The 144,179-nt window shown below is 40.1% G+C and overlaps 7 protein-coding genes and 1 long non-coding RNA gene across 9 annotated transcripts; 3 read left to right on the top strand and 5 right to left on the bottom strand.

Moving 5' to 3' along the window:
• Window positions 1–5,291: 5,291 nt before the first annotated feature.
• Window positions 5,292–12,404, bottom strand: LOC121877431 (hemicentin-2-like). The gene is made up of 5 exons (XM_042383189.1): window positions 12,189–12,404; window positions 9,702–9,912; window positions 8,942–9,069; window positions 6,169–6,331; window positions 5,292–5,428 (listed from the first exon to the last, which is right to left on the bottom strand). Exons 1-5 carry the CDS (start codon window positions 12,402–12,404, stop codon window positions 5,295–5,297), a joined length of 852 nt encoding a protein of 283 aa, XP_042239123.1. The 3' UTR covers window positions 5,292–5,294.
• Window positions 12,405–24,471: 12,067 nt separating this feature from the next.
• Window positions 24,472–26,474, bottom strand: LOC121877400. Its single transcript, XR_006090998.1, has 2 exons — window positions 25,752–26,474; window positions 24,472–25,005 (listed from the first exon to the last, which is right to left on the bottom strand). It is a non-coding gene; the product is annotated as an uncharacterized LOC121877400 (long non-coding RNA).
• A 670-nt stretch (window positions 26,475–27,144) lies between these two features.
• Window positions 27,145–34,415, bottom strand: LOC121877314 (sodium/potassium-transporting ATPase subunit beta-like). Its single transcript, XM_042382999.1, has 7 exons — window positions 34,173–34,415; window positions 31,004–31,144; window positions 30,743–30,859; window positions 29,779–29,954; window positions 28,696–28,797; window positions 28,042–28,180; window positions 27,145–27,536 (listed from the first exon to the last, which is right to left on the bottom strand). The coding sequence occupies exons 1-7, from the start codon at window positions 34,360–34,362 to the stop codon at window positions 27,430–27,432; spliced, it is 972 nt and encodes a 323-aa protein (XP_042238933.1). The 5' UTR covers window positions 34,363–34,415; the 3' UTR covers window positions 27,145–27,429.
• Window positions 34,416–40,185: 5,770 nt separating this feature from the next.
• Window positions 40,186–55,152, bottom strand: LOC121877275 (sialin-like). Its single transcript, XM_042382952.1, has 10 exons — window positions 54,716–55,152; window positions 49,422–49,633; window positions 49,227–49,314; window positions 47,652–47,888; window positions 46,988–47,199; window positions 45,424–45,549; window positions 44,062–44,215; window positions 43,537–43,692; window positions 42,348–42,427; window positions 40,186–41,852 (listed from the first exon to the last, which is right to left on the bottom strand). The coding sequence occupies exons 1-10, from the start codon at window positions 54,792–54,794 to the stop codon at window positions 41,685–41,687; spliced, it is 1,512 nt and encodes a 503-aa protein (XP_042238886.1). The 5' UTR covers window positions 54,795–55,152; the 3' UTR covers window positions 40,186–41,684.
• A 3,993-nt stretch (window positions 55,153–59,145) lies between these two features.
• Window positions 59,146–62,532, top strand: LOC121877415. Its single transcript, XM_042383173.1, has one exon. It carries the CDS (start codon window positions 59,159–59,161, stop codon window positions 61,649–61,651), a length of 2,493 nt encoding a protein of 830 aa, XP_042239107.1. The 5' UTR covers window positions 59,146–59,158; the 3' UTR covers window positions 61,652–62,532.
• A 1,152-nt stretch (window positions 62,533–63,684) lies between these two features.
• On the top strand, window positions 63,685–100,770 carry LOC121877432. The gene is made up of 9 exons (XM_042383190.1): window positions 63,685–63,839; window positions 66,217–66,494; window positions 66,646–66,745; window positions 66,980–67,137; window positions 68,571–68,800; window positions 70,216–70,636; window positions 71,721–71,911; window positions 73,729–73,959; window positions 92,424–100,770. Exons 2-9 carry the CDS (start codon window positions 66,236–66,238, stop codon window positions 94,770–94,772), a joined length of 3,939 nt encoding a protein of 1,312 aa, XP_042239124.1. The 5' UTR covers window positions 63,685–63,839; window positions 66,217–66,235; the 3' UTR covers window positions 94,773–100,770.
• LOC121877388 lies at window positions 77,725–87,574 on the bottom strand. The gene is made up of 6 exons (XM_042383128.1): window positions 87,233–87,574; window positions 80,976–81,035; window positions 79,682–80,032; window positions 79,440–79,517; window positions 78,826–78,945; window positions 77,725–78,410 (listed from the first exon to the last, which is right to left on the bottom strand). The coding sequence occupies exons 1-6, from the start codon at window positions 87,335–87,337 to the stop codon at window positions 78,168–78,170; spliced, it is 957 nt and encodes a 318-aa protein (XP_042239062.1). The 5' UTR covers window positions 87,338–87,574; the 3' UTR covers window positions 77,725–78,167.
• On the top strand, window positions 87,102–106,028 carry LOC121877389 (nuclear receptor 2C2-associated protein-like). 2 transcript variants are annotated; one of them, XM_042383129.1, is made up of 3 exons: window positions 87,102–87,215; window positions 104,079–104,325; window positions 105,780–106,027. In XM_042383129.1, exons 2-3 carry the CDS (start codon window positions 104,122–104,124, stop codon window positions 106,005–106,007), a joined length of 432 nt encoding a protein of 143 aa, XP_042239063.1. In that variant the 5' UTR covers window positions 87,102–87,215; window positions 104,079–104,121; the 3' UTR covers window positions 106,008–106,027. The 2 variants fall into 2 exon arrangements, with proteins under 2 accessions (XP_042239063.1, XP_042239064.1); XM_042383130.1 differs by having other exon boundaries at window positions 87,105–87,215; window positions 104,082–104,325; window positions 105,780–106,028.
• Window positions 106,029–144,179: the final 38,151 nt, after the last annotated feature.

Below are 144,179 nucleotides of genomic sequence, written 5' to 3' on the forward strand. Positions count from 1 at the left end.
AGTCTTAATAGGGTCCAGTCTTAATAGGCTCCAGTCTTAATAGGGTCCAGTCTTAATAGGCTCCAGTCCTACTAGGTGCCAGTCTTAATAGGGTCCAGTCTTAATAGGCTCCAGTCCTACTAGGTGCCAGTCTTAATAGGGTCCAGTCTTAATAGGCTCCAGTCTACTAGGCGCCAGTCTTAGTAGGCTCCAGTCCTACTAGGTGCCAGTCTTAATAGGGTCCAGTCTTAATAGGGTCCAGTCTTAATAGGCTCCAGTCTACTAGGGTCCAGTCTTAGTAGGCTCCAGTCTAAACACTTAAGTCTTAGCCCAAACACCAGGATTGGAACAAATTAAGACCGGGTCGTTAAGACTGCCGTATCTGGACTGAGCTGAAATCCTAATGGTATGCTTAGGTTAGGTTAGGTTAGGTTAGGTGGCTGGGGCCTATTAGGGCTAGGCTCGAGTGCCACATAGGTTATTGATTATGATGGGGCCCCATATAGACTGAGGCTGGAATAAGATCGGTCAGTGATTTTGACGTGTGTGATTTTCGGGAGTTAATTCCCGCGGGTAGTGAACCTGTACCGGGTATTGGGGGTGGTTGTCACACGGGCCAGCGGGGTCGGGGTCCTCCTCCCGTAAATTAACTTGATTAAAATTTTGAAATGTGTGGTGATGTAATTATCTGGAGGACAACATGGCGTGCGTCCGGTCTGTGTCACCAGCTGGGCTTGAGGGGGTGACTGGTTGGTCAGATGAACCCCCTGTACTAACTGATCGATGTCCTAACTGACCCCTGTTCTAACTGACCTTTGTCCAAACTGACCCCTGTCTAACTGACCCCTTGTCCTAACTGACCCCATTCCTAACAGTTCCCAATCCTAACTGACCCCATTCCTAACAGTTCCCAGTCCTAACTGACCCCATTCCTAACAGTTCCCAGTCCTAACTGACCCCATTCCTAACAGTTCCCAGTCCTAACAGGCCCCAGTCCTGATAGTTCCCAGTCCTAACAGGCCCCAGTTCTGATAGTCCCAAATCTTTTCTGGTGTAACCTAACAGACCCCAAACTAAGCATATCCTAACATAATCATCAGAACTGTGGCCCAATTCTAAACAGACACCAGTCCTACCAGACCCACCTTTACCGAGATTCTCAATCAGTCGAAGTGAAATCCTCATGTCAGTGGGTTGGCGGCTACGGCCCTCCAATCTAAATATCTTCGTTCTGTCTTACCGAATTCTCCCAGAGTTTGTGTCTTTTTGGTGACCAGAGGTTTTAATTTTGTTTGTCCATCCTGGTCTCTGCCTTGCCCTCTCTACCTTCATTTATAACCATTGATACTGAAAGCATTCTTCCCTCGGCCCTAATTTCATGGCCAAATTATCACGTTTTCCTATTTTATAATTTTTCACTATTCCTCCAGTTGCTGTTGCCAGTCTTAGTACTTTTTTTGTTTTGTACAGCTGCTTCAACATCTTTGTCTAAATTGGCACTGTAGTTTGATCTTGTTTCCTTTTCATTTATGTCTACTCTTCTCTGCCCATCTTTCTTTTAGTTCTGCCTCAAACACACTCTTATTATTGTTACTGTTTTATATTACCGTCACATGTAAATAAATCCTCTTTTGTCTTATCTTTCTCTACATTTCCCTGTGTTTATGTTTTCTGTCATTATCGTCATCATCATCATCATCATCATCATCATCATCATCATCATCATCATCATCATCATCATCACTCAGTGCATTTATTTTTTTTAGAAAGCTTCAGTTGCCTTTACAGTTCATTTAAATTTCTTTTTGAAGTTCTTTATAATCCTAACTTTCTCTGGCCAACTTTCTTCTTCGCTTTATTCTCTTTAAAATCTCATTTACCCAACTTTTTCTCTCTAATTCCCGAAGTTTTGTCCTCACTGTACTCATTACCGGGACATGATCTTCGTCTGGGTTACCGAGAGGTCTTGATATTTTCTCCCAAATAAGATGTTTTATATTTTTGGATCTATATGATATTGTTTTCATATAGAGATGCCTCGGGGTTATGTGTGGATACCATAATGTGTAGTAAGTAATTTTTGGGTTCCCACTGTCATTAAAAATCCTGGAAAAGTATGGAAATAAAAGTAACGTAGTTTTGCAAATGTCAGGGGAATTTTTTTTTAACCTTACCAATCGTGGAAAAATAATGGAACTATAAAAAAAAAACTTGGTCGGCGATTTTCCAACACTTTTTTTGTTTATAAGTTACGTTGTGTTTATGCTTTGTCTTTTACATATTTCCCGCCAATGTTCAACGTGTTTATGTTATGTGTACAGTATGAGGGTAAGAACCTAGGAGAACGTGATGGTTTTGAGTGATGGAATTAGGTGTTCGCGGCATATATCAAGATACAGTCACTCGACTCTGTCCTGCAGTCCCACTTTGTTGTACTCACGTGTAACTGTTGAACTGATGTTAAAGTAACTGTGGTACATGAACCTGTTTGTCCTTTACGGTTCATCATGTGGTTTATAAACATTTACTGGATGTGGTTCAGTGCATTTGAGAGACATGGAAAAACTGCTCCAGGAACACCAGCGTTTTCAAGGTGTCTCGCTAAGTCTCGAAAATGAATATCTCAGATCGACAGTTCAAAGTACTACAGCATCTACACAATGAGGTCAACAGGGCGGCCGTCAACACAGCTCCTCATAACCCAAGCGATGCTCCTTGATCCCACGGCAGCCAAGTTACGGCTCTTAATATAATTTAATTACCAAGTGATAGTGATTATAACTGTATTACTTATGTATCACGGTATTAGTATTTCTCCTGTAGTCATACTATTAAAGAACCGTATCTCAGTTACCTCAGTTTCAAGAGATATTCTGATATAAGATCATTCATAAAGGTGCACATTGTCCCAGTCATCCTCGCCATTCATCTAAGTACAGACTAAATTACGTGTGGTGTGGTGTGGTGCTGTGTGGTGTGCCACAGCCTGGAGCTGTTCCTCGCCCCCAAGACAACAGCGGCTGGCGGACTGCAGACGACGGAAGACTTTCTATTGTCTGGATGACAATAGTGTTCTTGAGTTCATTTACTGCGTCTGCACGCGTGGAAGCAAACTCCCAAAGTGCCATGCAGAGCCTGGCAAGCGGACTACAATACAGTGAGACCCGCAGGCTGCATGGCTGAGACAACACGGCTGGTGACAATGATTTATATGAACAGGAACGAGAAAGGTCTGATAAGGGACGCGATGAGTCATTACGTTCTCTGAATAAAGATGATTCATAACACATTTATCTTTATCTCTTACAGCTGAGGCTCTCCAGGGATGCTCTTTACTCTCATTCAGTCATTCCTCAGTACGTGACCAAGACAGTCAATAGCGAGTTTTGTGACTTCTTGACCTTCATTGATCACCAGCACTGTACGTGTTTAAACAACTTCTTACTAACACAACACCAGATAATATTACAATGACGTATATCTTGTGTTAGTTTAAATTAAGTTAAATTAGGTTAGATTCTTCCTGTACTTAACTCCCCCCCCCCCCTCACCCTTTGTTTTGTTGTCATATGAATTTTTATTAGTTGCTGACCTTATAAGCTGCAACTATATTACGTATATTTCTTAGTATGGTGAAACAGATAGGCGTAAAATCCCTCTCAGGGCATACTCCGTGAGCGCATATACGACGCTATACTACACTAATTTATTTATCGTAGGCCTGTGACTATTATTTCGTGGATATTATTACCCAGAGTGAATAATAGTTGAATCATATTTCTGTATCGTTTCATCATTGTTATTTATTATTATTATTATTATTATTATTATTATTATTATTATTATTATTATTAGACTATAAGGAGTAAGTAGCAGACATTATTAAATGGTTCGCGTTAAAGGCTGACTCATCCATAAACTTTGATTCAGACGAGTATTTATCCCACCCCACCCCACCCCTGCACCTCCCACCCAACCCAACCCACCCCACCCCACCCGCACCTCCCCACCCCGCACCTCCCCAAGATGATCTGGAAGGTACTTACGGGTGGCTTAAGAGAGCTTAGGTTAGATAAAGTTAGATTACGTTAAGGGAGGCCCCAAGAGGGTCCCATTTAACCGAAGACATGAAAACTGGGGCCCATGAATAGGGAAACCTTATTGGGACGGGGTCTATTTGGGTTCTATTAGGACTCCTTTTAATAGACTGGAACCCAATCATAAAAGAGATATTTTATTGGGGAACCCGCTGAACCAATCATCGCCATTCATCACCTCCACGACGATGTGGTGCATGATATACTGAGAGCTGATTGGCTGTCTTCCATGATACTGGCCTCTGATTGGCTGTCTCCCACTACTGATTTATATTCCTCTGTTACAGCGGAGACGGTGATACTTAGTCTTATGTGTGAATATCAAATTTTCTCTCTCTCTCTCTCTCTCTCTCTCTCTTTCTTTCTTTCTCTGCTATTAATACTGATCGTCGATCGATAGCTATTAAGTTAATACAAAAAGTGAAGAAAAGAGAGAGGTGAGAGAAATGGATAGGGGAGAATGAGAGAGAGTAGGGAGGAATGGGGAGAATGAGAGAGAGAGGGGAGGAATGGGGAGAATGAGAGAGAGGGGAGAAATGGGGAGAATGAGAGAGAGAGGGAGAGAAATGTGGAGAAAAAGAGTGGATGAAGTGTTTGGGTTTAAATAAGGCTAACAGTCGTAGAATTTCAAGGAGGAAGTAATGCACCACACCATGTTCCACTCCACACCATGTATCACATACCACACCTTCCGTGGTAAGCTTCTTTGTATGCAGCCTTGAGGGATCTGGTTGTATTTTCAAGCTGTTCGAAGGATTTTTGTATTGTCTATAAAAAAATAATTCGGTTTGGGGAGTAATAATGTGTAAGCCAATGGGGTCATGTTTGTTCTAGCAAGCTCTGGTCTAGTGTCTGTGTGTGTTAGTGTTTTGATTTTGATTTTTTTTTTTGACACTTTGAGGAGGAAATGTTTAAACCATCGTCCTCAAAGGCTTTAAAGTTTAAACCATCGTCCTCGAAGGCCTTAAACCATCGTCCTCAAAGGCTTTAAAGTTTAAACCATCGTCCTCGAAGGCCTTAAACCATCGTCCTCAAAGGCTTTAAACCATCGTCCTCAAAGGCTTTAAACCATCGTCCTCGAAGGCCTTAAACCATCGTCCTCAAAGGCTTTAAACCACCGTCCTCAAAGAGTTAAGTCATCGTCCTCAAAGGGTTGATAATATACCTGGTCCTGGCTGTGGTAATGAAACTCTCCAGTATTTCTACAAAGCGTGTTATTCACATATAAAAATATGGCAGTAGAAGCGGGCTTGAGATAGTGGTGGTGACTACAGCTGTCACAAGTAGAGCCCACACGCGACGACCAGCGCAGGCCACCGACGACCCTCCCTGCATCGCTGCCGGGTACTCTCCTGCAGCAGGGAAGATGAGGAATAGTGTGTTAGTGGCTGCAGGCAGGAACAATATCAGTCACTCATTAACCTCACTGTCTGCGTTGAGGCACAGTTGAACAAAAAACATATAACTCGTCCACGAAAACCATCTAGCAGTCAGGTCAGGAAAGGTGGGAGTTAGTGTGTCTAAAGTATATATAGATATATAGTGGCAAGACGGACCTTATGAATGATGAGCTTGTAAACTATCTTTGCTTCACCCGCTACACCCACATCTGTACCTCTACACCCACCTTTACACCCTCTACACCCACCTTTACACCCTCTACACCCACCTTTACACCCTCTACACCCACCTTTACACCCTCTACACCCACCTTTACACCCTCTACACCCACCTTTACACCTCTACACCCACCTTTACACCCTCTACACCCACCTTTACACCCTCTACACCCACCTTACACCTCTACACCCACCTTACACCTACACACCTACACCCACCGTCTACACCCACCTCTACACCCACCTTTACACCCTCTACACCCACCTTTACACCCTCTACACCCACCGTTACACCTCTACACCCACCTTTACACCCTCTACACCCACCTTTACACCCTCTACACCCACCTTTACACCCTCTACACCCACCTTTACACCCTCTACACCCACCGTTACACCTCTACACCCACCTTTACACCCTCCACACCCACCTTTACACCCTCTACACCCACCTTTACACCCTCTACACCCACCTTTATGGACGTGCACAGTGATGGAGTGGTGGATGGAGTGTGCGGGGCTGCAGGTATAGACGCCAGAGTCCCGAGGTGCGGCGTCCTTCACTACCAGTTGGCTCACACTCCTCCCAGCCAGCTGTGTCCTCACCCACACCCTCACCCCGTCCTCCAGCACCATCTGTGAGAAACCCATTAGTGACAGATACGAAGACAGACAGACAGATAGACAGACAGACAGATAGACAGACAGACAGATAGACAGACAGACAGTCAGACTAGGAAAATACAGTGACTGGTTGATAAAATTGCTGGTTTGTTTTTTGTCGTCTTTATATTAATTATTGAATCTGTAACAAAAACACTCCTAGAACATCCTACAAACACTCCTAGAACATCCTACAAACACTCCTAGAACATCCTACAAACACTCCTAGAACATCCTACAAACACTCCTAGAACATCCTACAAACACTCCTAGAACATCCTACAAACACTCCTAGAACATCCTACAAACACTCCTAGACCATCCTACAAACACTCCTAGACCATCCTACAAACACTCCTAGACCATCCTACAAACACTCCCCTACAAACACTATCCTACCATCCTCCCAGACCATCCTACACTCCTAGACCACATCCTACAAACACTCCTAGACCATCCTACAAACACTCCCAGACCATCCTACAAACACTCCTAGACCATCCTACAAACACTCCTACAAACACTCCCTAGACCATCCTAACCACAAACACTCCTAGACCATCCTACAAACACTCCCAGACCATCCTACAACAAACCTCCCAGACCATCCTACAAACACTCCTAGACCATCCTACAAACACTCCCAGACCATCCTACAAACAACACTCCAGACCATCCTACAAACACTCCAGACCATCCTCCTAGACCATCCTACAAACACTCCCAGACCATCCTACAAACACCCTAGACCATCCTACAAACACTCCTAGACCATCCTACAAACACTCCCCAACATCCTCCTGAACCATCCTACAAACACTAGACCACCTAGACCATCCTACAAACACTCCTAGACCATCCTCCTCTAAACACTCTGAACCATCCTCCTAGACCATCCCACAAACACCCCAACCATCCAAACACCTAGACCATCCTACAAACCTCCCAGACCATCCTACAAACACTCCCAGACCATCCTGCAAACACTAGACCATCCTACAAACACTCCCAGACCATCCTACAAACCTCCCAGACCATCCTACAAACACTCCTAGACCATCCTACAAACACTCCTAGACCATCCTACAAACAAACCATCCTCCCATCCTACACACTCCTAGACCATCCTACAAACTAGAGACCATCCTACAAACACTCTAGACCATCCTAGCAGACAAACACTCCTAGACCATCCTACCACCCAGACCACTCCTAGACCATCCTACAAACACTCCCAGACCATCCTACAAACACTCCTAGACCATCCTACAAAACCCCAGACCATCCTACAAACACTCCCAGACCATCCTCATCTCCTAGACCATCCTACAAACACTCCCAGACCATCCTCCTAGACCATCCTACAAACACTCCTAGACCATCCTACAAACACTCCTAGACCCTCCTACAAACACTCCCAGACCATCCTACAAACACTCCTAGACCCTCCTACAAACACTCCTAGACCCTCCTACAACTCCATCAAAAGCTTATTTAAACTCCTACCCAAAAAAAAAAGTCTTTAAGCTTCAGACTTGTGTTTCTTCCCCGAGGATAAACCTTTACTCTCCACAAGATAAGTGTGAAAGTTCGTCAATTTTCTCCACTAAAACTTTTCCCAAATAGAGTTTATCTTCTGCCAGACGTTCATGAGATTCTCCTTCATGTGTAGATGATGTTCCTATACACGCTTGGTTTTGGTGTGTGTGTTGGTCTGCACTTGTGGCGTGGTGGGAGGAGGGAGGGAGGAAGGTGTAGGTATAGGTGTGAGGGGAGGGAGGAAGGTGTAGGTATAGGTGTGAGGGAGCGAGGAAAGGTGTGTACAGGTAGATGTAGATAGTCAAGGAACCTAGGGTCGTGTACCTGTACTATCATGCATTACACACACACACACACACACACACACACACACACACACACACACACACACACACACACTCTCTCTGCTACAGCCTACATATCATAATGACCTCCCGGCCAGAGACACACCAAGCAGTATTCTCACAACCAGGATTCAACCAAGCTAATCCTCCCAGCCTCCTACCTAACCTAACTTAACCCAACCTAACCCAACCTAACCTAACCTAGCCTAACCTAGCCTAGCCTTGATTAATTTAAGTGAGTCAGAAATACACATTACTGGAGATGCTGAACATATAAGAATCTTACCTGTATTCCAATTAACACCTGTACCCCCCACACACCAACACCTGACACCTTAATAACAACAAGGTATGTGTGTGTGTGTGTGTGTGTGTGTGTGTGTGTGTGTGTGTGTGTCGTGGCCATTAGCCTGTCACCCAATTAGATTATGGAGCTGTGATGGTAATGTATGATTGGGAACTAAGTTTATGATAGCTTATTATGGTAGCTAATTATGGTTGCTATAGTGGTACATATGGTAGTAACGCTGTGATGATAGTCTATGGTAATGGTACTAACTGTGGTATTTATGGTAATGATAATACCAGGATATTTCACAACGGTACTAATTAGGTAATATTTATGGTAGTTACAGTAATACCATCATACCTATCATACCTCATGGGTGTAATTGGATGGAATGGTATCAGTTACACTTACCCGCTCCTTGTGGTACCAGTGTAGGTAGTCTGGGGGCTCCGGGGAGTATGGTACCACACACGTCAGGTTGATGACTGAGCCGATACCAACATGAATGTCCGACGCACCAGCTATCTTGGCCTCTGGTTCTGTACGAGGGTAAAGTATAGGTGGGGGAGTTAGTGGTTCTGTACGGGGGTAAAGTATAGGAGGGGGGGTTAGTGGTTCTGTACGGGGATAAAGTATAGGTGGGGGGTTAGTGGTTCTGTACGGGGTAAAGTATAGAGGGGGTTAGTGGTTCTGTCGGGGTAAAGTATAGAGGGGGTTAGTGGTTCGTACGGGGCAAAGTATAGGAGGGGGGTTAGTGGTTCTGTACGGTAAAGTATAGGAGGGGTAGGTTCTGTACGGGGGTAAAGTATAGGAGGGGTTAGTGGTTCTGTTCGTAAAGTATAGATTTTTTCCCAGCTGGTTTACGACACGCGATTCTATTTTATCGAGCAAAATCGTTAATTTACAACATACACAGCTTCTTGATCTACGTCACTTGACTCATCACCGTCATCTGTTATCTGCCAACCATCTTTACTTACACCTTGAGAACCCTCCGAGATGTTGTTTGTGCTCTGGAGGTGAAAATGTCAAAGCAACACCCGGGTGAGTTAGTCTCCCTCTGTTTGCTTACCTCTCCGCACAGTTAGATTTTCTCTCATCTTTTGTTTTTTACATCGGATCAGCTTGGTGTGGGGTAGGTAGTCGGTGAGAGGAGGTGGGTAACACTTACCTACAACAGTAAGGTGGGTGGTGCGGGCGGTGGGCGGGGTACTGGACACCTGACAATCATACTGGCCTGAGTCTCGTGGGCGGGCATACTTTAGTCTCAACATCCAGTCTCCCTGACCTTCCTGGGGTACTGCCTCGAACCTGGAGTCACTCGTATACGTCACTGACCCCACCGAGAGTATATGTAGGTCTCGATGCCTGATCCACGACACCTGTAGAGGAGAACACACCTGTAAAGTATGAATGGCTCCAAGAACACCTGCCAGCGTAACATTCTCTTTAATTCCTTATTACCTGCAAGTTGAGGTTTAATAGAACAGTCCATAAACACATCGCTAACTGCATATTAAACAAGGTTGGTGTAATGATAGTTAAGGAGAGATGATGAGGTCGTTAAGGTAAGGTGGTGTTATTAAGGTGACGCTGACGTGTTGACTGAGGCGACTAATATGATGCTATTTTGTTTATGCTACACACACACACACACACACACACACACATGTATCTGAAATCGGAAAAAAAAACAGTGCTCCAACTGGAATGGTAAATAACACCCCGCGTGTCTGGAATTCCTAACCCGTATTCCTCTGAGGTGGATGAGGAAGGAAGGGGGGGGGGAATTGGTGAGTGGAAGGAAAGTGGGGAGGAGGGGAAGGAGAGGAAGGAAATGGGGCGGAGAAAAGTGAGGATGGTGAGATGGTGAGAGAAGGTAGGGAAGAGAGGAGAGGAGAGGAGATGGAGAGAAGGGAAGATAACGTGAAGGAAGGAGTGAGGAAAGATGGTGGAAGAGTGAAGGGAGGTTAGGTTTGGTTAGATTTAGTCTTATTAGGACTTGGACTCGTTTAACCACTCTTATCAATCCAACTTTGCTGACCTTTCAACTAACGGCTTCAACCATGATCTTTGGAGAACAATTCCTGTTATATGTCACAAGTCAAAGTTCAAACACAGTCTATATACGTTACTCGGGTACAGCTGACGTCACACCACCAACACAGGCGGGAGGTGCGCGGGAAAGTGAGTGTTAAGAGCAGGAGTTTTCCGACTCGGTGAATTATTCATTTAATGGAGATTTTGAATAGACATCTGAGGCTGTTGGGAGTTATGTAATATATACCAGTCCAGTCCCAGTACAGCGAGGAGGAGGAGGAGAACAGGGAGGGGGAGGACGAGGGAAGTAGTAGGAAGAGGAGGGAAGGAAGAGGAGGGAAAAATAGGTGGAGAAGTAGGGAAAGGAGGAACTTGATGTGGGAGACGCTGCTGGAGATATAAATATGAAGTGGTCAGGAGTCTCACACACATATATATATATATATATACATATATATATATATATATATGTTGGGGGAGGACGGTTCAATTCTGTCACACATACACAGCACCTCACTCACTACCCACAAATAATAAATTCTTCCTTGACGTGAGTAGAAATCTTCCTGTGGCAGTAAATCGCTCCCCACTTCAAGGTGTGAAGCCTTATTTCTAGATACATCAGCCAGTATGTAAGTACTGCCACCACGATGAATAACCCTGGGGCATGATCTGATCCATGGCCCTTACACCAATCCTCCCCGTCACCCCCGTCACCCTGCTTCACCAACACCTCACCCTGCAGCGCTACAGTAAAATATTCAAATGGCAGTCATTTGGCAGAATTAGAATTACAGTCGGTGTAAAAAATAAACAGAGTGGGAACTAATACTAAACCCTGGTGAACTCCGGAACTGAAAACCTAACTTAACCTAACCCTAACCTGGACCTAGAACCTTGTAAGGGTTAGAATATCCATAACATTCTGAACAGTTTTTAGGATAGTGAGTGCGCGCGTGAGTGAGTGAGTGAAATGAGTTAAGAGAAGGAATAGTTGTGAGAGGCTATTGAAGCTTTTGTTGAATACATTACAAATGAAGACAAATACCTTACTTTTATTTCATTTGTTCAAGAGTTTGGAAGACTTAATAATTTACGCTAAAGAAACCTCAACCAAGAATAAGGAAAAGCATTTATAGAGCTAGCTGATTCAGTGCCGGATTTAGACCTGTGGAGGCCCATGGGCAGCCTCTTTGTGGAGGCCCCTCTCATTATAACTACCCAAGAGGGTGGGGTGGCGAGTGAAGCGAGCCTAAACATCTGGGAGTTCCGGGGGGCGCTGTAAGCCCCCCGGGAAAATTTTGAAATTTGAACACTTCTTTGGAGAATTTTGAAGCCATATGCAGTTATATTAAAAATATTAAAAATATACGGTTCATAGGAAAGCCAGGTATTCATGAATTTCAAGGAGTAGCTAGCCTAATTTCTATCACGTTTCTTGCTGAACATAGTTTTACGTGATGGAATAGATAAACATGAATTTTAAAGAATGAAAATAAAAATAATCCAAATGAATAAACAAATAAATAAAATTTTGTAATATGTGGAGGCCCCCAGATTGTGGAGGCCCCTGAGCTGACTATTTTGGGTCTTTTTTTGTGTTTTGAGCATCACTTACGGAATTGTTGCCGAGGTTGTGGACTATACAGGACAGTAGAGCCGTCTTGGAAGCTGTGACCGTGATGTTGGTGGGCACGAGAGGGTCAAACACTGGGGGTAGGGTTGGCCCGGGTATGGTGGGAGGGGGCACCACATGACGAGCTTCCCGTGACCATGACCATACACACTCTAAGAGGGAGAGGATGGAGAGAAAAATTAAGGTCACATTGAACATAATTACCCTACCAAGACTGGGGGCTCACACACACACACACACACACACACACACACACACACACACACACACACTATTGGGGCTGTTCTCTGAAGACAGTTAGAAAGAAAAACTTGATCAATTAAAGACATCTTGGGTATTTGGTGATCAGGTGTAAGACGGAATTTTCTTACTTAAGTCGAGGATCTGTAGTGAGTCATTATTAGTGTTTGTGGAGTAGTTGTGGTAGTAGTTATAGTTGGTGTTGTAGTAGTATTAATAGTTATTGTTGTTGTAGTAGTTGTTGTTGTTGTTGTTGTATTAATAGTTGTAGTAGTTGTTGTTGTTGTTGTTGTTGTTGTATTAATAGTTGTAGTAGTTGTTGTTGTTGTTGTAGTAGTAGTTGTTGTTATTGTTGTTGTAGTTGTTGTTGTTGTATTAATAGTTGTTGTTGTTGTAATAATAGTTGTTGTTGTTGTAGTAGTTGTTGTTGTTGTTGTATTAATAGTTGTTGTTGTTGTAATAATAGTTGTTGTTGTAGTAGTTGTTGTTGTTGTTGTATTAATAGTTGTTGTTGTAATAATAGTTGTTGTTGTTGTAGTCGATATCTTACGGTGTGTCCTATAATCTGGGGGGAGGGGAAGTATCGTTATTATCCGTGTGTCGTAATTTCCATAAGTCAGTTCAGTAGGAAGTGTAAAATGGTGAGAGAGGACGGTGTGTGTGGGGGAGGGGAAGGCTATGTGTACTGTACGTGTGTGTGTGTCTGTCTTTACTATGTGTACACTCTCTCTCTCTCTCTCTCTCTCTCTCTCTCTCTCTCTCCTTCCTCCCACTTTCCTTCCCCCGATTTCCTTCCACCATCTTCTTCCCCACCTCCTCCTTCCCTCCTCTCAATCTTCAACCTTCTATCCCTCACCTCCTTCCCCTTCTTCACCTTCTTCTCCCCACCTCCTTCTCCCCACCTCCTTCAAGTTCGACAGAGAGCTGCTGAATGTTACTACTTAAGTTAAGGACATATGGGGACATTTTTGGAGCCCCTGTTGACTGTAGCAAAAAAAAAAAAAAAACATAATCACTGGACGAAGTCGTGTGTGTGTGTGTGTGTGTGTGTGTGTGTGTGTGTGTGTGTGTGTGTGTGTGTGTGTGTGTGTGTGTGTGTGATAGACTGACCTGGAAGAGAGCAGGGTCCACAATACCAATACTAATGACACCACCTTCAGTAGTACCTGTTGGCAGCTCCATCTTGTGCGACACCTGTGGATTTAGAGCATACGTGGATTATAACTCTCTCTCTCTCTACACACACACACTTAATTAACCAAGATTCGAATCCTCAGAGTTTTGTTGAATTTCTTTCGTAACTGGAGAAGTCAACATCATTTTATCCAGCTCACGTAAAAGCTAAACCAAAAACTTACTTGAAAAAATGGCTTAAAAGATATTCTGAGAGACTCCACTTGAACCAGATAAGTATAGTCTCAGCAGCAGTTAAGGGAGAGTGTTTTAGTGTTGGGTTCTGTGGGGTCCTGTGTTGGGTTCCTGTGGGCCCCAAAGGTTCTTGTGGGGTCCTGTGTTGGGCTCTGTGGGGTCCTGTGTTGGGCTCCTGTGGGGTCCTGTGTTGGGTTCCTTGTGGGGTCCTGTGATGGGTCTTGTGGGGTCCTGTGTTGGCCCTGTGGGGTCCTGTGTTGGGTTCTTGTGGGGTCCTGTGTTGGGTCTCTGTGGGGTCTTGTGTTGGGTCTCTTGTGGGGTCCTGTGTTGGGTTCTTGTGGGGGTCCTGTGTTGGGTTCCTTGTGGGGGCCCTGTGTTGGGGTTCCTGTGGGTCCTTGTGTTGGTCTTGTGGGGTCCTGTGTTGGGTTCTCTTGTGGGGTCCTGTGTTGGGTTCTCCTTGTTGGGTCCTGTGTTGGGTTCTGTGGGGTCCTGTGTTGGGTTCCTTGTGGGGTCCTGTGTTGGGTTCTTGTGGGGGTCCCAGGATGGCTCCCTGTGGGGTCCTGTGTTGGGTTCTTGTGGGGTCCTGTGTTGGGTTCTTGTGGGGTCCTGTGTTGGGTTCTTGTGGGGTCCTCTTTCTCTATTGCAAATAATCTAATAATTTTCTGTACTTTTTTTTTCGTTATTAAGATCGTTAGTTTAGTTTATTTTTGGTTTTAATTAGCCTTACCTACCCTACCCCCCAATTAGGTTAGATTAGGTGAGGTTGGTTGAAGAAATTATTTTAATTTTCTGCGGCCAGAATAATAATAATAGTAATGATGATGATAATAATAATAATAAATAGCAATTACTACTACCAATATTCTTACTATTACTACTTTCTTTTTTTCAATAAACATGGCTTCCAACCTCTCCTACTACTACTACTACTACTACTACTACTACTACTACTACCACTACTTTTTTTTATTTATTTATAATAACGTGGCCTCCAGCCTCCCCCAATAGCCACACCTTCGCCGCCATTTATTTACCTTAATATTAAATATCCTAATACATAAGAAGCTATCCTAACTGTGTTAGATTAGTTGAGCCGCAGATCTATGCGGCATTCAGTGACTGTAGCCTCATAGTCAATATCTGCAGCAGTTGTCGGCGTAGGGGCAGAAGCTCTCGTTCCCCTGAGGCAGAGCAAAGCCGACCGAAGGAGAGAGAAGGACAGTCGATATCTCATCCAGGCTGTAACATAACTTCTGGGCTGCTGCTTCTGTTCGGAGATCAACTCCGCGAGTCTGGCGTAGAAACATCTTGCACTTGGGCCCATCCCACCAGAGGTTGTGAACACTAGAGGAGTGAAGCTGCCTTGATCAACATTTTGAATTCCCTCCCCATATGCCCGTCTCTTGTCGTTCTCGTTCCTCCTATGTGCAGCATCGAGAGCTAGGTTACGGTGACAAGCGGCCATGGGATCAAAAATCCTGATGTCGAAGAAAGCTCGCTGTCCCCGCGTCCAGAATCCTCGAGCACTGACATCCACACGGGCTTCGTTAGATGTGTTTGAAGTCCTACTACTACTACTATTACTCCTACTACTACTACTAATCCTACTACTCCTACTCCCAACACCACCACCACTGCTACCAATAATACTTCACTTACAATTTGGTGAACGAAATGTGAATACAAACCCCACCCTACAACAGCTAGTCCACTCAATTATACCATAAAACTCTTTGCATAGATGGCGGCTTCACACTCTTATCCCCCGCACCCATAAGTATTAAACAATAACTTGGTCTATAAGGGTCTAACTTTCCATCACCAGACGAAAATTAAAAAACGAAAAAAAAAAAATATTGATGGGTGAAATAATATTGTTGCCGAATAATTATACATGATTTTTACGATTTTCTGAAGATGGTATATATGTGTGTTCGGTTTTTTTTTTTTCGTTTTGGTATCTCGATTTGTGATTTTATTCGTGGACGACTTTGCCGATCACCAACGAAGGTGACATCTTTAATAACTCATATCATTGTATCATAGCTGGATGATCGTCATATTCTATTCCGAGTGACAGCAAAGTAGTAGTAGTAGTAGTAGTAGTAGTAGTAGTAGTAGTAGTAGTAGTAGTAGTAGTAGTAGTAGTAGTAGATTGTATGTGTGTCTGGGGAGTGTATGTGTGTAGGGGTGTATGTGTGTGTGGTGGTGTACGTGTGTGTCTGGAAGTGTATGTATGTATGTATGTATGTATGTATGTATGTATGTATGTGTCTGGGGTGTACGTATGTATGTATGTGTGTGTGTCTGGGGGTGTATGTATGTATGTATGTGTGTGTGTCTGGGGGTGTATGTATGTATGTATGTATGTATGTATGTATGTATGTATGTATGTATGTATGTGTGTGTCTAGGGGTGTATGTGTGAGTAAGTGAGAGGAGTGACTGAGAGAAAAAGAAAGTGAGAGAAAGAGAGAGTGAGTAAGGTGGTAATGGAGGCTCAATTCCAGTGATAGTGTCAGGGACTGGTCATTTACCCCGGCCTGAGAGCCACCCAAACTGATCACTCCATTTCCATTTCCTTCGAGAATTTGGCGCCGCATTGCTGAAACTTTTTACCATGAGAACTATTGAAACTTTTTACCTTGACATCTGAAACTTTTTACCACGACATCTGAAGGTTTTTACTTTGACATCTGAAACTTTTTACCTTGAGAATGGGTGATTGCTCTCTCTCTCTAATTAGCCTCAGACCTATTGGACCCTATTCGAAATTGGCATCAATCCTAATTGCCCTTAACTCTCATGACTAGGTTAGATCAGACTAGTTATGGCACACTAACAGTTCCGTACACCAGTAGTTGTACACCACATTTCCTGGACAGTTGGGAAATACTTGTGTTATTTGTAGTGTGTTGGGCAGCGGGCCTTGTCCTGTTAAACTATGAACAATGTGACTACACTGGTCCAGTGGTCGTGAATGGAATACTTTCGGTATTTTTTATATAAACTCATACGTGTGAGAGTTTACAGTGTGTGTGTGTGTGTGTGTGTCTACGGTACCTCCTGCCTACATCACCATAATTACTTGTTCTTACTATAAATTCACGAATGTTATCACTACTGTCTCATGAGAGAGAGAGAGAGAGAGAGAGAGAGTAAATTCTATCCCTGTATGAACAACGCTCACAGATCCGCTCTCAGAATCTGCCTTGTAAATCATCAATTGAGAAGCCAGAGAGAAACACTAAACACTTGAGCCTCGTCTTGTATGCACAGTCAGGCGCCTGGCTTGTTCTCCGCCACACAGCACCATGGCACCTGGAATTGCTATCTGTCTGTCCTTCCGTGTGTGTGTGTGTGTGTGTGTGTGTGTGTGTGTGTGTGGGTGGGTGTGGGGGTGGGGTGTGTGTGTGTGTGTGTGTGTGTGTGTGTGTGTGTGTGTGTGTGTGTGTGTGTGTGGGTGTGTGGGTGGGTGTGTGTGTGTGTGTGTGTGTGGGTGGGTGGGTGTGTGTGTGTGGGTGGGTGGGTGGGTGTGTGTAGTGTTCCTCTCAGCCTTAACACAACTGGGTGAAGTACTGGACACTGGGTGTAGGTTGGGATTATTACCTGACTACGATGAGACAACAGGTAGAGGTTGGGGGCGCGGTGGTCAAGTGTAAACAGAGCTCATCTCCTCTCCTAATAGACCTTATATCTACCTAAACTCAATCCTAATGGTGAGGTTAGGTTAGGTTAGGTTAGGTTTTAAGTTAGGTTATGATCGTCTAGGTTGAGTTAGTTTAGGTTAGATTAGGTTAAGTTAGGATAGGTTTGGTTAGGTTAGGTCAGGTTAGGTTAGGTTAGGTTTGGTTTTAAGTTAGGTTATGATCGTCTAGGTTGAGTTAGTTTAGGTTAGATTAGGTGAAGTTAGGATAGGTTTGGTTAAGTTTGGTTGGTTGGGGCCTATTAAGACTGGGGCCCATTCGACCTTCAACCACGAATTTGGCTTCCATGTTCCGCACTGCGAACACATGTTTGTAATTAAATTAGAGTGAGGTTAATAGAATTTGGCCCTGAGCTTCCCTGCTGCCGGGTACACAGACACTTGCTAATGAAATTATACATGTGTGCATTCAAACACACACAAATTCAAGCATATCTAATCACATATATATAAATCCATATATACTCATAAACATACATATACATTACTCACACACACACACACACGCACACACACACACACAAGGAGGTCACACCATGTTCAATTTAATCTATTAGTGACATTTGACCTGTGACCTTTACTAAATAGGTTACGGATATCCCTGCCAACAGTTCATTGCTCTTCAGTCTAGTTAGGTTAGGTTAGGTTAGGTTAGGTTTTAGGGATCGACTTAACAAAAATATCGAAGTGTTCAGTGTGGACACGCCCGCCCCCTTTCTCTCAACTACTGTAAGGCCATCATGGTCTCCTCCGTGATTGGTAGACGCTGTGATTGGTGAATTCGGTAAGGATATGGTCCAATAAGTGAAGATGAATTGGCACTTTGGATAATATTACAACCCTGAGTCTTATTTTACCCCTTTTATTCCCTCTCGATCTTGGGGCCTTGGACAAGAATTCCTGGTAAGCTACATAGTGTAACTTTACTCGCTAACTAACTAACCTAACCTAACCTCAACTAACCTAACCTAACCTACCTAACCTACCCTAACTCCAACCTAACCTAACCTAACCCTAACCTAACCTAACCTAACTATCCTAACCTAACCTAACTCGACACTAAGGTACACACAGATGGAAGCAGAGATGTAAGGTAGGGCATCACAGTGTCAGGTGGAGCTACAGGTCCACACGCATTAAGCCACCAGGTGTTCCACTCCTCTTCCTTACTCTGGCTCAGTGGTCAGGTGGGCCCAGGTGCTAATAGGCCCCAGCCATAAGAGACTCAGCCTAAAGGGTTCCATTTGGGTTGGTTAGTGCTAATGGACCCCTGACACTCCTAATGGGTCTTATCCCTAAAGCTTTGAGTAGTGTTGGTTAAAGTCCATTTGACCTGCGACCTCACCCTCCACCTACCTCACCTCCACCTCACCTCCCCACCCCACCCACCCCCACCTCACCTCCCCACCTCAACCTCACCCTCCACCCCTCAACCTCACCTCCACCCTCAACCTCACCCCACCCTCCACCCTCCACCCTCACCACCTCACCCTCAACCTCACCCTCCACCCTCAACCTCACCCTCCACCCTCAACCTCACCCTCCACCCTCAACCTCACCCTCCACCCTCAACCTCACCCTCCACCCTGATAACACCGTCGTCTCCCTCCACTCCCTAAATCAATAGCGAGCAACACGTGAAGCAAAGTTAAGAAGCTGAGAATGTGCAGGAGGGAGATGATGTGTAGGGGGGGGGCATGAAGACACACACACACACACACACACACACACACATTTATGTAATCTGTACATTCCTGTCATCCACTTTATCACGTTTCCTACCCTCATATTTAATATTTCGACAATGATTTCACCCACTCTTGTTTGTCTCATCATTTTTATCTTATCTTGCCTCTTCCTCATTTATTATAGCCTCATAGGAAGTCCAGATATGTAAAAGTTAATAGGGTATACGAAGCGGCAGCGAGAATTTATTTATTTTGAACTTAACATGGCTCTCGTGTTTACCTCCCAGGGGGTACGGCGCCTCTCTTTATTGAGGGGATACGGCGGGAAAGGTTGGTAATTTATTTTATTTTTTCCCCGGGGGTAAGTTTAGTGTAGTGGTTAGACGCTATGAAAAAATGCACTAAAATCTAAAAGTAAAAAAATAAATAAAAAATGCTTAAAAATTACAAAAATTACAACAAAATGCTTAAAAATAATAAAAAAACTGATTAAACAAAAACCTAAAATAACTTCTGCTAAATAAACCAAAGTTGCTCTGCATTATTGTCAACTTGGCTCACTTGCTTGATAAACTAGAACTAAAGCCTGAACAACTATACTAAAACAGTCGGAACTACGAGCCCTCATCCTTCACATTTAGGATAACAAACTTAGGTCAAGATTCACCAATATTCCATACACAAAATTTACCCACAAACTGGTACTAATTTAACATATTTACCTAAGAAGTCTCGGTATAATTTCAATGTTTTGGGTTAAGTCAATTCGGTATAGGTGAATTTTTACGTCTCTAGCTACGAAGAAAATTCAACGTAGGAATCTTTTTTTTTTTTCAGAATATGCCTGCTGACTTGATCGAGTTAAGTGAGTTTCCTTCGGTGGTCAGAAAAGTTTTAGTATCGTATCTCCTATATAAAGTCCTGGGAGCGGGTAGGAGCGAGGAGGGGATTCCTACGTTACTGAGATCGCTTAAACTTTATCCACATTTATCCGTCGCCTCGTTTTAGTTTGCAGAATATATGTTTATTCGTTTTTACTGTTTATATGGTTAGTTTCCGTGTGGTAACTTCGCTGTACACATCAAACCTTCACCCAAACTGTACGAGAGAGCAGCGGCCTTTAGTGATATACAGGTGGTCCATTGTTTACAACACACGGCCCACTAAGACATAGTAGCTGGAAGGAAACACACAATCATGACCAAACACCTTCTGTATCACCTAACGAGTAGACCATTTTTTTTTTGGGCGGCGTCATTAACACTTATGAGGTACCGAGTGAAGGCAACTCCTGAGACGAATACAACTGAAAACGGCTGCTGCTTGACTTCACACCAACACCGGGGAAGAAACACGAGGAGAGCAAAGCCTATCGTGTTGGGGGGTGTGAGAGGGGAGGGGTGGGGGGCTTGTTAGGGGGAAGGGGAGAGGGTGGGGGGGGGCTTGTTAGGGGCGAATGTGGACTCTTCACAACACCAACTCGGAGACAGACACAGACATCACAAATTCATTACTACGCTGTCATCATTTTAATGCCCCCCAATGAAGATCCTGCAGGACACCAGGAGAAGGAGTGAGTACCAATATAACCTCAGCCAAGATCCTATAGGACATCATACATCGGCCAGTGAAGAAGGAATTAGGCCACACGATCCTCCACCTGAAGAAACACGAGTCAGTGGAGGATTATAATGACCCCCCCAGACACCATCCATCTCTCTCTCTCTCTCTCTCTCTCTCTCTCTCTCTCTCTCTCTCTCTCTCACAGAAGAAAAGTTACCACCAACTCCCTCCAACTTAGTTCCTCCTCAGATCATAACTCACAAGATGAATGGCCAAGGGAGGAAACTCATTCACTCATTTAGAAGCAAGGATAAAGAGATCAAGAAAAGCTTCCATAGAGTGAAAACCTTTATTTAACGAACTCTATGGAGAGGAAATTCCCTTAATATCGAGGGGTTAAGTTATTTCGTTAAGGGACTAAGATACCGTCCTCGAGGGGTTTAAGAAGATCTTTGGCAGTAAAAAAAATGACACTCAACAAAATCATTAGTTTCCTCCGCTAGGTAGTGACTCCCCAGGGGCGCCTCACTCTCGGCCCATGTTTCCCACGACGGTCCTAAGCTCCCAGATAAGTTGAGCCGCAGAGGATCTTATCAATAATGGCCAATTTCCGACGAAGACAACAGCGTTCTCTCTGACTGAGGCATCGCCGCGCTCCAGGTGATGACATTCAGGATACTGCCAAGTCTTCTCGAGTCTCACAGCTCAAAAGATTGGCTGACTTCTTGACTTATTACTTTTGTGACCGACTTGGTGTCCTTGTCTGTGGCTGTGTTGATCGATGTTTATTATTGTTATTATTTTTTTATTATTATTACTATCATTATTATTATTATTATTATTATTACTATCATTATTATTATTATTATTATTATTATTATTATTATTATTATTATTATTATTATTATTTTCTCTTAGCATCCAGCGTTGTCTGAGTATAAGTACACCATAATGAAAAACGCACAGTTGCAGAATTGTGTTCCTACATTGATGTGGTAAACCGTGTCTCCAAATGGCAATGTTGCAGTACAGTAGTTGTATCACTGTTTATGAATGAATTGGTATTGATTGTGTAACGACGGACGTGATTGGTGAATAGGTTCGTTACAGGTCATATAGGTTGGCTGTTTGGAGACACGGGTTTACCACAGGGGGTGAAGGAACACATTTCAGCAACTGTACATCTACACTGACGTACATAAATCCATTGTACTTATTATGTCATCCGTACAGGGTGTAGAAGCTGCCACCAACACAACATCTGTAGAAGCTGCCACCAACACAACATCTGTAGAAGCTGCCACCAACACAACATCTGTAGAAGCATCCACCAACACAACATCTGTAGAAGCATCCACCAACACAACATCTGTAGAAGCAGCCACCAACACAACATCTGTAGAAGCATCCACCAACACAACATCTGTAGAAGCTACCAACACAACACATCTGTAGAAGTGCCACCAACATACAACAGATCACAGTAGAAGCTGCCATCAACACAACATCTGTAGAAGCTGCCACCAACACAACATCTGTAGAAGCTGCCACCAACACAACATCTGCAGAAGCAGTCACCAACACAACATCCGTAGAAGCTGCCACCAACACAACATCTGTAGTGAAGCTGCCACCAACACAACACTGTAAGCAGCCACCAACACAACATCTGTAGAAGCATCCACCAACACAACATCTGTAGAAGCATCCACCAACACAACATCTGTAGAAGCATCCACCAACAACATCTGTAGAAGCATCCACCAACACAACATCTGTAGAAGCCACCAACACAACATCCAGAAGCATCCAAACACAACATCTGTAGAAGCATCCACCAACACAACATCTGTAGAAGCTGCCACCAACACAACATCTGTAGAAGCAGCCACCAACACAACATCTGTAGAAGCATCCACCAACACAACATCTGTAGAAGCATCACACCAACACAACATCTGTAGAAGCATCCACCAACACAACATCTGTAGAAGCTGCCACCAACACAACATCTTCACCTTAACGTCGTGTACATCCCAGTGTGAAGGAACAACTGAGTGAGAGAAAATTGCCTAGAGACCATGAAGCATTTATTCGTTAGTCAGGGAAAATCGATGATGGTGCCGTGACGAATTTCCATTTTTTTAAGGTGATGTCGGTGGGGGGGGGGGTTTGTTTGGGTTATAGGTCAAGAAGGAGAAGGTGTGGTAGAGAGGTGTAAGAGAAGTGTAGGTTAGAGAAAAGTTACTATTTTTGTAAGGCAGTGGTTCTCTTGTGCTAGGTGATGATAAGGCATTTTCAGCCATATTAAGCTAATGATCAGCACCCAACCCTCATTTCCTCCTTCCCTCCTTCTCTTCTTCCTTCCCTCCTTCCCGTCCCTCACTCCTTCCCTCAGTCCTCCCTTCCCCCTTAACACACACACACACGTTCAGCCACCGGCAATAATATTAAGCAGGTCCTCAATGTGTGGCGCGTGTCTGTGTGTATGAAGGCGTTCCGCAGAGGTGTTCTAACAGACAGGCGGACAGAGAAGACAGTAAGTGACAGAGAAACCGAAAAGCGGAGAGAAAAGCAGGGAGAGAGAGCGGAGGGAGGTAAAAAGACTGACAGAAAGAGACAGTAAAAATATTGAAAGAAAAGGAAAGTAGAGAGAGAGAGAGAGAGAGTAAAGAGAGAGAGAGAGAGAGAGAGAGAGAGAGAGAGAGAGAGAGAGAGAGAGAGAGAGAGAGAGAGAGCTTCAATGCCAACGAACAATTACAAAAAGTCAGGCAATAAATTTCTATACTCAATGAACAATCTACCTTCACATTTTAAACAATTAAGATACACACACACACACACACACACACACACACACACACACACACACACACACACACACACGGAATTAGTGGCTTCTTGGTATTAATTTTAGTAAAGAATTTCCTTCCATTTTTTTTGTGTGTGTGGAGATAACCTGGCCATAAAGACTTGTTTATCTGAGCACTGAGTGTGTCCTTAAGACTTAAAGAGATGTTCCCATCACTATGACGCACCTTGTGATTACATAAATGATCATCCTGGTTTCAAACATTTATTTTGAAGACAATTAATAAAATTACGGCGAAAAGGAAGGTATGTGTGTGTGTGTGTGTGTGTGTGGACAGTGGAAAGTTTTGGAATTTCATAAAGATTTTCTTGTGTGTCAGTACCAGGAACCGAGCTGACCAGTCCGAGATAGTTATTGACTTTTTTATTGCTCTCTACACTGACCCTCCACTGTGGTAACTTAGAGGAGAGTTCATGGTGGTGTGTGTTAATTATACAGTACATTAAACTTACCTGGTGTATATCCGGTGGACCTTAGCTTCTCTCTGTGAGGTAGTGAGGAACTTCACCCTTGTAGATGGAGCTGTTTATACTCTGGTCATGGTTGGTGTTGACGCGGGTGGTGGTGTTGACACCTGTGGTAGTGGTGTTGATACTTGTGGTGGTTTTGACAGTTTTGGTGGTGTTGATGTGTGTGGTGGTGTTGACACTTGTGGTGGTGTTACTTGTGATGGTGGTGTTGACACGTGTGGTGGTGTTGACACTGGTGGTGGTGTTGACACTGGTGGTGGTGTTGACACTGGTGGTGGTGTTGACACGTGTGGTGGTGTTGACACTGGTGGTGGTGTTGACACTGGTGGTGGTGTTGACACTGGTGGTGGTGTTGACACGTGTGGTGGTGTTGACACTTAGGAGGTAGTGAGTCCAGCTGGGTCTGTTGTCACCAATTACATGTACAATTATTTCTTCATATTCCAGTTACTTGTGTAGACGTTGACTGAGGAGGAAATTAGGTCCATGTATTCCTCTCTCACTGGTATAAACTTTCAGTATTTTTGTCGGGACAATAATGTATACAGTAGATATAGTATTTTGAATAGTTCTTTCTCACTCATATGAACTTTCCAGAGATTTGTTGCATGAACGCGTTGTGTTGCTTTGAGTTGAGTGACATTGATACCTTGCCTGATCCTCGCTGTATCGGAAGAGGTTAAGGAAGTGTTGATGGATCATTTATATGTCAAGACTACACTTGTACTTGTCATCCCTCTTTGATGCGGATAAAGAACTCAATTGTTTGTTTAGAAATACTTATAAAGTTCTAAAAGTAGACGATGACTCACAAAACACTGGGGTGTAGTGCGACCTGGAGGTGGTTAGGATGTGTTGGCTGACGTCCGTAGGAGCTGCCTCTCATCTTTACTCTTGTAACAAAGGTTAAACACCATAAGTTTATGTATACGAACTTATAAATTCACTTTTGTAAGCAAGATGAAACACAAGTTTATTTATGTAGTCTTGTCAACTTCAAATAAAAATCGACACAGTGCTCCAAGAGTTGGGTTTTGTGCTGGCCAGTGGCAACTACTGCAAGTCAGAAACACTACTAATCTTGTCTTTACTCAGGTCGCAATACAGTAAACTAGGCAAGATGTGACGCCTAACACTAGCAGATCAACAACGTCTAGAAATGAATCTCTAAATCATGGAGGTAAGACGTTACTTGACAACTCACACTCCACACACATAGTCTTCCTCGCATCTCACTGTACGAGGAACACCAAACATTGTAAGTCAAGACGTTTTTCAACACTTCCTCCTCTGTCACACATCTTAGCCTTCACCAGCCACCAACATCTGCACTTTACCCAAAACTTGTACATTCCGCTCTTATTGTTCTGCGACTTATTAATTTAACATCTTGTTTTTCTGTTTCACTTACTAAAAACTCCATAGAATTGCCGTAGAAAATTATATAGCGGCATTGAAGGACTAGTATCTATTAACTAGTTCAAACATTAAAGAATAAATAGCAACTACTAGAAGTGTGTCCCCAAGATTTTTTTTATTTTTATTTACACTGTAAACTAGATGTTAGTTCACTAAGTCACGAGTGAAGTGTTTAATCCACCACTACGACCCGGATCAAGGAGGAGGGGTTAAGATATACATTTTATTTTCACGTGCGGATATTTTGGTCAGGAGTAATAGGTAGGTGAGACGACGGGTGAGGCACAGACTGGAGTGGCCGGGACGAGGGAGCGAGCAGCGGCAGAGGCAGCCTGGAGAGAGAGGTGCTCTGGTAGCTCGCCGCCGGTCCACCGCTGACTGGCCGACGACTGCACAGTGCACACCAAACACACACACACACACACCCAGACCTGCTGCACCTTTACATGCGCACCTCTCTCTCTCTCTCTCTCTTCCTTTTTTACTCATTTATTAATTTTCACAACCTCTTTCTTTGTTTACTTCTATTTTATTTTGCTAATTTCTCTATCTGTTATTACCACAATACAACCCTAATTGTCCTCACTCTTATCGGGCCCAAGTCCCAATAGACCCGATTAATTTAACCTAATCAGTAGGAGTGGGTCCCAGTACTAATCAGCCAATAGTTTGGTTATGTTTGGGGCTTATTGGGACTACTGGGGCCTATTATGACGTGTTTCTCTCTTGTGGGTCTTCGTGCTTGTGGGTTAACGCTACTAGACAATAGAAGGTATAGCAACAACTCCACAAAACACGGAGAGAAACAATTGGGTTATGGAGTCCATGTTAGTCTTATTAGGATTCGTTTCATCTTTATCGGAGTTAATCTCAGCCATGCAGGACAGAGAGACACACCAGCCATGCAGGACAGAGAGACACACCAGCCATGCAGGACAGAGAGACACACCAGCCATGCAGGACAGAGAGAGACACACCAGCCATGCAGGACAGACAGACACACCAGCCATGCAGGACAGACAGACACACCAGCCATGCAGGACAGAGAGACACACCAGCCATGACACACACCAGCCATGCAGGACAGAGAGACACACCAGCCATGCAGGACAGACAGACACACCAGCCATGCAGGACAGACAGACACACCAGCCATGCAGGACAGAGAGACACACCAGCCATGCAGGACAGAGAGACACACCAGCCATGCAGGACAGAGAGACACACCAGCCATGCAGGACAGAGAGAGACACCAGCCATGCAGGACAGACAGACACACCAGCCATGCAGGACAGACAGTATATCTCCAGCTACGTCACCCTGGTCACCTAGTGAGAGTAATATTCAATGTATTGTTAGAATCAGAACTGTTCTTGGCTGCTAAAAAGATTCTATTACGGGTCAGAGTGTCATCGCCTTTATCTAACATGAAGGTGCAGTCCCATAGTTCTGACGGCCCGTTATAGGTTGTGTGAGTACGGTACACTACATACTAAGCCCGCTACTGGGTGAACTAAGGGTGATCTTGGCCCAAGTGACTCTTATGGACAGGGGGCAAGAGCTTTATCCAGTCACTTTTACATATTTTTAAGTTAAGAAAAAAAAATTGCTGGTTTGTTGTAAATCCATGTTGGTTTATTATCTGTGCATTTATACAAAACACACCTACTGTATTAGTAAAAAGTTACACTCACATAAAACAAGGCCATGTGAACACTTTGCTCTACTGTGGTAAACATGACAGCACAGAGTTCCTTGTCAACCACTGGCTTCACTCACTCCATCATTAATACCGTAGGCTTATTAAGAGGTACTGGCATAAAACATAGATACACTAAAAAAAATGGCAGAAAGTGGTTCATTATCCAGCAGATAGTTTTAAATTCCTCCGTGATGTTCTAATGGAGTTTGATGTCGATGTCAAGTTGGCCTAAGGCGCGACGGTTCATCCTAGGCAAGATGTTGTCAGCCCAGGCACGACATTTCACCTTGACATCCACCTCAACTGTAAAACACACACAGGTAAGAGAAGTTAGAGATGAATATGGAGAGAGAGAGAGTCAGTAAAGCAGATATAGACTGTCTTAAATCAATAGCAGTTAGACTCCATGAAAAAAACTACACTAAACAAAGCCTAATTTAATAACACGGACATTTTTAATCTAGGATAAACGTCATCACAGAATCATTGTCAGTATAATGCTAAACAAATTAGTTTTTTTTAATTAGGTAAACTTATGTAAAAATATTCAGGTAAATTAAATGATGTTGAGTGACCAGTGACAGTTAATACAGTTGCTATGGTAGTTATCGCCACCCTTCCCTCCCATGGGCAACTTTTGGGTGTGCTATTTGCCAGTCAGACACACAGATCAAGCGAGGGACAGACGGGAATGGAAGATCGATAGACAGAGGCAGCAAGACTATGAGATTATCAAAAAGAAGAAAAATTTACGAAAAAATAATCATCATCCAAGGAGACATAAAAAAAAATACATCTCATTACTTACGTGGGACGTCGATGAGGCGAACCATGACGAACGGGGCGAGGTAGCCAGGCTGGTTAGTGTAGGGGAAAAATGAGAGCGGGAGACCTGGGGCTGGCTGCTCTATCTCCACCTCCTGACTCTCACACCACACCCACACATTCTGCAGAAAGTTATTATTATTATAAGTTTCATCAACCAGACCCACACGTCCTTTAGACAAGAGTGAATAAGACAACACAAGAAAATATATCCCAGTTTATCCATTTACCAGTTATAAAAGGAATTCATAGAGCCAGAGTATGCATATTAGTTGTGTTTACAAAGTCTTTATTTATTTATATTTTTAACGCCCTAATAATAACTTAATGAAAGTTTGCTTTAAAATGGAATCAATTGTATATATTTTTATCAGGAATTATGGAATCAGTTTTTATCTCAGTGTACAGTAGTGTTTAAGAGGGTTGGGTAATTGTGTGTCCTGATATACGGTACACTATGTTTCTTAGATATGTGAACCTGTGATAAAGTCTGTAAGATTCTTATTCTTATACATAATAATTCAACTAGTTTCATTAGTTAACTTGTAATATATTATGGAATTATTCCCACTTAGGTGGTTTTGGTTAAGTTGCCTGATATTGTAACTAATAATGAAAAAAAAATATATATAGTCACTTTGGAGAGAGCGTTGGTATCATTGAGGCTGTTGATGTGGTCCTGGAGACCCTGTGGTAAACTGCTAAAATGTTTCGTTGGGTGAGGTAACCACCCTATCATCTGCAAAAGTGGGATAAAAAACAAAATATGTTTATGCTTCTTTTTCTTAAGGTATTTTGATTTAGTATCAACCTACATAGTTGAGACTTGAGTCAGGCTCAGAGCGAGAGAGAGAGAGAGATACTGTTGCGGGTATGATTTTATTTTATTGTCGATTCTCGGGAAAAATGTCTTGGAATTTAATTATAAAAAGTTAATAACGCATTTATAGATTTGAGAGAAGCTGGATGTACAAAAGATCAATATTAGCCTCTGTTGGTGATGTAACACATTGGCCAACCCCGGAAGACGGTCCTCAGGAGGGAAGGAATGAATGCTGTCGCCAGTTCCGAGAGGCTAGAGCTGAGCTTGAAAATAAACACCTGGAGAAAATAAGAGAAAAGACAACAAAAAGTTGTTGTATGTTAAATTGATGAAGGAGGACAGTGTGAAGACCCTGAGAAAGGTGGAAAATGGAGTGGAGGAGATGTGACCTTGTACATCTGGACGAACTTAAAGGGAACTCTGAGAGAATATGTTGCCTCCATTGACACACTGCAACCGTGCCTGGAAGCTGGGTTTGGGTTCAACTGCAGGCTTATACATTTAAATGCAAATGTTTTGAGTTAATCAAATTAAAATTCATATGCTACCAAACACAGCCATACATCTCATATCCTTCCGACTGTTCCCTTGGGCGGGGATGAGATAAGAGCTAAGATAATCATCTCAGTCGCTGCCAACACTATAGAAACAGGTGTCTAGTGTTTACCGACCTCATCAAATATTAATACTGAATTTATTTGAAAAATCAAATGCAAATGAAGTGTTTTATAATATAATGCAGTGTAGCTGCAGAATGAGTAGTATATCCACATTTAAATGCAAATACAGAATTTCCAATGGCAACTGAATTTGTATTTGAACCCAAACGTCCTGGAAGGAACAGTAAGAGGTACTGTACCTTTCTCTTGTTATTGAAGATGTCCGTCTCTGTCTCACCTTGTTAAGTTTGAGTAAGATGCAGGGAGAGTTGGTGGTGTACCCCCAGTTGTCCTCCTGAGTACAGCTGGTCTTGGTCATGCCCAAGTCAAAGTCACAGATTTCGCCAGTGATTATATGATCATCCTCTTTACAGTTGATATACTTGCTCTGAAGGTCACTTCTGTTGTTATAGGCTGTTGATAGGAGGTATCGTTAGTGCAAAGAATGTAGACCTTGCAGATGTTATAGGCTGTTGCTAAGTTAGACCCTTAGTGCAAAGAATATAGACCTAATATGCCTGTTGTAGTTATACCCTTAAACTTATAGCCAACATTTACGTGACGTCACTTTATCCATGATGGTCGTCTTTGAGAAGTCATCGCTAAGGGTAAATCAGAAACACTTGATGACAGCCTGCGAGACCTGTCTGGTGTGTGACGGCTGGATACTTGGCCAATGACACACACACACACACATATATACACGGGAGAATACCGATAATGTGAAGTCTCTGATAGTTTACAATCGGTTGACGTCCAGCTGGATGAAAGGTAGATGATGTTTACAACGTGATGATGGTCTTTGTGTCATGTCGGCAAGCAAGAGTATGGTGCTTCACTTCTAGTTTATGTTGTATAGCTATTACTTAACGTGTCACAGTAAATGCCGAGCTTATGAACTACACTTAATCATTTAGAGTTTTTAAGTTGAAATTATTGTTATCACTTTGGCTTAACCCATTAGTTATTAAGTATTATATTGCTTACCATGGTGTCACAGCTACTGAAAACCGCTCTTGGGTGTGCTAGTGTGTCATGGTCACTGGCACAGAAATATCATGTCACTAAAAGGTTCTGTAAAAAATATCAACAGTGAAGTACCCCCCTCCCCCCTCCCCCCTCAAAAAAAAATAGACATAATGTAAGAAGAAAAAAGAAATATTGTCTAAGAATAGGAAAACATACCAAGACATTATTATTACTTTTAAAGAAATCGTCGATGGAGTCGATGTAGTCTCCATAAGAAAAGCTGCCCGAGGGTGAATAGATGATGACAGGGTGGTTCTCTTCTAAGTTAGTCCGTGGCCGTATTCCCAAACCTTGAAAATAAAGATTGAATTAAAACATTGATGATGACCTTAGTACTTTAATGAGTGATGGCAATTATACCTCAACCAATAAGCTTCTTTGGTGATATAGTAGTATGATTTTGAGCCAGTTAAACAAGGGTATAGGTTACTCACCGGGGTTAGCTAGAAGAGACTCATCACCCGTGTATTTGGGTGTGTGTTCAGTGTCGAGGGTGGTGTAGAAGGCAGCCATGCAGGCGGCGAAAAAGGCGGCCAGGAATGAGTAGAACACTAAGTAGAACAACCCGATCTTCCCTGTTGACACCATAAAACACATCGTTAGTCCGCTTGATTTAAAGTCACGCTCAGAGCTCGCCTTTTCTGTGATGGCGTTGTACTCTCTCTCTCTCTCTCTCTCTCTCTCATGCACTTCACATTACACTGGATACAAGGGGTGCCCAATAAACTATAGCTTCCGCGCCTAGAGGGGGAGGTGGGAATCAGTGTGTGGTCCACGTGTTCCAGGTTAGGTCCAACCTTCTCTTGGGTTGTGTGCATGAAGGGGGAACAGGGTCGACACCGTCCAAGCTCCAAACACGTGACCGTTTGTTCACAGTCGACAGTAAAGAGGTTGGACGGTATCCTTCCCCTCACCCCTCAATGACGGGAGAGCCTCACCGATAACCCCAACCCTAACTGAGGCGGAGAATTAAATGATGTTAAACGCAAACACACAAATTTATTAATTCATTATTATTAATTTTACTATTATTATCACTATTATATACTCTCATTCATGTTAATTTATTTATTTACATATAAAGTATCAGTGTGTCGTTAGCCTAGGCATTTCATGATAAAGACGAGATAAGACCAACGTTGTTGAGGTTCTTACAGTGTAACCTTTAGTATTTAACCTTTACCTTCACACTATACTGACAGCATCGCCGGGTGTAACATTACAACACTACAAGTAAACACTGTTTCTCGTAGACTCGGCATGAAACACCGTGTTCGTGGAAGACCTTACTACAGCTAGTTGTGGCTCTTACGTCATGCTAGTTTCCTGTGTGTCTGTTACTGCACTATACCATCTCTCTCTCTCTCATTTGTGTGCTCGTTGGATCCCTATTATTTGGACTGGTTCCTCTGTGGTCCACGACTGTGTCTTACGCCCATCTTCCCAGGGTGAATTTTCAGTATGCCCTCATGTCCCCCCCCCTCCCAGCACTTCTAATGCTTGTATATGTTCCCGTATAGTATCAGCTGCTCCCCCAGGGTGTCAAGAATTACCATACTGTAGATGCAAATTCCCCATCAAATTTCAATGTTCTCACGTGTCCAAAATCCACAGTTTATTTATGTGATTACTGGCGACATGTTAAAGCATAAGTACTGTATGTGTCATCATAAAAATAGTACATAATTTTATCCTTAAAAAAATGGTATCATCGCCGTGGCAACGTGCGGGGGGAGGAGCCGGTGAGGTTATAACTACTAACAAAGTAGAGGAGTGGGGATTTCAGCATCATTTGGTGCAACACATGTTTGTCGTCTCCCTAAACTTTCCTAAAATGCGTTACGCAAGAAATGAACAATCCTAAAGGAAGATATGTAACTAAGATAACATCGCGGAGGCTTTGATCAGTCACCTGGACCCTATTGATCGATACATATATCCATACTTATTCAGTAAAATCTCCATTTAAGTTTACATTGAATCAGCAAGTATATTGACAATGCAGATAGACAAACGATGTGCCGTTGCGAACAAAAGTCTGCCCCTCCCTGCAGCAGTATTGACCCCGAATGAGATAAAACAGCGCCGGCCGTGATAAGATTCTCAATTACATACACTGGATTTTGCAGATCTGTTATATTGACTGATGAAAAGACATTTATTGCGGTGGAAGACCCAAGCGAGGCACTGTTGGCGGCCACACACAACAACACGTCCAAGAGCGACATGTGAGTGGCAGAGTCAGCGAACTTGAAAAGATGCCTCCAGTCCGAGCCCGATAAGATCACGTTGGTTCATGATATATGTCCCATTCACAGCTGCCAGATAGTGAAGGACTGGTACCAGGAACTCCCTGAAATTCAAGTCCTGGACTGGTCTTCAAAAGGATGCTATCTGAACCCCACAGAGCGTCTTTGGGTCATGATGTGTGGGGACCGGGGCTGTATATGTGGTACACCGGAAACGCGCTTATCTCTCACTACTGTGCCTTGGGTTGGAGTTCAAATGCTTGTACACAAGTGAGAAAGGTGTTTTCCAGTATGACCTTACCAAACATCGCAGGTTTCCTCGGGATACTCATGTACTAAAACTAGACAATGGAGTTCCTATAAAGTAACACAGAACAGACCAATCGCTTGAGTGGCTTGTAAGCTGATAAGTGGTGAAATGGTCAATTAAATTACGAGGTGTTACAGAGCGTCGGGCTGTGTGCATCAAGCGGGTAAAGTCCGTCATCAGGCGACTGCAATGTGTGAGGAATAAAATTGGGTGGTGGAAGTATAGGGGACAAGGCTGTTTCTTAGCTGGGATATTTATGGCCAGGAGATACAGATATCATGACGCGAAATCATCAAGTAAACCAGTGATAAGCGGACGATGCCAAGTTATTCAGGGAAATTGGGAATCAAACAGATTGAGAAATGTTAACACAAGATCTCTGTCAGCTTCAGGGATGGCTGTTAGGATTCAACCAAGGATGCACCAAAAGTATGGAGACGTATTACATATACCAACGAGACGAGGAAGCATCATTAACTGAGACCAAATGTGAAAAGGACTTGGGTGTGTATGTCCTCGAACCACTGTGAGAAGGTGAACACGTAACTAAGCTAGTTCACAAACCTAGACGGTGCGACCCACATACACTGTTTGAGCGATAGGGGTTAGGTGTAAACGGGGCTGTCTAGTTTGGGCCAAGAGACGCTGCAATTTCCTCCATTCTACTTACGTTAACACTGTGCACTGAGATACTTAGGTACACTCATAAACACAAATAGTGAAACTCATACACACATGGTGCATAAAAATACTCACGCGCCAACAATGCGTACAAAAAAAACAATACATAGACACTCGTGCCAACAGTAGATACAAAAAACATTAACACTTACATAAAATACATAATAACTGTAAGATGAATTGCAAATACATTAGCAATATAAATACTGACCGCACACACACACACACACTACTGTATATTGTTGCTTAATGTGATGAAAACAAGCGAACCTAATTGAGAAACTCCACGAGTTTTAAGACGTGAAAATGTTGCATAAATTAAGAAGTGTAAGTCCTTATATAACTCCCTCTCCCTCAACTCACCCCAGGACACCCCAGTTCTTCCAAGGAATTCCCTCTTCTCGGGGTTCCACCAGAAACTCTTCATAGCGTCCCCGGTGCTCCGATGCCTGGGCGGTGCCCTATTGTAGGTGGGTATCTTGGTGTCCACTTCCCCATTGGTGCGCTTGGCGTCCCCTTTCGTAAAAGATATTGTGGGTTGTTGGTCGGCCATCTGTGAGTCACGTCCTACCACTAGCTCAGCTAGACGAACTATGACGCTTACTCTCCGCTCCGCTGTTGAGCTTTATCAAGACTTACGCTTCTATTGAGTTACGTGTGTGTATTTGTTTTCTTGTTTTCTTGTAGCTCTTTCTTGTATGAGAATATTGTGCTGGTGATTTACCTTACTTAGTAATTGATTGTCAGTGGTTCTTTGTGTGTGTGTCTGTGTGCGTGTTGTAATTAAAAAAGTAGCCATGGTCTACATTCATCAAGTCTGCCCAGGCGTAGGGGAGGCAGAGAAGCTATGATGACGTCACGGGATCCATTCTGCCCTATTGGATTTGCATTTTTTTATTATACGTCCTTTTATGATTTGCAACTCGTCAGGGGAACAGGAAACATGTTTTATAGTATAAATGAATATACATACTAATATCCAGTTGGGTTTTTAACTAATCAAACCATACGTAAAGAACGAATAATATACTGTGTATGAAATTAAATCTAGGACTCTGGGAACCTCTCGTACGTCTACGGGAAAGGGTCGCGGAAAGGGGACGTGATTGCTGCCCGTATCATCATTGGGTATGACTGCTTGGGAGATTGGTGTCCCCGCCTCCCCAGAGCAACGCTCTTGTGCATTATGCAGAAGACCCGACAGCAGCACCCTTATCCACTACCTCCTAAGATGTCCCCACAAACAACGCTTCCGTGACGCCTGCTGGACCACCACTCCACGACCCCCTGACGGAGACACGATGATCCTCCCCATACTGGCCAGATATTTTGTAAATAATATTGATTATGTGTTTAAGGAATATCCTTCCTTCCTTAGGCTTTAGTAAACCCCTTTATAATATTTATACTGTATATACTTGTCACACTTGCCAGATGCTTCTGGTGTCATTGTACAGGGGTACCTAGTGACAGCACTAGGATCCCGCTTCTTCTATCAAGGAATAAACAATTGAACTTGAAATTGAAATTGACTCTGGAAAATTCAGTCGTTTTGGGAAGGCGTGTGTAAGATGGATGCCAATATATACAGTAGATTAAAGAAACAAATTTGTAAAAAAAAAAGTGTTAATACTGAAATAACAAAGTAAAAAAATGCTTATTGAAAAAAATATGTAAATACAAAATTTCATTAAATTTACATATATAAGCAAATATCACAAGCTTTGACATACTTTCTAATTGTGAGTCATATACAAACCAAGCGGGCTGGCTGTAACGTCACAGTGTGGGTCCTACTTAAAGCGTCGTGGTTGGGTACACTTTCTTTGTGCTGTGAGCCGACAGTGAGCGTATGTCTAGAACCTGTTTTTTTAGAATTTATTTTAGATCATGTAGCTGACGTTAGGCGAGCCCATCAGCCCGCTTTGATTTGTATGCCAAAATAGAGGTATTCTGTGTGATGTTAAGTTAGCCAACACCATGCAGAGGACTAGGGTAAAGTTTTAATGAAATGTTATGTGGTGTATTTTTTATATCTGAGAGTACATAACTGTATATATGAGAAGGGAAATAGTATACATAAGGTCGACAATTTCATTTATTTTGCATTTATAGTAAATTTATCTTATATGCTTTACCAAACAACACCACCAGCACAACACATCACCCTACCTCACAACACATCACCCTACCTCACAACACATCACCCTACCTCACAACACATCACCCTACCTCACAACACCAGCACAACACATCACCCTACCACCTACCATACAACTAAACCACATTACCCTACTAAGCACCACCACAGCACATCACCACACCACATCAGTACAACACATACGATACCACCTACAACCAACACCACCGCAATACTGTACCCTACCACACAAGATTAACCTTTTTTTTTCCTTTATCCTCTTCACCGCTGATCGGCTTGTTAGCCGCTTGGGCGATCGGTCACGTCTCTGTTACGCACTGTTGGCAAGTACTGGGCATGTACTGGCTCCTGAATGTACCTGAACCCGCTCCAGTGTTGGTCAAGTCTGGTCTTGAAAAAGATCACACTCGGTGCCGTCACAACACTCTGGCAGGTTGTTCCAAGAGTTCACAACTCTCACTCCAAAAAAGTTACCTAAGAGGCGGAACTAACAGTAAACTTACCTTGTGATGGAGTGTTGGGTGGGCATCATCAGTACGTTTCATTTCTCCTTATTGGTATTGGTACACCGAGTAGTTAAAGCTGTATAGACTTCTTTGGAAGGCACTCCGTTCAAAATATATACTAATTATCCATGCATGATTACTGTCTATTTAATCTTGTCTATTACAACGATAAATCCACTTTTGACTCAATTCTTTATTTTAGGGGAACCGATAAAGCTCAGTAACCCCCTAAACACTGTATAATTAATGGCCATGTTTCACTATATCCTGTTATTTTAGAAGCATAGTAGATGAGAAAAGGTGATATGGAGTGTAAGGTGCTAGGTGGACCTGTTGATCTTCTCAGATTGATGACCCACTGATCACTCGGGTCACAGGTGCGACCCGTATCGCCCAGGTGGTGTCAAGACGTGAGTGAACGCGTTGACCTGGTAATATGGACCTTACAGCTACACCTAATACGTGGACTCGTAATCTAACAATAAAGACTAATTGGATTAAATTGCGTGAGAGCGGAGTTAAGAGTGTGTGTGTGTGTGTGTGTGTGTGTGTGTGTGTGTGTGTGTGTGTGTGTCCTCTGAATAATTCTTTTAAAATTAATACAATATAAGTAGCAACAACAGACATTATTCACAAAGGTATGTAATAGATTAATAATACACTTGAGGTATGGAAATCATCGCCGTAATAGATATGTTTAGGTAGATAATGAGATACAGTAGTTCATGCCGACATATATGAGAAATTACTCAAATGATTGTAACTATTTTTGCTAATGTAAATGTATTAATTGTAATTTTGATATGTGATTGTTGTGATAAGTCTAAGCCTAATAAATCTGTCTGTCTGTCTGCATACTCTGGTTGAGACAGACTTGGTGAAAACCTAGAAGAAATAAACTTATTATTAAGGGGATATCCCACAGTATACCTTTACCGGAAATACTGTACCAATATAGACATTAACTAGGTTGTTGTAATTGCCGGATATTAATTTCTTAATTTACCTTGTCAGGAACAGGAAACCGACCACAGTAAGTGTTCAAACCGCCTCTGTTGACAATAGGGTGTACGTATATATTATTTACTATAAAACTATTGGTTATATGTCCCTATGTGTGTTGTGTTGAGAGTGGAATGTTTTTGATTTTGTTATACGTAATTCTTAAAAGACTGGTGTTCTATTAGTGTTTTGGTTCAGATTAGAAGAGGAACACATATTACTGTACTTGGTAATAATCTTGGTGGTAGATATAATGGTAAATTTAAACCTCGTTTGATGTCTTCTAAAATACTATTATACCAAATTTTACAAACAGTACAATATATTGAACTGGCCCGTGACCGTCATTCAATCCAAGTATCGTTAATATCTTAGGGTTGGCGACCACAGTCCTCCATTCTAAAGGCTTTCAGGCAGTTTTTGCCAATCTTCCAATATTTTGTATCTCTCTGTGGACCCGGTTTTTTAATTTTATTCATACATCCAGGTCTCTGCCTTCCTATGGCTCTCTTACCGTCAACTTTGACCATTAATATTTCTGTTATTATCCCATGATCCTTAATTACAATATACTCGTATGCAAAGGACCAAAATATCTTTTTTTCTTTTTTTACTGTACAGTTCAAATATTTATCTTGAAGTTTTTGCTAACCTTAGTACCTCTTCATTTGTTTTCCAGTCAGTAACTTATTCTTAACATTCGCCCATAAGACCACATTTCAAAGGCCTTTAACCTCTTTCTGGTAGTTACTGAGAGTGTCCACATTTCTGAACCATACAACAGTCCTTTGAGCAGCATTTTTTTTCTCAACTTAAAGTTAATGTTCCTTTTTATTAGGTCTTTTAGATTATATTAACACACATCTCATCCTCACACTCTTTCACACTAACACATATCCTCACACTCCTTTACATTAATATACATCCCAGGGGGCGGACCCAGGGGGGTGCGGACCCCCCTTTTTATCAGATAATTGCAATACTTTTTTTTTAATGCAGTATTACTTTTACTTTTATCCTCTTCGCCACTGATCGGCTTGTTGGCCGCCCGGGCGATCGGTCACGTCTCTGTCACGCACTGTTGGCAAGTACTGGGCATGCACCGGCTCCTGAATGTACCTGAACCCGCTCCAGTGTTGGTCAAGTCTTGTCTTGAAAGAGCTCACACTCGGTGCCGTCACAACACTCTCTGGTAGATTGTCCCAAGAGTTTACAACCCTCACTCCGAAAAAGTTTGCCCTCACGGTTTTCTGGACTTGCGGCTTCTTCAATTTTGAGCTGTGACCCCTTGTGGGGCAAGCGTCCACCAGCTCCAAGTAAGGACACTCAACTGAGTAGTGCCCCCTGAGATGCTTATACACCTCAACTAGGTCCCCCCTTGCCCGTCTGTAGTATAAGCTAAGCAAGTTCAGTTGCTCCAATCTCTCAGGGTAGCTGAGGTGCCGAAGTGTAGGCACCAGTCTGGTGGCCCTCCTTTGAACATTTTCAACCAACTGACAGTCCCTAGCATATCTCGGGGACCAGATGGGGAAGCACTTCACTCCTGAAGATCGTTACGAGGGACGGACCATCTAGATATCTGAACGACCTTCTTATAAGACCCAATAATTTATTTGCCTGATTTACCTTCTTCTCACAATGGCCCCGAGAACTTCAGCTCATTGTCAACATATTGTACACAGGCATTTTTGTATAGTAAAAAGTCATTACTATTGACCTCAGAATATCTCCTAATATCAAGTGCACATGGCTTGAAAATGGTCTCAAAATGCCCATGACACTGATCAGATTTCATATATATTTCTAGGGGGCTTCCTGGATCCACCCCTGCATCCTCACACATCTTCACACAAGTGCACCTCATCTTCACAATAACACACCCCATCCTCACACTCCTTCACACTACCACACCTCTCAACCTCACACTCTGTCATGCTAACATATACATATTGTCCTCACATCCTCGCTATACCACACCTTCTTGGTATCTTTCTTTTCTTTAAATTCATTTGTGATTTCTGTTTTAGGTTGTGTTGTTGAGAATTCATATCTTAAAATTCTCATATTAATTACAGAGAGTGTACAGTCCCATTGAGCAGTGTCAAGGTGAAAGATAAAAAAAAGTAACAGAGAGTAGGAGGTGAGACTCGCTTTAAACTACGGTTAGGTTAGGTTCAGATGTTAAGGTAGAAGTGATACAATGGATGAGAGGAGTGTACAGTACCAGCTATGTTTAACAGTGGGGAAGGGTACCAAAGGAATGAAAAAGAGTATCTATAGTTCCTCTGTATAAAAGGAAAGATGATATGAATAAATTTGATAATTGTGGAGGAAAAGGTCTGATGAGTGTATGAAGGGAAGTGTATGGTAGAATAATACTGAAAACAAAGACTAGTGTATTATTGGGAGACATGTGGAGAAAGAGAAAAGTTCTAAACTTAACAGGATAAATGGGAAATTGTTGAGTACTGGCCAGGGGTGATGGTAAGAGTGAGAAGGGTAGGACAAGTAAGAATGGAGTAAAGGATACAGGCATTAAAAGTGAGGGCTGAGGGGATGGAAATGTAGGAATCATCATTGCAACTGAGCAGAGATCATGGTGTTGAATAATGTGCCACTGACCTAGATTCTGGTCAGTGTGTGTTAGGTCGGAAGCACATTTTTCTGTCATTATGAGATCATAAGGAATAAATTAAAAACTTAATAATGATTTTTGAGAGTTTAGTGGTTTAAATATGTAATGATTACATCAACTTTACACATGAAGGTAATAATGATATGAAGAATATATTCATATGAATAAAATATAAATTTGAAAATTAAAAGAATAGGATGAATACAATTAACAGATGGGAATACTGCATGAAAATTTTAATTATGAATGAAAATTATCATTGATTTAGATTTAAGAAGATACTGTTTATAGTCAACAGCATATTACCCAGACTTCTATTTCCCAGAAAATCCATTCATCCATTTTATTCATGAGAAGTTCTGTTCAGAGAAGTACTGTACTGTACATCTACTATACAGTATGAACATGGAAGTTCATGGGCTAGCCACCAGATGGTTTGTTTGTTTGCTTTTATCTAATGGTTCCAATCACTCTGGTGTTCAGGTTGACTTAGCCTTGCTTTTACATTAGTGTATAGCTTTGAAAATTGGACCATTCCTTTCATACTGTGTATCCACATTTTATATTTTGTACATTATACTGTATTGCCAACTGTAAGTGCAGAGTACTGTACAGTACTGTATTGCATTTTTATGCAGTATATACAGTACAATACTGTATATATTTTTTGGTATAAATTACACCCTGTGCTTATTTTTAACCATAATTTGTACATTTTAGAACTTTAGATATCCTCTGTCTCTCAGGGGTTACTTCCCAAACCCCTTCCCATTAGATCCAGCCCATGCAAACCATGGTTTTGCCATTCATAAGATAATTCTAGCAAGTAACCCTCATGATTGATGAAGGATTACTGTATTGTTCCCAGTACAGTACAGTAATTTTGTGGATTGACCATTGTAAAGGAGTACTTTACTCACCAATACATTTTCTTGCTTTCTGTATGAGAAGCTTCAAGAGAGTGAGATAATGTCTGCTTCTAATATACAGTTTAAATATGTACAGGTATTGCAATCCACTGATTAAATAAAGAAAGTGATGCTGGGTGGCATAAATATGAGCTGAATATTATGGAGCATGTCATTTAGGTATGTAGGGTGATCAGTCACTGCATTGTCAAAAAGAATTGAGGCCTTCAAATTGAGGCTAGTCACAAAAGTAGTGCTTCACCCACACACAAAAACACTTCACAAAACAGTCTTTAAAAAGTATTGCTGCTATCCATTTTCTCTTTCTCTCTCTCTCTCTCTCTCTCTTCGGTGAATAGGTAAGGTATTTGGAGGCTAAGACCATTTAAAGCCCAAGGATTCTGTGAATGGTACATAAATATGATTTGAGTTCAGGTAGTGTTCTTGTGTCACAGGGTGCACAAGATGTTTTTCTATGATTTACTGTATTACATGTGGGGGAGGAGAAAAGCACAGTGCACAGCCATGTATAAATATGTGAACCTTAACTTAATAAAAAAAAAACAATATAAAAAGTTAACTTCTTATGTGTGAATCTTGTTCTCGTGAAGTCAGTGTAAATGATGGCAACTTGTACTGAGAGGGCAGGAGTGGTATACAGTGCTACTGTAGCAAAGGCTGTCTCCGTGGTTCTTCATCATCAATGGAACTATCCATGTCTTCATAATAATTCCAGTCTTGGACTTCTGTGGTGACGGTGGCTATGTAGATGATGCCTGTCAACAAATAAAGGCCACCTCCCAGCAACAGAGATCCTGTCCAACTACTAGTCTGAAAAGAACATCATTTATAATAAATTACCAAACAAACATGTTCAAATTTTTTGTTCTAATACCAGTAATAAAATTGCTCTTTCAACTACTGTACTGGGTAAGTTCTGGTCACTTTTGTTCAACCTTGATGCAACATTGACCTCCCAGAACTATAATTTATTGCAGAATCTCTTGTAGGGGAGAGGTCTAATCTTTGAATTATTACCTCAGCCATCATCAGGTTAGGGCTTTCCCATGTCCTAAGACCCATACCTTTGGTGGGCATATCCATGAGTTGTTTTATCCAGGCTCAGTTCTAAACCAAGACATCTTGGGTTCAAATATTTTACTTATCACTGCTGCTGGGGGGAAAGAAGCATACACAATCATATCACTGAGTAATAAATGGAAGACACTGTACATGAACACGAGTACAGTCGTATTATTCAAGTTAATGAAGGAGGAATGCTGTATCACAAGAAAATGTATGCAAAGGAAAAAATGTATAGCATACCTTTGTGATAATTTCTGCTGTAGCAATGGGGGCCAGAAAACCACTAATGTTACCAATTCCCAGCAAACCTGACATTGTTCCTGTAGACAAGGATAAACATGTCAGGTATATTTATCTTCATCAAGTACAATACTGTATCGTATAATGGCCATTCTAAGAGAAAGATATTCACTAAGCACAAACAAATAGTATCTGAATGCTCTAAAACTTACTTAACTTTTCACTGTCAACAAGTGTTCATTGTAAAATTACATTATTCCACAACCTGCTTAAACATTGGATGGAAATAAATTAATGCCCCTATCTTCAAGTCTTGGACCCTCTCTTACCAGAAACATATACAGTACATGTCACTGTCTGTATATTGTACTTAAAAAATTCCACTTGGCAAGGCCATTGTAAGAAAACAAACAGAAAGTAGAAGCAATTTTTCTTATAACAGCTTGTATGTAAACTAGGGGGAAAATCTGATTATGAAAAGTGCTATTCCTCCACCTAATTTGCCTTACTCTTTGGAAAAAATAAGTTTTCTTCTATGGAGATTCTTCATGAGGTTGCTGGATAACCTGGACCCTTGTTCTTTATTACCTTGCATGGAGTGTGAACATATGTGTGTGTGTGTGCAGTACAGTACTATACAGGTACATCTTTTTTTTCACTTTCATATATAAAGACAGCAAAAAAAAAGCAACATAAGTTTCCATAGATAATTACTGGGCAAAGGAATTCCAGGAGGTTTGGGGGATATTTTAATAGTCTAACTTGCAAATACTGTACTTAAGAATGGGTGTAGGTAAAGTATGGCTGATTCTGTAATGTGAATCCAGTATCATAGGATACCTTAGTGTTATTTCCACTGGGAATGCCAAGCTAGGAAAAGATTTACGTATGTCAAACTGTAATCTGTAATTATGAGGTAAGGCACTTATCTCACTACTATGTCATGGGTTTGAGTCCTGGCCCAGGACACACATGGGAAAGGTGTTATTCAATATGACACCAACAAACATGACAGGTTTGCTCCTGGTATTTTGGTTTCCTCTTCTACTAGCACTGGACAGGAAAGTTCATTACAAAGTAACAAAGAACAGACCAATTGCCCAGACAGCTAGTAAACTGATAAGTGGTGAAAATTGATAAATTAAAAAAACATAAGTCTGTGAAGCTCAGAGCCATCACCAACACTGACCAGCATAGTTTGGTGCAAGATCCAAGGGGGAGAGTGTGAAGGTGCAGATTGTACAGGAGGAACCAATCATGACCACCACCAGCATAGCAGACACCACCCACTTCTGGCATCCTCCCCACACTATACACAACAAACCCACCACCACCAGCACTGTCGCTGCAAGGGAGGTAATTGTGGTCAACAGAAATATATATCTATAAAGTCAACCTCCCACTACTCAGCAAGAGGGCTGGACTGGTGTAAAGTGTAGAATGAATAAAATATATGTACAGTATATAAATTATAAAGATCTGATTACTGAACTAAACCAATGAGAGACCTAATAAAACATTCTATTGCTTCATGAAAACATCTCCATGTAGATGACATTTCATGAACTCTATAAAATAAAGCAAAAACATTAAGTTGAAAAAATTGGCTCATGAAAAAGATTTTTAGGGATTGTACCGATCAAAAGGTCACCTGATATGTACATTACATTATATGAATCAATTTTCCTTAAAAAAAATAAAATAAAACACTTACCTATCACGTGCATGGATCTTCTAGTGTTTAATTTTGATAAAATACAATGTTGGATGAGTAAATCTGAGATTCTACCAAAACAGAAGGACCAAACCCAGGCACATGTGTGGCCTATTGCTAGCACCCAGCTCACCTCTGTCATTCTCATCCCAATCTGGAAAAGAGAATGCAGTACAGTAATTTTCACACATCTAACATTATCTAAATTTTAGTTTTAGTTTAGACTCAGCAATTGAAATTTTAAATTCTGTACTCTTGAACTTTATAACAGTCACTTGCACCAATTTGCTTCTATTGGTAACAGGTGTCATGTGACAAACCTTCTGTGCACAAAACCTTTCGGAAGAACTCACTACGCATGCGCACCAAGTCCATGAATATTAATGAGAATTCTTGCAATATTCCTTCCACCTTGGTTAGGTTTGTCACACTGGAATGAATATTGTGTGGTAACGTGCAATGGAACTTTCCAGCAAAACTTGCACATATTACACAACCGGAAGGTTTGTTGTATGACAATAGACAGCATCTGTCAAACATGAAGGAAAATATTATTTCAATAGTGTATAGAATAATTACAGTTCTGTACAGTACTGTGCAGGAACTTATGTGAAATTCCTCACTCCCTTTCAAATGTTCATTACTGTATACAATATTAAACCTTGGATGAGTAGAAAAAATGCTGCCACAGTATTTTCTTTTACCATTCACACAACCTCATAGAGTACCATTCACTGGTTCATTTTGCCACCTGTTAATCCAGCTGAAATTGGATTTATGTGAGAAAATAGTTTTGCTTCCTTCTAACAAATGAAACATTGTCCACATGGACAGTGTATCTTGTTATTTTTCCAACATACCCTTTTGACACTAGCAGGCCGTGCCTTATGGACACTTACTGGTTTGGATCTCATAAGTCATCAATTTTTCTCAATAGCACAATAAGTTCACTGACTCTTAATACAGTACAGATGATTTTAACCAAATTTTTCAACATTTACCAGTTTGGTTGAGCAATAATGTAAACAATATCAGTCACACTAGTTTGGTGGCCCTACAGGAATCATCTAGCAAAGCAAGAACTATCAGTTTTCTACCAAAGAAGTAGAATTTTTGGTATTATTTTAGTTTCGGTCATCTTGGGAATCTTGGGAATTTAGGCCCCCAACCAGAAAGGAGGGGGTCTCCCCCCTCCACCAAGTTAGGATAGATATAGTTCCTGGGCTCTGTTGCTAGGTTAGGTTAGGTTGGATAGGTTTGGATATCTAAATACAGGAATGACCTCAATAAAAATTTTACCAAAATTTTTGTGTTAAGTACATTCTCTCCTAAAAAAATATAAACATTAACCATTACATGTACCTGCATTTTTAGAAAAAATGGTGCTTCAGTAATGGTTTGATTCCCCACCCAAGAAGACGAAAACTCTGTCAAGATGCTTGGGTAGAACCTCCAGCAGCGAAGAAGGCGACCCCATGGTACATGACGCTATAGGGTAAGGTTACTCATCTTAAACAGTTATATAATAGAGTGACACATTTGGACATATTTAATAAAATCAAAGAAAACTGGTTCAAGAATATATAAAGTTAACCACCATTACATCATTTTGCTCAGTTTGTGAGATGGCAGTCTCTAGGCCAGAAGGGCGGTTTAACATATTTCTACTACAACATTTTAAATGATATGAAAGCACCTAAGAAACCTCTCAAAGAACCATATAATTTATCTTTGTTATACAGTATAGTAAAGTACTTATCGACTAGAATATACAAATACAATTTGGTATTTCATCTTCACAAAGCCTGAAACTTGTTCCTGAACTAAAAAGCAAAGAAAACAAAAATAACTACAATACTGTACAGTAGGTAAAAGAGGTACTGCACGGCTATGTAGGAAAACATGCTTATATGGCATCCTTCTCAAGTACAGTACAGGGGTCCCCGACTTACAAAAGCCCACCAATATGAACGAGGTTAAACTTTAAATTTACAGTACAGTATTTCATTTGTGGACTTATTTTTTACTTTTATTAACTGTATTTTGTCATTCTGTTTTTTCTTTTCTCTTAAATTAAATGATTTTAGATGTATATACGGACTTAGGCTATGATGTAAAATGTAGTAGGATTTTAAACATTGTTCTGTAAGTATGGTATGCACATAGCATGTGTTTCAACTTACGTACATTTTCGACTTAAAAACGTCCTCAGGAACAGTACCCGTTCGTAACCTGGGGACCCCCTGTACTGAGTAATGGCACATATCATTAGCATCATATTTGGATAATGATTAAAGTTCTAATTTTCAGTATGATAAATATATTGAAGTCATTACTGTATTCAGCAGAGCACATTATAAGAAACAACTTTCAGGTAAACTAACTTAGGTCATTGACTTTGTTATAAGACCCTCACATTATGAAAATAACAGCATATACATCCTGCAGCCAAAATTTACAAACAAGCTATTAGTTGTCCAGAGAAGAAATATCACAAACTACTGTAACCTGAACTTACTTCAAGTCAAACTTTATCCAGGACTTTACATGTTCTTTGTTCTAGAGTCTAAACCATTATATGCAATGCTTAATTTGTGCCAGAATGCACTGGAATGGCATTCCAGCACCTTTATTTGTATGAGTAATTTGTAAATATAATCACAATTCAACAGACCTTGCTATCGCTACTGTGTGTATAAATAATTTCTTCACATTGTACTCTTCCAGGCCTTGGCAATACTAAGTGCCTTACTAGTTCCATAGGCTTGGTCATCTGCTTCGCAGCATCTGTCTCTGGCTCACTAGAGTTTCACCACTTCTTACTTTACAAATTAAACATTGATTATGTGATTTTACCACATATTACAAATTAATTTAAGTTATATGTGTATGCCACTAATTTGAGCAGAAGGAGCACAAAGCTTACTCTGGGTTTGATGGAGAAGTTGACTGCAAGTAGTTCTTCCTCCTCAGTGGAAATCAGCGGGTGGTGGATGGGGGAGTTACGGACGAAGTACAGCCAAAGAGGTGTCCATATTACTGCTAAGATACCACCTCCCCAGAACACCCACTGCCATCCTAGCTGATGAACTACCCACTCGGAGGCTCCCAATGCCACCAGGCTGCCCATAGACAATCCTGGTGAAGGCAGGTTAGGTGGCAAAGAGCAGAGGAGCACACTTGTTTTGGCCATACAAATATTTTTAGCACATTTCACATGTAGCAAGGATTGTTTTTGTTTTTATTCTACATGGCATGTCCCACTAAGTAATGGGACGGCATCCTTCTGAGTAAGAAGGACTTTGCTACATCTAGATGTAGATAAGATTGCCCTGATCACAATGTAACATGTGAAATGATGCAATGCCATCTGCTTTACTCCCAGAGATGCCACAAACTGCCAAATGAACTTTGACAACTTCTAAGTACTAAATTGCTTTTACAGCCTCTTTAACTAACATTTCCCTATGAGCATTATTATTAGCGTATCTATAGTCAAGCTTACCATATGACAGAAATGAAGACAGTACTGTACTCTATGAGATGCTTAATTCTTGGCATCACTAATATGAAAAATGGAATAAACGAACCTGAGTAAGCAATAGTAACAGTAGTGGCCAGCTCATCAGGAGGAGCCCAGCTAGCCAGCACGCTGTAGAGAGCAGGGAAGGCAGGACCCTGCACCAGACCTATGATGAACCGTATACTTGCCAGCGCCATTGGATGGATATGGGCAGCATATGGACACAACATTGACAACAGTCCTGATACCCCAAGGCTTATTGCCATTGTCTCCCGGCCACCAATGATCTCACTGATGCGGCCACCTGTAGATAACAGTACATGTATCATAATTCTCAACATACAGTAGTATATACCAGGGTAATCTTTAAAAACTGATGAAGGCCTGTATACACTTATTGTGTTCGTGACCCTCAAAGATACCAAGGATTTCTCTGATGTAGCCACTTGCAATAGAGATAATTCTCAATAAATTGCAAAATAAAGATAATTATCTCCTAAATTGAAACAAAAATAGAAGGTTAATCATGAAACAAGCTCATACCCAAGCAGCTCATGTATTGAGAGTAACATGCCTTCAAGGTTAGACCCCTGATACGAGTACCTGTACTGTACTGTACTGGAAAGCTAGTCAGAACAATTAGTCACCATTGTAATCATAGTCCTTAAACAAAAGTTGCCATTTGCAGCAAAAAACTGACAAGCCATGTATACCCGCAATATTGTTCATCTGTTCAATGCACTGGTCATGTTGTGTTCCAGGCCACAATCATCAATGTTTCAGCTGATTTTTCTCCACCCAGCAGAGGGAGTGAAGGAAGCTGTCCAAGCCACCTGGAGATAGTTTCAGTTATAAGAGCGGCTCTCTGCAGTGAGTTGTTTTTACTTTTAACATCATTTTAGGAGAACTTGCACTAAACATCAATATCTTTACAGTATATTAGAATTAAACAGACTGATTTTTTTCACAAAATTTTGTTTTTTAACAAGTTGTAAGGTGTAAAGGTGTCACATGCCCATGACAGTGCTAGTACTGTACTGTAATTGAAATTTAAGTGACAGAGGGCAGGCAAAGCTTTGGTTTAAAGAGGTGGGACGATTATGTTGGGAATATGCCTGGCCTTATTGAGTTTGGATACAGCTTCCATTCATCTGGATCCATAAAATTTACAGGTGTTATAGCTGCTTGTTATAATGACACTTCAAAAAACACAAAAAAAATTAAAGAGGGAGGTCGGATGTCCAACTTTGTCACTTCCTGTGATCCCCATATATGTTACTGTAACAAAGAAAATTACTCCCTGGGTGTCAATCCACATACTGTACTATACAGTATTAATAGGTTGATGGAGAATAACATACAGTATTGCACAACATTAACTTATAACCTGAAACAAATCATGTTATTACAATTAGATGTTTACAGTTACATGTAAAGGCAATATACCAATATAATTTTCTAGAATAGCCATTAAATATCCCAGTTTACTGGTTTGCGACTGATTTTGCCTTGTAGAAAATGACAGGACAGCACAAGACATTCAGGCTTGTAAAATAAGGTTAAGTTAAATGTACACATACACATTTCAAACTCATTATTAAAACTTCCCTAAATATTGTACTGGTATTCCTGTTTCTCACACCTATGGTTTTAGTGAAAAAGTAACCCCAAAAGAAGGTGCCAAGGATGATGCCCTGCTCCTCTAGGCTCCACTCAAAGTCCTCATCACCCTGTTGACAGAGAAGGTAGTGTCATAACCTAACTTGGTCATGAGTATAGTAGTGTATGTAATGAATATATGACAACTCTGTCTATTTTTTTTTTTGGCTTGACTCACCGTTTGGTTATCATCATCGTGCGAGGCATTGCTGGCAGCGGGACAGGCGCCCTCCATAGAGACATGGGTGTTGTTGATGGGCTGGGTGTTGTTGACCATGGCCACAATAGCTACACTCAGACCAATCCTTACCAGGTAGTCCATCATACATCCCAACATACCCAGCAACGCTACCACATACCGCAAGGGAAGCCACCCAAAGCATCGTCTCCCTGTAAGAACATAAGAACATAAGAAAATAAGGAATCTGCAATCGGCCGGTCGGCCTGTGCATGGCAGCTCCTGTCGAGAGTTACTACCACTCTCTATCATCCACGAATCTATCTAGCCTCCTTTTGAAACTTTCCAGAGTTCCCGCACTTACTACAAAGTTGCTAAGCTTGTTCCACTCGTCCACCACCCTATTTGTGAACCAGTTTCTTCCTATCTCCCTCCTAAACCTAAACTTATCCAACTTGAATCCGTTGCTGAGTCCTATCCTGCTCGTTGCTCTATCCTGCTCACTTTATCTATATCCCCTTTATTGATTCCTTTCACCCACTTAAATACTTCTATCGTATCTCCCCGCACTCTTCGTCTTTCTAGGGAATGCAAGTTAAGTTTCTTTAACCTATCCTGATATGGAAGGTTTCTAAGTCCCGGAATCATTTTTGTCATTCTTCGCTGCACCGACTCTAGTGAATTTATATCCATTCTATAATAGGGGCACCAGAACTGAACCGCATAATCGAGGTGCGGCCTGACTAGCGCAAGATATAGTTGCAATAAGACCTCTGCACTCTTGTTACTTACACTTCTAGATATAAAACCCAATACTCTGTTTGCCTTATTTCGAACATTAACGCACTGTTTTCTAGGCCGTAGGTCCGGGCGTACAAGTACCCCTAGGTCTCTTTCACAAGTCGACTTCTCTAGGTTGATGTTGTTAAGGCTGTATACATTATAAGTATTTGTTCTTCCAATATTAAGTACGCTGCACTTGCTGGTGTTGAATTTCATTTGCCATTTTCAGACCACCCCTGCAGTTTATTTAGATCCTCCTGTAATGCATTTGCATCCTGCCCTGAATTAATTTGCCGCCCTATTTTGGTGTCATCCGCAAACTTGCTTATGTCACTGCTGATCCCAGTATCTAGATCGTTATGTAGATTATGAACAAGAGTGGGCCTAGTACTGACCCCTGGGGAACCCCACTGGTTACACGGCCCCACTCAGATTTAACACCATCTACGCTGACCCTCTGCGTTCTATCGGTGAGCCATGATTTTATCTAATTTAAAACTTTCCCCTCGATACCATGAGCCTTAATTTTTCTCAGAAGCCTCTGATGCGGTACTCTGTCAAATGCTTTGCTAAAAGCATATGTTAACTGTTTATTAATGACTCTCTCTCTCTCTCTCTCTCTCTCTCTCAGATTTTTTACCATCTCATAAGGCATAGGTAGGTTTATGGGTCTCTAAAAGAGGTTGAGGTTTAAGGTAACCTTTGTTATTCCAATAGTAACTTGACAAAGAATTGAAAGAAACATCATTAACTTACACCAAATGTAAAAACGATCCGGATGTGAATGTTGACAGCACACTTAAGTTCTTTGATCATTGTGATAAGTTAAATCAAGTAAATAAATAAACAGGACTCGCATACCTCAGTACAAAGGCGGATCTAGGCATTTCATTAAGAGGGTGGGGTCAAGAGAAAAAAGAGCATCCCTCAAATAAAAAGGCCAAAGTACTAAATATTTTCTTAAAACAGACCAGCTCTGAGCAAGTGTAAAATCCGTTGTATTGTTTTGTGAAATTTGTTGAATTATTTGGCCAACCTGGCAATCCTGGTCATGTATTACAATCACCTAAATATGACCCAGAACTCAATTTGTATGCTGTGACGTAAGTGACAATCAACTTCAGTCTTTAGTGGCGGTTTCAGGTTTTTTTTTATTGAACCCCCCATTTCTCAAGACTCGGCTGACTTCTTCAGGAGATTGAAGAAGTCCCTTTGTGTTTACCTTGCTACCACACTCCCACCTGTCCAAATGAGTCATAATCTTGTATTTGTATGTGGTGAGAATTGCTTGGGCTCCTTGTTTTCCAGCCATCTTCCGCTGGTCCATCAAAGCAGCGGGATTGGAAAGATAGTGAGGTAGTTGAATGTGGTGGATGGCTGTGCTCCCCGGGGAACCTTACCCCACACCTCACGGTCACCCTGGTTAAACCACATGACCTGGCGAGTGTGAGTGACCCATAAGGGTGTGTCAGTACCCCGTCTACACCATCTAAACTTACCATATATTTTAACATGAGTACTTGGTTTTGACCACAACTTTCTTATACGAGTAAATTTCACTGGATTACCTGAAGATTAGGTGCCCCAGCTTACTTCACGAAATGATTAAACTCCCTAACGCTACCCGGAGGGGTTAGTTTGGGTTAGGATAGGAAGTTTAATCATCGCGTGAAATAAATGGGTGCCTAATCTTCAGGTGGTCCCTTCAGAATTCAAGACTACATACGAGGGCAAACGATGACTTTTAAGCGTGTGAATGCGTGTACTTGTCTACTTAAATACACATTTAAACGAACGCATGTGTGTATGTACAGTATGTATGTGTATGTAAGCTCTCACTACACACTGATCACCTCCAGCCTTACAATTGTTCAAGTCATCTGTTGTGGGTCCCCCGTGTCTTTTGGGTCCAGCTGGTAACTCGAGACCTACTGACATCGTAGGCTTGAGTGGTCTGTAGGCTACTGTGAACACCTGCAGGGAAATACCTGAATGCTGAGTAAGAAAGACCATTGTGAAGTGGTGTCAAATGACAGGGGTGTATCTATATGGCTTGTCCAGCTCAAATTACGGACGCCATAAGAGTAGCTGTAAGCAATATACCTAAAGATAATAAAAGACAAAAATCAGGCTTCACACCTCACCATCATACGTTATCCCCTAAGTCTGGGTTGGGGGCGATCATGGTGTAGGTAGTGGGTAACCTTTTTCCTGGGCAGGCTCTCAGGCTCTCTGAAACTTTGTCCCTTTTTTCTTGTATGTTTCTCCAAATGTAGAGGAGAAAACAAGGACGGATCCAGGAGGGGGAGGGGGGAGTCCGGACCCCCTTTTCATCAGAAAATTCCAATAATTTTTCTTTAATACAGTATTGTACTCAGGCGCTTTTGTAGAGTAAACAAGTAATTATTGACTTCAGAATATCTCCTAATATCATTTGCACATGGCTGCAATATGGCCTCAAAATGCCCATGAAATTGGTCAGATTAAAAAGAAAAAAAAATAAGGGGGCTTACAAAGCCCCTAAACACCCCAGCTGGATGGGCTCGCTTTGCTCACCATGCTCCCCCACCCAAACCTTCTTGGACCCCTCTTTTGATATAAGAACATAAGAAAATAAGGAGTCTGCTAGGCCGGTTGGCCTGTGCATGGCAGCTCCTGTCGAGAGTTACTACCACTCTCTGTCATCCATGAATCTATCTAGCCTCCTTTTGAAACTTTCCAGCGTTCCAGTACTTACTACAAAGTTGCTAAGCTTGTTCCACTCGTCCACCACCCGAAGAATGACTTTATAGTTCTTTCGTTGTACAGTACAGCACAGTACAGTGTTAACCCAAGCGGCTAACGAGCCGATCAGTGGTGAAGAGGATAAAAAAAAATAAAGTTCTTTTCTGGACTTGTGTCTTCTTTAACCTTGAGCTGCGTCCCCTTGTGGGGCGAGCGTCAGGGTTGCCAACTCGGATTTTCAAATGTCGCTAGGCTGGTACCTAAAAGTAGCTAAATGTCGCTAAATCTTCCATGGAAAGTCGCTAGCTATTATTCCCCCCCTCCAGTAATTTGATGCAAATAATATTTTCATAATGCCGACTATAATGGACGGAGTATAAATAAAATGCATTCTGTAAAAATATCATTTTTCAGATTTTCTGTGAAATGTGGCGCAAGAATATTGCATATTATCCCAGAACACTTTGATCTTTTTAACCTGAGTTCACTGCCTGCCTTGCTGTCACTAAAACATATTTTACACACTTCACTTAAGTGTTCTACCACACGAATAGAACAATGTTCAGCTACAAACATGGCCAGAGTTCCCTCCACTTTTTTTGCTTCAAGTTTCTTGAATGGTAAAATTGTCTGTCTTTCTGCACTAAACGGCTATTCTGCTTTCTTGTGTTTTTGTGTTTTTGTGTTTTTCAATGTCGCACAACTTAGCAGACAAAGTACACTTGCAAAATTTACAAAATCCTTTTTTATTATCTCCTGGCACCTCCAGAAGCCAATTTTTGTATCTGTCATCTCTGAGCCATTCCTTCCTAAATCGCTGCGAATACTGTGGCTTACCCATTTTCTATTGGGACTATGAAGGGTTCAAATTAATAAACAGCATGCAAACAAGCGGAAACTTTCCTTGATGGTTTTTGGCACAGCGGGTGAACAGTGTCGGGGCAACTGTATGGAGTCTATGGGTCACCCATGGTGGACGCGTATGAGAAGTTTGGAACCACGCAGGCTTGATAGAATTAATTCTATAAGATGTTTTGCTAATATTCTTTAAAATTTAGCGTATTAATGAAATTCATATTGCATATCTGACAAAGAGGTAAGTTACCCAGGTGCTACAAAGGCGAAGGTAATAGACAAATAAATGACGACACGGCAACATTAGCCATGGACGGGCTGACATCAAGTGATCAGGAAATAGACGTGTCCCTCCTTCTGTACCACGACCCGTTCAAATGTATTAAACTTTTCTTATTATTTATTGTCCCTGTAACCCCGTTGCTATATATTATGGCTCGAAATTAGGAAAACTGAGTTTTCATGGACAGTCCAAAAGTATCCAGAAAGTCGCTAGATTTCTGTGGATATCTCTAGATTTGCGACAAGTCGCAAATCGCTCTAAAATGTCGCTAGAAAAAAACAAAAAGCTCTAGATCTAGCTACAAAGTCGCTAAGTTGGCAACTCTGGCGAGCGTCCGCCAGGCATAATGGTAGAAGGCGCGTTACCGCTGTATTGTATGCAGATGTGTTGTTTTGTGTCACACGACAAAAGAAACAAATAACAAGCATCCAAAAGATATTACATTTTTATATGAACTTTCAGTGTGAACCAGTAATCGTCTTAGTTACTTACCTGAAAACACAGAACAATGAAATAATTAATAAACTGACGAGGTTTTAATCCGTCTTTCTTTTGACGAACAACAGCAAATATATTATTCTAGGAGGAACATATCTAAATGCAGGGTAATTGTGTACCATGTTCAGTCAGAATCAGTATATAAACTTACTTTGGCTAGTAGGTGTATGAAGTTCAGTATCTAGTAGAGGTGTGTTCCAGGGTCCTCTCACTCGCTCTTCCTGGCACATGATGTTAAAGTTACCAACACTTTGTTCACGTACGAACTATGTCCTAATTTATTCCAATTTGCGACATGGGATTATTGATTTACGACAAAAAAGATCTAGAATGGAAAGAAAGGTTGTGACGACGTTGTGAAAATCTATAACTGTGTTCATCGTGGTCTGGCAGCAATGCTAGTGGGCAAACGTGTCGTACAGTGGAGATGCATACAAATTGTATCGAAAACCAGTTTTACTTAAGAATCTATTTAAGGCGGAGCGGGACAAAAGAAAATTGGCGCTAATAATTAAAAGGGGGTGTAAAAGCAGTCGGACAGAGAAGTGAGCGTCCTACTGCAATGACCCCGATGAATGTACTGACGAGAACTAGCCTTACAAGCCTAGGGTTGCCAAAGTCCCTTTGTGGGGCAAATCGGAAACCTGAGGAGAGCATATACGGTACTGTTATATTGTAGGTATTTGTTGTCAACTTTTGGCTTGGCTTACCTGTAGATTTAAAATTTAATGAAGAGAATGTCATCGAACGAATCTGCAGCTCTTCTTCATCCGTTCGGGTAACAGTATTAGTTGAACCTGATGTATTTGACTGCAGATTGTCCTCCCCTTGGTTGGATTAATTCACCGTATCCATGTTATACATATTTCTTTTGAACGGTCCTAGCAAAATCTCGGCAACAAATGTCATTATTGTGCAAGTGTGTTCTCACTTAAAAATGGACCAGAGTGTTGTGACGGTGCCAAGTATGGGCTCTTTCAAGACCAGACTTGACAAGCACTCGTATATGTGTAGCAGCTCATACTGGCGTTGAATGTTCATATGGAACTTGAAAGTTGATCTGTGGGGTCCTGTAAATTTACCAGTGCTCTATCGTATGTTAATACATTAATTAGAATCTGTCCCTGCCCAATGCTTAATGTCGGGAACAAGTTAAATATGGTGAATTGGTGGGTTTCAAGCTCATCATCATGAATAGACATATATTAACATATATTTTTAGAAGATAAAAAAATGTGCACCAAAGTTCCTTTGAGAAAGCTTCAATATTTTAGGAATAAAGTAGTGTTTTGTTTTCATAAAATATTATTGTGTATATTGCTTTAGACAATATTTTTTTATGTAGGGTCTTTGTCACCTGAAAACGTAAGTGCATCACGAACCTTTATATGACGGACAGTAAACCTAACTCCCGAACATTTTTATATGCATGCGTAGGATCTACAGCAGTACTGTATATTACATCTGTATTATATCTTTATTAAAATAAGGATAATTATCTCCATGTTTGAATTAAGGACTGGATTTGGCCACAGGTAACTTACGAACTAAATATTCTTTATCCTCTGGTTGATAAACATTAATAGAATATGAAATCTAATAATGTGACCCACTATAATTCGTTGTACGTGTTTTTCAAGGTGCAAGTTTGTTATTTCGATTTCATCTATATGAAAATTTGTATTTTCAATATTACCTTTACTTGTAATTATTTTCAAATATTAATTTAAATGAATTCCGGTATGTAATTTATATAATTAACGCTTATGAAAATCCACTTACCTAGTAAAACTATATTTAGGAGTTTTCAGTCCAGTACTTGGTAGGCTAATAATGAATTATTGGAACATCAGTCAGCCGAGGACAGACACACAATACTGCACGTCTGTGGCAGGTGAGTTTAAAATAGACATTACACAAAACGAATATTCTTTAGAATATAACAAAAATGCATACATTAGTACATTTTGTAACTGTTAAACACGTTTCAAGCAGAGGGACGACATTTGTTATCAAAATTACGTAAAACAACGAAAATTTATAACGTTTAATGGTGGTTGAAATTTATCCGATATCTTGATATCTACAATCCCAACTTATTTACGGGACTTACTTATTTTAGCTATGCATTCAACCGTGCACAAACTGATTTGTTTTTATCTAATGCAGTTACAGTTTAAATTAAATCATCCTAATAACACCAATGCGTCAAGGAAACGTATAATGTGCATAGGTAACGCGCGGTCCCTGGCCAATATGTTCGTGCTTGGCCCGGACACACACTCAATCATTTGATCAGAGTACCGTCCTCATATCTCAGGGTCGGCGACCACAGTCCTCCACTATAAACGGTCTTAGGCTGTTTTACCAATCTCCCAAGGCTTTGTATCTCTGCTCTGGGTAGTCATGTCTGGTATTTAGTTGTCTATTCAGATTTTTTTTACAGTGGTTCATGATATATTTCTGTGCAAAATCAATAGTTGAGTGCATATGTACCGTACGTCCGTACCTACATACGGACAGCAGGTTTAGTTTTCATTCTCTCAAACATAGGGCACATCACACTTACCGGTACGTATATTATCAACCCATTTCGATGATCTTTTGCATTAATTGGGGCCCATTGGTGCGTAGCACTTATTGCACCTACGTTAAACTCTCTTATTTTTGCAGGATTTCATCTCACATATGCAATCGCTACATAAAGAAAAAGTGCACAGTAGCATGATAAGATAACCCTGCCCACGTATCACTGTCCGGTGAGTTCTGTACTCATTGATTTGGAAGCTCAGATCTTAATTAGGCAATGTGGCGATTGTTGCTGGGGAGTGAGGTAAAGACTACATGTTTATCTCAGTTTCTTCTGTGCCTGCTCCAAGTATTCGGCATAATGATTCTTCACAGTAATTGCTGCATATATATCATCAATTGTGTTCTGTAAATTTACCAGTGATCGCATAGATGATGATAATCACTACGTCACTAAAAAAATGTAATAACACTAGCAGGTAACACCCACCTTTTTTAGTTTCTAGTATCATCTATATAAATTTGACTTTCAGTAAACTAAGATAATTGTAAAATATTGTACATATACTAAATATCCTGTTGGGTTAAGTTTAAAACTACAGAACATTATGTCAAACCCCAGAACAGAACAAAATTAGTAAACATATTATTATCGGGGCTTCTTTTAAAACCAAGTCCCACATCTTGCCCCCTCCCCCGCGTTTTTCCATTTCTCTTGTTGAATTATATATTTTGTTTTTCTTAAGTTGGATCTACTCAAACGCAACACTGTTGGTAACATGGTTGTCAACATGTTGGATAAAATATGCGAACATTGTTAGAAAGAAAGGTTAATCATCAAATAGTCTACACCAGTTAGCTTACATGACAATTTTCTGTTGGCGACAATGTTCCCAGCGCCAATGTTGAAAACAATCGTGGGATTTTTACACTATTGTTGATACACAGTTGCTAACACGTTACCGACAATTTTGTATTGGTGTGAATTCACTTTTCAGCTCAACTTTTGTTACTCCTAGAAAACATTACACAAACGTGTTATATAACGTATTAAAATACTGCATATCTATATAAGTATCTTTGTGTGTATTGACTGTACAGCATTATGTTTCAAATAGCTTTTCTTTGGCTATATTGAAGTAAGATTTGCAGCGAGTCATATAATTTTTAATTCTGTCGGTCTTGGTTACTGTATTTTTTCTGTGTACAAGTAGGCAACACAGCCTTTACATTCAGCATTTGCCATATCATTTTCTACCCAAATATCGCTTTAATGTTTTCATGTTTTTACAAGAGTTAGTTTCGTAAGTCTACCCAGATTTAGGATGAGTGCTTTCTAAAACATCTAAACTATCTCTTCAATCCTTCCTCAAATTTTGTTTTTTCTTAATTAGTTTTTTTTTATTCTCTTCGGCCTGCTTGATCGCATTTGTTGTATCAAGTCTTGAAAACTGTTAAAAAGTCTAGATTTCCGCTCTTCAGTTGGGGCAAATCTTCTTCTTAAGGGGATTTGATTTTTGGAGACAGAATTCATCCCACAAGGTCAAAGAAACTTACTTATTACGTAGAAATTCTGAAGAGTTTTAGCCTCATGAGTGACTTTACCTCGGCTCACATTGTGCGTTCTGTGTAACTTTTTTTCTTTACCAAAAACGGTATTACCCAGCTTGGTCACTCACCATAATCACCATACTTGGCTCCGAATGTTTTTAGGTTGTTTCCAAGAATCAAATCTCCCTTCAGAGGAAGAGGATTTGTCACCATTGAGGATATTTAAGAGAATGTAATGCAGTTCCAAAAGAGGAGTTCCGAAAATGCTTTAAGCAATGTCAGCAACGTTGGAATAAGTGTATAGCCCCTCAAAGTGACTACTTTGAAGGAGAACACTCATTTGGATGTATAAGTTCAGTAAGTTCAGTTGTGTTTGCAAAAAAAAAAAATACATTATACCTGTAGTCACACCTCGTGTGTATGTGTGTTACACAAGATATGCAGAATGTGCCTATTAACAATAAAAATACAACTAAATTAAGTAAAATTTCATTTCTTTCCAGGACCTGCCAAAATGGAGGCTGTAAGAAAAAGGCATAGCACGAGTAGCGAAGAATCTGATCCGTCCATTAAGACACCCAAGTTGTTGAAAGCAGGGGATGAGTCGGTACAATCTGGCGACAACACACCAGACGATGTTTTCAGTATATTGTACAATTTTGTGTCCCAGGCTGGAGAAGTAGTCCTCGCTGATGTCGTTAAAGTTCTCTATTCACAAAATTACATAAAATCTAGACGAGGAACTATGCCTCTCTTTGAGTATTGTGTTTCACAAAAGCATTGGAAAGACCAAAGGATCAGTGCAAAGTTTGGAAATGACAGACATTTGCTAACTTGTGATATAACACAACAAAGAAGGATTGAGGTAAATTTTGCCTTCAAAGTTATAGTTGAACTTTGTGGTAATGGTTTTGACTGGCTGACTCCAGGTTGTCGGAATCAGATAAAATTAGTTAAGGATTACAAGTACAAGATTTGCCTTAAGTATGGGTTATCTTACTTTGAACTTGCTTCTGAGGTGGAACGCTTTATGAAGATAGTTAGTTCTATCTATCATGAGGTTGGGCAGCAATTCAAAATAGATTTTAAAGAGAGTCTTGATATTATTTTTGATAAGGCGAAAGTAATTTCTAAGGATGAAGCCTCTTTCAAGCAAGTTGTGAATTCAAACGAAAATATTTTTTTAGAAAATAAAGATGTTTTTAAGTTAATCAAGGCTCAGAGAGAACTAAAAGAATACTTTCAACGCCTTAAAGTGGCTAACCCATTCACTTGGCTGGATAACATGTGGCACCAGAGATATGAAAAGGGGTCGATGGCCCCAATGGTTGTAGAATCAATTTACACACCTCTGAAAATTAGAGACACTGGAATAAAAATGGATGTAAAACAGTTGCTGACAACAACTAGAATAGGTCAGGAGGAGGCCATACCCTCAGTTTTATTACTCAACGGCCTGCATGGCTCGGGAAAAACATCTCTTTGTTATCATCTTATGGAGGACTGGTGTAAAGGCACTCGAAAAAATGACCACATTGAAAATTTTGATTTAGTGTTCCTCATTGAACATAGTAAAGTTGGATCCATACTTCTTAAAAACTTCATGAGGGAAAAGATGCTGAAAAAAACATGTGAGGAATTCGAAATAGAAGGAATCTTTCAATTCATGAAAAGGTTGGATGTACTCTTTATCATTGATGGTTATGATGAAGGTACAAAAGAAACTTGGACTATTGTGGAAGAGATTTTGGAAAAGTTCAGCAACAAACGTATTCTCTTGACTACTCGACCTGATTGCCTTGCAGACACCACAGCTCGCTTGCGCAATCAACCTGTTAATTTCCTGACTGTTGATATCGCAGAGCTTGATGATCCAGCGCAAACTAATATTGCCAAAGCGATATTTGAACATTGGATGGGAAATACAGGGGAACGAGAAAAGAAATTGAACGATTTTCTAGAATACCACCATCGGGGTGCAGGGAGAAAAATTTTAGATCACCTTAGATTTCCACTTACTGCTGCTCTTTATATAGCTCACTGGATATCACACGGAATGGAGGCTATGACTGGCACAGCACTACATGATGCTTTGTATGAATTAGGCATGAAGCAGTTGGGTCTTAGCATGGGCTTGCACGATCCAGATATTTTAGGAAAGTTGACAACTGAATTGCCATATTTGCTCGGAAGGTTTGCCTGGAAACTGCTTAAAACGAAACGGCACACTCTTGATGAAACAATGGAGAGTGAAATTGAAAGTTTCTCACGAACTATAAATGTTGATTGTGTTGAAATTGTGCTTCCTTTTCTAACTTGCACATTCAATCACTTCGCATGTCCTACAAAGAGGTGTTTTTCGTTTATGAATAGGCCACAACAATCATATTATGCTGCTAAATACTTGTGCAGTTGTATAGTAACTGGGAAAAGCAGAATCCAAGATTTGCAGATTGAAATTAATGATTGGAAAGAGTACCCTTACTTGCTTCTGTTCCTTATTGGGCACTTGAGGTCACAAAATGTGATGAACTTGACTTTGCAACAAATATTAAATATCATTCATACTTCCAATTTTAAAAAGGAGAGTTACAGCTATTGGTGGAACCTCTGTGTTGAGAGTCAAGGCCATAAAGTTGTACGCACTTTCATTGCAGAAACTTTACCCAAATTTCATTGGGTGTTGAACCAGGAAACTGTTGCCCCTGCACTCAAACTTCTAGGATCCTGTCCAGTGGAACTTAAGAGCATGAGTATTGACATTCCAAAGAATATTGATCCATATGATATCCCAGAATTCTTATCTCTAATGGAAAATCTTTCCACTGTATTGAAAGGCCGATATAACGAGGACAATCCTATTGAAGTGAAGCTACATCTTTGGCGGAATTGTGAAAATGAAGCACCTCAACCGTCAGATAAGTTTCTTCGTTCCCTAGTACCATGGGGCGTTTTGGTTAACTTTCCTGGTGAGTTTGGTGAACAAGAGAAAACAAGTAAAAAGTAGCATGTTAAATACATTGATAAAGTAGCAGTCTTTTAGTGAAAATGAAGACTAATAACGACCAGCAGCGTTTGCTCTATCAGTACCTCCGTGCAGGACCCAACTAATAATGAGCTTCCTTTGATTTGGCCCAAGTGAAAGCTTGGAGTAAACAGAGTATAGCTTTATGTTACTTTGCATTAGCTTTCATTGAATAGTGCACCAATTTTATGTCGCTTTACAGAAGCTTACACAGATTACTACACTAGTTTTGTTGTCTTACAGAAATCCAGACTACTAGCTTTATTGTACTTTACAAAAGCCTCTACCTGTTCTGTGTTAGGTTTATGTAACTACAGTATACAGCTTCCACTGATCACTAATTTTATAGTATTTTACAGACGGATGAGTAGCTTCCACAAAATGTAATTTTTATGGTATATCCCATGTTAGGTTAAGTTTGATTTGGTCAAGATAGATTAAGTTAGGTTGGGTCAATAGACGCTAAAGTGTAAATAACCTGGTAGACCAACTCCAGTTAGTACTATTTTTTTGGTTATCATTATTATTATATTAATGTACAGTACTGTATAAAATGATACCGATTCATGTTCAATGTAAGGAGTTTTTGTTGATAAAATCTTATACATTTATAGGTGTTCAGATAATTAGCGGATGAAATTTTTACCGGTACTTTTCAGTGCTCTTTAAGCATAACATGTTATTGTTTTTCTTGATTTTCTTACTAGAAGTTCTACCTTTACTGAATAATATACAGTACTTGAGATGTATATATTTTTTTTCAGTGTTAGAGATGTTAGTTTGTAGGATGATGTTAATATAGTAATGGAAAACTGACTTCAAGTGTGTTTATACTTCTTTGTAATGATACTCATTAAAGGGAAAGTTATTCCGTGTGGGTTTATTTGACATTTCTGTGTATTTTCCACTAAATTTGTGGCAACGACATACAGACCAATTATCCCTTGGATCTTTCGATGACTTGAGGTTAATTGGTGTCACTGAGGGTAGGCATGAGATAATCGTAATCACCATCATCGTCGCTTCACGGCCATTTTCCACGCATATATGCGTTAGCCGTGATTACCTGAAGGCAATGTGTCTTGCAGCTTCTCTCGTCAGGTTTTTTCTTATCTCTTAAATCATTACTCACAACCTCTCCCGTTGTCATTTTGGCCACCCCCCTAGCTCACCTGTCCTCCCTCCACAGTCAAACCCATGCAGCTCTTGACCCAATTACTTTTTTAAGCTAGGATTCCATTCAAGGTTATTATTATTTTTTTTTTACGGGAATTAGCCCACCCGGGCACAGGTCAAACGACCCACAACGGTGGCGAAAAAAAAGAACAGAAAAATTGAAAATAGAGAAGAAAGGGGTTATACTGTGTTAATCTACACCACGAAGATGCCAGAAAACCAGCTTTTTAAAGTGAGACATTGTATAAGTTTGGAAACACAGAAGAAAGCAGAGCATTCCACAGTTTGGCTGTGTGAGGAAAGAAGGAGGTACTATAACGGGTTATTCTCGTGTGACCGACATCCACAGAGAAATGGTGGGCACCGCGGGCAAGACGTGTGTTACGAGCCCACGGCCTTGCCGGCGGTATACAGGATGCCGAATCCACCGAACATTGCCCGTTAAAGTACCTGTAAAAGAGAGAGATGATCAGTGACGAAGAGGATAAATTAAACCAAAGAGTAATGAGATGGTGTGCCTTTGGTGCGTAATCCACGTCTCTGAGCCGATTAAGATGGTAGATATGCAAATAGCCTGATAAACAGAATCTCTGGTTTTGACTTTCAGGCTGTTATTGTCAAATACTCGAGCACAGACGTCCAAAGGGGCGGCTGCTGATGCATCAGTCTCATCTCGTCTACTGTATGTTGTTGCAGGAAAGAACTATTACCGAGGTAAGTAAAATGTTCTACTTGTTTGATAAGTTTTCCGTTGACTAGTAGTATGGTTACTATGTTACAATGAACTAAACGACCTGATTGGTTGGTAAACTAACGAGTGGCGAACAGGGTAAAATAAAGTATAGAGAAAATAAACGCAATACTTTACCATAAAATTATGTTGACTCAAAGAAAACGTAACTGGTGACACTAAGGTAACCGACCGGCGATCGACAGCGCAACAAATGATGTTTATTTAAGAAAATCTAAAAGGAATATAAAAGACTGTGATAAGGTGAGGAGTTAGGACTTACAAGACATAACCGGCTGTGTGTAGGTATTACTCCCATACCAGGGCTCAACAATTTTGGTTTTTTTATGAACAGCACTACTACCAGTTGTTTGATTTTGTTAATTTTTTCCACATGTTCTTATCATTAAAGTAAGTATTTTAAGAGGCGACATTTACTATAGAACCTGGTTATTGTTGTATTTTCAGGTAAATATTCGTTTAATGACTGTGGTTCCTGTTTGTTATGAGAATAGTTTTTTTGTATGTGTGTGTATTTAGGTGTGTTTTACTCAAACCTGGCTTAGATACACCACAAAACCCTATTCTCATAACAATTTCAACTTCCAAATCACCGTTGAAACTTGAAACCGAACCTAACCTAACGTCATGGTCGACACACCGTAGAATAAAGATGTTGCCTGAGAGTGGCTGACTGGGCGCGTCAAGAACATATCTGACCTGGTTTATTTTTAAAATATTTTTACTCATATCTCCGTTAATGCAAATTTGCTGAAGGAAAGAAATATATTCGTAATTTTTTTAATAATCCCTGAATAACCAAATATGATAATCTTGCCGCAGCCATTAAACGGATATTAACCCATTTTCAACCAATATATAGCCATTATGAGCCTGTCGAGCCAGTTGTACCCTCCACTACTAATTAAGGTATTGGTTCTAGGTTAGGTTAGGTTGGTTTTTAAGTTGAGCCATATTGGATGAAAATACAAATTTACCAGAACCTGACCTTAAAAATCAAAGAAACCTACTTAACCTTATTTAACTTTCTAGCTGGGAGCGAAACTCTCTGAGGTCAATGTTACTTGGTGCTACTATAGCGTACAGTCTACGAGATATTTAGGTGAAGTCAGGTTAGGTTAGATTAAGTCAGGTAAGTTAGGTCAAGTCAGGGGTATTATTTTAGTTTCGGTCTTCTTGGGAATCTTAGGAATTTAGGGGGTATTTTTGCAGTTTCAACCCCAACTCTGTTAGAGCAAACTTGTGGGGCGAAGGATGATATCTCAGTAACCACTCATTTGCGATGGAAATGAAGGTCAAATTCATATGAATCGGACCAAATACCGTGGGAAAACAAAAATTTATGGTTCAACTGTAGGTGGTGGGGCTGAAAATGTAAATTTACCATTTAGTTTAGGTTAGATATAGTTCCTGGGTTCAGTGGCTAGGTTAGGTTACATTAAATTAAATTAGATTAGATCAAATTCATTCAAAACACATCAAAAACCACCAGGAAAGCATTAGGATGACCAAAACTAAAATTTTACTAAGTTAGGTTAGGTTAGACTAAACATATCTTTGTATACTGCACGCTATAATAGCACCCATTACTATTTAGTCCGTCCATAATTTCGGAAACAACACATCACTATTCCACCATAAGTTTTGTTTCTATTGTATTTAGATATTGTCTTGTATTGAGGAAATCCGTTTTGGGGGAGAGTTAGGACATGTATAATGTAGCATGGTACTGTAATGTGATTCAGACCATCCACGTGCTACACCCTCCTCGTAAGTGACTCGGGCGGTTCAAGGGAGGCGGAGCCCCCCCAGTTAGGCTCGAGCAACAAAAATCATATTTACATCACTAATCTGCTTGTGGCTGGTTAGGTTAGGTTAGGTTGCTGTCAATTGACTCAGCCATGTCAATATTATCATTACAGTATTATCCACTCTCTGACTAAATAAACTATTTCAATATCATTATCAAGATCATGGGAGGGGGGGCAGAGAGTGGTGTTGGGGATCTCGGCTGCTCACTGTGAAATGTGTGTATTTAACCAAATGTCTAATGTTGATGCAGAATTTTTTCTTTTTTTTTATATTTATTAGTACATTAATATTTTTATTTATCCCTCACATTTACTGACACAGTTTAGCCTGGCAGTCTGGATGATTGTGAAGCTGAAATTTAATTAGATTATATAGTCATTCCTAGAAAAAAAAAGGACTGTATCAGTATACAGTAAGAGTTAAAAAAAACGACTTTAGTAAGATTTGTATTGGTAGCAAATAGGTACTGTACTGTACAGTATATGAACAGCATGATCAAAATATATGAATTGTGTAGGCCCACACAAGGGAACCTGTGTTACAACCTACTGACCGCTTGGTCTACGTGGGTAGATTTCATACAAACTTTGAATAATTCGTACAATTGACCAAAGACTGATCAAAATTTTTGGAGTATTTCTCACATGTGAAAAATGTACAAATTAACTGGTACTTCTAATAAGTGAAAGTCAAATTAGTGAGGTTTGAGTGTACATTATTTAATAGTAGGTTCAAATTTGAAGTTATTGATGTACGGTAATGTTTTTCTGTCATTCATACTTACAAGTGTAATGTATTTATATTTCAGGTACAGTATAGTGGAATAAATGGAACGCCCACGAAGAATTGTCCGTCCACCAGGTGCACTGAATGACTATTTAACAGCTAATGAAGCAGAAAGAAAAAGTGTAAGTGTTGAGGAAGAGGTTAGGGAAGACCAAAGAGAACAGGAGGAAATAAAAGAAGATGTAATTCAGACAGAAACAGACAAGAAGCTATTTTTGTCTCAACCATACAAGTGCGGAGAGTGTAAAGCTCGTTATAGAAGTAAAGTGGCACTTCTTCGTCATGCAGTTAAACACAGTGGTAAGGATGAACATCTTTTTCTACTTCCTAGTAATTAATAAACATTTAAATGACAAGCAATTACCAATACAGTACCTAAAGTCAGTACTGTACATACAATTATTTAATGAATGATAAGTCTGAACTATCATATATTGTATTGTGTTTTCAGGTGAGAAGCCTTTTGTATGTTCGGAGTGTGGGAAGGGACTCTCAAGTCAATGTGCCCTCTCAGAACATATGAATATTCACACAAACAACAGACCTCACAGGTATTCTTTTGATTCAGTATCTGTATGTAAGTTTACCCATTCGTTTTAAATAACCAGGTTCTTCTGTATGATGTCTTGTGCCATCAATACCATCACAGCACAGTGCATTGCTTTGCCAATTACTGCTCTTCTGAAGGTCATAAACTGAGGAGGAAAATTATTAGTATAAAAATATTAATATAATGAGTGCCTAATGCATATGTTATAACACTACAGTACGCACCAATATTCCAGGTGTGATGAATGTGGCTTAGAGAGTCGTCAGTTGAGTGTTCACCTGCGACATCTCTTAACTCACCAGTCCCATCCAGAACATTTGTATAGTTGCTCTGTGTGTGCAAAGACTTTCAAACAAAATGAGTACCTGCGGAAGCACATGCGGAAACACACAGGTGAGACAACGTAATTTGATTGTTGTGTAGATGTGAATACTTGTCATCAATTGGTTTGCTCTTTCTGACCCAGTAAAGATGTTCTAACCTTAGATTTCATTTAAGGATAGTTTATGACATAAGATGTGACATTCGAGCTTGTTTTTACTCCATTAGATGGGGCCTGTATAGTTTAATTAATGTCTGATGTAAGTGCTGTATTTGGAGTCTAAATTTTTGGAGGTATTGGGAAAAAAAAAAGAATCTTATCTCACAATTTGAATCTCCTCAATCACAGTAAATGTCATGAAGTCACTTTTAATCACACACCCACACACACACGTAAGTCGAAAATGCTTAAATAATACATAGAAAATCTAAAATGGGTGTCTCTTTTTCTTCTCAGCACCACAAAACTCTCACTTTTAAGCTTGCCAGCCATTTTAAAGTAAATTACAAACGAAAATTTTGTCAGTACACAGCGCAATCACTGACGTTGGGACTCGAAAATACGTAATTTGACAAAATTTTGGTACGACTGAGGCAGGTCATAAGTGCGGGTGGTCGTAAGTCGAGTAGGTCGTAAGTCGGGGAGGAGCTGTATTTAGAAGTTACTTGTGACAAGCTCTTTTTTTTCCTCAAAGCCTGGGAAGGGAAATTTTGTAAAAGTGCACACTTGGCATTATGATCATGTAAGCTGAGATAGACTTTGGGATTTCTAGTTATCGTTTCCTTGATCTTCCTTCTTTTCTGGTGATCAGTACTCTACTGCCAAACACATCACTGATAAAATTAAAGTTGGAATGATGGTATTCATAACTAATGAAACGTTTAAAAAATGTCTCGACTACCTTAAGTGTTTCAGTGATTCTAGTGCTGTTACTATAAATAACACAGAAGAGGCATAAAGACTACAAATCCAGTCCATCTGCATAAATATTCAATAATTACATACATGCTAGAGATCATGCTAAAGAAATTGAGGGATAGCCTTCCGTTGGCATCTTATCACCACAGAAATCAGTGTGTGGTTTATAGGCAAAAAATTCAGTCAATAGGGTCCTGAATCTGATGGTATATTGCATAAGACCATAAAGGAACTGGAGAGCCTTCATATACATCTTTATGAAAACACATTACTACCACTGTCAAATTTCTTTATGGTGTATTTCAGAAAATAAATAAAAAATTTGCAGTTAGGTGAATTTTTTATATTTTAGAAAAAGTGTATTCCCTATGGAGCTTGAGAATACAAGGTTATACTGTAGTCTGGTAAAGTGATGTACTGTACTGTAATTCTGTATTTTGTACAAAGAATTTGGTCCATAAAAATCATGACAATAATTAATTTGATTATTAAATTATTAAACTACACTTCAGTTTATACTCATACTTTCATCATGTGAGAAATACTCTTAATTCTTTTGCTACCACATTGTTATGTGTACTTTCAGGAGAAAAGCCATTTGTTTGTAAAGAATGTGGAAAGTCATTTACATGTAAGAGTGAACTGAACCGTCACAGCAAGCGGCATTCCTCTGAAAGGCCACATATGTGCTCAGATTGTGGCCAGAGTTTTAAGATGAGACATAATCTTCGCAAACACCTCAAAGCTCATTCTGGTACACAACAATGGAAATGTCTACTCTGCTCATCCATTTTTTCAAAGCCAAAATTACTGGAGGTGAGTTTGTTTCTTCTGTTTCTGCACATAGTGTTTCAAGTTATTGTATTACTCATTTCTTGAAATTTAGTCCTGATTCTTTCAGATTCCTGACTCATCCATTTATCTGGACCCACCATGCATTAAATATACCTTTGTTCCTTGACCTCCACTGATGATATAACTGTACAAGCTTTGTGGATATCCCTTGATAGACAGATTGTCTCAACAGTACAGAGCCACCTTATTTTGCTCCCTGAGAACAGAGGCAATATTAAGTTGTAGCAACTTTTTTTTAACCTTAATTATCACATTTCATTGATTTCCAAAGAAAAGGGACACCAAATGATATGGATGTCACTATTCATGGCTACAGAGACTTGAAAAGTGAAAGTGGGTTCCGTGGGACACTGTGAGTACAACACACTGTTAACTAAGACTTTGGTACACAAGGAGGCAGCATGGCTGGTAATACACTTGATCACATCCACTTCCCCAAGTTGTAAACTTAGGTATTCATTTAGCTGGGTGAACTGGGAGTGCCTGGGAATCAAACTACTGACCTCTAGAACAGGAGGCAAGTGCTATATCCACTTGACTTAAGGGCTTTCAAATCCAGTACTCGTCCTGACAGATCCACATTATCTGTTTCAAATTAATCAGAAATTGCCATTCTAGAAATCAACTTGCCATTATGGCTATGACCATGTCAATTCTCTCGCTGATTCCACATAGGAAGATCAAATTTGTGGATTGCTGTATTTTGCATTCTTAATGCTTCAACAGGATTAAGATAGTTAACTAATATTCTATACCCGGTTGACATTTTAAAGAGTTATACTACTATTTTGTAACAATAGCCATGATTCAGTAACGTCACAAGGATTTTTAATTTTTTTAATTTTTTTTCAATGCTGTAGTATATGAAAATATTAAGTCTAAATCAATACTGACATTATTTGAGGTCTGAGGGGCCCATAAACCATACATAACACCAGGGGTCAGAGATGTCTCTCCTGGGAGAGACCTGACCTCTGTGAAGTTGTAGTAGTTACAGGCTGGATGACCAAAATCTGCAGCAGTCAATTTATAACCTGAAAACAGTTGCTGTCACATTCCTCCTGGGCAGAAATTGCATATGTGGGTCTACTAGTGTAGGGTTCAGCTTTCCAAATGACAGCTTAAATAATCCTTTCTCCCAGGACAGGACTTGTTGAACTATACTGTAGCTGGTAGTAAAATTTCTCTCCAAAATATGTGTACCATTTCCACAGTTGCATATTTATCTATGGTACGGGGATATTCTCTTCAATGTATTTTGGTATTAGAAAGTCTAATTTCATACCTTGCTGTATGTATTTATCAAATCTGAGTTCCATATTTCACAGACTGTACTTTGTTATATGAAGATTAATGTATTTAAAATTTTTTCACAGGCTCATAGGAAGACACACCTAGAAACAGTTCAACACCTACAAGTCAACAGACCAGATGATAACACACTAATTGTCTCTGCTGAGGGGGATGATCGAAGGAAGCTTCCAACAGTCCACAATGTTCTGCTCCCTAGGGATAATTTAGGATTATATGGTTCTGATATTAATGTACAAAAAAAGTTTTTAAGGATAAATGACACAACCCTGCCCCTAGAACTAATACTAAATTCTGTTGGAAAAGGAAATGCTATTAAAATAAAGATTATTGATAAGCCTGCACAGCCAAGACCAGAAACATTCTCTACATGTGAAAATATTGTTGAATTGGTTGATGAGGACACACAGAAACAAGAAAGCTTCAGTTTTTCAAAAGATAACAACAGCAAAGTTGGCAACATGAGATCAGAGTCAACTGATGAAGGTAAGATTTTACTCACACACACACACACACACACACACACACACACATACACACACACACACACACACACACACACACACACACACACACACTTTGTATAGTTCCAACAAATGATTTACACACAATGTACTCACAGTGAAAATACTGTTTTGTATGTTTCACTTCAACAAATTATTCAGTGTAAATGTACCTGTACTATATAAATTACTTGAAATAAATAATTGAACCATGTGTTCCACACAAAATGAAAGAACACTTAAAGACAAGTATTTGTTCAATGAAACACAAGAGTGCAATGCAAACTACAGTACTGTAGGTGGGAGTGGAGGATTCACACACATGAACACTCATGTACAGTTCAATTAATTATTCATATGCAAATGAGGGTGCCACTTCTTGAATATAAACATATTGCATAATAATTATATTGGATTAAATAGAATGCAATGTATTATTGAATCCTGCCTTTGCATCACATGATAGCTAAATATTAATAAAAATTGATGAAGTTATCAATTATGGAATGCAAAGCTCATTCAGAATGGTTACAAATTGGGTAGAATTTGCTGGTCTCATTTTAATTCTCATACTGTACTTGTACTAATGTATGGCATATATGGTTAACCAATTTTAAATCTACACCAAAGCATACAGTACTTTCCAGTGAACTTCTTTGATGAGGACCATAATTCTGATGATTTTATGCCTCAGGCTGATTGCTGATTTTTATGTTTTACTTGCATGTTTTTAAAGGGGGCTACAAAAAGTAATTAAGTGTCATCCATGTGGAAAGAAGTTTGGAATTGACCTTTAATAATTACAGTATTTGAAGTATTTCCTGCTTTTAACAAAGTTGTTTAATGATGGGCTCTGTTAGTTTGTATATTGACCAGGTTTTGCTTTCAGAGCATTCCTCAAAAACTGGTTCTGATGATTCATTACTGTATATATTTTTATACAAATTATCCTCGAGGTATGGTGATATAGTTTGCTTAAAAGGATAATCTGGTTTCATTATCATTTCCATGACCATGTCATTCATATATGGGATGTAGATGACTGTTTCTTCTCATTTTCATTTCAGGAGGCAGTGTTCCTAGTGTAAATCATGAAGCCGTACAAGTGGCCAGTGTATTGAGTATTCCTGATAGCATATTGAGCCACTGTCTTTCCAAACATTATGTTCGAATCAACCCAGCCTGCTCAGACTATCGCTGCTGGCTAACAACATTAACCTCACTTTGTCAACAACTTTGTCCACCATATGATCTTGAGGTAAGGAAGTGAGATGCAGGTGAATACCTTGTGCATGCTTAACTTTGGTAGAATATTAATCCAGAAATTTTAGATACGGGCACTGCATTTTCTTTTGATGGCTATTCTGTTATGTCAGGAATAAGTTTTTTTTTTTTTTATCTACTGTGGTCATCTTTCTGTATAAATATTAAGACTTTAAATATTGAATAGGTTTTTTCATGACAAGAAAACTGTGCAAAGGTTAACAGTTGTTGGGTACGTGGTCATAGTTGAGTCTAGGGTTTGGATGATATTAGCTTAAACTACTAAAATCATAAGAAAATTTTAACATTGCTTATAAAGGCTGATGATCCTTCATCCAAAAGTCTTGGGGAACAATTGCATATCAGTTTTCAGATATTTTCGATTTTGGGATGTCTAGGCCTTCTTATTGTACATTATACATCCACATCGTATTTACTACACATCATAACCAGTAGACCGTACTTCCACATCATTTCCACTAAACATCTATATCATCTTCACTAAACATCTACATCATCTCCACTACACACCCTCATAATCTTCACTACACGACCACATTGTATCCTCTACACATTCACTTCCTTAAAAAAAATAATTTGGATAAAACAACCTTGTTTATTATAAAAAATATACAGTACTGTATTGTCTTTAATGGGGATACTGTACAGTGGTTTAATCAGATTTGATATAGGCCTAAAGAGAGCTAATAGGTATGACGTGACAGTTGATGTGTAGACGTGCTGGAGGGGGTGGGACTGGCCTTGCCTCGTTTGCCAGTTTGTTTTCATTTATTATTATATTCTCGTATGGTTAGCCTATTATAGTGTATGTTTCATCATAAATAATATAACATATAGTAATAATAATAATAATAATAATTAACGGTTTATTGAAAGAGCTTGGCAGCCAGAAGGCTGAAAATATACAGTTACATATTTGGGGAATGGGTTTCGAATTACAAATAATATACAAGTAACATAAGTGATACAAATAAGATATATAATAACTAGATTGGGAAAAGCTCAAACTACAGTGCATTTCAACATAGTGACAGTGCATGAAGTAGTATTTAGTGGGATCTCAGGTGGTAGTAGGAATGTGTGTGTGTGTGTGGTAAAAGTCCAGACAATCGGCAAGTCTGGACCCCCTTTCCCTCCAAATTTTCCAGACTTTCAAGGGTTTACTGTCCAGTATATTTGGGTGCCTCCAAATACCTAGCCACACCTCCAAAGATGTGTTCTCGATACCCTCACGAGTCATCACTTCTACTTCCCAACTCTCGTCATAGGATAGCCCAAAGATTTTATATCGGATTAAGGTCACATCCCCTACTCGGCCAGTCAATAACCTCTACTTCTAGGTGCACCTGAAACCACTCCCTCACTATCCTGCCGGTGTGTATTGGGCTTCGGTCTTGCACTAACTTGATTGTGTTGGATGCAGGGATGGCCATGGCTTGCACCGAAGACAGAAAGACATCTTCCAGAATTCATATACTGTCCAGTACTGTATACTGTACTGTACTCATTACTGTCGAGCGGTCCCTCAATTCTGACGAGTTCACCAGGGCCGTGAGCCCTCATCCATCCCCAGACCACTGCAGTGACTTGTCCACATGATTTCATCCCTGTGATGTATTGAGGGAGTTACCTGGTGTTCCTTGCACCTGCTGCTACAAATTTAAATGTTTTTCATCTGTTAAAATCATGGTCTTCCAATAGTCAGGGTCAACTGGACTTATAAAGGAAATTAATTATTGTATAATTATCTTTGAGACCACTGTTTATAAATTGTTAATCATTCTTTTTTAGGTGTGCAAGCACCTCAGTCATATGACTTCAGCTCTCCAGTTCTCTCTCATACAAGAACCAGGCTCAACTCTTCATCCTAAATCAACAGATTTTACAACATCTGAGTCAGATATGGTGTCCAGTGTGTGGCCCTGCCAGGATCGTTCTCAATATCAGTTTATTTATAAGCAGTATATGATGCTAATGGAAACATTTCAGAGCCATTTTAATCATCATGCCAATGATCTTCATTAGATCATAAAAAAACTATGCCTACTTAAGTTTTTCTCCATATACAGTCTGTCAGTTCTTAATGTTGTGTTGCTATGTTGTTTGGGACATGTTAATCTCTTACCAAGATAATATATTAAATTGATAAATTTTTATATTACATAGACACTAGGCTGTGCAGGTTACCAGTCCAGGTTGTATCCAGATAAGTGATATTTCATGTTCTTGTTCCTGGCACTTGTCTGGTGAACAAGTTAATATTTTGAGAGGAAAATACCCAGACAGGAATTTGTCAGGTGCCAAGTGACCCCACTTCCCTGTATACATGGTTAACCAGTGTGTGTGTGTTTGTGCGTGTGCACTTAACCTGACACCATTTCGTGATGGCACATCCGAGTTGATCCCTGACCTTTCTGTTCCCATAATGACCTAACCTGCTAAAAAAAGCCCAGGTGCAAAGGAAGCAAAGAAAATTGGCTGGATTAGGGTGAAGGGCAATTAGATAGACCCGAGTGGTTTAAGAGTTGATAGACACAATACATTTGGATGTTTTAAGATTTATTTAACTTTTCCCATAAAAAAAAAACAAGTAAATTTCCTCCAAAATTTGTCAGGGCAAGTAAATTGTTCCACATAATCTGCTCAGCCTAATACCGACATCATTTCTTATGCATAAGCAACCCATCCATGTAAGAATATTAATGTACTGGTAATAGCTTTTTATATTATATCACAAGAAAATTAATGTTTTAGTTTAACATGGACACTTAACCTGGATTATGTTTATGTAATTTGTTGATGAATAAATGTTTTATAGATTAATAAACCATCAACTTAATCACATTTTCTTACATACACAAGAGGTAATTGGTGCCCTCTTGCAGGATCCAGGGGCAGGGTTCTTAGGCGAGATGTGTAGAGGCGCACCAAAAGCAGAAGGGTTTTGGCAAGTAGGCCCTATTGTACCAATAACCTAGTCAACGATTATCAGTATACACTACATGTATTAACAAGCTGCATATATGGGTTTAGAAGTTTTACTAATATTTTTGAGGGGTTCAAATTTATGCATTTCCGGTGAATGGTAGCTACCCAGTACATGCTCACAGTATGCTAACCTTACCAGTAAGCTCCATTATCCTGGGCTTACCTGTCATACCCCTAGATTCTTTCTTTATGTTGCTACATGAAAAGCAGAGCCTCATTCACTATACTGTATATACTGCTTTAAATCTAAAAATACCTCGTGCAAATGAAGATTTACAGATGATTTTCCTTTCATTTGCATCTGTTAACATCCCTGGTGGCATTGTTGCCAAGTTAAGCTCATCACTGTAGCCACATCCCCATAGCTCTCCCTCTCACTACCAGGTAGAGCTGTGAGCTATGTTATGGTTAATTTTCAACCCATACCTTCAGGTAGACATACTTAATTTCCTTCTTTTTTTTCAGTTACTTGCACACAATCCTACATACAGAATGTGCAAAACCCCCAAAAATTAATTATTGCAAGGTTGAAATATATAAAGGGATTAAATATTTCTTTGTGTGCAACAGTTAGCATGCTTAGCAAGTGATCCTGAGACTCATATGTAAGGCGATTCATAATTAGTGTGTTCATAAGCTCCAGTAAACTACCGGTATGTTGGATTTGCTCTTGAGTTTGTTTGATTAGAAGAAAAAAATGCCTGACCTCTTTTTCAATACTGGTATTACTGATTAAGTGATGGAATATCAAGGCAATATAAACCAATCAAACCTAGAGCATGATTCCCCAAGGATGGTCAATTGAGATTCTGGTAGTACCGGCAAATTTCCAATACAGTACTGACAGATGTACTTGGTTATAAAGGTCAACATGGATAAAATAGTTCCCCATTGGATAAATACATCGGTTATGAGTGGGCAGAACAACGGCTTTAAGCTAATTTGTTGATCAAATAAATTCTGTACTGGAAAAATATCGTGCATGTGTACTGTACACTATATTTCAGTCACTGTAACAGAATTATAGGTTCACTTACATTTCTTTTAAGTAACTGATTACCTTCAATAATAAACTCGTAAATTAATTACCTTGACATTAGGGAGCATAATAACAGATTATTTGTACATCAGCCATCAAGAAGTACCTGTATCAAGCTATGAGCAAGAACAATTTTGCATTCTTAGAAATATATTTCATACACTACACATATTCTCCATTGAGATTATAAATCCTAAAATATCATCTGGTCAACAATATACTTCAGATTCCTTATCTTAAAGTAGCCTTCTTCTGCCAATACATACCTGTTTTTGAAGACTCAAAAACAAGAAGCTAGTTTACAATGTTTTTTCTATAATGCACTTTTTTTTAATTACTGCTTAAAATCATTATTTTTCATGTGATTCCAATGTGTTAGGTGCTTTGGATGTGATTGTTTCACACTCAGTGAGTACCTCTCTCTTAAAACAGCTGCTAGGAAAGCTGGCAATGCTATCAGGGAGGCTTTGCAAATACCAATTCTTCCCAGGCAGACTGGACGAGTTTGTTTGTTTCCACTTAGAGCCCTCCAAGGAGGTCTAACAAACTATACCTAAATATGGTTTGGGAAGGTTAGGTTAGGTTAGGTTAAATAGGTTTAAGTTCTTTAGGCAACTGCTGAGGTTAATCATATATAGTCTGTTCCTGCACAGTACTACACTTATCTAAATGACTGTTATATATATATATATATATATATATATATATATATATATATATATATATATATATATATATATATATATATATATATATATATATATATGCTGATAACCACAAGGAAAGAAGAAAACACGAAGTTCCCAAGCGCTTTCGTGTAATTCACATCTTCAGGGGTGAGTACAGACTAAGGAGTAATACTTGACAAGGCTAATATATACAGTAGAGGAGAGTGAGATCAAGTCCCTAGGGGACAGCAGGTGTCCACAATGTTCCGGTCATAAGGCAGTGACCTTTACTAATCTTCTTAATCAAAGAAAAAGTGACCATGCCATCTCTAAGCACAGCAGCTGTCCGTAGTCAGATCATTGGGTAATATGACCCCTGAAGATGTGGATTACACGAAAGCGCCTGGGAACTTCATGTTTTCTTGTTTCCTTGAGGGTATATATATATATATATATATATATATATATATATATATATATATATATATATATATATATATATATATATATATATATATATATATATATATATATATATATATATATATATATATATACAGTGAACCTTCACTTTACGCGGTTAATTCAACCCACGGCGGCCCGCGTAAAGTGAACAACATAACATATGGGATTAATTAAAATAGAGACCGGGCCGACCCCGAAACTCCACTTTTTCAGACACAATACCTACGTTGTAGTAAAAATGACTTCTTAATTTTATGATGGTATGCACACACAATTAATAATTAAGAGAAATATCAATAATATTAGGTTTTTTAACACTTACATTAGTAGAAAAGATCGCTGGTTCCGAGGCAGAGGGCAGATTATTGGCCCTCACCTGTATCACTTGTATCAATTGTATCACTATCCACCACAGAGGCTTGCAGGGCCTCTTTGTCAAACCCCTCAAAGTCCATATAAGTCCATATTCTCACTATAATTATCACTATCACTGACTTGGGCCGGCTGTGGTGGGTGGCGGGTGAAGAACTTGGTAATGTTTTGATGACTGGGCGACCTTGTGCGCATCGTGCCCGCGCCGCTTCCCGCATATATGAGTAGATGAACCGCGTTAAGTGAAAGTTCGGTTCTGGCGAGGCACCGCGTATATGAGAAATCCCGTTAAGTGAAACCGCGTTAAGTGAAACCGCGTTAAGCCTAATATTAAATGCTATTTTCTATATAAATAATGTACCATAATATATACTGTACATAGTTAACATACATAATACAATACATGTGATTAAAACCTGAGATGATTAAGCTTGAAGGAAACTCATTGTTATCAAAGTAATGGAAACTATTTTCTGAATTTTTGGTAGCAATTTGCAAATGTGTTATAGTATTGGCATTAACAAATGGGTTAATTAAGAACAGCATTTCTGATTGAGGATTACAATAAAAAAAAACATGGGTGGAATATTGCAGTTATTGAGTTAAGTTTCTGCTTAACGCTTATGTTTGGCACACCATTTTGAGCACTACATTGGTTGTAGCCATGCGATATGCTCTCCACACACACTATTCATTCATTACTGCTTCTTCCTGGCCACTAATGATCGAATCTTGCACCACAGTAGTTGTAGGAAGCCCCCACGTTGTTCCTTAGGCAGCTTCCACATACCCAGCTGCTTCTTCTCAGCATATTCCTGAGCTTGGAGAAGTCGCTTGTAGTGTTTGATGTAACAAGGGTCGTGATGCAGCTCTAGGTCCATGGGTGCTGTTAGGGCCAGCCCCTCACGCACCAGTTGTTCATTAATACTTCTGGAGAACAACTGTAACAAACAAGAATCACATAACTAATAAACTAACACATTAAAATGTGTAGTTTATTTAAATCATACACATTAATGAATGTAGATCACCAAACACATGCACATTATGTAGATTAACTTAACATTTAACTTAACACACACTAAAAATATTTTGTAAATCACCAAAGACAAAAACATTGTGTACATCACCAAAAACAACCACAATGTGTGTGTGTACATCACCTAACACATACACATTGTATACATCACCTAACACACACATTGTGTACATTCTGTTGGTCACCTAACGCGCATTTTATGTAGGTTAATTAATAGATGTAAAATGTATAAATTGGTTGTTAGCACCTTTTCACCATAATCATCATAGGGTGCAGGTTGGAACCGAACCAGAGATAACTGGGAAGCACAAATCTACCTTGGCTGGCTTGACAAGGGAGACGAGAGTGTTGTCATCAGTGTTGTGGGAGATGAGGGTGAACCAGGTCCTGCGTCTCAGCAGGTGGGCCCTGACATGTGCCACACCTGCACCTGTCACCTGTAACACAATAACCTGCAATTAGCACCACCAATTAACCTGTTACTATCTCACCAGGGGAGAATTATCCATTTTATATCCCAAAAGCTTAAGGGGATTAAGAAATTTTTTTGATATGGCAATAAAACACATATGACAAGAACTCTGCCATAAGACCTCTTTTAAAGTTTAGAGCATTCAATTCTTTTAATGTGTGAATTCAATACAGTATTCTATGACTTTAAATAACATGGACCTTTACCTCAGTGGTTTGGGACTTTAATCTATACTGTACATCTACTGTACTGTCAGTTTATCAACATAACTTCATTCTATAGAGGGATGAAAAGGATTATGAAACTTATAGGGAAATATATAAACATGCATTTTTAGAAAAGTGTAATTCAACTTGTTGAAATGTCACACCATTTATCCTCAAGGGGCATCAACTGTTCATCAAGCAGTTAGCAACCAAAGTGTGTCCTGGGAAGGAAGTACTGTATACGTTACAGTACCTCAACATCTGCCAACTGGAGAGGCAACAGGTTATCACTCTTCTGCCATTGTAGAGGGATGACAGGTGCATGCTCCACCTGGTGGTAGAGAGGGTACCCAAATACTTGTAATACAAAGTCTATATATGATAACAATGAATACTGAATTGATATGACGGAAAGATTCATATTATGAAATGTTGACAAAAAATAATATTTAAGCTAAGTATCATATTTTACAAAGAAGACACTAAGGGTTACACCTTTAGAAAGAGTGGACGGAGGTCTTCATCATAGTATATCCTAGTAACATCAGGATCAATGTCGTTCTCCCATGGGTGGAGCTCCCCAGCACCCTCGTATATCCCCCTATTCCCCTCACTTAAGCTCTTGGGTCCTTGCAACCTCAAGTTTTCTCTTGTTGTGGCTTCAGCAACATTAGATGGGGATGATTTGGATCCATTTTTGATGTGTGGTAACACACTATGTTTATCAGGTGGTAGAAGTGCAGGCATGGGTGGTGTGGCACCCACCCATCTCACATGCCCGTGAAGTCTCACATGCTTCGTTATAAATTCCTTTGGGATGTCCTGGATGTGCACAAACTTTGTGAACTGAAACAATGGGCAAGATAATCTTTTAAGTAATAGTGATGCAAATGCTCAAGACACATACATTTTAAAACATCACCTCTCTTTATATCTATTTGTGTATCTATGCACCATTTTCTCACACTATAACCAATGAACATACACACACACACACACACACACCTACTCATCTCAAACAAAAACACAAGAGATTTACAAACACCCAAATCAAAATAAATATCTTACTGTATTAAACTTATAAAACCAAGTACAGTACAGTATATGCAAATGCATCCTCAAACATCCCTTGAACACAAATACAAACATAAATCCAACAAATGTAGATATGCATGTACATAAAGCCAAGTTGGATTCTCATGATTTGATGCAATAGTCCTTGATATAAGTCTCTTGGGAAGGTAAAATATTTCCCATAGATTATCTTAACTACTGTATATTGTATGAGAAAATTCCTAATTACAGATGAGTATCTTAATGTAATTCATCGTGTATCGTGGAATTGGGAACACAAAACTCTGGTGGGCAGATGAGATAGTCAGGGGTAGTGGGCAAGGAAAGGAGGGATGGTGGGCAAGATAGGGTAGTGAGGTTTGGTGGGCAAGATTGTGATGGGTGGTGGACAGGGTTGTGGTGTGTGGTTTACAGGGTTGTTATGGGTGGTGGACACTGGACAGGGTTGTGATGGGTGGTGGACAGGGTTGTTGTGCATGATGGACAGGGTTGTCATGGGTGGTAGACAGGGTTGGTCATGTCGTTTCCTTGGGTACTGAAGGTGGCCCACTTTCATTAAACAGCTATACTCATTAAGACATATTAACAGACACCTTTTTTAACATATGTACTTATTGGCAGATAATTAGTATGGGAGCTGCACTTATGAATACAGTACACACTCATTAACAGATGCACTCTTTTATAAGATGCAGTAAGGCAGAGTTACACTGACCGCTCGAGCACTGTGCAGCACTAGCAGAACGCCTGCTGCCCCGCCCACGTAGATACAATACTGTAAAATAAGTCATTGATTTTAGTTTCTTATTAATGAATATATACTGTACTAAATTTGTAAATTACATGATGCTATTAGTTTTGCTCTCCTGTTAACCTTCATCTTACTATAAAAAATAAATTATAAAGATTATTTAACAAAGTACTAATTAGGCCTATGAAGAAATGTGCAGTACAGTACATAGAATTATAATTGATAAGAAAATCATGATACCTCAAGTTATGAAGCTTGTTTGTATAACACCTTTTAATTAAACTGAACACTATCCATAAGCATAATACAATACATGCACAGAGGCAGAGATACCCACACACACACACACAGTGACACACACACACACACACACACTTTTCAAATCTGTTTCCTCACTCTTGAAGGATGGCTAGAATCAAAAGCAGCACAGGCTCTCCTTCATTAGCTGCTATTCATTCATTCTTACTGATTTAACACAATATAGTGCTAATGTTGTAGTGAACACAGTGCTAGTTTTATAGTGAACAATAGTGCTAATGTTGTAATAAATATGTAGTGTCAGTGCTGCTGTGAACAACTGAACTTGTCTAGTGTTGGAATCAACATGTAGTTCTAATGTTGCAGTGAACATAAGGGGGCTAATGGTGATGTAAACATGTAGTGCTAGTTTTATCATGAACAGGTAATGCTAGTACACTACTGTATATAGTCAACATGTAATGCTATTTTTATAGCGATGTTAACATGTAGTTGTAGTGTTATACTGTAGTGAGAATCATGAACATACAATGATAGAAATGTAGTGAACATACAGCGTGTTGTAGTATTCATTTACTGTACTGCCAATTTTGTTGAGAACATTTAGTACTAGAGTTGCCTTAATCATGTGTTGCTATTGTTGATGTGATGTAGTTGTGATGTTGCCAGGTTTCAGAGTTGTGGGGGTCTAGACAAACAACCGGTGGTGGCCCCTGCCATCCTTTTTTTATTACACAATCAAAAAAACAAACGTAACTACATAGTAAATACGTAATTTTATTCATGTAATTTTACTTTGGGTTTATGGCATTACATACAGGACTGTCAGGACATGGTGAGAGGATAAAAGAAAAAGCAAAGTAACAGAGACGTGATCAAGCGGCTAACGAGCCGCTCAGTGGTGAAGAGGATACAAGTAAAAAAGTATGACAAAAACAACAACAATTTACATAAATACTGTAATTTTTTACCCTCACTTTCTCCTATTTCTAGTCGCGCTAATGGATTATCCCCCAAAGGTTGTTACGTGTGCAACGTCAGAGCACAACAATGTTGTGACAAATATCTCAGCTGCATTCATGGCAGGTGTCGGCTGATAACATGTTTCCGTATAAAACACTACTTTCTACTAATACATATGCTTAGATAAACTTTTCCCCCAAGAAACCGTACATAAGTAACAGTTTAGGACGCTTTTTCCAGCACTACACTTTATCAATTTTATGGTTAAAATAGGATTTCTCTATGGATGATGTTGAGATAATTTTATTGACTTTAACATTAATATCAATAACTTAGTACATGAAAGTGATATAGCGGAAACGCGGGTATCTCTCATCAATATGTCAAGGTTTGAGTCCTGCCTAGCTCCCACACATGTGAGAAGGGTATTATACAGTATGACCCTACTAAACACCACAAGTTTCCCGGAGTCCTGTTTCCTCCTGTAAAAACACTGGTTACATCCGATAGACCAACAGCTAGTAAGCTGAAAAGTGGTGGTGATAAATATCTATATATGCAACTTATTGGCAAGTTATTCTAACTGCATCCATGCTATAAAATTACCCTCATTGAATCATGCCATTAAAAAGATATCTGCACAATTGTTTCCAATTCGCTTTCTTTTTTTTTCAAGTTGATCTTCTCGACCTGTAATTTATGAAAACCTCATTCCTCTGTGCATAAAAAGTGCCTGAATGCTCAGACTATGCAAAATTGTGCTCTAATTTTTTCGATTACGTGTTTCACTTAATTACTCACTCGCATTCACCATGTTTCTTTTGACGCGATACACACTGATATGGTGGACGAATTTAATTTTATACTGAATTATAAACAAAAATTATCGAAATTTCTTAACCTACAAATGCAGGCAAAGGGTAAACAGGAAAACAAGAAGTGTATGTTGCTGTGAACATATAGACTGCGTGTACCAACTTGGGCCCGGCTCATTGCACATGCGTTCCATAACTATATTGTGGAGTATGGGATTGTTTGGTTCCACTCAGGATGGGATGGAGAAAGGAAACTCACAATGTGCTCTTTGTATACATGTTGTATTGGATGTACAATGCAGCTTGGTGCGGGGAAGTGACAGCATGGTTACAAGCGTGATGTAGAGAGAGCTGGTTGGTGAGGGTGCTCAGAGGAGGACAGCTTGTGGGTCGCCATGCTCGCCGGCGGGAGCGAGGGCCGCCAGGCAGCGGCGGAGGAGGTGGTGTTGCTTGCTGCGGCTGTAGCTAGAAGAAGAGGGAGGGCACCACGAGGTCAGGTCTTAAATAGCGGGGGTAGGCGTGGCTTAGTAGTTGACCTCCATGATGTATGGCGGCGCTGGTTGACCCAGACCACGAGGCATACACTGGGGAATTCACGGGGTCGGCTACTCAGCGACAAACAGCGTTTGTAGGGGAGAAATCCACTACAATACTCCCCCCTTCCCTCCAGGCGGTGTAGGAGACTTGTTGTCTGCAGGGTTGCATGGCACATGTGAGGCAGAACGGGCGGTGCATGCCACAGGTGAGCATAACGGCGAGGGCGTGGATGAGCCGGCCGCTAGAGGAGACAACTGTCTAGATACACAATATCTGTGGGAGTAGAGAGGGAGAAAAAGGATGTGTGGAGGCGATGAATGTTGTTTCTTCCCTCACAGCAGGTACAGAGTCGTCAGATGCGCCTGCTGGGGTGTGTGGGCCTGGGTCAGGAGCAGGGGCTGCGTCAGCAGAAGCGGATGAGGGCTCGTGACGGCAGCTGGGTCCACGACAGCAGCAGGGTGCAGGACAGTAGCAGGGGATACCTGAGGGAGAAAAGAGGGGTGTGTGGGTCTGCACTCAGGCGCATGGGCCGCATCGGGAGCAGGGGCTGCATCAGGAGGAGCGACAGGAGGTACTGCTGGGCCGGGGGCGGAGTCTGAGGCAGGACGGGTGTGCTGGGGTTGGTAGGACGTGGTGCTTGGGGCAGGAAGAGGAGCTGGTGTCTGCTTAGAGAAGCAGTGCTGCTCTAGGGTGTCTAACCTGCGGTGTAGAGACAGTAGCTGTAGAGCCGATGAGAGCTGCTTCTGGGTGGATAAGCCAGTCTTCCATGCTGCTTGAAGACTGGGAGCGTGATCTGTTTCTCCTCCATCCTGTGTGAGTGCGAATCTCCGGGGGTCACCATTTGTGGGGTATGGGATTGTTTGGTTCCACTCAGGATGGGATGGAGAAAGGAAACTCACAATGTGCTCTCTGTGTCCATGTTGTATTGGATGTGGCAGCGTGGTTACAAGCGTGATGTAGAGAGAGCTGGTTGGTGAGGGTGCTCAGAGGAGGACAGCTTGTGGGTCGCCATGCTGGCCGGCGGGAGCAAGGGCCGCCAGGCAGCGGCGGAGGAGGTGGTGTTGCTTGCTGCGGCTGTAGCTAGAAGAAGAGGGAGGGCACCACGAGGTCAGGTCTTAAATAGCGGGGGTAGGCGTGGCTTAGTAGTTGACCTCCGTGATGTATGGCGGCGCTGGTTGACCCAGACCACGAGGCATACACTGGGGAATTCACGGGGTCGGTTACTCAGCGACAAACAGCGTTTGTAGGGGAGAAATCCACTACAATATCATACCAAGGTATCAATAAACCCCAGGCGTAGGAAGGATGCTGAACCTCAACACAGAGTATGCACACTTGGCTGTTTATTAGGTTTTATTGAGAACTAAACTCCGTCGATGGCCACATTCCAGAAAAAAATAATACAAAGAACGCGCAACACAATTTCCTTAACTAACACAATAAAACACGTTCATTGTTGATATATTATTTCCTGTAAGACAGGGTCACTGGGATGAGTACCAAAGTTTACTGTATATAGTCCTTGGTGAGACTGCCTCTTGATAACACGTGTGTTGCCAAAATAAACACGTTCCAAAGTTATTGTTTCTCATAAATATATTTAAATTAATTTAACATGTGACTTTGCAAACACTGAACAACTTAATATCAAAGGCGTTTGCATATTATGAACTTCAATACTTTGAATGAATGAATAAAGATTCATTGGTTGGTGTTGGTGCCACGATGAAGTGTGGTACCTCACTTTCAATCTAATCAGCTTTATCAGAGCGGCGAAGATCCCAAACCCAGGTTCTACACCACTGCCAGGAATATACTGTAATGACAAAACATTTATAATGAAAAATTCTGGATGTTACAATAACGAATCTCCTTAAATGTGTAATACGTATATATTTTCAGGGTGGGGCAAAATTCTCGCATTATAGGAGAAATATTTTCACAATACGAATTATTTCACCACTGTTGACTTTTCTTCATCAGTTATGCTTTTCGGTCTGCTACTGTGATCATCAGCAATTTTTCCCGTTTCTTTAAATCAATTTATTAATATTTCTGCTGTTGATTGATCAATTGATCTCCAATTTTGATTTTTATGTTAATTCTGCAATTAATCGATGTGTTGCACTCGAGTCTGCATTCATAAATACATATAACTCTTATATTTTGTTAATTTTCCATCCGTATTACTAAGCTCTTCATTAAAACTGATAACCACACAGGAAAAGGGAAACACTGGTGCTCCTGTGGGGGAATTTAGATGACTTGCAAATAGACGGACTGTACAACTAAACATATTGACTACTTTATAAATTTTATAATGTAAAAACACAAAATTTTACTCTATTAATTTTAATTATTTGGTTACTAATAGAATAACGACAAAACCATGATAAGAATTCTTTCCTCTTGTTAAGGGAAGTCCACTAACAAAATCTGACATACGATACTCATACAAGATTAGCTTTTATGGATATTAAAATCATTAGTATACATAAAATAAAAAAAGTAAAATTAAATGACAAAATTATATAATTCTCCTTCCTACATCTACATTTACAACATATAAATTTAAAAACATTTTAATTCTTGCCTTGTTATTATATATATACTGTACTGTACAATATTCCAGGTGTTTTTATATGTATTTCAGTAAAAATATAGCTTTAAATATCCTTTTTTATGGTACAGTACCTGGAGAAGTGCAGACACAGGGCACTCAATACTGTATTAAGCCTCGATACACAAGGAGGCAACGTGGCCGGCACTGAACTTGACCGTCTTTTAACAAAGGGAAAAGTATATAGTGTTCTTTAGTTTGAATTATAAGATACACCATGCATCGGGTATTAGTTTGATTTTAAAGTTGAAATTATTTTTGACCTTTATGGCAGTTATGAGGTTAGAGAAAATTACATTATTAAATTTGAATGAAACATCTTCAGTGTTTAACATAAAAAAGAAGCATATTAATATAACACGAACAATTAAACCTTTTATGAGGTTCATACCTATGTAGCTCAATAAATACTGGATTCTTTGTATCTTTACCGTCTTTGTTCAAATTTCACAAACAAAAATTATCAATGTTGCGCTGCCAGTACGGATTGTATGAAACAGTGCTTTAGAATTGTTTGCCTTTAAGCACAGGATGTTTATGCAAATAAGTGTCCAAAACTATAAGAACCTTTTCAGAATATGTAACGGTTCTCAAGCGGAAGAGGGGGGGGGAGGGGGTGTTCAAATATTGAGGGGTCAGTAGGCACCCGTGACAGTGTGGGGGTTGGCAACTGGCAGGTGTCCCGACAGTTGTGTACCTCTTGCTTATCGATCGATTACGTTGTCATGGCAACGACTTTATCAAATCAGAAACTAAGGTTTTATAAACTTTTGAGTAAAACAATTGTATTGTATACTTCATAATATATATAATTTAAATTTTAAAACATTTTCAAAATATTTATTTTGTGTTCGGACTTAATAAAATAAATATAAACGCAATATGAGCGTGCGCAAAGCAGCTCCTCCAGTTGTAGACAGCGGGCACCAGCTGGCAGCGACGACAGGAGGGGGACTGATCGGTTGCCTGCTGCAACTCTTCACAACACGCTACCTGACAGACAACTTAAAAGTAAGTGATCTACTAACCTGTATAATCCTGATGTTATTATCAATGAAGTGAGTGAGTTTTGCGAAGGAACAAGAAAGATTATTGTAGAAACTGGACGGGGGTTGTGGTGCGTCGTCTGACATTGTTGTGTGTATTGATCTTCCTCATAGGCACTGCGTTCGGTTCACTGGCTGTGGCTTCTCAAAATTATACGTTGGTAATATGTTGGCTATTGTAGGCCTCATAATCACGTATGGTTTTTAGTGTTAGTTTTTTGGGTAAATTATTCATTTGTTTATATTTGGGAAAATACAGTGACTCTTCATGAACGTTACGCCATGTTATAAAAAATAAGTTTGAAGTAAAGGCAGGGAAAGGGACGCGGCCGAGTGTGGTGCGAGTCATAACTGAGCTGTGACCTACCACATACCGGGTTTTACCTTCAGGCCATAATTTTTATTTTTATAAACCATGAATGATTTTACAATTCATATATGCTTGTCTTAGAGCTTTAGTATAATTAATCATTGGTTATATTGCTGTTAGTTAACTGAACTGATAAGAGAACAAACAAGGGCACTGAAACTGTAGTGAGCTGTATTGGTCTCATCCATATGATTGCAAAGATGTTTTAGAAAAATTACGGTATGTGATACAATATAATTATTTTCACAACAAGGAAAAGTATATCAAATATAAACTACGAGTGAGTCTTGTAAAGGTATGTACTGTACCAAGGACTGTAAACACGAATCTGTATTCCTTGTTTGGATTGTTTGCATGCCCAAATGGTTTACATGTGAAATCCCATTAATAAATAAGGAAATATTAGCTAATTACTTAATGATTTATAACTTGTGAATGTCATAGCTCTGAGTATAGTACTGTAATGGAAAATGTTTCTATTACATAAAAGATCCAAGAATGGATCCATCGTTATCATCCTTCAATTATTTCTGTGGTGTAAAACATATAGGGGCCTCTCTGGCCATGTAGGTCCTGCCTGGTCATTCATATAGGTCCTGCCTGGCCATGTAGGTCCTGCCTGGCCATATAGGTCCTGCTTGGCCATATAGGTCTGCCTGGCCATTTAGGTCCTGTCTGGCCATTAAAGTCATGCCTGGCCATATAGGTCTGCCTGGCCATTTAGGTCCTGTCTGGCCATTAAAGTCATGCCTGGCCATATAGGTCCTGCCTGGCCACATAGGTGCTGCCTGACCATATAGGTCTTGCCTGGCCATATAGGTCCTGCTTGGCCATATAGGTCTGCCTGGCCATTTAGGTCCTGTCTGGCCATTAAAGTGATGCCTGGCCATATAGGTCTGCCTGGCCATTTAGGTCCTGTCTGGCCATTAAAGTCATGCCTGGCCATATAGGTCTGCCTGGCCATTTAGGTCCTGTCTGGCCATTAAAGTGATGCCTGGCCATATAGGTCCTGCCTGGCCACATAGGTGCTGCCTGACCATATAGGTCTTGCTTGGCCATATAGGTCTTGCCTGACAGCATAAGGCTTGCCTGGCAGCATAAGTCCTGGTTAGTCAAACGGCCTGCTTGGCCACATATATAAATCCAGCTTAGCAATATAGGTCTTGCTTAACTAAATAGGTACTGCTTAGCCATATAGTGCTATCTTGCTTAGACATATAGTGGCTGCTTTCAGTATACAGTATATATAGTGATCAGCATTTTGGGGCTTGGTCAGCATTGTAGCATCTGGTTAACAATATAGTGTGAGGTCCAGCTCACAATACTGGGGTCTGGCTGACAATATAGTGTGAGGTCCAGCTCACAATACTGAGGTCTGGCTGACAATATAGTGTGAGGTCCAGCTCACAAAACTGGGGTCTGGCTGACAATATAGTGTGAGGTCCAGCTCACAATACTGGGGTCTGGCTGACAATATAGTGTGAGGTCCAGCTCACAATACTGGGGTCTGGCTGACAATATAGTGTGAGGTCCAGCTCACAATACTGGGGTCTGGCTGACAATATAGTGTGAGGTCTAGGTAGAGATACTGGGGTCTGACTGACAATATAGTGTGAGGTCCAGCTCACAATACTGAGGTCTGGCTGACAATATAGTGTGAGGTCTAGGTAGAGATACTGGGGTCTGGCTGACAATATAGTGTGAGGTCTAGGTAGAGATACTGGGGTCTGGCTGACAATATAGTGTGAGGTCTAGGTAGAGATACTGGGGTCTAACTGACAATATAGTGTGAGGTCTAGTTAGTAATACTGTGTAGGGTCTACTTGGCAGTATGATAACTTGTTTGTACTACTGTACAATAATATAATATCTGGTGAACAGTATACAGTACAGGACAGTACATGTATAGGGTATATAGTGTCTGCTTGGTAATACAGTACTGTGTAGGGAATGGTCTGCAACATCATGAAATTTGTGGTTGACAAAATAGAGTTTTATCGGATTTGCTTAGCAATGTAGAGATTAGGGTCAGATGGCAATTTCAAGTTTTTTATTAGCTTTAGCCATGTGGTTTTGTTAGCTTTCCATGATCTTGGAAGTGTTTAAGGATACCACATTAATATTTTGTTATTCCACAATTATTTTGCAGGAAGTGTACCAGTATTTCTATTTGTGGTTTAACATCTAGACCTCCCTATGTATAAAGTGACTGCCTGTGCTTGTGGTGATTTGAAAAGAACACAATAATGTGACTGATATTAACAAGAATGAACCACTGAGTATAATTTTATCAAGAACAAACCATGAGTAATATACAGTACTCAGTAGTTAGTGTGTACTGTACTATTTACAGTAAAAACCCCATAATTTGTAATACAGTAATAGGAGCTCTGGCCCTTACAAATTAAGAGATTTTACGAAATATGAGGGACACCTACCGAGGGGGAGAAAACGGTATTTACACGTCATCTGCCATATCAAAATTTAAACGTTTCTAGGTACAATCCCAGATTTAAGTACTTGATCCAGGGTTATCAGACATACATGTAATTGCTCAAACACTGGGCAGTGATGGAAAAGCAAATAGGAAAAAGCTTGCGCAGTAGACCGTTGATGGACAATCCACAACTGACTAACGTGAACTGACCATGACCAACAAGTGTGACAAACATACAGTAGTACATGTTTACACTGAGGTAGGTGGTTGGCAGTCGCACCCCATGGCGACATGTGCGTCATATACAGTATATTCGAAAATGTCTCATAATCAGAAATTTTACCAAATATTACAAAAATTCATATATATATATATATATATATATATATATATATATATATATATATATATATATATATATATATATATATATATATATATATATATATATATATATATATATATATATATATATATATGCACTCAGCAAAGCACCAAAGGCATGAAGGCATTGGCTCAGTGTTAATGGTATAGGGGCAAAAAATCATTCTATGATTACAGATTCTGTACTGTGCAGTATGTGTACACATTGTTTCATGTAAAATATGAATTGGAATGCAAGAAAAAATAAGACATCAACCTGTCTGGTTAGCAATACTGTATTGTATGGCATCTAGGTAGCAGAATGGGGTCAGTTTAGCAATGTAGGATCTGGTATTATAAGTCCTTGTTATTATAAGCCTAGTTGGCAGTATAACATGTGATCTGTTGCATTATAAGGCCTGGTCAGTACTGGAGGGCCTACTTGACAGTACATTACAGTCAATCACATCAGGATTTTTAGTAGTTTATGTCTGAAGGGGAAAGTAAATTGTAACAATGATGACAAATATTCGGTACATACAGTGTCCCAAAAATAAGATACACCTTGCAATAAAACACATGCCAAATAATACCCTGTATTTTGTTATATTATTTAATATTTTGTCATGTTTCCCATTGATTTTGAGACTGTTGTACTTGAAGTTGATTAGGCATGGATTCAGCAAATATTTGGAACTAATCATAACTCATATCTATTATTCAGATCTGCTTGATCTTCTCTTGCTGACGAGGTACTGATGACGTGTTCCATGCTGACAGTTTGTGTTTTATCTGATTTCTTGCATTCTTAATGGGAATTAGGCCTGTTTAGCCAGGCCACCCTAGCATTCAAATTTTCTTACACACACACACACACACACACACACACACACACACACACACACACACACACACACACACACACACGCACATTTTTTTATGGTGGCATGGTGAGATGGTGTTCAGCTCCTTTTGAAGTTGGTGTTGAGTCGTTCGTTCAGACACATCTTGAAGGAGGCTGTGGTAGACTTTTTACCAGTTCTCATCTCATAAGCAGATAGCACATGTTTTATCTGTACTAACAAGAAACCTAATGAGACTGGAAACAAAGTGAACACTGAAATGATAAGACAACATCTATAATAATTATATTATCTTCGTAATACATTGACTCCCATTTATTAATTTGAGATACATTCTCTTAAAAAACAAAAAAATCCCTGCTTGACCCCTGATAAGTAATGGTGTAAATGATTCTGTTACAGACGATTGAGTTATGTTGACACAGATTCAGGCATCATGATTCAAGGAGTCTTGGTTCCTTGTTTACTATTGATTTTATTTTGCTTTCGCATTGCCCTCAAACAAACACAAAAGTGATAGCTCTGAATTTAACTGTGCTAAAGGAAATGTAAAGTCCCAAGTGTAAAATAAAGAGTTTTTAATATTCTGCAAAAACTGGGCCAAGAACAGTCTATTCTGGCTCGTCTCAGCTGATGGTTCACTCATTGCCGGCATTCTTCACTTCCAAAATCCACACTTGCTCTTACAAATTTATGGTTTTGTTTTACATAATTAGCATATATTTTCCAAGCATTATATCACACACTTAAATGCTGTACTGTACTGTATACAGTTTTTGTAATTGTAGTTTTACTGAGGAAAAATAAAAAACAATACCTGTTTTTGTACATTCTTTTTCCCTAATATATAATGATTGCCTCTGCCTTGCCTAAGGGTGTTTTTCTTCTTCCAGAGGCATGGTGAAGGAATGCAACACTAACAGCTGAGCCTGATGGAGCAAATCAATGTACAAATGCAAGCTTACTCACACCTGCTGTTATCCTTGACAAAGTAACCCTGTAAATTGCTGACATGAGTACTAACATTGATGGAAATTAACTGGTTTTTGCTTGGTGGATGGTGTAGTGGTTACTATTAACATAGAAATGTAGAAATAATTTGTGCCATATTTGTACATTGCTAGTCTTTTCTAGTCTTAACAAATTTTAAAAAGTAAAAAAGTTTCTACCATTCACTTTTTCATTATAAAACTTGCTTGCCCAATAAAAGTGCCTTGCTCATACCTGAGGCAGTACTTGATTTACGAAAACATCATAATGGGGGAATTCATAATTGAATGCACGCTCTGTGGATCCTCATTTGGTTGTGAGAAAGATTATGATTCCCATCCTTGTTTGGAGGCAGATGTCAAAGTTCCTTTTAAAATCAAAGTGGAACAGGGTGGGGATGAAGAGGAGAGAGAGCTTGAAAGTGAGGCTCAGCATATGTTAGATCAAGCCTCAAGTTCTAGTAATCAAAATGCTGTTCTCTTGTCAAGTATCAAAGAAGAGCCATGTGAATTTATGGATGTTGAAGATGAGGATCCACTTGATTTAAAAAATGAAGTGGAAGACAGGGATAAACAGCAACCTAAAGATGAAACTGAGGCTACAGAAGAAAACACTGAAGAGGATGTAGATCATGCAAGTGAAGAAGAGGATGTTGAAGAACTTGACGTTATGGATCCCAATACTAAAGTGGATAAAGTTACGGATGCTGTATCAATTCGTAATGAATGTGGTGTGTGTGGAAAAAGATTTTATCGGAGAGAAGATTTTCTTAATCACACAACGAATTCTCACAAGATACCCAGACCATACCAATGTAAAGTATGCAAGAAGAGATTTACTCAAAAGCATTATGTTACTCTACATATGAGAGTTCATACCGGTGAGAGACCCTATAAATGTAAACTCTGTTCCAATACTTATTCCCATAAGACAAGTTTTACTATTCACATGCGAATTCATACTGGAGATCGACCATATATGTGTGGGGTCTGTGGAAAAAAGTGTTATGACAAGTCTGGTCTAACAAGTCACATGAGATCACATACTAAAGAGACTCCATATGAATGTGAAGTCTGTGGACGACGATTCACCCATTCCAAGAGTTTATTAGTCCATCGTAGGAATCATACTGGCGAGAAACCCTATAAATGTCAGTACTGTGGTAAATGTTTTAGGCATTGGCATAAACATAAAATTCATATCAGGCTACACACTGGAGAAAGACCATATAGATGTAATGTTTGTGGTAAAGGTTTTCCACGTAATGATGAAGTGAAACGACACATGAGAAGTCATCAGGGAATAAAATCATTCAAATGCTCCATATGTGGTGTATACTGTGCTACTCAAGCAAGTATTACAGGACATATTGATCTTCACCATGCAGACTTAAGGCAAGTCAATCCAAATGCTCCAGAAAAGACTGTTGTAAAGAATAGCCATTCTGGGATTCTTGGGACAAAAGCACCTCAACCAAGGACGATTTATAAGCCCATTGCCTCAGTAGCTAGCCAAAGCACCTCAACTCAAGCTAGCCCCATTCAGACAACTTCAATGATGACAACTAACAAGAATGCTTGTAAAATTAGTGTGAAAAAAGATCTTAACAAAGTAGAGGATACACCAGAGAGCAAGACACAAACTAAGGAAGCTGAGAAGACTAAAGTTCTCAGTTATAAAGAGTTCATTGAATTGCAAGAAAAATTGTTAATGTGTAAGGGTTTGACAGTTAAGGATCCACAGGGAAATTCATCCCTCAGGAAGTGCAATGATGATGGGAGTAGTGACAAGAATGATGGTACTCACACAAAAGATCAGAGTACAGGTACTACCACCCTATATCAGAATCCCAAACCACAAGTGGGTATCACTAGACCAGTTTTGGACAGTGGTGGTCTGGGTAAAAAGATAATGGTGTTGTCAACACAAAGTGGCCAGAAAGGGGAGGGTACACGATTTGTGGTACCACAACCATTGACTGGTAACAAACATGTAATAGTTACATCTTCTGGATCAAATACAACTGGGCAGCGTCTGGTTATACGACAACCTTCTTTGTTTATGCCTCAGACTCAAGTAGGTGGAAACCAACAGTTAGTTCTGCTTTCTAAACCTGGAGGTCAACAAAATTCTATGATGCTAGCACAACCAATGTTTTTAGTATCTGGGGGAAATTCCCAATGTATGGTACTAGTGCCCTCAAATTCTACCTCTGGATCTAACACAGGTGGTCTTCAAACTTTATTACTTCCTACTACAGGTGTGAACACACAGGTGAACAATGGAACTGCTGATACTCCAGCCACCGAAGTAATAGTGAAGCAAGAGCCTGGGGAGGTTGCAACAACCACCATTTCTTCACCAAAGATTGTAATAAAAGAAGAAACAGGTACACAGTTACCAGGTGGAATAATGGTTAAACAAGAACCAGTAGATGATACTTCCACAACATCTTGTAGTTTTGGTAATATAGTTATAAAACAGGAGCCACAAGACTAGTTGGCAAACTAACCAATGTTTATTACATTGTGGTTTAAGACACTTATAATTTAATATTATAGAGTACTGTACTGTATATTAAAACCTTTAATGCACATACCCAGTGAAGTTTCTTTCAAGATTTCACATTTGAAATGCATGGTGATATTTAACAAATGAAACTTTGGGTATATGTACATATACATACTGTATTCAGAATCAAACTAGTCATTTATAGTGCAACAAGTACTTACAGTAGTGCCACCTGTTGGGTTCTATGATGAAGGTTTTGAGTGCTTCCTTCAAAACCTTAATGGATTCCATCGCTAGTCAGTCTGTTGTGAATTTAAAAAATGCAGGAAATATTAAGAAGTTTCAGGACAGCACCAACAATTGTGGACTGTCCTGTACCAGTACATGTACCTAAAATAACATTCCTCTGTTGTTGTTTAAGGTAACAAATGAGTGCATGTAAAACTTAGTCTAATATTATTTATAAGGAGTTTTATTTTTTCCTAAGTGTGACCAATTTGCTCACAATGCTTTTATTTAATGTTTTGATATACTGTACAGTAATATACCCGTAATTGCAAATATTTATTGATTTTTCTTTAGTATTTATTTTATGAATTTTGTACTTAATTATATAGGTTGATTGGGCTAGTCATTATTATAAATATGGAGATGTACTTAATATCTTTAAGAAATATTTATGAATTATTATGAAATATTTTTTGTTTTTACTTTGTTGATGCAATAATCTTTAGAGGACTCGGCACATGGTGTTGATATTGATTCAGTAAGACGTATTATTTGTGTGGATATAGATGCTCAATAATTGTAATGAATGTATTAACATGGACATCCCTTCTTGATTGCCTGTATGATGTTGAATACTGTATTCACATTTATCTTCATACTGCACTATGATTTACAGTATTGTATATTGTAAAAATTGCATAATATTGCGCTACTAAAATTACAGTAAAATAGACATGTGTACTGTGAATTTTTTTATGAAAATGCTTGTTTGTGCAAAATTTAAAGCAGTGGTTCCCAGTCTCTCTCAATGCTGGCCGATACACCCCTCATGGGTATTCAAATAAATTTTACACAAGAACATATTCTGTTAAAACCTCTCATATATTTTCATAGAAAGTGGAAGTTTTAGAATTTTATTAGAACAAAAATTGCTGCATTGCCATTAGTTTTAGGTTTATACAAAATTTCCATAGTTAGGGATTTCAATGGTTATGCCAAATTTCTAGGTTAATTATTATTTAACAAATTAAAATAGGATGTGCTAACACAATGAGCTTCAATCACATGTTGTATGTAACCCCTTCACTGTGGGGCTGCCACTTTTAATATTTTATTTGACTAACGGCAGACGTTTTATTCAGCACAGAGAGACCCCCGTAGATAAGGTGTTAATGACTGCCTTGATCTTGGTGGAACTGTGCTAATTTGCTAAAGCTGTATCAGGTTTAATTTTTGACATGTGGAGTTATAAGCCACTCCTCTCACTTATTACTGTACAGTAGTCTCTTTGCTGTGTTTGTAATTGTACCACAGTACCAAAACCATTTTCAGTAATTTTTCTGCTTGCTAGAATTGAGGTTACAAAACTTTTTCCTTAACCCAGAATACAGTTCTGTATAACAACATTGTTTGAATTGTACTTAACTTGATAGTCTTGTGGATTTTTAAACTCTTCATTGAAATTTTGCTCTGAGTATTTGAGTATCTTGTACATTTGGCAAAAATGGATTAATAACCCATTCAGGTGTTTTAAGTTTATTAATGTCTTTAATTCTTGTCAGAATATCTTCCGTGAGTGCTTCAAAATGAGAGCAATAGGTTTCCAGATAAGTATTCAACACTTTGTCTTCAACCTTTATCATTGCCAGTATAGACTTGGAAACTTTAAGGTAGCATCACTGGGCACTTCTGCCTGTCTAGTCTCAAAAACCAGTGAATCAATCACATTCAAGTGTTGGGAGACCAAGCTGGTGCCACCCAACATGGGGAAAGATGAGCTGCCTGTCCATCCCCTTAGGCTGAATGCATCTGTAAGGGACATAGCTTTTAATATTTTATTTGGCTAACACCAGACAATATTACACCTGTGTTCGGTGAAGAGGGTATGTTGTCCACAAGTAGTTGGTAGACTATCTCCCCCTAACCCCTTCACTATGGAGACCACACTTTTGATATTTTATTTGGCTTGACAATTTTATTCAGTAGAGACGGGACCCTATACACAAGTGGTTAACACTGATCTATGGTCCTAGAAACCTTAGTGGAAAAAAATAAGAGACAAAAAAATACAAACTCTCTTATTACAAAATAATATTAGAAGTTCCTAAAATAACACCAAATTGTGCAGTAATATACGAATTTAAATCATTACTGTACTAATATACTGTATCATAAACTAAACTAAAGAAGAATGGAATACTAATTGTATAGTCTATCCATTTGAGCTTTGCAACTCTGCTACAAATTGACCCTAGGCCTCAGTTGCAAAGTTCAAGTAAACAGATGACATAGTAGTGGGGATGAAGAAATGTAAGGACAGGAAAAAGAAGTTAAAAGGACTACTTACAGTACTGTTTTGTACTTAAGTCATTGGAAGCAATGGTGATACAAATGTTAGTGTTCTGAAAACAATTAATATTTTCATGTTATATTTTTAAAAAATCTTATAATTGACAAATTTTCGGGCTGCCTTCTTCAATTTCAAAAAGGCCAACTGAGGGACATGCCCAGGTTGGGAACCACTGATTTAAAGTATTAGAAATTGAAGAGATGGGTTTATAAAGGGAGCTTTTTAATTACTGTACCTGTATATTGTATTATTTTGTGCAGACTATAATTCACTGGGAATTTTTATATACATTGATAATTTATTTCCTTATTTTTATATGTTCTTTGGTAAACTTTTTGGTGATAAATTGTCACTTTCTTTATGAAGGTGCTTCCTGTATAGTCGGTGACTCACACATAAAATAAAAGAATCATTAGTGTCATAGTACAGTCTCATTCAAGATTCTTCGAACACTGCTGGAGACAGCTGGCAATTCAAGGCCGTTTGTTTATTATAGTACGTTGTATAATATAATACGAAACAACAAAACTCAACCATTAATTAAGCAACGAGGAACTAAGAAACCAATCACTGGTCACTTTTACATTCAAACAAACAGCCTCAAGTTGCCAGCTGTCTCCAGCAGTGTTCGAAGAATCTTGAACGAGACTGTACATTGGTAATGCCATTTGTTTCAAATTTACCTGATGGCATGGTGGACACTTGCCAACAGGTAATCATTGGTAACCCAAACAAGTGTGGAAATTGGCCGTAAAACGGTGATGATGATGATTGTATATTAAAGCACTGGTGTAATACAAACTGTCAGTTGTGTTTTATTGTAGCATTGTAGAGTAAATAGCTATAATATATTTGACCATTCAAAATGTGGCTTGATTTGTAAGAAAAAAAAAGTACACCTATTAGAAAGAATATCGGTATGAAAACACTGACTGCAGGTTTCCTTGTTAAACTGACAACCTTTGCTTTACTTGTGTTGTAACTAAACTTACTTGGAGATTGGTTATCTGTAATAGATAAACCTTATTACATAAGTTAAGTCTTTTTTTGGTACTGTACTACATATTTGTTTGTGGAAAGAATTTAGGAGAAAAATAATGCAGGCGAAGCTAATGAATCTGTGGCTAGAATTAGTGAAAACTTATGAAAAGAAAATTTAATTTGGGTCTTTTTATGAACCACCATACTTTGAATAAGAATTCTTTTATTTGATAAAAATTTTGAATAGTTTTCCTTTGTGTAAAATTAATGAGATGACATGTAATGTTTAAGATATTTTCATCACATACCCAAAGAAAAAATATTATTTTTTCTTTACAAAATTGTTGATTACAGATATGTTTAGTTCTTGTGTAAATGGAAGCAGTTGCTTTTCTATAGCACTTTTGATGTGTTGTTTATGGAATAACAAAGGTGGTCCAAGGAAGAGAAGACAAGTGAAATGGGAATGAGAGGGCGATTTTGAGACTTAATTTTAGAATATATGATAGACTCACCTGTGAAGTCTACAATGTGACTTACAGAACACTAGAGTTAATTTTGATAGACTTTATCCTTCTCCCATTGTAGTGCTTCCATGGCCAACTGGGACCACATACACGTACTTACTATGTAGCACATGAAGATATTTTCTCCACTTAAATTATGTTAGTACTGTAGCTTTATTTAATTATATTCTTGGGAAGAAAAAAAATAAGCACTCGACTTTCTTGTAGGAAGAGATAAAACTGGTTACAGTTATATGACAGTAACACAAGATTAGAAATATAAATAATTTTTTCATTCTAGCCAATCCCTTCCTGTTATGATGCAGGGTGGCCAAAACCTAGAGCAAAACACATTCCTTGGTGCAGTCATTTCTTTTTGCTAGTTGCCATGTCATATCTGTTTGAATGTCAGAGTTAAAAACAAGTGTAATTTCACAACTATGAAATGAAGGAAATACTCATTTATTTAAATTTTATTCATAAATATTTTTAAAAACAATTTTGAATATTCATTTAGTAATTTTACTTATCGCAATTAAATTTTCATAGAATACTCATTGATTCAGGTTTAATATACTGGGGGAAAAATTGCATACAATGCATTCTTTCCTGCATGCATACACTACTCATCTTGCCACCCACACACTCTACTACCTACCCACACACTCAGAAGATCCATACACTATCACCACATTACCATGCACCCACTCCACCATCCACACACTTAAAAGATCCATACACTATCACCACACTACCATCCACCCACTCTATCATCCACACACTTTACTACCTACATTTTTATGGTTGCCTCTTGTATCCTAGGCTAGCCATTCCTAGGACCACTTAGGAATAAATTTGTGTGAGATATACAAAGAGTCAGCAGTGTAACAGGCACACCATTAATAAATGAGTTTCATGACCCAGTGTCATCCACAGCTAACCATTACCTCAGAACACGATCCACAAATCACTTATTATCCTGGTCCCCAATTACTGCTAGGCAGACAGAGGCATATGATGTAAAGAAACTTGTACCCACATTACCATCAACACACTATCACCTACACTCACTCACTCCCATCCATACACACTACCATGGATAGGCTATAGCAGCCACTGACATTTAATTACATTTCCATTTGCCTCTACACAATAGCTCACACAGGTTTGCATGCACATGCATACTGTATACTTTGTATGCACCCAGTAATGCACATGTATCGTAAACTTTCCCCACACAAAGCATTTTACCCAACTGCACACACAAAGTTGGAGATGGAATGTTTGTTTTTTTATTTTTGAAAACTATTCAACACTAATTTGTAAAGAAAAAACTCAAGAAATATGTGGTGTCAGCTTTTGTGCCTGTTGTAATCCTTTTTTGTTTCATGGAAGAAAAAGGGTCATGTCAAGTACAGTATAGTTGTCAAAATTGACAAAAACTAAAGGTATGTTTTTCTGGTAGGATGAAATTATTAAGGAGAATATCAAAAATTTAAGAACACTTTAGTCCTCTTTTTAATGACAGTTTTATAATTCAATTGTGTTCTTTTTTAGGATTTTCAGACTACAGCAATATGATAGGAAAAACAAGAAGATTTGTTGCATCTTTATTTGCCCACTGGATCATATTTTTACTTATTGTAATGCCTTTGAAAGGTATTGTAAATACACATTAAAAGGCTGTGCCATATTTTCATTCCACTGTGTGAAAGGTGTTTAGATATTTTGAATAACTTATTTTTATGTATTAATTGGTTATGTCATCCTGTGTATCTTCTTTTGTGGAAGAATATTTTTAAAATATAATTGTTTCATTTACACCTCAGCTCAGAGCATTGTCTTGTAATGATAACTAATGGATCATAAATGGTGCATATAACCATACCATTTGTGAAATAAATATTAAGAATAGTAGAGATACACTGTATTACTAACACAAATCATTTAGCTACTTACACAAAAGTAGTTATCTACTTACACACAAACTATTTACTGGAAACCAATTTGCAGTAACGTGGCAAACAAAATACTGTATAGGACTTATGTTATGGTAAATGTTATTGTACTAAAAATTCATGCAGTAGGGCAGTCAAGGCAACCAGGTAACTGACCATAAGTAATTGTAGATGGGAACCCTGATGGATTGCAAACTGTTGTGAGTTGAAGGCAAGACCAGGTGGTGGAGAAACAGTTTACAGTAATCACTAATTGGATCATGATGGGGAAGTGTGTTTTGCTGCATAGCAATCACTTTGGAAAAAGAGCCTTTGATATCCTGTGTCAATTAATTACAACTTATCCTACACTAAATTTGTGCTTGGGATAGCTAACACTACACACATGGTTAAATGATAATGTGTGTTGGCTTTGGTTGCCACATAATGGTCAGTTATGGGCCAATGATGAGTTGCCTGTCCTGTGGTGAGGGGCAGCTGACACCTGTCAACCAGCCACAAATCAATCTTCACAAAATCACATTTTCTTCAGGTGTCACTGCAAAATGCTTTAAGATGTTTGTATGCAGTGAGAGGTAGCCTATCTCATAGTGGGAGGCAATCTTCATCTCCATCAACCAGCCACAACTCAACCCACATGACTTCTGTATGCTTACAGAACCAAGTGGAAAAATTATAAATTATGATGTAAGTGGCAGGTTGGATACTGGGAAAGCTCTCTGGTTACAGATTGGTTCATGGTGAGTTGGGGGGGGGGGTCCACCTCAGAGCAAAATTAATTAGGTGAGGCAGTCTGGTTGCTGACTGACCCATTGGAAGAGGAGCAAGGGGCATCTTGCATGATGGTTGGTTTATGTGGTCAGCATTTACATGCACTCACATACACTTGGACATGGATTTTGTTTCAAGCATACAAGAAAATTATGTAAATAATTTTTACTCTTATAAAATGAAGTGGCTCTGATGCTGTGTGCTGTATACTTCTTAAAGAGACTGACCCAGGAACCATTTACAGTATGTACTTAGTTTCAGTAACATGTACAATAGTACAGGGTATAGCCATTTTGGATAACAACCACAATGCAGTAGAATTTGATTTATTGACGGTATTACAGTAGAATCTTTCCAGTTCACTGATTAGTAGTTTGCAAAAAGGCTGAGTTTGTCAGTTTCCCTTGCAATCTAACCTTATTTACCTACCTACATACCTAATTTTCTTAACTCACCACAGCTATGATGGGGGGAAGGAAGCTAGTGGCCTGTGTAAGATCCCTCACTGTTCTTGATAATATTATCCTAAGTTATTTTGAAGCCCAGTACTGTTTGTGCTTCCAAAGCTTCTGCTAATAGATATATCAAGAGTAGATGGGAGTATTTGTAGGGTGGCCCATTCTTAACTCCCTGAAATTGTTATATTCTTACGGGATTAATTGCTTCGATAACCGGTGATTCACTAACCAATGACTTTTCCCAGTCCCTATATGCGTCAGTTATCAGGGTATGCCTGTACACATACTAACACTCCTCCATACATATAGAGTATACACAGGTACAAGCATACTTTATGTATACAGACAGCCTTGCATATATGTACAGTATCATTTGAAAGGTGACCTGATCACACTTTACCTCACTCCAGGTAAACTGTGTTCAGGTTACTACACCTTAGTTAGGTTACTACCTTGCTGAAACTGTCCAACACTTTCTGATCTTACTTGACCTGATAGAAGTCTAACTTTCCAAGACATCTTCCCACTTCCTTTGACATTTATCCTCTTCATCTGAGAGTGGTTAAGGTGAGGTACCATGCTAACTGTGATACCTTTAGGGAGAAGAAATGATACTCCACCCCCCTCCTCCACCTCAGAGAACGTAGGTAACCAACATGGGATTTAAATTCACACTGTGGCATCAGGGGATTGGGGAGGGGTGGAGGGATTCTTTACTTAGTACTTTATATGTGTTTATTCATTTCAATACATAACAGATAGTGAAACAGAAAAAGTGTGGGGAACCATATTGTATAGATTTACCAGATTTTAAGAAATTATTAATACTGTATATCAATTAATAATGTTTTAACATATAATTTTGATTTTTAAAATACTGTAATGTTATATAAGGGCTATAATACTGTACTGTAATATTAGCAGTACGGTATAGGAAGGTCTCACTGGACCCTTATTTTCCCTTAACTGTACATGATGAATTAATGGTTGTATGATGACACATCACTCCTAGGGATGCAGTCTTCCATAAAAACACATACACTATGTTGAAGTATTTAAGGTTAGCCATTACAGGTACTCCTCGACTTACGACCCACTCGACTTACGACCACCCGGACATACGACCGCCTCAGTCGCACCAAAATTTTGTCAAATTACGTATTTTCGAGTCCCGACTTTAGTGATTGCGCTGTGTACTGACAAAATTTTCGTTTGTAATTCCATTTAAAATGGCTGGCAAGCTTAAAAAGTGAGAGTTTTGTGGTGCTGAGAAGAAAGAGACACCCATTTTAGATTTTCTATGTGTTTTTTAAACATTTTCGACTTACGACCTGGATTTGGGTCCCTAACCCCGTCATAAGACTGCATGTACTCTCCTGTACGAGTACCTATTTTGATTGTAGCTCATCTTCCCAGAAGGATTCAATGTGGCACAGTACAGTATAATACTTGAAAGTACTTTCCACCTCCACATATCCAGCTAATTTTTCATAAAACATTATTCACCCATGAAGTTCAAAATCATAACTGAAGGATTGCATTTTATGATTTAGAACATAGATGTACAATGGCTTTCCCTTCTGAGGATGTGGCATGAGGTTGTTTTAACCGATGGAAACCCAGAGTCCAATTTTCTCCATTCTGAACATGAGGAGGGTGATGCATGTGCAAATGTAATTGCAGTCCATGCCTCATTTTTCTCTTCTATTTCTTGCAACTGCTCATTGAGGTGCCAAACAGGCTCTGACATCATAAGTGCACTGTTTAAGCATTAATCATTCATTACATTCTCATCTGTAAATGGAATTTCATGATTCAATCCTTATTTTTATACTATGCAATTTTGACAAATTTCAAATGGTGTCTTGTGTAAAATGTAACTACAGTATTGTACATTATATTTAAAAAAAAAATTCTCTCAACCCAGAGGAAGCACAATACTGTACTGTATACTGTATTGTACAGTACTGTACTGTATTGTACTGTACTTAGTATTTGTGTTGCACACTGTTTCACTGGTTGGAATCATTATTTTTCCACAGCAGCAGGTAACTCCATCAAGAGATAAGAAAATATTTACTTCCCATGATGGCCGAGGTGTCTCTAGTTACCAACTGTGACTGCCGAGTTAGTTCTGTATTGGGCAAGAACACTCGTGAGCTTGGCAAACAGTACCTCTTTGACGGTTCTCCAGAGACATGCTGGAACAGTGACCAGGGAACACCCCAGTGGGTCGCTCTGCGGTGGAAGGAGCCCGTTATTGTCACTTCCATCATTGCTCAATTCCAGGTACAGTACTATATAAAACTGAGGTTACAAGGAGGGTTTTAAATGCAGATTGAAGTAAGGAAAGAATCTGAATAATGTAGTGCATGGATTATTTGGTTGTGGCAGGGGCAGATCCAGGATGTTAGATCAGGGAATATAAGTACAGTATTGAAGTATTTAAATTGTTAAGAGGCCAAAAGTCCAAAAGGAATTGCCTTATGTCAAAGGTCTAAGGGATACCTCGGACCTTAAAAGCTAAGGGACATAAATAAGCAGAGCTAAAATAAATTTATATTGACAAATTGAAACATGACAAGAAATGAAGGGTGTATCATACACTCCCATAAACTGCCCTGCCGCTAGAGAGGGTTTATTTGTCAAGTAATAAAATTTCAGCTCAGAGAGTGGTCCTAAGCATAGATGGGTATTTATATGCAATTTACTCAAGTATTTATTTTAGGCACCTGTAGTTTAAAATTAGCTAAACCTGAGAGACTTAATTATAAACTTTCTTTCAGGGCTGAGGATAGTTAAAGACATGTGAGTATCTCTGGGTTCCAATGTAGAAAATAAAAATTTATTATATTGTACAGTATTCAGGTTATCCTTATTTATACCTGGAAAAGCTATAACGAATGAAATTAGTACAATACAGTACTGTATAAACAAATATAATTTCTATGGCAAACGATAGATTATGTTCCCAGCTACAACCAAAGTCCCTCAATTGTTTGTACATTGCTTACACTAATACTGTACTGTAGAAATTTAATAACTAAATCCATTCAGTTTTATTGACTCAATATTATACAGTATACATATGACTATACTGTACTGTACTCTATTCACTAAAACACTGTTGTTTTCTGTATGAGGAGAGGCTGGCATTACACAAGTACCTGTATGGAGAACTACATGTCATGTCAGTAGCTTCCAAGTAAATGAGATAATTTTTTTCTCAAAAACAAATTTAAAATGCTGCTATCACTCCCTAACCCAGTGATTGAATTAAATAAGTGGTGATGGGCAGCATAAACATTTTCTATTTTAGGAGTTCTGGGAAGGGTTGAGCAGCTTCAGTATTGGCACTTGCAGCTTTCCCATTCAGCTTCAAGTTGTGAAGATTTAACCTTGAACCTCTCAAACCACCCAACACTAGCCTTAAAGTTTGAGGTCCTTCTTGCAGTCTTCACACAAAGACAAAGCCTTCTCTTAATGATGAGGGCGGACAGGGGGGTGCCACGTGAAATTTAAATTTGTGGTAAACACATTTACTTTAATTTTGGGGGGCAATAAAACTGATTCAATTGCAGATATTTTGAAAGCACACTAATGTCTGACAACCATTTTTTTTAACATGGCCTTATCTTCTAAGCCCTTAGTTTATCCATTGAATACAGCTTTATCATAATTAAAATTTGAAAGTGTGTGTTTTTCTTCTCATGAATTCTGTTTAACTGAGGTTTTATACACAGGGTGGATTTTGTGGGTCACCAGACACTGTGGTGGAGGTAGGGCAGGAAGGCAGCAACTGTTGGGAGGAGGTGGCACCATGGCATCTTGAGGATGTGGGTACCGAGCAAATCATCCGTCTTCAGCAGCCTCGTGCTCTCTCAAGCCTTCGACTCACATTTAAGTCTTCTACAGACTTTCATGGCAGAATCATAATGTATAAATTGGATGTATTAGGTAATAAACTTTGATTTAGGAAAAGTGTTTTTTGTTAATTGTGTACCGTAATAATGAGTGGAAATTTTAATAGCCTGTATAGAAACGTTAAAGTGTTTATTTTACAGGGAAATCTTGTATAATTAGGTAGTAGGCAGCTACCTTACAGGGAGGTACTACCGCCTGGGAAGATATTGGAAGCATAATGTGTTGTCTAATGGTAGACTCTGCTGCCATATGGCATCACAAAAATTGTGACCAAGTCCCAGGTTGCTGATCTGACTTTCTGCCTCATTTACACACAATTGCAGGGTCTCAATTGTTTCTCTCACCATTGACAACACATACGTGTACTTGTATATTGTTTCTCACTTTTGATCTTTTTTCATTTTTCTATTTATGGTTCTTTATTATTATTATTAATAATAATTATAATATTATTATTATTATAACTATTACAGAGTTATTATTATTATCATTATTATTTTATTATTATTTTTTTTTTTTGCCATAAATTTATTTATTATGAATTTTTATGACTATTATTTATTATTATTATTATTACATTTTTGCCCCCCAGGCCCCGATGTGGGTCAGTGACCTGTGCCCGGGTGGGCTAATCCCCGTAAAAAAATAAAGGGGGCCTTCAAAAACTAAGTACTGTACAGAGCTAACATATGTTGGAAGCCCTGGCAGATAAATAAGGGGAGAAGGTAAGTGTGGTAAAAGTTACTGGAATTAGAAAATGAAACTACCTGTAAACTGTAGCTATGTGCATCATTATTAAAGCAGTATAGTACAGTACCATATAGTCATATGTCTTGTAAGTACATAGTTAACTTGCTATTGTTCTCCGTAACTTTGAATTTTTATGAATTTTTCCAAATTTTTAGAGAAAACTCAGACAAAAGTTAAGGTATTTTACCATGAGAGGCCTAATATTCTCTCCACTGTTTTCATCATTGTTATGGTTCATAATAAGCCAGCAGTGGCCTTGTATTCTGTGTTCACTCCACTGGGATAGTTATGATAAATGCAACATATTAGTACATTAGACCACATACACAGAGGTGTGCTGGGTGTGATGTCAGGGGACTTAGCCTCCTCAATTCGGTGTAAGAGCTGTAAATATGAGGCACCAAGACAATTAACAATACTTAATGTCCTTAATAGAAAACTTCCAACAGTCACAGGGACATCTTATCGATTTCCTTAAGTCTATTGATATTTCCACTGTTGGTATTCTGAGGAGCTACACTCTCAATAGTGCCTCCACCAAATATCTTTAGCTGGCCTATGAGAGCATCTTGGAAGGCCCATGACTTCTATTGAAATTTTTCTCTATGGAGCTTCTACCTAACCAAACTCATTTATACCAAGACTAGCACCCTGTGCTACTCCCTGCCCCAATATATTTTTCCTATGTCATAATTCAAATCATCCTACTCCTTATATCATCAGTCTAAATAGATTTGACAGTGACACTTGTCTGATCTCTCCCTTCATTTTTTAGTTGTGTGTAGGAGCCTATCTTAAAACCTAGTCTTAAATTTCCAGCAATACATTACATTGATAGTTATGTAGTTTTGAAGCTGTACAGTACTGGGTACTTCACTTTTTCTAAAAACTTTGGTCATCAATATACTTATGAGCACAATATACGATATGGAAAGGTGGTGTCACTGCCAACTGTTACCAACTTATAATACCATGTTCTTTATATCACTATTAAAATGGTAGCCTGCTAAAAAAAGAATACAATGAAGTGCATTGGTTAACTGTCTACCATATTTGTTTATATTAAATGGTGCAGTCTCTTTAGTTTCATGTACTGTGTCCAAAAATATATAAAAGTATGATTTTGAAAGTAGATTTTCCTGTTGATCCTGGTGCCTGCACTTCGGCACCCCAGCTACCCTGAGAGATTGGAGCGCCTGAACTTGCCTAGCTTATACTACAGGCGGGCAAGGGGTGACCTAATTGAGGTGTATAAGCATCTCAAGGGGCACTACTCAGTCGAGTGTCCTTACTTGGAGCTGGCGGACGCTCGCCCCACATAGGGTCACAGCTCAAGATTGAAGAAGCCGCAAATCCAGAAAACTGTGAGGGCAAATTTTTTCGGAGTGAGAGTTGTGAACTCTTGGAACATTCTACCAGAAAGTGTTGTGATGGCACCGAGTGTGAGCTCTTTCAAGACAAGAAATGACCAACACTGGAGCAGGTTCAGGTACATTCAGGAGCCGGTGCATGCCCAGTACTTCCCAACAGTGAGTAACAGAGACGTGACCGATCGCCCAAGCGGCTAATGAGCCGATCAGTGGTGAAGAGGATAAAAGTAAAGTAAAAAAATAAATGAATTATATATACATAAACTGGTGCTCTAGTGTTTTTCCCTTTCCTGTGTGATTGATCAAAATTTTTCTTTTCCATGTTTCCACACTCAAACATATATTTATATTTATTTTGGATACGGTACATGAAACCGAAATAATCCAAATGGTGTAAAGTTGTGTGTCTAATGGTAGACCCTGGTAGGGTACAATATAAGGTAAATCAGTGCAGTCCATCAGTTATATCATTGCAAAATGTAGGCCTAAAGCATTCTCATGACATATTATATGTCATAAGAATATATAATTAATATGCCATGAGAATGCTTTAGGCCTACATTTTGTAATGATATAACTGATGGACTGTACTGATTTACCTTATACAGTTGTACCCCGCTTAACGCGGTTTCACTTAACGCGATTTCTCATATACGCGGTGCCTCGCCAGAACCGAACTTTCACTTAACGCGGTTCATCTACTCATATACGCGGGAAGCGGCGCGGGCACGATGCGCATAAGGTCGCCCAGTCATCAAAACATTACCGAGTTCCTCACCCGCCACCCACCACAGCCGGCCCAAGTCAGTGATAGTGATAATTACAGTGAGGATATGGACTTATATGGACTTTGAGGGGTTTGACAAAGAGGCCCTGCAAGCCTCTGTGGTGGATAGTGATACAATTGATACAAGTGATACAGGTGAGGGCCAATAATCTGCCCTCTGCCTCGGAACCAACCCCCCATCCCCATGTGCCCAGCCATCTTTTCTACTAATGTAAGTGTTAAAAAACCTAATATTATTGATATTTCTCTTAATTATTAATTGTGTGTGTATACCATCATAAAGTTAAGATAATATTTTTACTACAACATAGTTGTGTGTCGTCAAAAAGTGGAGTTTGGGGGTCGGGCCAGTCTCTTTTGGAATTAATCCCATATGTTCTGCTGTTCACTTAACGCGGTTTTCACTTAACGCGGTACCCTGTGGGTTCAATTGACCACGTTAAGCGGGATACAACTGTATTGTTCAGCAAATCAGCCCAGCTCAGCTACAGCCACTTGATTGACTTGAATTGAATAATTGACTGATTGTAATATTACTCCATACTCCTATAGTTAAAAAATTATCTATATTAATGAAATAAGGTACAAGAATTGCATTAAAATAAGAAACCGAGTGTCAGTTAATATAAGAACATAAGAAAATAAGGAGTCTGCAATAGGCCGGTTGGCCTGTGCATGGCAGCTCCTGTCGAGAGTTACTACCACTCTCTATCATCCATGAATCTATCTAGCCTCCTTTTGAAACTTTCCAGAGTTCCCGCACTTACTACAAAGTTGCTAAGCTTGTTCCACTCGTCCACCACCCTATTTGTGAACCAGTTTCTTCCTATCTCCCTCCTAAGCCTAAACTTATCCAACTTGAATCCGTTGCTCCGAGTCCTATCCTGCTCGGATATTATACGAACTTTATCTATATCCCCTTTATTGATTCCTTTCACCCACTTAAATACTTCTATCATATCTCCCCGCACTCTTCGTCTTTCAAGGGAATGCAAGTTAAGTTTCTTTAACCTATCCTGATATGGAAGGTTTCTAAGTCCCGGAATCATTTTTGTCATTCTTCGCTGCACCGACTCTAGTGAATTTATATCCATTCTATAATAAGGGCACCAGAACTGAACCGCATAATCGAGGTGCGGCCTGACTAGCGCAAGATATAGTTGTAATAAGACCTCTGCACTCTTGTTACTTACACTTCTAGATATAAAACCCAATACTCTGTTTGCCTTATTTCGAACATTAACACACTGTTTTCTAGGCCGTAGGTCCGGGCTTACAAGTACCCCTAGGTCTCTTTCACAAGTCGACTTCTCTAGGTTGATGTTGTTAAGGCTGTAAACATTATAAGTATTTGTTCTTCCAATATTAAGTACGCTGCACTTGCCGGTGTTGAATTTCATTTGTCATTTTTCAGACCACCCCTGCAGTTTATTTAGATCCTGTAATGCATTTGCATCCTGCCCTGAATTAATTTGCCGCCCTATTTTGGTGTCATCCGCAAACTTGCTTATGTCACTGCTGATCCCAGTACTATCTAGATCGTTTATGTAGATTATGAACAAGAGTGGGCCTAGTACTGACCCCTGGGGAACCCCACTGGTTACACGGCCCCCCTCAGATTTAATACCATCTACGCTGACCCTCTGCGTTCTATCGGTGAGCCATGATTTTATCCAATTTAAAACTTTCCCCTCGATACCATGAGCCTTAATTTTTCTCAGAAGCCTCTGATGCGGTACTCTGTCAAATGCTTTGCTAAAGTCTAAATAAATAACATCGTAATTTTCGTCATTATCTACCTCGAAGACTTTCCTAAAAAACGTCACCAGTGATAGGGTAACCTACACGCATATTCCGCAATTGCTTATCTGTGATCAGGGATCACTGATCAGTAAGTACTGTATTTGCAAATGACTGACTGAAGTTTGGTTTTGCCCCCACAACATTTACCTTGGCCCCAAAGTGGTCCCCCCACTTTCCGAAGGCTAGAAACGCCACTGGACCCTGCTGCCATATAGCACAAAAATTGTGACCAAGTCCCAGGTGGCTGGTCTCAATTGTTTTTCTTTCTTTAACAACACAACATAAGTACATACTGTATATCGTTTCTTACTATTAATCTTTTTTAATTTGTTTTATTTATTTATGGTCCTTTATTATTATTAATATTATATTTTATTTTTATTTAATATTTTCTATTTTTTTCATTATTGTCATTATTACTATTATAATTTCGCCCCAGCCCCTGATGTGGGTCATTGACCTGTGCCCTGGTGGGCTTGTAGTGGATTTCTCCCCTACAAACGCTGTTTGTCGTTGTGTAGCCGACCCCACGAATTCCCCAGTGTATGCCTCGTGGTCTAGGTCAACCAGCGCCGCCTTCCATGACAGAGGTCAACTACTAAGCCACACCTACCTCCGCTATTTAAGACCTGACCTCGTGGTGACCACCCTCTCGTCTTTTAGCTACAGCCGCAGCAAGCAACACCACCTCCTCCGCCGCTGCCTAGCGGCCCTCGCTCCCGCCGGCGAGCATGGCGACCCACAAGCTGTCCTCCTCTGAGCACCCTCACCAACCAGCTCTCTCTACATCACGCTTGTAACCATGCTGCCACTTCCCAGCACCAAGCTGCATTGTACATCCAATACAACATGTATACAGAGAGCACACTGTGAGTTTCCTTTCTCCATCCCATCCTGAGTGTGAACAAACCACCCATGCCCCACAGGCTAATCCCGTAAAAAAAAAAAATGAAAAACTACCAACCATTGCTCTTACTGAAGAATATAAAGGAGAATATAATTATCTATTACTGCAAAATAATCAAGGTGTTACTTCGAGAAATAATCTCGAGATATCTAAAGTTGAATGTCAATAACCTTCTGACTATATATACATTGTTATCGCATAGTATAAGGCGCAAATGGATGAACGTGTTATATTACTGACCGTCGTGGCTGCCGTCGCTGGGAGGGCTATCCTGATATAGTGTTGGAATCCTTGGTTTTAGTAATTACTTACAGTTATTATGTTCAGATTAAAACAATGATTCAATTACTGTACCAGTATTGTAAAGTTTATATTTATTTACGTCAGTCCCAAAAATGTTAATTTTCTATAACCCATTTGATATACAGAAAACGAATAGAAACAGCTGAATTGACATGCGGCTCACGTTAGTCTTCTATTTCACTGTTTACAAAGTGTTCAAGATGTTCACCCGGGCAGCTTTTAAGCAATTGACTGGACTCTCTTCACAGGATTTGCTGGTCTTCGCAGCTTTTAAGGTCAGTGACATCACGGTCTATCGTTCGGTGGTTGTACGTGGCCTTTAATTATTGCGTTGCATAATTATGACAATTTGTTATAGTATGCCTCGAGCAGCTCAACATATTTACTGTACTTCTCAGAACTGAAGCTTGCAGACGTGTATCTGTATTAGAATTTAGTTTTGTAGTCAAGAATTCTGAAAAATTTTAATAAATTTTTCCGTTTCGATTCCACAAAGAGATTAAATAACTAATGTTGTATCTTCATTTCAAGGCAAAATTTGCAAACTTCCTAATCAGCCTTTGATGATTCGAGTGTTTTCCTCGAGCCTAGATGAAGAACGAAGAGATGGTAACAAGTGTCATATAAGCCTACGAAGTGAGAAAGACAACTGGGCAGGAAATGTTTAAAACGCTCTCACGGTCACGTGAGGTGAGGTCAATGATTTCTTGAAGTTACTATCAACTCAACCGAATCGAAATTCGGAAACAATGACAATCATCAATTAGAAACGTATTCACAGTACTTGGTGTACTAACATAAGCATTCGCAAATTACTAGTTTAGGAGGACATTGTCTTAGACTTTCAGTATCAGGGATACTGCCACTTGTAATATTTTATTTTTGGCTAACTGTAGATGATTTTATACGGAAGAGAGGGGACCCCGGCACTTTTTATAGTTATTTCCTTAATCGATAGGATAAAATTAGAGGGAATTGCGTGTATAACCGAGTGCGTGTGGCAGGAAGTTGAGGAGCAGGATGAGGGTGGGGGGATAGGGGATGGGGGGGGGAGTTCAGGGTTATTGTTTCGACTGTTACACCTGTGGGACCCTCCAAGTCTGTTTAGTGCTTTTCCCATGGTGACTGTAAACATTCATAAATATTACCTGTGGACTTGTTTTTATTTAATCTTGTATTGAATAAGTAAATGTGATGATATTAGAAGTAAACGTAACAGAAAAAAAATCATTTTAATTAAAAAAAGGTAAATCAAAACAATTCATCAGAATTTAAAATTAACCGCTGTAAGGTTGGTTTAATAAGTATTCGTTGAGTGATGGTAGGTAACCTTATTCATGTTATGGGAGAAAAAAGAGTTGGCGTCCTTCAGCGTGCATGACCTTGATCGTTAAGAGCTCGGAGCTGAAAGTCATGAAGGTTGTCAACCCGTGTTTCCCTGAGCTTAGAGAGTTTGTATGTTAAGTATCACTATTTACAAACATAGTTGTTATAGGTTGTCTTCTAAGCTTACGAGCTCTTCCGTGTAAGCAGCAAGGGTGCAAGTTACACCATTGAGGGAGAATGTTGGCGAGGGTACAAGTTACACCATTGAGGGAGAAAATGTTGGCGAGGGTACAAGTTATGACAGTGAGGGAGAGAATGTTGGTGAGGGTACAAGTTATGACAGTGAGGGAGAGAATGTTGGTGAGGGTACAAGTTATGACAGTGAGGGAGAGAATGTTGGCGAGGGTACAAGTTACGACAGTGAGGGAGAGAATGTTGGCGAGGGTACAAGTTATGACAGTGAGGGAGAGAATGTTGGCGAGGGTACAAGTTATGACAGTGAGGGAGAGAATGTTGGTGAGGGTACAAGTTACGACAGTGAGAGAATGTTGGTGAGGGTACAAGTTATGACTGAGGGAGAGAATGTTGGCGAGGGTACAAGTTACGACAGTGAGGGAGAGAACGTTGGTGAGGGTACAAGTTATGACAGTGAGGGAGAGAATGTTGGCGAGGGTACAAGTTATGACAGTGAGGGAGAGAATGTTGGCGAGGGTACAAGTTATGACAGTGAGGGAGAGAATGTTGGCGAGGGTACAAGTTACTCTGCAGACCTCGAGTTTGACAAGTACAGAGACAAGGAGAATCTAACAGGTGATCTGCTGACGGGGCCATAGCCAGAGTTTTTCCATTCTAACAGTCAAATGTCTGATGCCAGGACAGAAGTGAAACACATGAGGGGCGGAAGGTGTGAGATTCGTTCAAGGATTGGGATGGCGGGGAGCGTAGAGAGAAGTGCTGGAGTATACGGGTTGGAAACCTAGACACTTAAGGAAGAAGAATGTGGAGTAGTTGGAAGCTTCTGAGTTACGGTAATGGAGAAGAATGGTAAGGTCAGATGTGTGGACAGGATGACGGATGACGCTGGTCTTTAGAGGGTCGGGGAGAGAAGCAGGCACCTGAGTCTCATATGGAGAGAGAGGTAATGTAGTGGTCAGGTGTTGAGGAGGCGAGGCGGGGCGGGGAAGGGAAGGGAAGGGAAGGGAAGGGAAGGGCAGGGCGCAGGGCGGGGCGGGGCAAGGAAGGGTGGGGCTGGGGAAGGAGGACTGGACAGGGGTTTGGAATTATTGAACGACTTGACGGAGGAAAGGACTGGTGATTGCAGTTTTGTAAGCGATAATGGGTTACAAAGATTTTGACGGCCACTTAATGAGCCCAATGTGGATACAACACCATTAGTATATACTAAGCCTCCGTTAAACAAGGAGACAGTTAGCTACACCAGCATTGCTTTCAACAGTGTCCATTTTCGCAAATTAGTTACCCATTCATAGCTGGATGGACTTGAATGCGCGGGGAGTGAACAAATGAAAACAAAATCCAAGGAAGCAGTCTTTAACCCGTGCTTCACAGGGTACAACATTGGCTTAGGGGAACACGACAATCCTTTCGTTTATTTCCCATCTCTCCATAATTACCGGGTAATTTTTTTAATAACTCAGAAAATAGAAAGGGCGGATTCACATATCAGCAACACACTGCCACATTCTGAACAATAGCTTGTGTTAACCATTAGAAGAGACAATATATGTTTTAAGAATATCATCAGTGAAGGGGTTAGTTGTACACCTTATGAGCTGAAGGGTTCATCAAAAGAGAGTTGTGGCAGAGAATGAGTTCGTCTATCACAGAATGCGAATAACAATAGATAAGAGGTAAAGGGATGGTCGTGTTTCAGGGATGTGTTGATGACATCTGTAGGAGTAACATGTGTTTCGCATTAAGGGTTGAAATTCACCAGGTCGCAGACAATTCGAGTGACTGTACAGTTATAACGGGTTAAGTAACGGTAGGGTAAATTTGGTTGGGTTACGTTAGTTTAGGTTAGGTCAGGGTAGGTGAGGATGGTTAATCTTCACGTGAAATAAGGTGGAGCGGGGCGGGGTGAACCTTCAGGTGATTCCAGTAACCTGTATAGACCTACCATAATAAACATGTCCTCTGTAAATTGGAGATAAATGATTCCTATATTGGCGAGGGTGAAGAAGCTGATGTGTGTGTGTCTGGCTCACGAAGGTCGTCCTCCCAGGGTATGCGAACAGCAGGTGTTGGGTGATATTATGCACCTCACCCGCCTTGTTATTTCTCATCATACTGAATATTGATCATGATGACGCTGTTAACTTGGAACCCCTGTGACAGTCTATCACTCGCCAATACATCGTGTCCACTGACAGTACAAGCTGACCCACAGTTACAATGATACCTTGTCATACTGCTGTCACGAGTCTCATAAACCATGTAACCAACCTAGAGATTTATAGGGATTATGGTAGAGTCCAGTCCTTGGAATATAGTCTACAGGGCGATTCTTGGACATAACTTGTGTAGTCAATAACATGTGATTGTTTAATGGAGTTAGGCGTGATACATGGTAGTGGGCTGAAGCACGGCTTAACTTCTGGCCAATTAAACCTAAAATACGATCGCTTGGGGGGACCTACCTTATAATTTATCATCACCAACATGTTGTGTAATGTTTCTAGTATTATATGCAAGTGTTGTAGTGTTAAGGTTGAAGCACATCAAGGTCTGGGCGTCGATGTTTACCTATTGATGCACAGTATTGAGTCGTGGTCGCCGAAAGTTTTATAAAAGATTAAGTGAAAATCCTATACTTTTTGTTTCGTTGAATGTTGTTGTGTTTTCCCGACGGCACATTCGACGAACTCACAGTTTAGAGAAATATTTATTGTTTTTCTATTGCGATGGTTTACCGTTATTGTCTTGAACAGTAATTATAAAATGCTATACGTCATTGCCGTTATTATAGCGTAGAATACACGTTGGAATAACTAAAATAATTTATTGTGACAATTAACGAGGGTCCAGATTTATAAAGATTCTGTGAGTTTATTTTGCCTCCCAGTTGGTGTCAAGTGTAGCAGAACAAATTAAGGTAAAGCCTGAGAGTAACTTCTGGGATGCCATTTTGGTCGTTAGTATTGTGATTTCATTTACGCCTGGTAGATAGATACATTCTTTACATCTTCTCTTGATTATTGGCTCAGAATCGTAGTTGGTATGCACACCCACTAAAAATTATTCGGCACCCTTACGGCCTAATACCATATGACACGGGTGCTGAATAATTATTTTTAGTGTACATCTCGGTTGCCTTAGAAAATACAAGCACGTAGTAATGTTTGTACTACCTGATAAAATATTGTACATCTATGTATAATTTTGGAAAGTGTGTGTTATATGTGTGTGTTCATGGTGTGGGTTGACTAGTCATACTGTATAATGAACCGAGACAGGAGCCAATTATGGGAAATTTTTGTCTCATTTGCGAAATAATTTTGTCACACAGTGTTTGTTGGTGAGTAATCTAGGTCTTAAGTCGTGTAGTTTGTGTGTTAATATGAATGTGAAGTTTCCTGATGTTAGATTGGGTTTACCTGTGTGGTTTTAGCGATGGCTTTTGTTAATTAAGGCACCAACTCAGTTATTCCGTCACCTTGAGGAAATAATAACTAGTGTTGATGTTACTACGCTTCAACAACTAAGTCTTTATTCGCGTAACTAGATTATTAATTACACTAGTACATCAACAATTATAAAATAAATATAAAAGTCATAACACTATAGATGATTGAGCTTGTTCTATATACCTAAATTGTAAACAAGGATTATAAAGTCACTTTCCTCGATTAGCGTCTCCTTCCTATCAGTGACGTCACCGAGATGCTTTCATTATTATACAAGTGATGCTTAGTCTACAGTCACTTCCTTATTCGCATCAGTCATAATAAGTTACTTTAAAATAAGAATCATGTGTTTACTGTCAGAGTGAGTGAGTGTTAGTGTGTGTGTGTGTTGACAGCAGACTTGGTGGTGGAGATAATTACTGACCTGATGGATGAGTGCCAGGTGCCAGTGGGCCAAGGGGGGTAAGCTTAGTCCCTACCTAGATGAAGCTTATCATTAATAGAACCTAAGCTGTGGTGTTTTTTTGTGTTCAGTAGCTATATCATGTAGTAAATAATGTAATAGACAAGCTTGTTTCCATAGACAAGCTTGTTTCCATAGACAAACTTGTTTCCATAGACAAGCTTGTTTCCATAGACAAGCTTGTTTCCATAGACAAGCTTGTTTCCACAGACAAGCTTGTTTCCATAGACAAGCTTGTTTCCATAGACAAACTTGTTTCCATAGACAAGCTTGTTTCCATAGACAAGCTTGTTTCCATAGACAAGCTTGTTTCCATAGACTAGCTTGTTTCTATAGACAAGCTTGTTTCCATAGACAAGCTTGTTTCCATAGACAAGCTTTTATCCATAGACAAGCTTGTTTCCATAGACAAGTTTTTATCCATAGACAAGCTTGTTTCCATAGACAAGCTTGTTTTCATAGACAAGCTTGTTTCCATGTTCAATACGTTTAATAGTGTTCTTTATTTTCGTTTGTTATATTTTTTTTTATTTGCGTCGTCTGATTTCTTACTTTATTTACTACACAGTTTTAACAGCACTGCATTTTTCCTGCGGCCACATAACTATTATTTTGCCTTCTTTGTACAGCATGTAGGGGAGTGTGTGGTGGGTATAAGGCGACTCTGGTTTAGGGTATTGCCTCCCCCCTCCCCCCTAAACATAACTACACCAAATATGAGCTCCTTTGGTCAACTCTCCTCCCTTGTGCACCTGTACAGTAATATAGTCCCGGTAACTAATAAAAAAACAAAATTAAATGGAGTTTTATTTTTTTTTTATCTTAGTACCGGTATAAATATTCTCCATTGGTAAAGTAAATTGGACTAATGGACAAGAATGTTTACTTATAATGTGTTACGTTTTTTGTTCATATTGTTGACATCCTGATTAAATATTTGTTACCGCATTCTACAAAAATAATTGAGTTGTGTAAATTTCACTAGGAATGGACTATGGTTGATGTAAAAGTGGCGCCAAACACAGCTGTCGGTTGGTAACTGAACACTTTGTTTTTGTTCACATTTAGTTGAAGCTTCCCAGGTGTGTGGGGTGTGTCTCCTGAGTGGTGGCTGCAGGTACTCGGCTCTACTTCAGGATGTGGTAGACGTGACTGAGAATTTATTCTTTTTATGTGGAGAAAAACGGATCTTTTTTAATACATTGTTTTGAAATGACTGTAATGGGAAGGCATAATTAAGATATTAAATTTTAATGGTAGGAAAATATTATATACATGGTAAGGAACAAATCGTTATATAAACACACCGCTTCCTCAGGTGATAATTGCAGGAATGCCTCAGTCTTGCCAGAACTCCTCTAAGGCAGTGAAGATCGTTGGTCTTATTTTGTTACAATAAGCGAAGGAGTTTACGAAACTTAACATTAAACTGTTTAGGTGTATACATGATGAGGTGACATTTCTATTATTTTTTGTAAACACGATGCTGTGTTAAACACTGAAGGTACAGGAGGGCATAAAATTTTAAAATATGTTGTGATTTTGCATATAAATAGATCTTGGTATTGGCTCCGTATGTTGGCATTTTTAAATCATGTTTATTTTAGCACGCTCTCCTCTAGGTCAACATGTGAGTGCAGTCGCTCGCTACCTCAGTAAACACGAGTATAATGCCACCACCTTCCACACTGAGCGTGTGAGGAGTTGTTTACACAACAAGAGTTGGCCTTCAGCATGGGAATGGTTCACTAGTGCCTCAGCTTCTCCGTCAATGGGGACGAATACACGAGACTTTACATCACGTGATCCCCGAGACTAAGAGGCATATCTGTGTTGATGACTATAACAGAGGCATTTGTAGAGGGAGTCTGTAGCGAGGACACCACTGTACTGTAGATAGTGAGGTGTAGAAGATTAACGAGACGCAATAGTGTATTGTATATTTAAGACAGGTGCGACACGTAACAGGTCGTGTTGTGTGTGACTTGTAACAAAGAAAAACAACGTGAAGGAAAAAGCTAAACAACAAGTGTACGGACAGTGTTTGTGTGAAGGTGTAGTGATTGTTGGCGGGTCAGCACTCGTCTGTAATAGTGAGTGATTCATGCCGTAACAAGGCCAAGATGCCAGCGCTGGCCGAGTACCAAGATGGAATATTTCCCTCCTCCCCAGTTTGTAATTTTTCATGAGCATTTCCGCAAATATTTGACAGGTTTATGATCTCGTGAGAAGATTACAGATTGTACCTAAACATAACTCTATTAAGGAGAGAAGTTCATTTTACTGTTTATGTGAAAATAATGTTTTTCTTGATTGTTGGAACTGGGGTTACATTTTTTTTATTAGCTGTCTGCTGAGACCAACCAGTGGATTCCATGTTTGATTAGTTATCACCATGGCGATTAAAACAAGATGTCACGAAGATAGGAAGACATATTTGATGATAAGACTATTTGAACCAGTGGAGTAAAGACAAATAGCTACTCCAGTATTAGTGTGTGACATTGCTGAGATAACCACGAGAGTGAGCTAAAGTCCATTCACGTGATGCTCTGGTGTAAATAGCAGTGTCTTATCAGCAGTGGTTGTAATGTACAGGTGTATTTCAGTATCCCTGCCATGCCTGGGATACCACTACACCTGCCAGTGGGTCACACAGCCGCCGCCACGTACCAATGTTGGGTACGAATCTTGAATTACCTCCGCACTCCTACTTCACCTGCCAGTTCCCTCCGTTGTTTCTTTACTCTCTTCACAACTAACATTTCTCCTTCGATCTTTGGCCACGTACAATTATATCCTTTTTCCCATTTGTAATTTTGCTTTCATTAATATTTTTTTGACTTGTTCATTGAGTGAGATTATTTTACTCATGATGTCGAAATTCTTTTTTTTTTTGCTTCGTCAGGTGTTTCATTCCTCACCTCATCTGGTTTACTAACAACTGACCGCAAATATCAGCTGTATCCCTCGAAAAAGACGTATTCAGGTAGTCCCTTGTATGCCAGACGATCACATCTTGGTTTAATTATCTCTCTGGTATCCCTTTGACGCGTACCTGAGATAGGGACCTCTGGTGGTTGGATGAGCGTGGTAGCTGGCAGTGATGGAACCGACTCTCTGGGCTGTCAGTGACTTGTGTCCCCATCTGACTAAAATAAGTATCTGACTCACTAGTGGCTTTCACGCTGTATCAGGCTGGCGACAGGGATACCTGGGACATATCTTTGAGGGGCTCCACGAGTGTGTGTGTGGGGGGGGCTCATTTAAGTGTCCACATGACTGATTCATAACATTTACACTCCCTTCAAACCCTTGGTCTTCCCCTCACAACAAAAGCTATACTTGAGAACACTCATAGCAGAAGACAGCTCTCTTTCCTAACGTAATGCCAATAAATACTTGACACAATAAAGGTAAAATCAGGTAACTTAACACAATCACACATAGTCGTGGTCGTGTTTCTTAGATTCACTGTTTATTTACGAAGTAGTTTGCTATTATATATAAAGAATAATATCACCTGCATGGAGTATTGCCTTTAAGAACATAGAAATAAGTGTGTATGTGTATATAGTCGATAATTTTAGAATATATAGCTTGGCGTCCCTCGGGTATAGACTGCAGTGACTTGTAGTGGTAATATACAAGGTGGAGCTCCAGTATCATGTGGAGGCGAGAGGCGAGTCATGCAGCCTGGCCCACTTTGCTCACTCATTCGGTAAACTTCTCTCAGAGGATAACATTGCGCTGTGTATGCAAATGTCGCCGTGCAGAAAGAGGATCACGGCTACATATTCCCAGCTCCCAATGTTCCTAGGTTGATTGTGTGAACGAGTGGTGTAATGCTCACCAGCTGGTCTTTAGTATGTTCCCGTGACTTTAGTTTGAGGTTCATAGATTAGATTTGATATTTGTGTATAATGTAGTGATGAGATGAGGAGATATATTAAATGAGCAATTAGATTAGTTTTATGCTGGTGGTGTTGGCGACGAAGGAATTATTTTACAGGTAGTTGGATTAAGATTCTAACCATGAATTTTGTTTTGGATAAGGATAAAAAACCTCACATGGAAACACGATAAGTGTATTGTTGTTGTGTTAGCACGTAAGAGTACAGTACTATGAGGAAGTTAAGTCTGTGAGCTTGATATTTTCCCTCCAAGATTTACATTTTTTTTCTGTCGTGATAAATATTTTCTGCCACGAGACTCAAAAGCATCCAGTTACATGTTCCAGGGGTCTGAGCACTGTTGTAATCTAGAGTTCAGAGACAGTGATCCTATTATCCTGTGAACGATCATTATTCTTATCCTTGGGGCGAAGGATCTTTTAAACACAACCAACTACATGTTCCAAGTCCCGGGTTAGGATAATTTTGTTACGTAATATTTTATTTGTCTATTCAGTAATATTACCTTTGTTTACTTTCACTTTAATTGGTGGTATGGTTTACAGTGTATATACCACAAGCTACCTGACGCGCCCACTGACAACAGCAACAGTAGCAAAAAAAAAAAAATACGAAAATAAAGATAATGACAACAAGGAACAACAACACATCACCAATAATAATAAACAGAATTAATACATCACAGGTTGAAGGGGGAGGAAGTGAGTCTTGTCTAGCCTCATTAAGCAATTCCTCCGTCTACAACTCAACAGTAGAGAGAGGCATACGAAAGGAGAAAAAAATCCTCATCTGTTCATCCATATCGTTAAGGCTGTGTACTACATGTAATCCAACTCTCCCTACAGGGTTGAATTGTGTGTTTTGAAACTTGCTGTAACGCTCAATATAGGGAGTTGGGTTTTTTTTTTTTTGTGGTTTTAGTTTTGTAATTGTTTTTAAATGGTTTTTCTTCTCTTGTAGACGTATGGTTCATATTGACGTGGGAGGCTGTGGGAAGGGTCTTGTATTTTCAATGGTCTTTCTTGTTTTACTTTGGCATGGTGTTACAGTGTTGGCATGGTGACAGTCAGGGTGTCATCGCTCACCATTTTTGTCGACACTGTAGCCAGGGAAAACATTATAGTGGTTTGAGGTTCATTTTGAGCTGTGGTGTGGTGTTGTTTGGTGTGGTGTGGTGTGGTGTGGCCTGGTGTGGTGTGGTTGTTGACTACTCACATATCTCTCAGTCGTCCTCAGGTTATCAGTTATAAGGCAACAAGAGTGAGACATCCACAGTGGCACAGGTGGTAAGATAAACACTAGTGGTGCCATAATCTAGTGGCAGGCGTCGTGAAGCTTGGGAGGTGTGACCTTCTCTGTCGACTTAAGAACCTGAACCCCCCACCCTACGCTGACAGCCAAACCAGCCAACCTGTACTTTTTTTTTACTGTCTCAGCCGTCAACCTCACGGGCCTGGCAGGGTGTAGTGATGTGTTGCTGTCTATCTCTCCGTCTGTCTGTCAACATTCTTGTCTCCGAGTCAAAGATTAAGTTTTCATACTGATGAATCTGGCTTTGTGTTTTCTCCTTACACCCGGGGAGAAGTCGTTGTTGTTCAGGGAGAGAGGTCGTTGTTGTCCCCGGAGAGAGGGTCGTTGTTGTCCCCGGAGAGAGGGTCGTTGTTGTCCCCGGAGAGAGGGTCGTTGTTGTCCCCGGAGAGAGGGTCGTTGTTGTCCCCGGAGAGAGGGTCGTTGTTGTCCCGGAGAGAGGGTCGTTGTTGTCCCCGGAGAGAGGGTCGTTGTTGTCCCCGGAGAGAGGGTCGTTGTTGTGTCGTTCCCAGAGAGGTCGTTGGGGAGAGGGTCGTTGTTGTCCCCGAGAGAGGGTCGTTGTTGTCCCCGGAGAGGTCGTTGTTGTTACCAGAGAGGTCGTTGTTGTTCCCGGGGAGAGGGTCGTTGTCCTTTTTGTGGAGGTCACTGGGTCAGAGGTCAAGGTCATTGTTCTGTAGAGACAAATCGAGTTTTAGGGTCGCATGGTGAAGGTTACTATTCAATTGTGTGTAATAATAATAATAATAATTAACGGTTTATTGAAAGAGCATGGCAGCCGGAAGGCTGAAAATATACACTTACATAATTGGGGGGCGTGTGTGTGTGTGTGTGTGTGTGTGTGTGTGTGTGTGTGTGTGTGTGTGTGTGTGTGTGTGTGTGTGTGTGTGTGTGTGTGTGTGTGTGTGTGTGTGTTACTAGGCTGTTGTCTTTATCGTGAGAGTGGAAGTAGGTCTTATTGACTTGACGGGCCAATAGGGACAGTGTTGATACAAGACACTCTTCCGTATACAAGACACTGTACCGTATACTAACTCCTGCACTCCGCCGCCTTCACTTCCACATTTACATCTTGGTAGACTGAGAGTGGCCCCGGGAACGAACCAGATATGAGTCTTGTGTTTTAACTGCATGGTCCCTACACACCTTATCGTTATCCTTCACAAAACACTACAGTTAATGATGATAGTTAATGCGTTAGGTCAGGGGGAATAACTTTGTTTAGAGAATATGTTGACAGTTTTAATTAATGATGTGAAGTCTGGTAGTTGTTGAACATTTTTCCAAGTCTTTTTTTTTTTACGTTTTTTGTGGTGTTTGGGATGTGTTTGTAGAAAGGAGAGGAGAGCTATCCCCCTCTCCCTTCCGTCTACCCCACTCCATCCTTCTCTACCCCACTCCATCCTTCTCTACCCCACTCCATATTTTAGGAGGTGGTGGGAGAACAAGGCAGTTACCCCCAGTCTAGGATTCTGGGTCAGGAGAGATAACCCCCGGAGTCTGGGGTGTGATGGGGGATAGATTAACCCCTCCACCTCTCCACCCACACGCCCAAACGCATAGTGTAGGTGTGAGGGGAGATGAGAGGGGAGACTATTCCTGGTGGCTGGCAGGTGGAGCGGCCGACATATGGGTGCCAACTGCCGAGGCTATGTTCCTCTTGTTAAGTTTACGATCGTTGATGTAAGTTTACGGGGAAATTACTCCGGGGCAATGTTCACTGTCTGGTTGTATCACCTCTTGTGTACATGAGTCACGACACATTTGTCACACTCTCAGCCCAAACTACCTCGTCAACACTCATGCTGTGAATCACCAACAAGTTACTTTTGTTTGTTGTCTGTCTCTCTCGTGTGTCCACAAATGGGTTAAAAATTACGTGGTATACAGTACTTACCAGTCGAGTACTAGTGTAGTAGCTTGTTTCTCCAAGACTTAACAGGGATGTAATTACCACACTCAATCAATCACTCAATCGATCAATCAATCAAGTCTTAATATTTAGTACATTATAGGTTGCCACTTGGTGCACATCATCACTTTACACTATGCTAAAAGTGGCCCATAAATAAATAAATTGAACAATGCTGGCTGATAAAGTGTGCCGGAGAATAAAGCTTTTACTGTAGAAAGTCTGTACGTTCATAAATTACATCAATAAACAAGAACGTCTCTTTTTATGCCTGTTTTCTCTTCTCTAGAACCTGCGCATAACTTTCCATTTTCGTCGATTCGAGTTTTCATATTTTTGGGTTAAATCTGTAAAAGAGAATTTGTTTTAAAAGTTTGACCCGAAGGAACTGTATGATTAAAGTTAGTTAATAATATAGATGATGAAGATATTATGAGGAAGTGGTAAGCGGTGTATTGCTGCCTCCCGAACTGGGCTACAATGAGCGATACAATCAGAGCATTTTGGCAATCTATCTTTGGTCGTCCACAGTGATGTATCTTAGTTACCCTCACTAGCGAATGTTGGCAGAGCTTGTGCTGTGCTGTGCTGTGCTGTGCTGTGCTGTTTCACCCTCCCGTCCGTCAATTTATCCTGTGTATGGAGAACTCACATTAGTTGACCTTGTCTGTGAAGTTTTATTCCAAGCGTAAATGAATATGAATGTAAAGAAAAAGGTTGTAAAGTTTACTAGTGTTTTATTATATCGTTGACATCGGACGTCATTATGGTACGGGTGTGTGTGTGTGTGTGTGTGTGTGTAAACTTTTTCCATTGTGCAGAATACAACTCTTGACAAGATATCTACACAGATTTTGTTGAAACGTCATGTATATATTTTAACATGACACAACGAAATGCAGAACAGTGAAGTCAAGTACCGTATCTGTGTCAAGGATGAAGGTCAGGTCAGGTCATATGAGTGCAGTTCCTATATATAGTGCCGGTGTTGTAGTCTCTCCTCACTCATTCCCACAACCATATATCTGTAATTTCTAACCCGGACAAAAAAAAGTTACCCGGACAATGACGTTTATCCGAATTCCCTAACCGGACAGCGAGGCGTTTATGTCCTTCCCACTTGGTTCTGATTGTCGCTCTCGCTTTTTTTTGGTCGCTGTTTGAAACCTTCCGGAAATTGTGAGCCAGACTGAGCAATGTGGTAACTGTGCTGCTCTTCTTCTGCCTCACAGATGCTAAAATAAATAAAAACTCGCTTGTGAATTTTAATGTCTATGCACAAATCTCTTCTCCTGTAAGTAAGACAGGTGGTGTGTGTGTGTGTGTGGGGGTGTATGTGTGTGTGTGTGTGTGTGTGTGTGTGTAAATAGAATCACATATGAACAGTAAATTGATATCACAAGCTTGTAAGGGGGGAGGGGGGTAGGGGTTTGCTGTTCTAGTGGCAAATAGCTGGGGGGGGATCGGGGTGAGGTGTTTGTTATTCACGATAGATGGTGACTGATGCATTACGAGTGTGTGACTCGCATAATGTAATCGTCCGTAGATAAACACACGGGGATTGGTAGCTAAACCCAGCGGCTAAACTCTCATAGGAAAGTAGAATTGGAATTTTCGTGAGCAGATCGAGGCAGCAGAGGACTTGAACCCAAACACACATTACAAAAAACAACAACACGAACGACATCCTAAATAAAAGTACATACAGAAATACATACATAACTACATAAACAAACAAAAAAATACACAAGTACTAAATAACCACAAGCAAAAAACCAAAAACAAATACACGCAAATATAGAAATAAAATGTACAACTACAAAAGAAAATAAAGAAGATGCAAAAAAAAAAAAACATTCACAGTCCACATAGGAAAACAACAACAAATCTGAGACACGTATTATTACCAGTACTTTAGCCAAGACCTCCTGAGTACTCCCTGCTGACCCCTTTATATGATCATTGTACCATTACGACCCCTTGAGATGGCCTCCACAACCCAATTTCTGGTCAAACCTTTATCACCAGTTACACTCAAACAACTTTTATTTATTTATTTTTTATTATTTTTTTTAGTATAGGAGGGTCTCTCTCTCTCTCTCTCTCTCTCTCTCTCTCTCTCTCTCTCTCTCTCTCTCTCTCTCTCTCTCTCTCTCTGTTAATCACCATTTATCAGTGTTTCCAGTGTGTCGTCGCTATATGCCAAAGAGAGGGAGAACGATTAATCAAATACACATAGGGAGGATGTTGTATTTAATGTACATATTTATAGAGAGGGATAGAAGAGAGGGTGATGGGGAAGAGAGGTGAGTGAGTGGGTAGAAGAGATGCCATGGTCTTGATTACAACACTAGTGCTAGCTGGTGGAGGTCTCAGCAAGGTAGTGGGTTACTCGCCCCCCCCTCTTGGGAGTATGCTAGTGCACCCAAGGTTTGTTCTGCTAGTGGTAAGCTTATTTGGTATACAACAGCTTGTGTATAGGAATGACCCCAGCCTCCACTCGAGAAACATCTGAGTATCGTGTGTCTGTGTGTTAGAATGTTATAGAAAACATTAATATTGACGATGTTGTTAAGGAATGTTCATGTTGGCTCACGAAGGACGCCATAACTGCTACTCTGGTTATCAGTGAGAGCCACAAACGAGAACCTCACTTTCTGAGGATCTTCTTTTGTGAATCCAGGTAAATCCAGGTAAAGCCAACTGTGAGTCACACTCAGCCAGCGGTGGTGGAGGGGCTACTACTATAGCTAGCAAAATGCCATAGAGGGTGTGGGATACTGTATAGAGGTCTAAGTACACCTGTATTATATGTGCTGCAAGTTATCATCGTTTATTAGTGATTAACGGCAGGTAACACTAATATTATAAGAGTTACAAAATGAAGATGAATGGAATTGTGGGAAATTTATTATATTAATGGAAGGAAAGAAATCTGTTAGGGGGGGGGGATAAGGTAGCCTCTCCTCCCCAGAGTTTTTGTTGACAAGATAAATGATCGCTGGTTCCTCCTACAGCACTCCCCACCCTAAACTCTGCAGACGACACAAATTTCATGTCAAACTTTTCTGTAAAGGTCGTCACTTTTACTCTTGATCCACCAGTTTCACCCCAAGACCACAAGCATCCACTTTTTTTTTTTACTTTTAAAGGCGACTAATTAGCTTGTTGAAGAAAAGACGTTTGATTTTAACAAGTCATCAGTTTGCCTTGCGTATGACGCCACCTACAGGCCACTAGTTACCACAGAGACAAGACGCTATTTATTTATTTTTTTTATTGGGCACCCCCCTACATCCTTGTGTAAGGTGAAGCGCAGAAGCGCCCACAGCGTCCAACAGTGAAGCATGCCAAGTTCATGCTTGCCTTATGTCCGATGAGTTAAGGGCGTAGAAGCCTGAAGAGTAATTAGTTTTTATGTCTAAGCGAGTTATTGGAAGCCCCAACAACTTGTCCCTGAATACGAATTCGCAACTTTCGATTTACAGCAGGTACCTACATTGCTGCTAGGTGAACAGGGACCAGGGGGACTAGGAAGAGTGTCCACGCAACTTCCGCTGGCCCGGGAATCGAACCCGTGACATCTTGCTTGCGAGGCAATTAGCGGTACCGCTCCACCAGCGCCCCCCACAAGACGCTAGTGTCACTGTTTTCATCTCATATTATTATCTTAAGATCACCCGTAACTTCACCATCTGATACAACAGCTGTGGTGTCTCAGAGTAATCACCATCACATAGAACTTGTCAATAACAAGACTAACGTAATTTTGTTGAACTCTTGACTTTGGAGGGAGGAAGTTTCATCTTACGTTGATTTCAATGTGTGAAGTTAATGTTAGAATTGTGATTTATTAACAGAAGTAGAATGGATGAGGACGAGGAGGTGAATGATGTTAGTGAGGCGGGTCACGTGTGGGAGGCTCAGAGGGCGTTACGTCTTCATCGGTGCGCCACATCTCATATTGATGCTTCAAGACCCAGTCATATTTGCTGAGCACACCCGCATGGCAATGAACGTCTCGTCTCTCAGGGAACCCGGCCACACTCGGGGCCAACTTTAATATTGTGCTCCCCGAGGCTGCACCAGAAATATCTTCCACACTGCCGGGTTTAGTCTCACTCTTAAACCTTTAGTTTTTAATCATTCCTTCCATTCTTAGTTTTAATTCTCCACTGGCTTGGTCATTGCTACTCCACAAGTAACAGTTATTATGGGGGTATTTAAGACGCATGTATTAAGGAGTTGATGTATTCCGTAAGTTAGGTCTCATGAATAGAATCTAACATGCCGATGTGTTGTTAAGTCCCTCGTGTTGTCTCGTCTACGCTTGGTCTCACACCGCCAGGTTAAAGAGCACTAAGCCAGAGAACGTTTTGTAAGTCTGCCTCAGCGACACCGCCTTAGAGAGATAGTGTGTTTGTTAGTAGCTTCAGAGAGCAAAAGTATTTCCACTGGAATATAAATAAAAGCGAAAATACTTTATATTATGCTAGGACGACATGAGCAGTGTGTGTGTGTGTGTGTGTGTGTGTGATGCTAAGATTCGTGTTCTTCTAAAACAAACAAAAACAAACATGACCTTTGTAAGTTTGGTATTGTCAGGGGGATGTAGCACACCATTCTTGGAGTTGGAAGCTAATTGCTCTCTCAAAACTTTACCCATTCTAGTTTAATACGGTCGCTCTAAGAGTTTACGGATGTGGGGGCACAGAGTAACTGGAGAGGAGACGGACATTAAGCAGAAGTTAGTGAAGTAATGTTTTTTTCTGGAAAGTGAAAGTTTAGGATTAGTGTTGGCTGAAGTATGACTCGTTCACTGGATTATCGATTGCTAGGGATTTTATGTCTAACTTAACTATTGTCTGGAGGTCAAACTAATAGCTCGTAGTTAGTTGGATTATGATGACTAGCTGTCGTGGCTAGTTGGTTGTATCCGGGGTGTGGATAGAGCGGAACGAATAGATCTTTGGAGGGATAGTTCCATCATCTTAGCACTCCCTGGACAATGTATAGCCTCGCCCTCTCTATAAACTGTAGCATAGATCCAGTGTTGTTGTTTTTCTTTAGTGTCGTGTGGTTGATCAGTCGTTTGACCATATTTTTCGTTGAATATATTTTTTTTTCGTCGAAGTAATGATGGCGGTCCTTCGTTTGTCAAATATGATGACGTTCCATGGGTCTGAGAATGATTATTGAGTTTAATATGGAATCTATTGACTTTTTAATTGCTTTCACCTGTATAAGAAAATGGACTTGTAGGGGGAGTTGATTATTGAGTCTTGTTTTATATTCTTTATCGTCTGTCATTTTCCAAGGTTGACATTAAGTAATAGTCGAGTATTTGTCTTGTTATTCACTAGTTCTTTGTCCCACGTTTTCGGTTGTTGTTATTTGCTTTAGAACAGCTGGGAGCGAACTTGTTAAAGGGGGACACAGATGTCTCACCTTCGGGCACAATAACTTAAGCTAACCTCACCTAACATAACCTAAGCTAACCTCACCTAACATAACCTAAGCTAACCTAACATAACCTAAGCTAACCTCACCTAACATAACCTAAGCTAACCTCACCTAACATAACTCAGACAAACGGGATTTTAGGGATGATGGCAGCTTGAAACACATAAAAGTTTTGTCTTAGCTGAGACACCATTAGTACATCTTGTCTTACGTGTTGATCTCTTCATTGCTGGGTGTGAGAGGTGGCTGCCGACTTTCCCCCAAGTGTCTCTCCGTTGATCTTGATACCTGGAAACTGAGGAGGTGGTTGGTGTGGAGAAGGCTGATGGAAAACCTTGGTATGTGTGGCATTCAGGGAGATTTGTAAGTGTTGACAGGCTCTGGCGGGGAGCACTCCAGGGCGAACATTTTGTGTGTGGAGACAACACTGTCATTAGCATAGTGCAGTCGATGACAAAGGTTATTGTATCCTTGGGTCTTCCACTGAGGCGGTTGAGAGTTTCCAATTGTCTGTCTGTGTAGGATTTATTATTGATTTCTGATAGAGGAGCGAGGAGTAGGAGGAAGAAGGCGGATAAGAGGAGAGCTGGCGCGGCTTCACAGTCTTACTCGACTACAGTTTGGGGATATAAGAGATCACATTTAGAGCCATTGTTAAGAACTGCTGCTGGCGTCTTGTCTTGGTGGGTTTAAACTGTCTCTGGACACTTGGACGCAGACATTACTGGGGTCATATACAAATTCCTGATGGTGGAATGGACACCCTCATCAGACAGATGGAAGCCGTGTACAGTGTAAAATGTCGATATTATTTTCAACGTTTCTCCTGAAGGTGATAAACGGCAAAGATCATGTCCGCTGTTCTTCATGATTATCTGAAGGTAGGTTGAGAGTCAGGGATGAAACATTCGGCAGCCTTGAGGAAGATATTCATAAATATTCTGGCGAGGATCTTCCCAGCAGTGATGAGGAGAGAGATACCGTGGTAGTTATCGGTGCCTGATGTGTGTGTTCCTCTCTTGAAGATGGTGACGATGGTAGCATTCTTCAGGTCCCGAGGAATCTCTTTCAGGTTCTAGATCTTCTGGAGGAGGAGATAAAGATGTGTTCAGCGAATATTGATGGGAACCCCGAGATCTTCTGTGATGGGAAGTTGACGATTCTGATCAGTGACTTGGCCCCACGGTGTTAGAATCTGTTTAGTAGGTCTTAAAAGTATTCTTCCCAGATTGTAGATTCGCTTGGTTGTGCTTGAGCAGAGAACACCTGTCCTTTCACCTGATAGGAGTGTCTCTGTGAATGCTTTTCGTGTCACTGAAGAAACTACACCTGTCGTGTTGATAATTATAAAACCTCGATTTTATTTTTTTAACTGTTTTTTCCCACTTCTCGTTTTTTTCTGGGTTCCGATCTGTTTCTGTGTTATACTATAGTGCGTTTTTTTCCCAGCTGAGAAAAAAACGCACTATAGTCATAAAAAAACGACATCATTTGGCTGTATATAAGTTTACTTCATAATTTACCGGGTATAAATTACACTGATGGATTAAGAGAGATACAATGGCGTCAGACTGCACACACTAACAACTACAACAATAGACGTAGACTCAGAGGCGACACGAGTGCTCTTAACACACTTTTGGGAAACAGAAGAAGAAAAATAACTTAACTAAGAACCAAGATGTAACGTTGTCTGGGGAGGGGGGGATGTGGTAGTCAGTCTTGAGATATGATATTTAATTTATTCATGTAAGTAACGTAACCTTGCCAACCTTCTTGTACCTGTGAATAAAAGTGAATTAGGAAGATTATATTTTGTGTGTTATATTATTTTTTTTTTGTGAAATTATTAGTTAATGGAAGTCGAATGTATCTGATATAAATCTTTCGTGTGTTCGTGTGTATTTCTGTGTTCATATTATGGTATTGTTTTTTTTTGTGTGGTTACATAATTGTGTTATTACGAGTGTTCACCATAAAGTTACTGTGTTATTACGAGTGTTCACCATAAAGTTACTGTGTTATTACGAGTGTTCACCATAAAGTTACTGTGTTATTACGAGTGTTCACCATAAAGTTACTGTGTTATTACGAGTGTTCACCATAAAGTTACTGTGTTATTACGAGTGTTCACCATAAAGTTACTGTGTTATTACGAGTGTTCACCATAAAGTTACTGTGTTATTACGAGTGTTCACCATAAAGTTACTGTGTTATTACGAGTGATCACCATAAGTCACTTGTTATCACGAGTTATTGTTCTAAAGTGGGACCTCTCGCCTGCCTCTCACTGAGCACCGTAAAAGCCTTCTGCATGTGAAGCTAATATTTGGTGACCAGTTGGAGTTATCACCTACAGTCTGGCCCGTGGTGTATAGTGTGTGTGTGTGTGTGTGTGTGTGTGTGTGTGTGTGTGTGTGTAAGAGAGAGGGGGGGGAGGGTAGGTAATTAGAGGATCCTGGTCATTATGAGGGAGTAACTGGCAGTAAGACACACGGGTAAAAAGCTGAAATCACCTCCAAAAAAGAAGAAAGAGTTAAATTAGGTGCAAGATAAGCACACAATGACATGTATGTAAAAGGTCTATTCCTGCAAGGGAGATAAAAAGAATGAAGAGAATGTTTGAGATAAAGGAAGATATGAGGTGTAGGCAAGGCATAAACGTGGGGATATGTGGAGACGACGAGGTGTAATGGGCAGCGCTCAGCCTCCATTATTCAGGGTCTTGGTGGGTGCTGGGGAGGTGGCCGACACGAGGAGACGCTCATTCTGCTAAGATTTGTAGTTGGAATGTAACCTTGAGGGAGGGAGAGAGGGATGGTGGACTAATTACTCGCATGTCGTCGACTTGCTGGACTAATTTATTACCAGAAAAAACTCCTCAGTGTTTTAATATTAGAAGATATTTTTTTCTTCTTTTAATAGCGATTAATGTGAGTTATAATTTCTGCCATTGATTAGGATTGTATGTATATATTTGTCTAGTGTATTAACCAGGTAGTAGAGACAGACGGTTCTTGTGGAAATTTGACGACTGAACATTTGACAAGGACGACAACCCAGCATTATACTTGTCCCGTGAATTCCTCTCATTATACGAGGCTGTCATTATACTAGCAGAACACTCTCATATATAACTTATTATAGTTTACAATGTAGGGAAAAGGGTCAAGTAGGACCGTCTCTCATGATATAAGTCCCTTTCTTTTAAGTGCTTCATGTTGGACCAGTGAGGGACTTGTACTCAGGGGGGGGGGGGGGGTTAAGTTCCTCTTGTTTATAGGTTCAAGACTTTGTTATCATCATGTGTACGACCTTTAGTTAGGCTGTAAATAATAGCAGTCTGGCTGGAGCAACGGTGATTGGTCCATATAAATCCCTACCTATCAGACGTAATCTCTAGAATTGAGGTCACTGGTAATTGGCCTCTTTTAGAATGGTTAGGTTAGGCCTTATTAGGAGAGGGATCAATTTCAGTTACAATGGAAGCACGTGCTTATGTTGATCCAGGAGGGTTCTGGCATGGTGGTGACTCTCAACACACACACACACACGCACATACATGCAGCATCGACCGGCAACAAACACAACGACCTACAATAAAGATGCAGATCCTTCGCTAATGGCGGCATTATTGAACCAGCCGCCTCCACCATCACCACCACCACTGTCGCAGCCCCCTCCACCACCCCACCACCACTGTCGTAGCCCCTCCTCCACCACCACCACTGTCGTACCACCACCACTGTCGTAGCCCCTCCACCACCACCACTGTCACCACCCTCCACCACCCCCACCACCACTGTCGTAGCCCCCTCCTCCACCAACACTACTGTCGTAGCCCCTCCACCACCCCCCACCACCACCACCACCACCACCACCACCACCACCACCACCACTACCACTGTTGCAGCCCTCTCTACCACCACCACCACCACTGTCCCCCTTCCACCACCGCTACCACCACCACTGTCAGTCCCTCCTCCACCACCACCACTGTCGCAGCCCCTCCACCACCGTCCACTGTCAGCCCCTCCTCCACCACCACCACTGTCGTAGCCCCCACCACCACCACCACCCTGTTCCACCACCACCACCACTGTTGCAGCACCACCACCACCACTGTTGCAGCCCCACCACCACCACCGTTGCTGATGACATATATTTTTTAATCATGCTGCCCCATATTTTGTGCCATGAGACAGGACGGGATAAAATATGGTGGTGGGAAGTCTTGAACAGGTAGTAAGTGTGTGTGTGTGTGTGTGTGTGTGTGTGTGTGTGTGTGTGTGTGTGTGTGTGTGTGTGTGTGTCGTTTTACCCAGGTTATGTTTGATCCCTGTAAGAAAATTTTGTAATCTAAGTCTTCTGAGTTCGTTTCACATTTCATTTTTTTTATATAAACGTATTCAGTTTTTCAGTTTATCGTAGTGTGGTACTTAATGTCTGCCAGGGAGAGGTACATGGTGACTGGCTGGTACCCAATGATTATAAAACACTTGCTGATCAAAAGTCCCAGTCTGGCACCCTACTCTCTCTCTCTCTCTCTCTCTCTCTCTCTCTCTCTCTGGGAGGTGATGATAACTGCTGCCTGTCCTCAGCTCTCAGGAGCAGGTGTATCACTCCCAGAGGCTGAATTTTTTCAAGTTTACTGTGGCGTCTGGTCTGGTCTGGTCTCCTCCCAGTGTATAGACCCGGTATATCTTTTTAATTTGTATATATTTTTATTTTATTTTATTGATGATTTTTTTCTTTTAATAGATAATTTATTTAGAGGATTTATTTTCAATGTATCTGTTGTTAAATAATTTAAACGGATGGCAGATGTAATTTACGTAAAAAAACACATCACACACACACACACACACACACACACACACACACCTTTCACCAAGATTAAGAAATGCCTACTGTTGATATATTGCTATAATGCTCATATGTCTGTCAGATAACTAAACTATAAGACCAAGAGTGTTATGGGGGGAGTCACCTGTTATAGACAGACTTACGGAAGGACGGATAAGTGACAGTACTGAATTATGAGCTACTTTCACCGTCAGTGTCAGGCAGTAAAGATGGTTGGTGTGGGAGTATGGAGGTGTAGGAGGGATGTGGCTCCTGTCTCCCTCCTGTAGCAGGGTGTGGCTCTCCTCTCTCCCTCCTGTAGCAGGGTGTGGCTCTCCTCTCTCCCTCCTGTAGCAGGGTGTGGCTCTCCTCTCTCCACACACTTGATGTATATTTCATGTGACATTCTACTCCTGTTGTCCTCCCAAGTGGCCCGTTGTATTTTTCCAGACCTCAGCCGCTAGCAAATCCGGCTTGACACACCCTCACCCGTTGCTGCGGTTTTCGTTGGTGGTTTAAGGTTTAACTTTTACGTTTGTCATGTCATTGATGCCCCGTAGCTGGTAATTTCAAGGTGAGCTGCTTACCTGAACACGCTATTAGCTAACCGTATGGTAATTACCCGTGTATTTGTAAAGTTTTGCGTTTGCCTTTCCTCTCTGTGTACAGTTGTGGATGGTAGTTAAGGTAGTAGGAGAGCCAGTGTGGACAGCCTGTTTAATTAATTACCTCCAGGTATATTGTCTTCAACTCTGTGTATTGTAAAGGTATGTTGGTCATCTTACCTGTGGGAAATTGTTTAGTTTCTCGTATAAAATTGTGTATCTCACCTTCACTTGTTCCCGACGTGTTGTGGCCAGTGTTAGGGTGAAGGTAAAGTAAAACTGGCGTCGCCCTCAGCCACTCCTGCTGGTGGTGTAAACTACTGTACCCTCGCCCTGGGGGTCCTGCCAGCTGCCTCACTCCACAGACTAAAATGTTTCCTTTAACTTTATCTCTTTTATTTTACTGCAGTATGATGTGTGCGGTGTTGAGTCTTGAGATGATTGTGTTTAGTAATTATACATAGAGGTGTGTGTGTGTGTGTGGGGGTATATCGGTGTCAATTTTTCCCGCAAAACATAAACAAAAAAGATGGGGATTATTTTTCATTTTAATTATTATTACCGCCAGGATGATTACGTCTCTCTCTCTCTCTCTCTCTCTCTCTCTCTCTCTCTCTCTCTCTCTCTCTCTCTCTCTCTCTCTCTCTCTCTCTCTCTCTCTCTCTCTCTCTTCCATTGTTATCATTATGTAGGTCAGTGTCATGCCGTAACAATGTGAGACGAGGGACAGTCCACAGCCAGAGACAGCAGAAAGTTACCCATACGACCACACACACGAGAGAGAGACTGTACCGTACAATCTAGCCTGGCTCCTTTTGTTACATCTGGACGCGTATTGTGTGGCGCACTTCACCTCTTGACAGTAGGAAGAACCGCGCGTCACCTTCCTTTATTGTCCGGGAGCTGCCATAGTCTATATACTGTACCTCTCATTACTACTGGAAGGTTGAATAAAAATAGTAAGTGTTTATTTTTACTTTTATTTTTTCTCTTGGGTAAATATTTTCTCGTCTTTTTCACTCCCTCTTCCTTCTATATCATTCTCTTGTTTTCTTCTTCTTCTCTTTCTCCTTCTCCTCCTCTGTTCCATTTTGTTTCATTTGAGTCTCTCTCTCTCTCTCTCTCTCTAGTCATTCAGTCCCCCAATTCCTCTCTACTTCTTCCGTTCCTTTTTACTTCCTCTGTTCCTCCTCCCTCTTTACTCTTGCTGTCCCTCTTCCATCTACGGTCTCTCCTTCCTCACCTCCCGTCTCTCCTTCCCCCTTCCCGTCTCTCCTCCCTCACCTCCCGTCTCTCCTTCCCCCTTCCCGTCATGTCTTCCTTGTGACTTAAAAACACTATGGCTTCCCACTCCCTCCTCTCCATCCCCTGCCAAGCCCACTCACCACTTCCTTCATCCCACTCACTCACCATCACCCTCCCCCTCACCCCTGTACAAGTGTTTCTCATAGGCAGGAAGCACCCCCCTCCCCACACCTCCCCCCTTGCTCCCCTCCTTCGTGTGTGATTGGATAGACGTACCTTATGTGAAATATGTCTCAGATTGTGTGGTGAATTCTCCCCCCTCTCTCTCTCTCCCCCCCCCTCCCTCCCTCACACCCCTTCCCCCCCACACCCTTCCCCACCTCCCCACCTCGTCCTTCCCCGAAAAAAATATTACCCATATTTTTGTTTGGAAAATGAAATGGTAAGGTATAAGACCAGAGGATTTTTTATTTTTTAAATGACTTCAAGAATTTTTTTAATGGTCGTTGTATATAAGTTAACAATCCGTCCGTCTGTGGTCCCATGTTGGTATTAGTTTCCGTCGGTATACTTATAACTTAAGGTGGCGGCCTGACACAAGCAACTTAACGGAAGCTATAATTGAACTTTGTTATTTGGCCATACGAGGTGAGAATATATAGTTCCATATAATAGAGGTGTCAGGTAGCTAATTTACACCGGTGTGTCTCAGCGTCTAGGGTGAAGTAGCTTGGGTATTGTTATTATTGACTGTTGATGATGATGTGTGTGTGGGTGAAAAGGCCTGTTCCTGGCCACTGACAGCGCCTTGCCCAATGATCTTACTCTGCTCTGTTTAGTTATTTATTTATTTATTTATATTAGATGTGATGTAGCGTTATCTTGTTCAGTAGGCTCGAGGGTGTAGAGTTGGGATTGGGATTTGGTTAGGTTAGGTTAGGTTTGGTTAGGTTTGGTTAGGCTGGCGATGGGTATAGGACTCCCATACCACCGTGAAAATAAAAAAATACAATTAAAATCTGAATTCGAGTTTTTGTCCTGAGTCGGGAATAAATATCGAAATTTGCACAAAACTGAAAAAAAAATCGAGAAAAAAACATGGAATTTTTTATTATTGTTTTTTGTTTCGTGTAAACTTCTTTGACCAGAGGATCCATACTATTGGTTAACTGTCATGTGTGTGTGTGTGTGTGTGTGTGTGTGTGTGTGTGTGGCTGTTTGTCTTATACTCTGGTAAAAAGAACAAAAACACTAAAAAATCCGTAGGTGATTTTTCCAGTTGTGAAAAAAAAATGCATGAATGTCCTTATTTATTTTTCGTGGGAAGTCTGAAAGAATGAATGAATGAATGGATGAATGAATGGAAGAATGAATGGAAGAATGAATGAATGAATGGAAGAATGAATGGAAGAATGAATGAATGAATGAATGAATGAATGAATGAATGAATGGAAGAATGAATGAATGAATGGATGAATGAATGGATGAATGAATGGAAGAATGAATGAATGAATGAATGAATGGAAGAATGAATGAATGAATGAATGGATGAATGAATGGAAGAATGAATGAATGAATGAATGGATGGAAGAATGAATGGAAGAATGAATGAATGAATGAATGAAAGAATGAATGAATGAAAGAATGAATGAATGAATGAAAGAATGAATGAATGAATGAATGAATGAATGGAAGAATGAATGGAAGAATGAATGAATGGATGAAAGAATGAATGAAAGAATGAATGAATGGATGAAAGAATGAATGAATGAAAGAATGAATGAAAGAATGAATGGAAGAATGAATGAATGAATGGATGAATGAATGGAAGAATGAATGAATGAATGAATGAATGAATGGATGGAAGAATGAATGGAAGAATGAATGAATGAATGAAAGAATGAATGAATGAATGGAAGAATGAATGAATGAATGAATGAATGAAAGAAAGAATGAATGAATGAATGAATGGAAGAATGAATGAGTGAATGAATGAAAGAATGAATGAATGAATGAATGAATGGAAGAATGAATGAATGAATGAATGAATGAATGGAAGAATGAATGAATGAATGAAAGAATGAATGAATGAATGAATGGAAGAATGAATGGAAGAATGAAAATGAATGAAAGAATGAATGAATGAATGAAAGAATGAATGAAAACAATGAATGAAAGAATGAATGGAAGAATGAATGGAAGAATGCATGGAAGAATGGAAGAATGAATGAATGAATGAATGAATGAATGAAAGAAAGAAAGAATGAAAGAATGAATGAATGAATGAATGAAAGAATGAAAGCATGAATGAATGAATGAATGAATGAAAGAATGAATGAATGAATGAAAGAATGAAAGAATGAATAAAAGCATGAATGAATGAATGAATGAATGAATGAATGAATGAATGCTCCTGGTGTAATATGAATGAAGACTCGCTTTCTTTTATGATAATCATGTGGCATCGGGTACTGTTCTCTCGTCTATATTCATAAACAAACAATGGGTATCACGTGTGTATGGACGTTGGTGATAACAGGTTTAAAGGCTGTGTTTACATTGTGTCTTGTTTGATTACCACCAGGGAGGAGTACTGGCTTTAACTATGGTCCAGGTGGTTGGGTTGGGTTAGGTTTGGTTTGGTTTGGTTTGGTTTGGTTTGGTTTGGTTTGGTTTGGTTTGGTTTGGTTAGGTTTGGTTTGGTTTGGTTTGGTTTGGTTTGGTTTGGTTAGGTTTGGTTTGGTTTGGTTTGGTTTGGTTTGGTTTGGTTTGGTTTGGTTTGGTTTGGTTTGGTTTGGTTTGGTTTGGTTTGGTTAGGTTTGGTTTGGTTAGATTTGCTTTGCTTTGGGGCTATAAGATTGTATGTAGGGAAAAAACAAACCAGTGAATCACCTTAATTAAACCACTGATGTAATAATACTCGTGTAATAATATTCACCTACCTGTATACTGTACCTTTGTTATTATGCTCATTAACCTGTCTTACTGTTATCTGTTATTAAACTTATAAAAATCAAAACAAACTTCATATCATAGTTTAATTCTCGTTTTATTCATTGTTTGGGGGGCAGATAACAGTAAGATGGTTGTTTGGTTGTATATAAAAATATTTAAATATGACCATTGTTCACGGTATCAAGATTGTCTATACTTACATGCAGCCGAAAGTAAAGCAGGAGCAGAGCAAAGTGTAAGTAGACTTGCAAGTAGGTGGAAGTAAGGCAAGTAGTAGTAGTAGTAGAAGTAAGTATAAGTAGATACGCAAGTAGGTGGAAGTAAGGCAAGTAGTAGTAGTAGTAGAAGTAAGTATAAGTAGATACGCAAGTAGGTGGAAGTAAAGCAAGTAGTAGTAGTAGTAGTAGTAGAAGTAAGTATAAGTAGATACGCAAGAAGGTGTAAGTAAAGCAAGTAGTAGTAGTAGTAGTAGTAGAAGTAAGTATAAGTAGATACGCAAGTAGATGAAAAGTAAAGCAAGTAGTAGAAGCCTTTAACTGTTGTAGAATTTTTAAGTACAAGTATATAGACCTAAAGTGTGTATATAAGTAGACAAGTAGGTGCCAGAAAACGTAACAGAGTCGTAGTGTGTGTAAATATGAATAGATATCACAGCTGGAATAGATTATGTAGATAGTTAAGTAGTTTGTAGAATGTGTGTGTGTGTGTGTGTGTGTGTGTGTGTGTGTGTGTGTGTGTGTGTGTTTGTGTGTGTGTGTGTGTGTGTGTGTGTGTAATGACCTAATTCACATATATATCGAGAGAGAGTCAATGCCAAAATGCCTATATGCCCTCCTCCGCCTCTGACGTTAGAATTCCACGAGTTTTGGGCTCAGAGTCATATGAAAAATTCCTGTATCACGAACTTTTAATGTCCTGTGGGGGAAGAGCTCAGCCTGGTATAATATTCTGGAAAGCTTGGAAACGCGATCATAGTTTTCCCCACTTCTCACAGGAAATCGTAAAATGGTTAGAAAACAAAATATAGATTGGTTGCCTTCTCGTCGTTAAGAAGTACACGGAACAATAACACAAAATACGGGCAAAGTACACGGAACAATAACACAAAATACGGACAAAGTACATTACATGATACAATAAGGACATAGACATTTATCACTAACGACCAGATCCTGAAGTTAACACGTGTCCCCAGGTACACCGTGTTGGCGTCTGTGTTACTTTTCACGCCCTTGTAATTTGAAGTCAATCAATACCTACAGCGTGACGTGAACCGAACCCTCCCTATGTGTGATGTTGCAACAGTACGTGACTTATTGACCTTCATTATGGCAGGACTGAGTGAAGACATTTAAGCATAGGCAGAATAGCAGCTGACACTTGAATATTATCAGAAGACAAAGAGGTAACGTAAAATAATAGTTAAAATATCTGGTAATATAATCTCCCGAGAGCTCAAGATTAATATCGCCTCAACTGAGAAAATATCAAGAAGGAGATTGAGTAATTTTTAAAACTTTGGGGAATAAGGAGGTGAGGAGGAGACTGTAATGCACTCAAAACTCCTGTTCCTCACCCACTCCATTCCTTCACCTACTCCTGTGCTTCACCCACTCCAATCCTTCACCTACTCCTGTGCTTCACTCACTCCAATCCTTCACCTACTCCTGTGCTTCACCCACTCCAATCCTTCACCTACTCCTGTGCCTCACCCACTCCAATCCTTCACCTACTCCTGTGCTTCACCCACTCCAATCCTTCACCTACTCCTGTGCCTCACCCACTCCAATCCTTCACCTACTCCTGTGCCTCAATCTAATCTAATCCTTCACCTTCTCCTGTGCCTCACCCAATCTAATCCTTCAATTCTACTCCTGTGCTCAATTCACCCATCTTCCACCCACTCCTGTGCCTCACCCACTCCATCCTTCACTCACTCCTGTGCTTTCCACCCACTCCAATCCTTCACCTACTCCTGTGCCTCACCCACTCCAATCCTTCACCTACTCCTGTGCCTCACCCACTCCAATCCTTCACCTACTCCTGTGCCTCACCCACTCCAATCCTTCACCTACTCCTGTGCCTCACCCACTCCAATCCTTCACCTACTCCTGTGCCTCACCCACTCCAATCCTTCACCTACTCCTGTGCCTCACCCACTCCAATCCTTCACCTACTCCTGTGCCTAACTTTTGCCACCGTCGACTCTGTTCTACATTCTTTCCTCTCTCTCTCTCTTTTTCTTTCTCTCTTTCTTCCACATCAGTTACAGTACGTTGTTATTTTTTCCTCCAAGTTCTCTAAGCCTGATTTTTCTTTTTTTACTTTTTTCCCCTTCCCTGTCGTTACTTTTTTCCCCTTCCCTGTCGTTACTTTTTTCCCCTTCCCTGTCGTTACTTTTTCCCCTTCCCTGTCGTTACTTTTTTCCCTTCTCCCGTCGTGTGTGTGTATGTCTCTTTTGTCGACTATTTTCTTTGTCTTACATTATTCTCTGTCTTGGTATTGGATGGTGTCTCCGTCCCACTGGCTGCATCTTGTGTGGGTGGTGTAGTAATGAGGGTGTATAGTGTAAAAGGTGTACAGGTATAGGGAGTGTCACTGCTCAGGTGATAAAGGTGTCACAGGTGTTAGACTAATTAATTCATACCTTACCTGTCACTATTATTATTTACCATGAGTCGAGAACAGCAAAGATAGAAGAAGTCTCGAATAGAGTAGAGTAGAGTAGAGTAGAGTAGAGTAGAGTAGAGTAGAGTAGAGCAGAGCAGAGCAGAGTAGAGTAGAGTAGAGTAGAGTCACCTTAGTGGGTCTGCCTACCATTAAGAGGGTGGTAGGTGAGAGGACTAAGTCATAAAGTGTATAATTTGGTTGAATAAACACTGCGGGAAGAGGCAGCGGCGGCGGGGTATTCTACTGTAAATATCTTGGTAGGATTTTCAGCCAGGGACCCGGAGTCATGGCGCAGGTGTCGGGGTAAGCAGTGAGGAGGAAACGAATGTGTGTGTGTAGAGTGTTAACAAGGATCTAAGATTTTTTTTTTACTAGGTTAGGTTATGTTAGATTAGGTTAGGTTATGTTAGATTAGGTTAGGTTATGTTAGGTTATGTTAGATTAGGTTAGGTTATGTTAGATTAGGTTAGGTTATGTTAGATTAGGTTATGTTAGATTAGGTTAGGTTATGTTAGATTAGGTTAGTTTAGGTTGAGTTGATCTGGATGTATGATTTTGGTGTTTGGTGTTTGGATGGTTGAAAAGTGTGCAGAGTAAGATTATTGTTATGTGTTAGTGTGTGGTGAAGCCGTACATTTGTAGAAGGATAGGGACACGGGATTAGGGAGAGGGGGCTAGGGACATGGGGTTAAGGACACGGGGATAGGGATGGTAGATGGTATGAAAATGACGTGGGGGTGAGGGCAGGTAAGTGGGAAATGGGGAGGGTGAGACATACACTGGGTGAAGGATTGTGGGGGACGGGGGGGGGGTGAGACATACAGTGAAGGACGGTAACGAGGCGAGATACACACACTGGGTGAAGGGGAGTGAGTTCCTTTGAAGTCTGAAGTATATTTTTCATGGAATTATTTGAGCACTAACAAGATTATCACTGAGGAAGGTTAATAATATTTTGCTCCTTATTGTTTGGGTGGGTGGGTGGGTCGGTGGGTAAGTGGGTGGGTGGGTGGGTGGGTCGGTCGGTCGGTGGATGGCTGGGTGGGTAAGTGGGTGGGTGTATTGGATGTGTTAAGATGAATAACACTGTTGAGTTGACCTGAGAACTATAGGTAGAATATATACTATGAAGGGACACACATCAGAGAGGGAAAATTTAAGGAAAAGACAAAGTGAAGTATTGTGTTAGGGGAGTGTCAAGGACTGTCGAGGGGTCCTGCCGAGGGGTCCTGCCGAGGGGTTCTGCCGTGGAACTGGACATCTTCATCTTTTACGTAAGAGATATATTTGAATATGTCTCTGTTTGTGAAGAAAACAACCACTCTAACTTTAGTCTTGGCAGTGACGAGGAGAGGCGTGAGAGAGGAAGCTAAAACTGAATTGAATTGAGAAACTATACAGAGAAAGTTTACCGAGGCTTCACCTGTGGAGGGGCAACAACAGAAGCTGCCGGAGGAGTGAAGCCAGACAAGTGCGAGGTGTTATAACGACGTTTTCCCAGGAAGCAAACTTTTTTTTTTTATTGTTCAGATCAAAAGAACGATGTTTGGTGAGCTGGGTCGAGGAGGCAAGTCATAGTAGTGCTGGTTGGAGGAAGTTACACATACAGGTCACATCATGTACATATTATTTGTCTATCTTCTATGCTAGTGATTGTTCCTATCCTCATCACATTACTGTAATAACCTCCTTAACATTCTCACAAGCGATATTGTTTCCAGCCTCTAACTCTGATCATCTCCATTATACCTGTGTTAGTATCCTTCACCTTACCGTCACTTGTCGTGCTCGTTCATACTTTACTGCACAGTATTTTACTCTCTACAGCAGACATGTCTATATTTTATTCTCGCCAGTGGAGTGTCGCGCTACCGTCCTTTTTATCACTATGTAATAAAATTCAATCTTCAAGGTATTCTACAGCGAAGGGTCCCTCACTCCCTCTCACC

This window comes from Homarus americanus, unplaced genomic scaffold (genome assembly GCF_018991925.1).
Source record: "Homarus americanus isolate GMGI-L3 unplaced genomic scaffold, GMGI_Hamer_2.0 scaffold367, whole genome shotgun sequence".
Lineage (NCBI taxonomy): Eukaryota > Metazoa > Arthropoda > Malacostraca > Decapoda > Nephropidae > Homarus > Homarus americanus.

Bases quoted from the DNA above. Each gene is read 5' to 3' on its own strand.
- LOC121877431 (XM_042383189.1), bottom strand. From the start codon at position 12,404: ATGTTCAATGTGACCTTAATTTTTCTCTCCATCCTCTCCCTCTTAGAG. The intron at 9,913-12,188 runs GTAAGTGATGCT...TCTCCTCTACAG, and splicing joins ACAACCTCGGCAACAATTCC to GTGTCGTGGATCAGGCATCG. The intron at 5,429-6,168 runs GTGGGTGTAGAG...TCCCTGCTGCAG, and splicing joins CACTGTGCACGTCCATAAAG to GAGAGTACCCGGCAGCGATG.
- LOC121877388 (XM_042383128.1), bottom strand. From the start codon at position 87,337: ATGTCAGACGACGCACCACAACCCCCGTCCAGTTTCTACAATAATCTT. The intron at 80,033-80,975 runs GTCAGTGTAACT...CCATTGTTTCAG, and splicing joins TGCTGCACAGTGCTCGAGCG to TTCACAAAGTTTGTGCACAT. The intron at 78,411-78,825 runs GTAGATTTGTGC...TGTTTGTTACAG, and splicing joins CCCTTGTCAAGCCAGCCAAG to TTGTTCTCCAGAAGTATTAA.
- LOC121877432 (XM_042383190.1), top strand. From the start codon at position 66,236: ATGGAACGCCCACGAAGAATTGTCCGTCCACCAGGTGCACTGAATGAC. The intron at 67,138-68,570 runs GTGAGACAACGT...GTGTACTTTCAG, and splicing joins GCACATGCGGAAACACACAG to GAGAAAAGCCATTTGTTTGT. The intron at 73,960-92,423 runs TAGATCATAAAA...TTCTAGTCTTAA, and splicing joins ATCATGCCAATGATCTTCAT to CAAATTTTAAAAAGTAAAAA.
- LOC121877389 (XM_042383129.1), top strand. From the start codon at position 104,122: ATGATGGCCGAGGTGTCTCTAGTTACCAACTGTGACTGCCGAGTTAGT. The intron at 104,326-105,779 runs GTACAGTACTAT...TTTTATACACAG, and splicing joins CCATCATTGCTCAATTCCAG to GGTGGATTTTGTGGGTCACC.
- LOC121877314 (XM_042382999.1), bottom strand. From the start codon at position 34,362: ATGGCCGACCAACAACCCACAATATCTTTTACGAAAGGGGACGCCAAG. The intron at 29,955-30,742 runs GTAATAATAATG...TCCTATCAACAG, and splicing joins CATCGACGATTTCTTTAAAA to CCTATAACAACAGAAGTGAC. The intron at 28,798-29,778 runs GTGAGACAGAGA...CCACTTTTGCAG, and splicing joins TCTTACTCAAACTTAACAAG to ATGATAGGGTGGTTACCTCA.
- LOC121877415 (XM_042383173.1), top strand. From the start codon at position 59,159: ATGGAGGCTGTAAGAAAAAGGCATAGCACGAGTAGCGAAGAATCTGAT.
- LOC121877275 (XM_042382952.1), bottom strand. From the start codon at position 54,794: ATGTGCCAGGAAGAGCGAGTGAGAGGACCCTGGAACACACCTCTACTA. The intron at 49,634-54,715 runs GTAAGTTTATAT...ATGTTCTTACAG, and splicing joins TCATACACCTACTAGCCAAA to GGAGACGATGCTTTGGGTGG. The intron at 42,428-43,536 runs GTCAGTGTTGGT...CCTTGTCTACAG, and splicing joins TCTTGCACCAAACTATGCTG to GAACAATGTCAGGTTTGCTG.